The 142993-nt window shown below is 50.3% G+C and overlaps 2 protein-coding genes and 1 long non-coding RNA gene across 6 annotated transcripts; 1 reads left to right on the top strand and 2 right to left on the bottom strand.

The window, feature by feature from the left end:
- Positions 1-50174: 50174 nt before the first annotated feature.
- On the bottom strand, positions 50175-81404 carry GLRX3 (glutaredoxin 3). Of its 2 annotated transcripts, XM_086378153.1 has the most exons (11): positions 81300-81404; positions 75557-75665; positions 67299-67373; positions 66419-66620; positions 61459-61631; positions 60929-60990; positions 58774-58831; positions 57445-57497; positions 55197-55236; positions 54997-55089; positions 50175-50432 (listed from the first exon to the last, which is right to left on the bottom strand). In XM_086378153.1, exons 1-11 carry the CDS (start codon positions 81386-81388, stop codon positions 50382-50384), a joined length of 1005 nt encoding a protein of 334 aa, XP_086234279.1. In that variant the 5' UTR covers positions 81389-81404; the 3' UTR covers positions 50175-50381. The 2 variants fall into 2 exon arrangements, with proteins under 2 accessions (XP_086234279.1, XP_086234280.1); XM_086378154.1 differs by lacking the exons at positions 66419-66620; positions 67299-67373.
- Positions 81405-85835: 4431 nt separating this feature from the next.
- LOC147344557 (uncharacterized) lies at positions 85836-100800 on the bottom strand. Of its 2 annotated transcripts, none has more exons than XR_015155452.1 (4): positions 100667-100800; positions 87828-87920; positions 87099-87199; positions 85836-86366 (listed from the first exon to the last, which is right to left on the bottom strand). It is a non-coding gene; the product is annotated as an uncharacterized LOC147344557 (long non-coding RNA). The 2 variants fall into 2 exon arrangements; XR_015155453.1 differs by having other exon boundaries at positions 100643-100739.
- Positions 100800-126549, top strand: C26H10orf143 (chromosome 26 C10orf143 homolog). Of its 2 annotated transcripts, none has more exons than XM_086378151.1 (4): positions 100800-100947; positions 115643-115816; positions 115908-115970; positions 126013-126549. In XM_086378151.1, the coding sequence occupies exons 1-4, from the start codon at positions 100879-100881 to the stop codon at positions 126040-126042; spliced, it is 336 nt and encodes a 111-aa protein (XP_086234277.1). In that variant the 5' UTR covers positions 100800-100878; the 3' UTR covers positions 126043-126549. The 2 variants fall into 2 exon arrangements, with proteins under 2 accessions (XP_086234277.1, XP_086234278.1); XM_086378152.1 differs by lacking the exon at positions 126013-126549 and adding an exon at positions 117239-117907.
- Positions 126550-142993: the final 16444 nt, after the last annotated feature.

Genomic DNA, 142993 nt, shown 5'->3' with positions numbered 1-142993 from the left:
AGACCTCACACAGCGTAAGGGACTTTGCGAATGTGATGAAGACAACGGCGTTGAGACCGGGAGATGCTCTCAGATTCCCCGGGGGGAATGGGGGCGGTGGCGGGGTGCACGCCGTCATCCTCCCAAGAGGGGGAGGCGGGCCAGATAATGAGACGTGGGGAGACAGAGGCAGAGGCTGGAGAGTTCTGGGGCGTCGGCCGAGGCCCACGGGCCCCTCCAGAGCCGGGAGAGGCAGTGAGCCGGCCGTCTCCCGCAGAAGGAGTGAGCCGGTGGTCACCAGCAGAAGGAGTGAGCTGGTGATCACCAGCAGAAGGAGTGAGCCGGTGGTCACCAGCAGGAGTCGGCTCTGCCGACCCACGTGGGACTCTGACCCACCCGGAACTCTAGGACAATAATCTCTGTGGGGTCACTCCTCCAAGTCTGTTACTGCAGCCACCAGAAACGAGTATATTAACACAAAAATCTGTCGTGCTGCTTAGTCCAGGGACGGACAGCCTCCCCTCCCCTCTCCCCCGAGGGTCTCCCAGCCCGCCGGGGAGGACAGAGCCGGAGTGTCCCGGGATGGCACGGCTGAGGTTTGCGGTTCCTGACTCTGAGAGGCTGTGCCCCCAGCCCCCGGAGAGGAGGTGGGAGGATGGGGCCGTGGTGACCTGTGGGCAGGGCTGCAGGTGCAGGATCAACGACACGGCCCATCCTCAGTCCGGGGTCATGGAGGAGGGGGCAGGGGCTGCCTCCCCGGCGCCTCGCCCGGACTGAGCGCCTGAACAGTAAGCAGCCCCGGATCCCAGAAGGGAATGAGAAGGAGGGGGGCTCCCCTGTCCCAGGCTCTGGTAAGATCCGAGGGGACAGGGAGGAGCCTCCAGAAATCCCAGACCCCACGCCACCTCCTACCCGCCAACCAGGTGATTAGGAGCCAAATCAGATTGAGTTCTATTTCGAGAAACAACAAAATACAAGTCATGTCTGCAAGAGTCCTGGGAAACAGTCATGTGCTACAGAGCACACAGAAAATTATAACTTGTCCCCAGGCGTTTTCAGTATCTGGAAACTTCTTTAGGGTCCGCTGTGGAGGGAGGGCGGAGAAGGCAATGGCAACCCACTCCAGTACTCTTGCCTGGAAAATCCCATGGACGGAGGAGCCTGGTGGGCTGCAGTCCATGCTAAGGGTCGGACACGACTGAGCGACTTTACTTTCACTTTTCACTTTCCTGCATTGGAGAAGGAAATGGCAACCCACTCCAGTGTTCTTGCCTGCAGAATCCCAGGGACGGGGGAGCCTGGTGGGCTGCCATCTATGGGGTCGCACAGAGTCGGACACGACTGCAGTGACTTAGCAGCAGCAGCAGCAGTGGAGGGAGGGAGGGAGAGGCAAGGCCCGGCACCCTTTGGCACCCCTCCTGAATGAAAGCAGCGTTAATTGCCTGACTGGCTTCTGTGTGCGTGCCAAGTCACTCTGGTCATGTCAGACTCTGCAACCCTAGGGACTGTAGTGTAGGACTCCACAGCCAAGACCTTGATCCTCCAGGCTCCTCTGTCCATGGGACTGTCCAGGCAAGAATACTGGAGTGGGTTGCCATGCCCTCCTCCAGGGGATCTTCCGACCCAGGATCAAGCCTGCATCCCTTGCGTCTCCTGCATCAGCAGACGAGTTCTTCACTGCTGGCGCCACCTGGGGCGCCCCCACCTGGTTTATGCTTCCAGGCAAAGTCTCCTTTAAGTGGTTTTCACAGGAACATCAGCTTGGCGCACAGCTGGAAGGGAGACATGTCTGAGCAAGTGAGCAGGTGGCCTGGACCAGCACACCTTGAGTCCAGAGTTGGGGGCGCTCAGCAGGTGGAGCACACGGGGATGGGTAGGGCTGGGGAGTGTCCGCCCACCCACCTGGCCCCAACGGGGACCCGAAGGCATCTGCTGTGGGATTTCAGGGAGACTGTGGGGAGGATCTGGGGCTGGGTCAGGACAGAGCATCACGGACCCTCCCTAGCCAGGTGTGCCCACCCCGCCAGGGGACAGGCAAGGCAGGTGCGGCCGTGGGCATCTGGCCCTGGGCAAGCCTGGCGTGATCTGTCCCAGCACGCGTACCGCTGCCCCCTCGTCCACACGCCCCTTCCAGGACCGCCGACTCCTAGGCCACCCTCTTCTCTCCACTCCAGGCCCAGGGAGTGTCAATGACACCAGCACAAAGTCTCCCGAGGATAGCCTGCATTTTTAAAAGCTGGGGGGACAGTGTTGGCCAGATCCCAAGAATAAACCTCCCGTGGGAGTAGGTCGTGTGCTGGTGTCTGAGACAGACAGGCCGTGGCCGGGGAGGGGGCCTCCTTTACGCCCGGACCCGCCCTCTGCCCCCATATCTCTTCCCCTTCCTTGCCCAGAGCTGATTCCCCTGGAGGACCCAAAATGCCCTTGACGGAGTGCCCCCCGGACCTCCCCCTTCCCCAGCGCAGGCAGCCCAGGTGTGGGATTTCCACAGCTAAGACCTTGAGAGTATGATCACGCCCTTCAAGAACAGAAGCAGCCCACGGTAATTTGCTTTGGAGGTTTCTATCAAAACAGAAAGAATGAAATTAACTTCTTAGAGGGCCAATATTAGTTCAGCATCAAACAAACAGAAAATCACCACCGGCCTTTAAATGAATGTTTTCATCCCATGGCTGCCTTCCTGTCTGATCTAAATAAATAACGAGGTCATTAATAGAAAACACAGCTATTTACCTTAAAGAATAGAATTTCAAATTCCACAAAACAGTTGCCGGTGTTCCAAGCTCTGATGAGAAAAGAATAGGTTTATACCAAATTGTATATTCAATATGTTAATTAAACCAATAAAGAGTAACTGTATTTGAGTTTCCTGATCTAATAATGAAAAAGATATGTTTGGCTGACTATTTAAAGTGCTTGATGGAATATTTTACATACTTTATTTGCATACTGAGTAAATGCCAGACTAACATTTCAAGTTTCAGTAAACTGCTCAGAATTCTGCGGATGAAGAGTTCTGTGCAAGTGCGAACACCCCGCTGTAATTAACTTTTGTTGTTTAGAAAACCAAGGCTATAAAAGTCTATTTAATCAAACTTCCCTCCATGTGCTTTTTTTAAAAATTATACTTAAGAAATCTATATACCAAAGGGTCTCATTCCAACCATAGATGGTGAGATTATTTGACTAACTTCCATAGAAGAATCACAAATTAAAAAGAAGACAATTAGCAAAACTGAATTCTGAGACTCACATAAAAGCACAGAGACCATTAGGTTTGATTAATGAGCGTCGCGTTTTAAAACTCTGCCATTTCTAAACTCGGGCTGTGTTGGCTGCACTTTGTCCCTGAAGTGACAGGAGTGTGAAAAGCACGCACCACGCACAAGTGATCATATTTCATTTCTTCTGTGTCTCGGCCTAACTAAGCTTAAAAGCACCAGACAATAAATCTTACTTCATTCCTTGAAGCTGGAGAGAAAACAGTGCTTCCAGCCACCACCGCTGCATAACAAATCAGCCCCAACTCTAGGGGCTCCAGACAACAGCCCGATTTATCGTCCTCTCTCGAGGGCAGAGCTGGACGGCTCTCAGCAACACATCTGGAGGGCGCGGCTCCCCGCACACCCTCCCTGCCTCCACCGCAGGATGACGGGGCGTCCGGAGCACCTCCCCCGGGGAGCCAGGAGCTAGGGCGCCACTGTGATGACACGGCCACACAAGTCACGGGTGCCACTTCCATCGGACCATGGCTCCACCCAAGGTGGAGGAGAGAGAACCCAGCCCACCTCTTGACGGGAGGGTCACCTCGTACCGTGAGGACGGAAGGGCTGTGGTCCAGGATCTGCTGGAAGGCTCCATTCCGTCCCACTGTGACCCGCCCACTCCCAAGTCGCCAGCCCCACCTCTGTCCTCAACTTGAGGCCTGAACAGCCACCATGACTCCACTCCGTCATCTCCACCACGTGTCCCACAGGCTCCTCGAACCCCATTCCTAAGTGTCAGGGGATAAACAGCGTCCCCAGATTCACGCTGAAGCCCTTATCCTGGTGACTCAGACGGTAAAGAATCCATCTGCAATGCGGGAGACCCAGGTTCAATCCCTGGGTTGGAAAGATCCCCTGGAGACTGGAAAGGCTCCCCACTGCAGGATCCTTGCCTGGAGAATTCCATGGACAGAGGAGCCTGGTGGGCTATAGTCCACGGGGTCAGAGAGTCAGATATGACTTGCTGACTAACACCCATCCCCAGAACCTCATGGTGTGACTGCATTTGGATACACTGTCTTTAAAGAGGTCATGGTAAACCAGGGTCGCTAGGGCGGCCCTAATCCGCTATGACTGGAGTCCTTATAAGAGGAGATGAGGATGCAGACACACGGGGAGGATCACGGGAGGACACTGTCAGCCAAGGAGCAAGGCCTCAGGAGGACCCAGCCTGCCCACACCTTGACCTCCAACTTCCAGCCTCCAGAATCATGGGAAAATCCATTACCGTGGCATTAAACCCCCCAGCCTCTGGTTTGTTATGCAGCCAGGCTGCATAAATCAATTCAACTCTTCACGCATGCGTGCTAAGTCGCTTCAGTCGTGTCTGACTCTTTGCGACCCTATGGACTGTAGCCTGCCAGGGTCCTCTGTGCGTGGAATTTCCCAGGCAAGAATACTGGAGTGGGTTGCCCTTCCCTTCTCCAGGGGATCTTCCCGACCCAAGGATTGGACCTGCGTCACCTGCATTGCCGGTGGATTCTTCACCACTGAGCTGCCAGGGAAGCCCTCAATTCCTCATACCTGCAATCTTAGGAAATGGACACATGTCTTTGCCTGGAGGAATTCATAGTGACCCCTCCTCACCCCCAACACACGTTCACCACCCACCCACCCACCACCCCCCAGCCCAGCCCTGACACCAACATGGACCACCGTGGCCACCCTGAACCAACCCCTCAGCCTGCACCCCTTCCCATCGGTCCAGCCACCCACCAGGCCCTTTGCAAAGACAGTCATGCTCGTCCCAGAATGAAAAGGTCTCCCCCTCCCTTTGGGACAACTCCAGAGCCCCAGGCCCGGCACCAAGGCCTCCAGAGGTGGCAGAATGAGCCGGAGAGGGCGTGAACCCCACGCCAAGCCATCTGGCTCAGCTGCAGCCACACCCTCACCAGGAGCAAGACCTGGTGAGTGACCAGACTCTGTGCCTCAGTTTCCCTGGCAGGAACTGTGGGTGGTCATGCCCACCAAGGAGGACAGCAGGCCTGCCCACTCCTCCTCCAGGGGTGCCCTAGGGTGACCCCACACCTGTCACAGCCCTCCACTTGCCTCAGTCTTGGGGGCTGAGCAGGACAGTGTCCACACACACACACTCACACACACACACTCTCACACACTCACACACACATTCACACAGACACATTCACACACTCACACACAGAGAGACTCACTCACTCATACTTTCTCACACACACACTCACACAGACACACTCACCCACTCACACACCCACACACTCACACAGACACACTCATACTCACACACACTCACACTCACACACACACACACACTCACACACACACTCACACACACACACTCAGACACACCTTCCTCTTCTGTGCCTCGCAACTTCTCCAGCCGCCATGGAAGCCGCCTCAACCCCCGAGAGGCACAGCCCAGCACCGGGCTGGTGGGCATTTATCCCAGAGAACCCAGGACCAACCTTCGCACAGACACCTTGCAGGGTGTTTATAGCAGCTTGACTCATAATCTCCAAAAACTGGCACATAAATGGCGGGATGAAGAAACTCAGGCACGTCTGCAAATGGACTCCGCTCAGGGGCAGAAAGGGACAAGCTATTGACCTGTGTGCCCACTGCACTGACCCTGGTGAGAGAAGCCAGACTGGAAGGCGCCGTGTGCACGACCCTTTCACCCGGCATCTGGAACAGGTGGTGGCCAAAGCTGCACCAACCTGAGGAATGAAATAAATAGTGCAAAATGGAACTATAACCAAAAGTGTAAACTAAATACGCAGGCGTCCCAACCGATGTAAAGAAACATTTGAATAAATAAACGGGGAGAAGACAGACGTCTTCCTTACATAAGTTCAAGTAATTTATGTGGTTACTTCCCCCTCCAGAAAGGAGAGAGTGCTTCTGAGCCCACGTGCTCCCACAGAATAGAGTCTGGATGGGAGGGAACGTGACCTGACCAGGGCGGGGGGCAGCCAAGGAGGGCCTGGCAAACACACCCGTAAACACGCATCGAGGCTCAAATCAGCAGTGGGAGGCCGTGCTGAAAGCACGCACCCTCCAACGCGACGGACGGGTGCTTAGCGTGAGTGGTATTTATCCCAAAAAACATAGTGGCTTATGGGAAAGCACAAAACACATGAGCGAGGTCCTCAGAACTGGGGAGCTCACTAAAAGCGAGATAAAGAAAGAGAAAGCGCGCCAGACCAGAGGGGCCCAGGGAAACTCGACAACCACAGGCAGCGTTACCCTTACGTCCTGAACCGGATTCCAGAAGAGAAAAAGAACCTGCGGGGAAACAGGTGAATGCCAAGCGAAGCCTGGAGTTCAGTCACTCGTAGCGTGCCCGCGCTCGCTTCTGAGTTGTGATTAAAAAAACACCACATAGCATAAGGTGTTGGCTCCACGGGAAACAGGGCGAGGAGTACGCAGGAATGCTCTGTGCCATCTCTGTAACTTTTCTGTACACAGAAAACTATTCCAAAATGAACATTTTCTTTAAAAAAAAAAAAAGCACATAGCGTGGGCATCCTTAGACTCCTTCCAAGGCAGGTTTTGCCGAGAGCTGTTCCGTCTTCTCTGGCTCATGAGCACCAAACGAGGTAATTCACAGGGTATCCCTCAGCCCCTCTGCCTCCAGCTGCCGCCTCCTTCTCCAGGTATTTTGTGTTGGTCACTAGGCAGTGTTCACACGGGCTCTGGTTCTGCCAGAATCCAAGTCAGCGACCAGATGGAACTCTTTGTAAAATATATATATTCAAATAAGTAAACCCACTAGTAAAGACTGGGAGGTCCGACACCTACTGGACTAACCCAGTCCTCTGGACCTTTGCAGATGGCTTGGCCAAGGCCTGGTTCCCAGGGAAGATGGGTGTCAGCCCCTGGGAGCCACCATCAGCGAACAGCGCAGACAGGCGGCTCACGAAGGACAGTTCTCTCCGAGCAATCCAGAGGCTGCAGTCTGAGACCCGCAGCCCTTGCACTCGGGTCTGGGTGAGGGCCCCCTTCTGGCTGCAGGCAGCCTCCTCCTCCCCAAGTCCTCTTCCCCTGGGCCACGTTTACGAGAACACTGATCCCACCACCCCCAAAGGCCCCACCTCCTGACACCACCACTGGGGGCTGCGAATCTGGGGGACGCAGAGGCGCAGACCAGGCACTCGGGCAGGTACACGGGGAGGCCCTCGGGGACTCTGCGTCACACGGGATATGCGACCTGGGGAATGGGAACGATCCGAGGACGACCGACCCGAGGACAACCGACCGTACAGTCGGCACTCCGGAGTACTTTCTTAAAAGACATAAAATGTAAATTGCCTGGCTGCAAATCACATTTTGAGTACTGTCACTTCAACTCTAGGAGCATCCGTTACCACATCTATGAAACCATACCATCAATACGGGATTGTAGGCCGGTCGTTCTGGGTTCACGGAGAGCTGCTGGGATCGTTCCCTGGGGGTGCGGGGCATCCTAGCCCCTGATGTGCTCACAGTCCTTCCACAGGACATGTGGCTGTCAGCTGCCAAGCATCACCGCCTCTCAGAGGTCAACAGTCCACGCAAACTCTTCCGGGTCTCTGCTGCGGTTTGGGGTTTCAGTCAGAACAGCGCACCTGCAGGTCAAATCATGCTGACACGACCTCTCCTTGAACCAACGGCCTCCGCAGGTGTGAACGACGCAGGGACAGAGTACAAGCAGGAGAAGTTCCACGACGCTGTGACGCTGTGACCCTGGGTGGTGGTGACATCCGGATGGGTTAGCATCTGAAACAGGGCCGTGTCAACCAGGAGAGAGAATTCACCCCACAAGGTCCAAATGAAGAGTCTCTGATGTAACTACTAGTTACAGGGTCAAATAGAGAATGGCGAGGCACCCAGAGGCGGGCCATGGCCACCACTCAGCACGCGCATTACCCGAGAGGAGGGGCCAGGTGACATCCAGGCGTGAGGAGGGCAGGCTGCTCCGGGGAGACGCTGCCAGGGAACCGGCACCAAAGCAAAGAAGGAACCGCAAGAAACACTGGACCTCTCTCTGCCCCCGCCCTCCGCTCTCCTGCTGGCCTCTCATTGGCTGAGCCTGAGTGAAAACCAGCCAATAGGGGAAGAAGACCCAGGAGAGGCCGCCTCCAGAGGCCCCAGGAGGGCAGAGAGAGGAGGAGAGGGGGTCGGGGACGCGAAAGAAGGTGGAGAACTACCGCTGGGGGAGCACGGAGAACCATGGGCCGCCTGGGAATTAAAAGCTGTAGCCAGCGGAGGATCCCCCCACGATCTCACACGAGTAAGAGGACAAACACACGAGAGAAGGTGAGAGGCGACAACACAAGCTGCTGGGGGCTGACAACCTTCATTTGCTCCTTTAACCTTTCTTTGCTTTCCAGACTCTCACAACAGCTTTTATCATAGTCAGAAAAACAAATGTTTCTGAAATGTGATATAAAATACACACATTCGCAAGAGACATTAGATTGAACCATAGGGAACTGCGGCTTCTGCAGGTCAACAGGCTTTCCTGGTGGCTCAGACAGTAAAGAATGCAATGCTGGAGATCTGGGTTCAATCCCTGGGTCGGGAAGATCCCCTGGAGGAGGAAATGGCTACCCACTCCAGTATTCTCGCCTGGAGAATTCCACGGACAGAGGAGCCTGGCGGGCTACAGTCCATAGCGTTGAAAAATGACTGAGTGACTAACACTTTCACTTTTCAATTGTTGAGTGTTTGTTCAACTTAACACACATGCACACACACACATATAAATATACATGTACACACACAAACACACATGAGACGCTCATGCACCTCAAGCACTCTGAAGTCCAGGCTACTAAACAGTGCATATCGACGGTACCTGTGACTTGGAAGACAGCCAGGACAGCCATGCTGCTACGGACTCACCTCTGATCACGTGAGAGGTGCCGGCCTTCCCACAGACCCCCAGTGCCCACGGGTGAAGTGGAAGCCTGGACGCCACGTCCCTGACCCGGCCCATTACCTTCTTCCCTGTTTCAGCATCTCCGACGACTCATGAAATGAAACCTAAGCAGACGTCCCCTCCTCCTTCTCTTTGGTGGAAATGTGTGTTGCTTCCCCTGTTTTCACTGGCCAAAGGTCCAGGTTTTGCCGAAATGCACCTCTTGTTGACGTGCGCGTTGGCCACCCTGAGCTGCGGGCGGGAAGCCCTGTGCTGAGCTCCGGCTGTCAGGACACCCCACCCCCTAAGCAGGCAGGCACCAAGGACGAGGGCCGGCAGCCAAGTCAGAGAATCACTGAACATCATCACATTATTAAAAAGATACACCTTGCGATAAGTCTGTAACAGCCCCTGATTTTGCAGGAAGTTTATGGCATGAATACTTTCTAAGCCCTGAACAAATGTCTCCCTGGTTACATGCTGTCAGGGAGCCCAGAGTTGCTCTTCTTGAAGATGGATATTTGCTTTGGAAAGTTCTCTGCCGAGGTGATGGATGACAGAGCCGCTGGCAGGCCTGCTACAGGAAGGTATCCAAATTCAAAGCCCTCATTTGCCCATCCATCCACTCCGCCCATGGCCCCAGTCCACCAGACCAGTTCTCAAAGACCCTAAACCAGCCCCTTGAGCCCGTGATGCTCACCAATCCCAACCATCGCAGAAGTCACTGTGTCCAGCACGTGGTCAGCTCTTCACTAACCACACGTGGAGGCCACTCATGGCCAGCTCACTGGATGCTCAAGGGCCACTGACGAGCCTCCAGGGCCCAGGCCAGCGGGGCCAGAAGCTGAGAGCGTTTCCAATAGACACCCACCCCTCCAGGTTGGGCTCCCTTCATCAACAGGATGCAGTTTATTCTCTGCATCCCTTCAGACTTGGCCTGAGACACCTGTCCTCTGCAAGCACATCCTTAAGGATGCAAATCAATGTGAGCTCCCCAAAGTGGCTCACGGATCATGTGTCAAGCAGTCAACCTAAGATATTATTGAGTCTTAAAAATCAATGATATTCTAGCACCTGCTACAACAGGGAAGAACCTTGAGGACATTATACTCAGTGAAATAACCCAGTCACAAAAGGACAAATACTGAGATTCCACTTGTTTGAGGTGCATAGAAGAGGCAGACTCACAGAGACACAAGGTGGATGGTGGGGGGGGAGTAGGGGGATGGGTTGTTGTTGTTCAGTCGCTCAGTCGTGTCGGACTCTTTGTGGCCCCATGGACTGCAGGACACCAGGCTTCCCTGTCCTATACCATCTCCTGGAGTTTGATCAAACTCATGTCCATTGAGTTGGTGATGCCACCCAACCATCTCATCCTCTGCCGCCCCCTTCTCCTCTTGCTTTCAATCTTTCCCAGCATCAAGGTCTTTTCTAATAAGTCCACTCTTCATATAAGGTAACCAAAGTTTTGGAGCTTCAGCTTCAGTTTCAGTCCTTCCAATGAATATTCAGGGTTGATTTCCTTTAGGATTGACTGGTTTGATCTCCTTGCAGTCCAGGGGACTCTCAAGAGTCTTCTCCAGCACCATAGTTCAAATGCATCAATTCTTCATCACTCAGCCATCTTTATGGTCCAACTCTCACATCTGTACATAACTACTGGAAAAACCATAGATTTGACTATATCCACCTTTGTTGGCAAAGTGATGTCTGCTTTTTAATACACTATCTAGGTTACGGAGACCTGTGTTTAATGGGGGCAAAGTGTCTGACAGAAAGTGATCTGGAGATGATGGTGGTGACGGCTTCACAATAATGTGAATGTGCTTAATGCCACTGAATGGTACAATTAAGAATGGTCAAAATTTTCAAATGGTTAAATTTTATGTTATACATATTTTACAATTGTTAACAAAGAAAGAAAACAGAGGTGGGGGGACAAGACAAGAGGAGGAAGAGGAAAGTAGACAATGTGAGCCAGAGAGAAGATGCAGATTCAGAGGGGGCAGTGAAAGGGAGAGCTCCCAGTGCGGGGCTTGGGAGGATCCCCAAGGCCCCCCAGGAGAAGGGGTGGCACTGGACATCAGCACGCAAAGGAGGCTCAGCAGCAGGTGCAGCCACGCTGGCCCAGCGAGAGGGTCTCCCCTCTTCCCACTGTGAGTATGGCGGGGGGCGGTCATGGTCACAGGACACTCATTCCAGCCACCGTCTCTGGCCCCTCCCTTCATCAGCACCAGCGTGGCTCCCCAACACCACTACCCTCCCCCATCATCACATTTGCCAGAGCAAAAGGGACTGGCCTAACTACTTGGGGCTGTTTTTGTATCACAATTTTTAAATCTGCACTTTTATTATAGAAAAATTTAAAACACAAAAGAAAATTGATAAAACACAGAAGAAAATTGAAGTCAGTGACCCTGCCACCGAGAAATGACCCAATTCATTCTGGCACACGACAGCACTTCCAGACTGAAGGGAAGCAGGGCTCATGCCCCCAACACGCCACTTCAGAGCACGGAGACCCAGGGCAGGGAGGACACTGACCCTCTGTCCTCTGCTGGAATCAGGAGACAAAGCTCCTGGAAGGTCCCCCCCGCGCCCCCGGGAAGGGAGGCGCCCGTGTCGCCAGGGGCTGAGAGGCCTGGACACACAAACCTGTCAGATGAACCCTTGTCATTTAGCTGCTCAGGCGTGTCTGACCGTGGGACCCCATGACTGTAGCCCACCAGGCTCCCTGTCCATGGAATTCTCCAGGCAAGAGTACTGGAGAGGTTGCCATTTCCTTCTCCAGGGGATGTTCCTGACCCAGGGCTCCGACCTGCGGTCCTGAATTCCATGCGGCTTCTTCACTGAGTCGCCAGGGAAGGCCTTGGCTCCTAGTTACATCTCACGCTTTACAACCCCAGCCCAGACCCCTCTGTCCCGTCAACTCTTCACAAACCTCCTATTTCTTCGACTAAAAGCTGTGAAAGCTTCCTGCCTGGTCCCTTCTGCACACCTTCATTCTCTGGTGAAGATTCATATACAGGCACAAATTCAGTAACATTTTCTCCTGTCAGTCTATCTTATGTCCACTTAATTCTTAGGTTCAACCAGCAGAGACTCAAAGAAGATAGAGGAGAATTTGTCCTCCCCTTAGACACACACATACACACACACACGTGTGTGCACACATTCCAGAGAACCATCCACACATTTGCATGGAGACACATTCAAGTATATTTTTTTTTCTCATCATCACCAAAATAAGATTTACTTCATCTACTCTTTTAATGCCTTTTTAAATGTCACTTATTACAAAATCTCCCATTTGATTAACTCTTCTTCTTGAATGTTGTATTTTACTGGCTGTAGAACATGACATTACATGGCTTGATCACATTCCATTTGGACTAATTCATAACAGAGAACATTGAGGCTGCCTGCTTGCTTTTAGTATCACAGGCACAGCAGAGATGTGTATCCTGAAGGCTGCACCTCGAGCCCAAGCTTGACCCATTCCTAGTTGAGGAATGATCAGGCAAGGGGTGTGCCTGCACAGGTTGCTTGACACATGCTTTTTTCCAGAAAGTCACCCCAGTTTACACTCCACCTCAGTGTGACTTCCCTGGTGGCTCAGACAGTAAAGCATCTGCCTACAGTGTGGGACACCTGGGTTCGATCCCTGGGTCAGGAAGATCCTCTGGAGAAGGAAACGGCAACCCACTCCAGTACTCTTGCCTGGAAAATCCCGTGGATGGAGGAGCCTGGTGGGCTACAATCCATGGGGTCGCAAAGAGTTGGACACAACTGAGCGACTAAACATTCACTTTCGTTTCAGTGTGTGGCATCTAAAAGGAAATCACCTTTGCCTCAGATAAATTTGCTAAATAGATGCACGTGAAGAAAGAGATGAAATGAAGGCAACTCAGATGGGACATGACAACTCAGACCTTCGGGGATTCTGAGCTTGTCAGCGCAAAAGCTGATAGGTTTTTGCTGTAAACATGGAGCCAACGTTCAGTGCAGACCCACTGTCCCAGGCCAGGGGACCAAGCTTCTGGGGCTGTGCCTCCACGTGTGCAGAGATGGCCTCAGGCCAGGCCAGGCCAGAGGGGACTCACAGGGACAGCCCCTCCCGGACCTTCTAGGCCCACATGGAGCCGGAGCTAGTCTGCACAGAGAGCTGTGATGATCAGGCCACCTGGCCCAGCCCTCGGGGCACATCAGAGCCCCCTGCCCAGACCGCTCCTGCTGAGGCTCATGGCATTGATTTTGTGTCAGAAGTTAGCAGGATCCTGTTTTAATTGGTGGTCTTGCAGCTGACCTCTGAACTGCATTATTAATGAAGGCCATGTCTCCACTGTCAGTTCCCAGCCCCTGCAGGGTGGTGAGCATCTCGTGGGCCACCGGGTGGAGGACCAGGAGGCTGGCAGGACCCAGGAGGCAGGAGAGACGGGCTAAACCTGGGGCTCTTAGCTCCATCCTGCCCACATTCAAAGGGCATCCTCTGGTCCCTGTCAGGGCCCTGGCAGCTAAATCTCAACTTTGGCTTAGGGAAAATGCTTAGGGCTGCCGCACATGAGACCTTCACAGCTACCGTGACCTGATGTGAGTCCCCTCCAGGGGCCACTGGTTCCAGAATCCCTGGGTGTGTGTCAGAAACACACATTCTAACCCCCACCCCAGGTCAGGCCAGTTCAGTGGTTCCAAGGTGAGGCCCTGGAACCTGCATTTTTCAACAAGGACTCAGGTGGGTCAGGTGACCCCTGAGTTGGGCGATTACATCCCTCAAAGAGGGAAGCTGCTGGTGTCTCCGCTGCTTCTCTTTTTCTTTCTTCCTTTTTAAATTCATCTGGCAAAAAAAAAAAAAAAAATTCCTTGATTTTTTAGAAATAGGAAGACCATTCCCATGGAAAAGAAATGCAAAAAAGCAAAATGGCTGTCTGGGGAGGCCTTACAAATAGCTGTGAAAAGAAGAGAGGTGAAAAGCAAAGGAGAAAAGGAAAGATATAAACATCTGAATGCAGAGTTCCAAAGAATAGCAAGAAGAGATAACAAAGCCTTCTTCAGTGATCAATGCAAAGAAATAGAGGAAAACAACAGAATGGGAAAGACTAGGGATCTCGTCAAGAAAATCAGAGATACCAAAGGAACATTTCATGCAAAGATGGGCTCGATAAAGGATAGAAATGGTATGGACCTAACAGAAGAAGAAGATATTAAGAAGAGATGGCAAGAATACACAGAAGAACTGTACAAAAAAGATCTTCACGACCAAGATAATCACGATGGTGTGATCACTGACCTAGACCAGACATCCTGGAATGTGAAGTCAAGTGGGCCTTAGAAAGCATCACTACGCACAAAGCTAGTGGAGGTGATGGAATTCCAGTTGAGCTATTCCAAATCCTGAAAGATGATGCTGTGAAAGTGCTGCACTCAATATGCCAGCAAATTAGGAAAACTCAGCAGTGGCCACAGGACTGGAAAAGGTCAGTTTTCATTCCAATCCCAAAGAAAGGCAATGCCAAAGAATGCTCAAACTACTGCACAATTGCACTCATCTCACACGCTAGTAAAGTAATGCTCAAAATTCTCCAAGCCAGGCTTCAGCAATATGTGAACCATGAACTTCCTGATGTTCAAGCTGGTTTTAGAAAAGGCAGAGGAACCAGAGATCAAATTGCCAACATCCGCTGGATCATGGAAAAAGCAAGAGAGTTCCAGAAAAACATCTATTTCTGCTTTATTGACTATGCTAAAGCCTTTGACTGTGTGGATCACAATAAACTGTGGAAAATTCTGAAAGAGATGGGAATACCAGACCACCTGATCTGCCTCTTGAGAAACCTATATGCAGGTCAGGAAGCAACAGTTGGAACTGGACATGGAACAGACTGGTTCCAAATAGGAAAAGGAGTTCGTCAAGGCTGTATATTGTCACCCTGTTTATTTAACTTATATGCAGAGTACATCATGAGAAATGCTGGACTGGAAGAAACACAAGCTGGAATCAAGATTGCCGGGAGAAATATCAATAACCTCAGATATGCAGATGACACCACCCTTATGGCAGAAAGTGAAGAGGAACTAAAAAGCCTCTTGATGAAAGTGAAATTGGAGAGTGAAAAAGTTGGTTTAAAGCTCAACATCCAGAAAACGAAGATCATGACATCCGGTCCCATCACTTCATGGGAAATAGATGGGGAAACAGTGGAAATAGTGTCAGACTTTATTTTTCTGGGCTCCAAAATCACTACAGATGGTGACTGCAGCCATGAAATTAAAAGACGCTTACTCCTTGGAAGGAAAGTTATGACCAACCTAGATAGCATATTCAAAAGCAAAGACATTACTTTGCCAACAAAGGTTCATCTAGTCAAGGCTATGGTTTTTCCTGTTGTCATGTATAGATGTGAGAGTTGGACTGTGAAGAAGGCTGAGCGCCGAAGAATTGATGCTTTTGAAGTGTGGTGTTGGAGAAGACTCTTGAGAGTCCCTTGGACTGCAAGGAGATCCAACCAGTCCATTCTGAAGGAGATCAGCCCTGGGATTTCTTTGGAAGGAATGATGCTAAAGCTGAAACTCCAGTACTTTGGCCACCTCATGCGAAGAGTTGACTCATTGGAAAAGACTCTGATGCTGGGAGGGATTGGGGGCAAGAGGAGAAGGGGACGACAGAGGATGAGATGGCTGGATGGCATCACTGACTCGATGGACGTGAGTCTGAGTGAACTCCGGGAATTGGTGATGGACAGGGAGGCCTGGTGTGCTGCGATTCATGTCACAAAGAGTCGGACACGGCTGAGCGACTGATCTGATCTGATCTCTGACACAGAGTAGCCACCTTCCCAGGTGGCTCAGTGATAAAGAATCCTCCTGCCAATGCAAGAGATGTGGGTTTGATCCCTGAGTCAGGAAGATCCCCTGGAATGGGAAATGGCCAGCTGTTCCAGTATTCTTACCTCAAGAGTCCCACGGACGGAGGAGCCTCGGGGGCTACAGTCCATGGGGTCGCAAAGAGTTGGACACGGCTGAGCGACTGAGCAGGCACAGGGTAGCCCAGGGTGACAAGATTGCTCTGTGTTAGATTATCAGGTCCCTCAGAGCCTCTGGGACAGGCCTAGAGATGCTCATTTTTAAGCTCTTCCAGTGACTCTGATGCTTGGCCCCTTTGAGAATCGATCAACTACATGACCAACTGGGTTTCAGAAGGGAAACACGTTGAAATACAAATTCATGAAACATGGCTCCCAAGAGCCAGCTCCCCACATTCAGGCCTCAGGACTCTAAATGCAGCGATGGGATTGTCTCAGAATTCACAGGGTGAGGCTGATCAGGCAGCTTTTCCTTGAGAACAGCCTCCTTCCTACACCAGGACGCTCCCACTCCACCTGGTCCGGACGTCAGGCTACAGTCAGGCAGGATTGGGTCAGGGAATGGGGCTGATGACTGTACCGATGACTTCCAGGCCCTTCTTGACCCGCTCAGGAAAAGGACCCATCTTAAAGGTGAATGTCCAGGGCCCGGGTGGGCCACCTGCCCTGCTCAGCCACAGATTCAATCCAGTTCACCTACTGCTCTCCTCACCCATCACAGGAAAACCCCAAACAGAAGGATCCACAGTGTGAAAGAGGACAATCCCTCTGCAGGCCCCTGGGGGGAGCAGCTGCTCTTGGAGGGACCGGACACCTGGCTGGGCCCCCACTGCTGGACCCCATGAGGACCCTGCAGGAAGGACCGCTTCAGACGCTCTGGCCAGCGTGGGCATGGGGGTCTGTGAGTGCCCAGAGCATAAATCAAGAAGACCATGACGGACAGGTCCTTGTGGTTCTGCTCGATTTTTTAAAACCCTCTTGGTGTTCCTTCTACTGGAGGTCAGTTCAGAATTCTCAAGGGCAAATGGACTTAGAAACTTTGGAGTGCCCTGTAATCCTGCCTACTGTTCAGAGCAACACTCGCCCCCACGAGGGTCTGCGTGCTTACTGGGGAGGCCACCTCCGTGCCATCTGTGCTCTGCGGGCACACAGACCGCAGCATGGCGAGTGCCCAGGCCATGTTAGCAGGAGGCCCCATCGGCTTCCCTGGACCATCACCCCCCACTTGTATCTTTATCAGGGTGTCAGCAAGGGCGGGTTTCATTTTTCCAAACCTGGGCTCTCACGCAGATGCTCCCATGACGGACTAAGTTCAGTGCCCTCCCCTTCCTGCTTGCACAGATTCAAATTCCACTCACCCCCACCCATTCCCTAGAGCCATCCCCCTCTCAGGGCCAGAGAAAGTCCCCCCCAGGGAGGCAGCTGCAGCTTCCTCCCACGCTAGGATAAACATCGAGGCAGGAAAGTGGTGACTGTGCCCAGTGCTCCAGCAGGACTGGCCCAAGGTAATCCATCAGTGAATATTTACTGCACACTCTGAAGTATGTGTCCTTAATTTTGCCAATTAAGTTCCCAACTGCTCCGGTAATGGGCGATGCAAATTCCTAGAGTAATAAAATCATTAGACTTACGAGCACTGGGAAACCTCGGTGGGCGCCTGAACCACTGGGGTCAGGAGTCATTCTGACATTTGTTTGTTCAAAAGCATAGTGTGTTCTTAGGTCAGTCTCCCAAGGCAAAAGAAATAAAATAAACAAACATGGAACCTAATCAAAGTTAAAAGTTTCTGCACAGCAAAGGAAACCATCAATAAAATGAAAAGACAACCTATAGAGTGGGAGAAAATATCTGCAAGCAACGTGACTGACAAGGGGTTAGTATCCAAAATATATGAACAGCATATACAACTTAGCACCAAAAAAAAAAAAAAAAACCCAGTTAAAAAAAATGGGCTGAAGATCTGAATGGACATTTCTCCAAAGGAGACATACAAGGACTTCCGTGGCAGTCCAGTGGTTAAGACTCTGTGCTCCCACTGCAGCGGCATGAGTTTGATTCCTGGTCAGGAATAAACAAGGCTGAGATGGTTGGATGGCATCACCGACTCAATGGACATGAGTTTGAGCAAATTCCGGGAGACGGTGAAGGACAGGGAAGCCTGGCGTGCTGCAGTCCATGGAGTGGTGAAGAGTCGGACACGACTGAGCGGCCAAACAACAACAGGAGCTGAGATCCCACATGCCCTGTGGCACAGCCAGAAACAAAAGCCAACAAAAGACGCACAGATGGCCAACAGGCACACGAAGAGAGGCTCGATGTTGCTAGTTATTAGAGAAACGCAAACCCAAACCACGGTGAGATATCACCCACGCCCGTGAGAATGGCCGCCATCAAAAAGTCCAAAAATAATAAATGCCAGAGAGGATGTGGAGAAAGAGAAGCCCTCCTACACTGTGGGTGGGGATGTAAATTGGTGCAGCTACTGTGGAGACAGTATGGAGGGTTCTTTTCTTTTTTTAATTAATTAATTAATTTTGAGTGGAGGCTGATTACTTTACAGTAGTGTGCTGGGTTTTGCCGTGCATTGACAGTTAGGGGCGCAGGCCAGCGCAACTGCAGGCTGAAGCAGAGCCGGTGAAGCTCTGGAAGTGGGGACTAGCTGGCCAAAAAAAATAATAATACTTTAAACAGAGCTACCATGTGACCCGGCAATCCCACTCCTGGACGTGTATCTGGAGAAAACCATGGTCCTGACATTGGTAAAGACACATGCATCCCAGTGTGCACAGCAGCACTGTTTACAATAGCCAAGACAAGGAAGCAGCCTTAATGTCGATCAACAGAGGAACGGATAAAGAAAACGTGGCATATACATATATATATGCTTAGTCACTCAGTCACGTCCAATTCTTTGTGACCCCACGGACTGTAGCCCGTCAAGCTCCTCTGTCCATGGGGATTCTCCAGGCAAGAATACTGGAGTGGGTTGCCATGCCCTCCTCTTCCCAACCCAAGGGATCTTCCTAACCCAGGGATCAAACCCAGGTCTTTCACATTGCAGGCAGATTCTTTACCATCTGAGCCACCAGGGAAGCCCAAGAACACTGGAGTGGGTATCCTATCCCTTCTCCAGGGGAACTTACTGACCGAGGAATCGAACCAGGGTCTCCTGCATTGCAGTGGATTCCTTACCAACTGAGCTACCCGGGAAGTAAGTCAGACACAGTAAGGCAAATATTACATGATGTCACTTTATATGTGGAATCTAAAAGATAAAACAAGTGAATCTATACACAAAACAGAAACAGCCTCAGAGGCATAGAAAAATTCATGGTTACCAAAGGGGAAAGGGAGACGGGGAGGGGAAAACCAGGAGTCCAGGATTAACAGGCACAAACTATTCTGCATAAAACAGACAACAATGTGGATTTACCGTACCGCACAAGGAGCCATGTTCAATATCTTACAGCAGCCTATAGTGGCAAATCACTCGAAATACACATATACGTATATACGATGTGTGTATATCTGGAGAGAGTAAATCACTTTGCTGTGCGCCTGAAACCAACACAACATTGTGAATCAACAACACTTCAACCTAAAAATAAAAAGAAACTGCAGTGTTTCTGCCGGGCCCCGCAGGGCGGGAGAGAGGGTGGATGGGGCCAGCGTTCGCGAGTGCCGTCCAGTCACTAAAGGAGCCCCGAGTCGGGCGCGGGAGGTGCAGGCGGGGAGGCTGCCACAGGCTCAGGCCAGGGCCCGCAGAATCACTCCATTTCTCCCAACAAGCAAGAGTCGTCACTTCTTCATTCCGTTCGCCTTTATACCAACTCGTGTGTGTGTGCACACACGCTCAGTTCTGTCCGAGTCCCTGCGACCTCACGGACTGTAGCCCGCCAGGCTCCTCTGTCCGTGAATTTCCCAGGCAAGCACAGTGGAATGGGTTGCCATAGTGGTAAAATATAATTTTAATATGTTTCTGCCGAGGAAGGGGCCACAAAGGCCAGGGTGCGCGTGCCCAGGGAAGCCCAGTGCAGCCCCTGCAGAAGGGACAGATGGGGACCAGTGGGCACACCCTGGCCAGACGGCTCCCTAGGGGGCGGGAGGCCCTGGGTGAGAGGTGATGAGACCCCCGCCCCAGGGCTGGAGAGCCGGCTCCCGAGAGGGCAGGGATCAGGCAGAGCAGTCCTCGATGGGCGCGCCCAGGGGCTGGAGGTGAGCACACCCTCCGACATTCACCTGGATCTCCAGGGACCCTGACACAGCTCTCGCCACCTGTGGCCACTGCCTCCCATGGCCTCCACCCCTCCTCACACCACGAGACCCCCACACAGTTCAGCGGCCACCTTGGAGGGACAGCAGCCCCCAGGAGCCATGGAAAAGCTCCCCAGCTCAAGGCCACAGGCTGGAAATAAAGGGAGGGAACTGTCCACACAGATACCTTGATGGGCAGCCCTCCCACCCGGGACATCAACCCCAAATCCAGCCAAGCCTTAGTCAGGGCAGGCTTAGAGGCCTGCCCGCACCCAGCTCTGGGAGGCACGGCCCACCCCTCCTCCGCCGCCCCCAGCTCACCCAGCTGAGGCCGTCGAGTCCGACTCAGGATGGAGCCACCGGAGCACCGTCGTCATGGTGGACGTCCCAGTCCTGCCCACCCCGCCCCCTCAACACCTCCGCGGGCTTCCTCGGCCGGTGCAGTGAGCCCTTTCTGCATCCTCGTGTTCACACACTTAGCCCAAGCGACCCTCCTGGCCCAGAAAGTCCGTGTCCTTCTCGTCCTTAGACCATGAAACTACCAACAGCCCTCAGACTCCGGGGTGCACTCACATCCACAGCCTCACGTGCATCTTGGGTGACACAGTGGAAACACAGAGACCTCAAAAGACGTGTCCACACCCTAATCCCAGCACCTGTGGGCTAACCTGATTTGAAAATAGAGTGTTTGCAAATGTAATTAATTCAAGGATCTCATCAGAGATGAGACCATCCTGAATGATCACAGTTCAGTCGTGTCCAACTCAGTCGTGTCTGACTCTTTGAGACCCCATGGACTGCAGCACGCCAGGCCTCCCTGTCCATCACCAACTCCCGGAGTTTACCCAAACTCATGTCCATTGAGTCAGTGATGCCATCCAGCCATTTCATCCTCTGTCGTCCCCTTCTCCTCCTGCCTTCAATCTTTCCCAGAATCAGGGTCTTTTCCAATGAGTCAGTTCTTCACCTCAGGTGGCCAAAGTAGTGGAGTTTCAGCTTCAGCATCAGTCCTTCCAATGAACATTCAGGACGGACTTCCTTTAGGATGGACTGGTTGGATCTCCCTGCAGTCCAAGGGCCCTAAATCTGGTGACAAGTGTCCTTTGAAGAGACAGAAGAAGAGGAGACACAGGGAAGATGGACGCAGAGACGGGAGCCACGTGGCCACGAACCAAGGAGCACCCAGAGCCTCCCGACACAGAAGAGGGAAGAAACACAGAGACGGGAGCCATGTGGCCACGAACCAAGGAGCACCCAGAGCCTCCCGACACAGAAGAGGGAAGAAAAGACGCCCCTCCTCGCGCAAGAGCCTGGGGAGGGAGCGTGGCCCTGCAGACTTCTGGCCTCCGGACGGGGCGAGGACGAACTCCCGGCGCTTTACACCGCCCAGTCTGCAGCCATTCGTTGCCGTGGCCCCCGGAAAACTCACACAGCTGACAAGCGTCGGTGTGGCCAGCAGGCAAACAAACAGCAGATGTCACGCTCCGGCCCTGACAGCACACCTGGGAAAAGAGCCACACAGAGGAGAGAGACGACAGAAGCCTGTTTCTCCTGAACCACTGGGGCAGCGTTACCGTTCCTGGAGGAGCAGGTGTGGGAGGCAGAAGTGTCCTGGCACAGCAGAGGATCCAAAGACTCAGAGTGTGACAGAGCCGGACCTGCTGGGGCCTTCTGGGGACAGACACCGCCCCCACGTCCTCCACCTGCCTCTTGTCTGTACAGAAACTTCAGCCTCCTAGGCATTCCCCTAATTCCCAAGAATAAACGTTATCAGAGAAGTGAGAAATGCAGCAAGAAAGGAAAACAGGCAAGACAAAACACTAATAGCCCAGCCGTTAAACAAACCAAGGGCCTTTAGATCTCCCTCAAGGGCGACAGGGGGTTCCCAGGTGGCACCAGCGGTAAAGAACCCGCCTGCCAATGCAGGAGACGTAAGAGACTCGTGTTCAATCCCTGGGTCGGGAAGATCCCCTGGAGCAGGAACTGGCAACCCACTCCAGCATTCTTTCCTGGAGAATCCCATGGACAGAGGAGCCTGGCGGGCTACAGTCCACAGGGTCGCAAAGAGTCAGACCCAACTGAAGCGGCTTAGCACTCACACACACGCAAGGGCTATTGGTAATATTCTGAGCCACGTCCCATGAGCTGCTGTGCAGATACTGAAGCCCCCACCAGGAGAAGCTGACTGCATGCTGCCCACCAGCAACAGACCCCAGACCAGCTGGAACCAGAAGGCTGAGGATGGTGACTCCCAGTGACCTCACCACCAGCCAGTCAGAAAAGCGTCCATGAGCTGTCCCCACCCCCACAGACCCCCTCCCTCATTCTCTCTTTAAAAGCCTTTCCCCTGAAGCCTTCAGGGAGTTCAGGTCTTCTGAGCACGAGCTGCCTGGACTCCTTGCCTGGGGCCTGCAATGAAATCTGCACTTTCCTTCCCCACAGCCTGGGCGGCAGATGGGCTTTGCAGCAAGGGTGAGCACACTCGAGCTTGGTTCCGTAACAAGACCTCTGTGGGTTACAGGCCAGAGCTTCTTCTCAAGGCCGACACTGAACCTGAGCACCACTTACCCTAAGTCTCCACACCCACAGGACAGGGCCCTCAGAGCCACCCGACTGTGGACCTGACGCAGTTAAGACGACCTGAGCTCACACAATGTGCACGGAGCCTGGTTCTCTGGAATTTGGAACCGGCAAGGGGAGGAGGGGCGGGGGTCACACTGTGTGTCGGCCCTGCCCCCGCTGTGCCCACTGCCGACCACAGACCACGGGGCCAGCTCCACTTCGCCAACAGTCCAGCAGGCACCAGGCCTGCAGTTCTCTCTGTGAAGCAAACAGAGTCTTCCATGCTGCCACTGGTTTCAGGCTCTGTTACCTCTTCAAAGCAACAGATTTCTATTTTTTTTTTTAACTGTGAATGATTTCAGACAACAATAGTGATGAAATATACATGAGCATTATCGTGCATGGCTTTTTAGCTAGAAAAATTTCCTCGTACTTAGAATAACTGCTTCAAAGGGTTGTATAGCTGGGAGCCATCTGATTAGGTAATAACACGAGAGAAACAACATTTGCAAAAAACACAAATCTCATCACCACATCTGGACCAGGAAAAGTACTGTATTAATCAACAAAGAAATGAGATATCTTCCCTAGAAAGGAAGAAAGAAAGTGAAGTCGCTCAGTCCTGCTGGACTCTTTGTGACCCCATGGACTGTAGCCCACCAGGCTCCTCCATCCTTGGGATTTTCCAGGCAAGAGTACTGGAATGGGTTGCCATTTCCTTCTCCAGGGCATCGTCCTGATCCAAGGATCGAACCTGGGTCTCCTGGATTGTAGGCAGACACTTTACCGTCTGAGCCACCAGGGCCCTAGACACCTACCCAAAGCCACGGAAGTGTCCACACGGAAGAAGCAGTGTCAGCGCCCCCACATCACTGCCAGCACCAGGCCCTGAGCCCCAAGCCTGGCTGAACAGTCACCCTGCCCAGGGGTACAGACGTCCCTGCCTCCCTGAGGACAATTCTGAGAGCCGCCCAAGCTCTAAAGCTCCCACCACCGCCGTGGGCTTGTGTGTGGCCTCCACTGTGGCTGCCGTCAGCGTTCAAGTCCTCCGTCTGTCCCATCTTCCCTCAAACCCTTACAGGTATCGCTCTGAGAGCCCTTGAGATAAACGCCCTGCACAGAAGCCTTCCTCTCAGAGTCTGCCTCCCGGGAACTGGACCAGACCTAGCCCAACAGCCTCCTTTTCCATTTCAAGGGAACAGAACACGGCCCCCTCCTCGGTCTCCTTGACTCTGAACCCTCCGCCTTAAAGTGTTTTCCGACGGTTGTTATTTCTGTTTCACGGAGCGCACATTCTCCCACATGTGTCGTCTCCTGGCTGCTTCTTGAGTCTCTTCCTGTGATTTGTAATTCTGTCTGCAACTCATGCCCTGGACATTTTCCCTCTTACCCGATTTTGCAGTTGCCTCAACCTGGCCTGCAGGTTGTGTGGTTAAAAGCAGATCTTACAAGAAGCATTTGGGGCTTCAAAAGCCTTGGTCCCACTACTCCCTCCAGTCCACCTCCCTTGAACCTGCTGCTCCAGCCTCTGCTCTCCCTGGACTTCTCTCCACTCCTGGGGCTGGAAGCTCTCCTCTTCCTTTTGAACGTGGCTCCTTTGTTTATAACAGTTCACTTCTCAGGCACTTGAGTCAGGAGCAGAGAAGAGGGGAATATGCCTGGATCCACCACTCCCTCCACCCCACTGGGGCTTGGACTTTCAGCCCAGGGCTTCTGCAGAGATATCTGAATGCCCAGAGGTCTGTGCATTTTGAGTCTAAGTCAGCCTCCTGTAAGTTGGATCCATTAGCCTTAGCTCCATCCTCTGGAACCACAGAGGAAAGGTTTCCTTCTGTCCTTCCAGTAGGTGATCCCTGATTGGTGGTCCTGATGGTGGTCCCCATGCTTTTCAGGCTGAACATCCCTGCTGGTGAAAATACAGTTTCGAAATCTTTCACCAGCCTGGAAATCCTCCCCTGGATGCACTCCCATTTGTCAATTAATATTTAATTCTCTTAATATAATTCTCACCATTTTGTTGTACCATTGACAAGTCTATTTAGATGCCTAATTTCACTGCCAAAATTCTCCCAAGAGCAAAGAGCTTTGGACCCACAGCCCAGCAGTCCCCTCTAGGACCTCACCAACAGGGCCAGCCTGCCCCCCGGACCATCTCAGAGATGGAGCACCGCTCAGGGCGGATTCCTGGGCCACTGGGCAGACACTGAATGTGCTGGTATTTCTTTCACCGAATGCAGATCTTCCTCCAATTGAAAGATGGACATACAGGGACAACTGACGCAAAGTTCTTTCTAAATGAAATATGGGGTAGGGAGAGTGCAGGCCAGACACCTCAATGTCCACCAGGTAAGAAAGTGATTTAAAAATTGAGGCAGACTTCCCTGGCGGTCCAGTGGTTAAGAATTCACCTGCCAACGTAAGAGACGCACGTTCAATCCCTGGTCTGGGAAGATTCCACATGAGGCAGGACAACAAAGCCCAAGCACCAAACGACTGAGCCCAGCACCTCAGAGACTCTGCTCTGCAACAAGAGGGGCCACGGCGACGGGAAGCCCGCACGCTGCAAGTTCAGAGTAGCCCCTGCTCACCACAGCTAGAGAAAGCCCGTGCCCAGCAACAAAGACCCACTGCAGCCAAAGGTAAATTTTAAAAAATTGAGGTAACTTAAGCCACGGAAAAGGTAACATTTGTAAATGTCCACACTGCATGTCAAATGACGCAAGCCAGTCCAGGATATGCTGCGATACATGCAGAATAATGAGTGCTGAGGGGTTCCAACGATGTAAATGCGCATGGTGGAGCCACATTTGTAAACACCTAGAAAAAAGGTCTAGGAAGCTATCTGCCAACAGCTGACAATGGTCTTCCCCTCTGGAAGGGGCAGACCTTTATAATAAAATACATCTATAGTTGAAATCCCATGGACAGAGGAGCCTGGTGGGCTACAGTTCACGGCACGACTTAGTGACTAAATAAATGGTGTTGGAACTTATGAGCATGTGTTACTTTTGTAATTTAGAAAGCAAAGGGAAACAGTCTCCAAAACCATGTGCAGACGAAGAAGAGCTCCAGGTGCCCACGTGTGTGTGTGCTGCCTCCCGGCCTGTGCTCAGAGGCCAGGTGCCCACATTACTGAGACTCAAAGTAGCCACCGTCACCACGTCCTGTAACGGGCGGGAAGGCAGAACCACAGACAGGCCAAGAACTTGTGCAGGCCACACGGCAAGAGCCGCGCTGGCCAGGGCATGCATCCAGGCCCAGCCCAGAGCCCACTCGCCCACCCCCTGCCCTGCAGAGGGCGTCTGCAGCCTGTTTGTGCCAATGACTTTGGGGTACACGGGGCTGTCCAGTGTCCAGAGCAGCTGCCCTCCCTCCCTCACGGGCTGTCCCCAACACCCCAGCGGACACACATCCACCCTGGTCCTATGGGGGCCTGAGGGCCAGGCGGCCGGGCCTCATTCACCTTTGCTCCTGAAAATCCCACAATAGTTGACATTAGAAAACACTCAATAAACACATTCTTGTATGTTCTCAAATGCATTCCACATATTCACTGATGTACATTATATGTTAAGCCCATTACTTAGAATATCTGTGGGTCCCGGATTTTTGGCTTATTAGTTACATGGCTTGGATCAAGATTCTTACATTCTTTGAGTGTCAGCTTTCTCATCTTATAGAACAATACCTCACAGGGACTTCCCTGGCTCCCAGTGGTTAAGAATCCACCTGCCAATGCAGGGGACAAGGGCTCCATCCCTGGCCCGAGAAGACCCCACAAGCCTCGGGGCAACTAGGAGCCACAGCTACTGAAGCCCGCACACCGAGAGCCGCGCTCTGCAATGAGACACGCCGCTGCAGCGAGGAGCCACGTACCACAATGGAGAGAAGCCCCCACTCGCCACAACCAGAGAAAACCCCGTGCAAGGCAGCAAAGGCCCAGTGCAGCCAGAAACAAGTACATATTTCTAAAGAAAAAAGAAAATCTGGAAAAGGGAAAAAGAACAATACCTCACAGAATTTTTTGAGGATTAACTGTGGACAGTGGCTGCAGCCATGAAATTTAAAGACACTTGCTCCTTGGAAGAAAAGCTATGGCCAACCTAGACAGCATATTAAAAAGCAGAGACATCACCTCGTCTAGTCAAAGCTATGGGTTTTCCAACAGTCATGTACTAATGTGAGAGTTGGACCATAAAGAAGCCTGAACACTGAAGAACTGATGCTTTTGAATTGTAGTGCTAGAGAAGACTCTTGAGAGTCCCTTGAAGAGCAAGGATATAAAACCAGTCCATCCCAAAGGAAATCAGTCCTGAATACTCATTGGAAGGACTGATGCTGAAGATGAAGCTCCAATACTTTGGCCACCTGATGTGAAGAGCTGACTCATTGGAAAAGGCCCTGATGCTGAGAAAGATTGAAGGCAGGAGGAGAAGGGAGCAACAGAGGATGAGACGGTTGGATGGCATCACCGACTCAATGGACATGAGTTTGAGCAAGCTCCAGGAGATAGTGGAGCACAGGGAAGCCTGGGGTGCTGCAGTCCGTGGGGTCGCAAAGAGTCATGTGACATGAGTCCATGGGGTCACAAAGAGTCATGTGACATGACTGAGCAACTGAACAGCAAGCACAGAACGCGTGAGGACACTGCACACGGTGCTGGCCACGCAGAAGCGTCTGAACATGCAGCCTAAGTACACGTGTGTTTGCTACAGTGGCCCCCTCTACTGCCTGAACTAGGTGGCAGGTGTACGTCATTTGGTAACACATCAGGACTCAACCCACCCACCCAGTTCCCAAGTGGTCCAGCTGCACAAGGGCAGGCCGAGCACACGCCATCTATGCTGACCATTAAGTTACTCCAGAACTTCCCAGGCCCAAGGATGCTCCTTCCAGAAGCCTGCTCTTGCTGGAAAACACATCATATCTGCACTGCCCACCCTGACACAAGAGGAGGGGGCCCCTGCCTGGACACCCAGCTTCCGCCCACCAGGCTCAGGACCCCTGCCCTGTGGAGGCAAGCGCGTGGCCCCTTCATGACACCTCTGCATGAAAATGCCACCCCCTGCTTACAGCAAAACGCCTTCACAGGTAGGCATGTCTTCTGCACAGAACATTCCCGATGCTTTTTATAAATGTCACATCTGGCTGGCTGAGTTAATTAACAGAATGAAAATAATGAGAAAGACAGAATGAGCTAAGCCATGAGCTAAGCCGCTCACCATGGCAGAGGCGGAAGGAAAATATAGCCCCTCAAAATTCCAAGTCAGACTTGAGCCTGTTTATCAGCCTCTGATTAAATAACTGCTCCTTAGGAAAATAAATTCCCATCATTCTTTCCCCGACTAGACCCATAAACTGTTACTTAAGTGTTTTTCCCTTAAAACTTCTCCTAATTCCTCACTCTCAGACCCTGAAACCAAATGTCTACATTTAGCAGCAAGTAGGTCTTCAGTTCAGAGAAGGCGATGGCACCCCACTCCAGTACTCTTGCCTGGAAAATCCCATGGATGGAGGAGCCTGGTGGGCTGTAGTCCATGGGGTCGCGAAGAGTCGGACACGACTGAGAGCCTTCACTTTCACTTTTCACTTTCATGCATTGGAGAAGGAAATGGGCTGCCGTCTATGGGGTCGCACAGAGTCGGACGCAACTGAAGCGACTTAGCAGCAGCAGCAGCAGGTCTTCAGTTCTTGGTCCTGGTCTTTTTCCACACCCACACAGGGGGCCGCCTCACCCTGCCTCTGTCCATGATGCTGGACAGACCTGCCGGAAGAGGGCCTGGCGTGGAGCCAGCTCCTCCACTGACCAGCTGGGGGACCAGAGGCAGCCGTGGACCGTGAGTCCCCAGCAGGGAAAGCAGAACTAAGACACGACTCACAGACCCCCTGCTTCCTGACTGTTCTGGGGCACGTACCCGCCGGGCTCAGGGAGGCCTGTGGTTTGGGCTCAGATCTGCACCTGCACTCTGCATCTTTCCTTACCTCTCTGAACCTGCTCCCCTGTCTGCAGAACAGTCAGGGTGAGCACTTAGTCATGCTGGGAGGCTATGTGCACATGAGCGCCCAGCTCCAAGCCTCCAGTCCACGCACCCCGAGAAGCGGATGCTCGTTTTGGCCGAGAGTGCGGAAGGGACTGCGTGCAGACTGGAGCTGTGTCCTGGGTGCAACCCTACCCTTGGCCCCCGACACAGAAAAATGTACTAACCCGTATTGATGAGGACGCTTCCTTAATTGCCAACTTTGATGCATCTTTTCAATATACTAAAACCCCTAATGAAGATGTGTACGAGATTAACAGATACAATTAGAAAGAGAGTCTTTCTGTTTCATTCGCTACAGAATCAGCTTTTTATTGCACAATTTATAACACCTTCACATTTCAAAGTCAAGGAACACAGAAAGGGGAACACAGCACACCCAAGTGTATCATACATAATTATCTTTAGAGGAAAATGAGAACAAAACTGTGAGATAAATCTCATTGCCTGTTGAATAGTGAAAATCCACAAGAAACAGAAAAGTGTCCAGGAAGTTTGTGTTCATCACAAGCACCTTTCCACACTGGCTTCATAAACCCTTATGACCTTCAAGACTCTGGTTAAGTCTCCTGGCCAGCATTCTCAACATAAAATAACAGTATTGAAGGAGTTTGTAACATAAGAGTTTCAATGGGTTTTGGAGCCAAGGTCAGAAAGACAGGCAGCCAGAAGCCCTGTACCACAGCATCTTCATCTGAGGGCAGATTGGGGCAGGACCCCGCGCGGGCCAGACCAGGGGTCCGCAGGCACACCGGACATGGCTGGGAGCCCAAGGCTGCCAACAGGCTGTGCCCGTAACAGTAAGGATGCCTCTGGCCCTGGTCATCACCCACTGTGGCCGGAGGCCTGGAGGACCTGCTTTCATGAATGAGGCAATGGTCCAGAAAACCACCTGAACTCCAGGCCCCACCAAGGATGCTGGGCTTCTGGCCTCTGTGACTGGACAGACATCCTCTACCAGATGCCAACCCTGAGCCCGCCTGGCAGGCCCGAGCCAGGCACAGCGGCTGAGAGCTGCCACCAAAGCACAGGTCTGCCCCTGGGCCTTGTAGTGGGCACCCACCAACCAGCGCTTGGACCACAGCCAGCATTTAATAACATCTGCTGCTCAGGGCATCGGGCACAAGACACAGGGCGGCACGTGAAGAGCCGTGTGTATTAGCCTCACATCTGCAATCCCTGACCCAGGGAGGCAAGGGAGAGGGGAGAAGGCGGGAGTGGAAGGGAGGGAGGGGGCGGTGGACAGGCCGGGCTCTCCAGAGCTGACACAGCCCCAGGGCTTGAAGAAGAAAAACTACATCCAACTGCTGACTATTCCTTGTGCGACTCCTATAACAAGAGAGTTAAAAACAACCAATGGGAATTATTCTGACTTTCTGGGAGCTCTCTAAAAAGCTGAGCATTCCTCGGGGGAGGGTCACGGTAAGATTCTCTCACGTGTTAAAAACCGATTAAGGCCTACGAGCTAATGGTCACCGTGGGTCTCAACTGCAGGAGGTTACTGTGGAGACGTGGAGAAGCCAGGAGGAGGCTGTGGCTTTCTCCCCGACCATCAAGGACCCACAAAGCCGCCAGCAAAATGGGACAGTGAGTTATGAAAACCGAGGCCTTGGGGCTCCTGCAGGACCTTGGGACCTTGGAGATTTGGGGCAAAGAGTGCAAAACAGTATTACATACTTAACATCACTGCACTGTACACTCGAAACGGCTAAGAGGATACAGCTCAGGTTGTGTGCATGTTACGACTTAAACGATAAATCAAAAGATTCGGGAGCAGGAAGTGGTCAAGCTGAACCGTCAGTGCCTCACTGCCCTCCCTCCCCTCCTCAAGTCCCCTCCTACCCACCTCCCTAGGGTCCCCCCATTCACTTCCCTAGGGTCCCCCTCACCTCCCCGGGTTCCCCTCAGCTCCCCCGGGTCCCCCTCACCTCCCCGGGTCCCCCTCACCTCCCCCAGGTCCCCCTCACCTCCCCCAGGTCCCCCTCACCTCCCCCGGGTCCCCCTCACCTCCTCAGGTCCCCCTCACCTCCCCCGGATCCCCCTCACCTCCCCCGGGTCCCCCTCACCTCCTCAGGTCCCCCTCACCTCCCCAGGTCCCCCTCACCTCCCCGGGTCCCCCTCACCTCCCCCGGGTCCCCCTCACCTCCTCAGGTCCCCCTCACCTCCCCCGGATCCCCCTCACCTCCCCCGGGTCCCCCTCACCTCCTCAGGTCCCCCTCACCTCCCCCAGGTCCCCCTCACCCCCTCGGGTCCCCCTCTTACCTCCTCAGGTCCCCTCACTTCCTCGGGTCTGCCATCTCCCTCACCGGCCGGTGGTATCTCATCCTGGCTGACCCAGTGCCCTCCTGGGTCACAGCCTGAGTGCTTGTGTCCAAGCCCCCAGGGTGGACGCTGGTGGCTCTGGCATCTTCTACCCCTGCCCTGGAATGCAAGTCCCCAGCTCAGATGGGACTAACCCGTCCCCATCATGGAGACTGCCTGCTCCCTGGCACTCCGTGTGCCTTCAGAGGGACACCACCAACTCGCAGGGGGGCATCAGGTCTCTGCTGACTTCCAGGAGGTGGTTTCACAACCTCTCCAGCTCAGCTAGGAGGGTCCCCAGGTCACGTCGCCAGCAGCCCCTGTGACGGAGACCTGGGTCCCCTTGCCGTGACCACAGGCGGACAGAGTGCGCTTCCGGGAGAGGGCTGAACTGGCTGCAGCCTCCCAGCAGCCAGGGCATAAACCTTCGCACCCCAAGAGGAGCCAGGGCACTCAGGCACCTCCTGTTAGGACGACCCTACGACGTCACCTGCACCAGGAGGACGGCCAGAGGCCCACCCAGCACTCTGCTGGTGTGGACTGGGATGGGCCAGCCAGGCTGGGACATGTGGTCACCCTGGTTACAGGGATGCCACCTGAGAATTTGGGGACTGAGAAGAAAAGGCGCATCTGATGCAGATTCCGAGTCTGCTAAGACACTGACAGGGCCGACCCCGTCCCAGGAGGAGGTCAGAGGCTCATGGGCCAGTGACGTGCCCAGGCTCACGGCCCAGGCAGCCTGGACGTCTGCAGCGGAAGCTCTCCGTGCCCACGCTGCAGCTTGGTCCAAGACCTAAGGCTGGCTTATCACATATGCTAATGCATTTCCAGGTTTAGTTGGGGCTCAAGTGGTCAAGGATGAAGAGAATGCATTATTTCCTATCCTTTAAATCATGGGGGAAAATCCAGAACATAAAATGGATCATCTTTAAGTGCACAGTTCAGTATGAAATATGTTCTCATGGCCGTGTAACTGTCACTAAAACAGGGAAGGGCCTTCATATCCTATTTCAAGTTCATCACTAGAGGGATAGTGCCTACAAGCTTAAATTACTCATAATGGCCCATCTCTGGGAGTCCTACATCCCAGGTAATGAGCATTAAGCTAAAATACCCTTGCTTAGCTCGTAGGAAACATTCTGACCAGACCCACCTGTGAAGGCTTCAGGAAGGAAGAAATTAATATTCCCTCCAGAGTCCAGCTTAAAGCAGACCTTCATTCCCTCCCCTCTGAGTATAAAAGAAGCCTGAATTCTGACTTGGGGAAGATGGTTCTTGGGACGCTAGTCCGCCACCTTCTCGGTCTGCGGGCCTCTGAATAAAGCCACTCTCTGCTGTCCCGACACCTCATCTTCCATCAACTGGCCTATCATACAGCGAGGACTACAAGCTTGGACTTGATGACATCACCACTGCCCATCTCCAGAACTTTCAGGGGAGGAAAGATCCCACATGCCTTGCAGCCAAAAAATAAAAAACACACAAAACAGAAATGATATTGTAACAAATTCAATAAAGACTTTAGAAATGGTCCACACCCAAAAAAGAAAAAAAAAATCTTACCAAAAAAAACCACACTAACTTACCATTCCCCTCCCCCAGGCCCCAGCACCCACCATCTACTTCCTGTCTCTACGAATGTGATTATTTCCAATACTTCACAGAAACGGAATCACCTGCTGCTTATCCTTTTGTGTCCGGCTTACTTCACTCAGCCGGATGTCCTCAAGGTTCATCCACGTGGTAGCAGGTGTCAGAACTGCTTTCCGTTGAATGCTAAATAATATTCCATTGCACATAGGCAGGCAGGTTTTACAAAACAGAACGCGATCCTCAGCCTCCAAGGTGGCCTCAAGGTCAGAGGCATCCGACGGGCCGGGGCACAGGTCATGGCAGCCGTGACCCTGACACTGGGCTGGACTCTCCTTCTGTGCTGGGAGCCTCCCTGTCCCCCGGGCTATTCCGCACGTTGGCCCTGAGAGCAGCTTTCAAACTAATAAAAGCAAATGGAGTTTTCCGATCGCTCCTAATGAAGTTATGGGACTTCTGACACTCACTGGGAGGAGAAGTTAATTCTGAAAGATGGCGCTCATCTCTGGGTGGCCTTTCAGGGGGAACAGCGCAGCTCTGGGGCCCCGGCTGGCACAGTGGATGGGCGACGGGTACTGGCGCTGGGCTCTCGCCAGCTGGCCCTTCTGCCCATTGCCAGGGCCAGTGACCTCCTCTGCAGCTGAGTGGCCTGGCTGCGGAAGGCTGTAAGACCACCCACTCAGACAGAAGCGCATCTCACACAACACAGGCAGACACGCAATGGGCCACGAGGGGACCGGCCTGGAGGAAGCCTGGAGGGTGGGGGCAGGACTGTTTGTTCTCGTGGCATCCACATTTGAAAAAGCCCCATAAACTGGAATCCTGTGAGCCCTGTGGCACGTGAGGGTGAAACCCTTGAGTAAGACTATCCATGCACACAGACGGACCCTGAGCTGTACAGATAACTCAGAGTCCCACCCGGAATCCTGTGCATGTGGCTGGAGAAAGTGGCTGAGGGTTCAGAAGGGACGTGGACGACACCTCTGCATCAAAACCCTGATGATCTTAGCTGCCTTTCTGATTCTTCTCCAGTGTAGACAAAGCTCTTGCTTCAAGGAGACGGGAACGTTGCAAGGGCAGGCGTGCTCATCCTCACCCCGCCGATCCACGTGGACAGACTGCACCCAACCATCCCCTTCCCCCAACCTCCAGACTGGTTCCCGCGCAGGGCGGGGTGGCCAGCCCACCCAGCTCCGCCATCAGCTCCCGGAAGCCCCGGGCCAGCCGCTCTCCCGGGCCTTGGTTTCCCCTTTGCCCCCATCACACCCAAGCCCCTCTCCTCTAAGTGGCTCCACACACACACACACACCCCGAGGCACCCCTTCCTTCTGGCCAGCTCAGGCCGCTCACTGGGCAACCCTGACCAGGAAGGGAGCCCCGTGCCCTGAAGCTGAGTTAAGACTGGCCACTGCCTTCATGGGACCCCTTCCCCAGGGCCAGAGGTGGACTCAGGGGCCACGTCTCCCATCTGGCTGAGGTCCAGGGAGCTGTCTGATGTCCTGCTGGGCACAGGAAAGGGGTCCCCTCATGAAGGGTCCCGGGGGCTTCTCCACCCCCTTCCTGCCCAGGTGATGATGATAACGGTGGCTCAGGGCATGGTCCCCAAGGACAAGAGAGCCCCTCCAGGGCAGAGTGTGTAGCCCTCATACTAGGCTGTGAGACTCACCCCCCTGGGACACTGTCCTCTGTGGTCAAGAGCATCCCGCCCCGTTGGCCACCTGTTCTGACCCCTGAACCACCTGGAGGAGCTCCTCCACGTGGGCCACACAAGTCACCCTGCAAGAGCCAGGCGACCACACTAAGAAGACTGCTCTCCCGTCAGGGGTGGTGGAGAAGCTGGGGGCAGGGTTACCCCTTTCCTGTTCTATGCCGAGGGTCTCAGCCACAGGCACTGAAAGAAATCGCTTCCATTTTCATTTCCTCATAAAAGATCCTCTCTGTTCCCACGACTTCCCTGGGCTGGGAGAAGAAAGTTCCAGCAAACCCGACTGACTCCAGCCGACACAGAAGATGTGGGGCGGGCGGGCGGCGTGGGGGTCAGGGCACCATCCCCGCCCCCAACCCCCCGACTTCAGGGCCCACAGGCCCCGTCCACTGAGAAGAGGCAGCCCAGTCAGCGTTGCCCGGAGCCCAGGGAGGCAGGGCCCAGACGCCCCGAGCAGAGAGTGGGGAGGACAGGGCAGCCGGACGCCGACCCAAGCAGAGTCAGACAAGCCAGGGCTCAGAGCACCTGCGGCCGCTGCGCCCACAAACCCTTGGAGGATCGGTCACGGAGCACGGTCACTCCAGCGCGCTCCCAGAAACACCACCGCTAGGGGGCGTGCACGAGCAGCCCCGGGGCTCCCTGGGCGACCAAGCTGGACTGCGCTCTGGGAGGCCGCTCGCCCAGGCCGGCAGCTCCTGCCCGGCTGGGTGTGGACGCAGATGCCGTCCCCACAAGACGGCCCAGGGCAGCGGCAGGCCCACTAGACGGGTCGGAAACGGGCTGCGTCTTCCCACACAGCTGCATGCGTAAGCGTGTGTGCACATGCCTGTGGGCACAACGCACTCCCACACACGCACACGTGCACCCACACACGCACCGGCCTGTCTCCCTAGGTAGTGCCTGGGACCCTGGGCTGCCGTCCCCCCGGAAGCTCAGCTGCCCCGGTCAGCACGGTGGACCCTGCCCAGCGGCCCCACTGAAAAGACAGGTCCCCTCTGTCCACCCCCGGGCCGGCTCTGCAGCTGCGGAGGGGACAGGGCACAGCTCCAGCCCGGGTTCCGGAGGCACTAGACGCCTGCCCGCCGTCTCTGCCCTGTGACCACCGCGAGGACAAGCCTAGGCTGGCCAGGGGGGTGAGGAGGGGCCCCGTAGGGCAGCCCCCAGCCGACCCCACGTACTCCATGCATGTGAGACCCATCACCCCCAGCCGAGGCCAAGGCGGGACCAGAGACCCCGAGCGGGTGGCGGAGGGCGGGGTGCGCGCTGGCCCGGCGGTGACACCAACAACCGTGCAACTTACACGAAAGCGAAACCAAAATCCAGCGGCGCGCAGGAGGGAGGAGTCTCGTCAGACGCTGGGCTCCCTGCCCTTGAAACCAGAGTCCTGCCGCGATACCAGGAAAGGGCCGCCCGGCCCAGCGCGGCTTTGCAACAGCGGGGCCAGGAGACCACACTTAGGCTGCCGAGAACCACACCGGAAGGGAGCTGCTCTCCTCCCGAGGAGGGAGCGGGCTCCTCCTCTGACCCGCCCGCCCAGCAAGGAGTGGGCCTGCACCATCCGACACTGATGCACAACCCGCCCCCCACCTGGGGCGCTGAGAGGACGGCCCCTGGGGTCTTGTCCAACCTGGGCTCACACCTGAGCATGGTCTTCACCACTTCCATCGCTTTGTCCACAGCCACGTCCAGCTGCCCACACCTGGATTCCCACCACAGCCTCCTTGAGGCCAGCCTCCCTGGCATGGCGCCCCCTGCCTCCCCTCCCAGGCCCATCTAGTTCAGCAGAGGTGAAGTTCCCAAGGCCACTGTCCAGTGGCCTCTGGGGCTCCCCGGCCCTCTGCGTGGTCGAGGTCCAGCCTCACACTTTACCCAAGGGACCCGCGCGGATGCTGGACACAGACAAGCAGGACGTGCCTCGTGCCTCAGTGGAGCCAGCGCTCGGGAGAAAGGGAGTGGGCACGCGGGCAAAGGCACCAAGGCGTAGGGGGCAGCTGACCCGGACCCGGGCTCATTCCTGTCCCCTCCTGCAGGCAGCAGGGGCGGGGAGGGGGGCGGGGCAGGAAGGCAGGTAGGCGAGAGCCCAGCCCCCTGGTCAGCGCAGAGGCAAGGGCTGCAACTGTCACATCACCAAGTGCCATGGGCTGAGCCGAGGAGGATCAAGGGTCAGGAGAGGAAGGCGAGAGCTGGGGAGGGCAGTGATCTGCTTAGAAGGGGCCTCACTGGCCAGGTGAGGGGGGCGGGAGAGGTGGCCCTGGGCACGCAGGGGCAGCAGCAGGGAGCCCCGTGGGGAACAGGCTGTTCTGTGTCCTGCCAGTGGGCATGGGTGCATGAGTTCACACGTGTGGTAAAGGGCAGAGAACTAGACACGTGCACGTGCCCACACACACGCATGCATGCACGGGGGCCCCCAAGAGCACACACACACAGGCACACAGCAGGGCACACGGACAGGCGAGATCTGATGGAGGTCAGAGGGCGGAGTCGCGGCCGTCAGCCTGACCCTGCGTGGGCAGCGGGTAGGGACAGCCAGGACTCCTGTTACTTCTTACCCTTGCTCGTGAGCCTACCGTTATCTCCAGTTTTGTCAAAGCCCCGCCGGCCAGCACTCAGAGAAAAGGCTACAGGGAGGATGGATCCCTTAAGAGATGAGCAGGTGGGGGCCTGCTGGGGGCCGGGGGCCACAGGCCAGGAGCAGCAAGGATGGCATGGCTGCCTGGGCTTCGGGCGGAGGAGGCAGGGTCAGGCTCCCCCAGGTGCCCGCATCACCCCCAGGCTCTGTGCTGAGCTCCCCGCAAACAGCAGAGGCTCAGATGGAAATGAACCCAACTTATAACTTTGACGGGTCATTTGAGTTTGTGAATGAGGCTAGTTTGCCAAAATGATTCTTCCCTCTTTAATTAAAATCCTTTATTAACTGCCAAGCTAACACCATCCCTCAAGACAGACAAGATAATGAGTCCACATCCTTCAGCACAGGCGGGCAGCCATCCAAGTGAGGTGGGAGGTTCAGCAGAGGGGCCAGGCCCCTGCAGACGCGCCTCACTCAGGATGCCGTATGGCCCAAACCCCGGCAGAGGTTCCAGCTGGGGCACACAGACCTGACCGAAGATCATATGAGGAACAGGGTCCAGCCCAGGGCTTTGCCAGGCCACACGGCCCCCCACGGGCTCCATGCAGACCAGGCCGGGGCAGGGCGAGTGCCCAGTCAGGGCACCTGGAAGGGAGGCGGCCTGGACCGGCAGGGCCCAGACTCGCTCTCAAGCTGTGTCAGCTGAGTGAGGACCCTGAAAACAGAAGGTTCTGGATGCCAAGGGGCAGCAGGCTTGCATCCCAGTCACCCCGGCCGTGACCACAGACAAGGGGCAGGGCCAGGGAGAAGGGGCGGGTACAGTCATCCTTGCCAAGGGGGCACATGGGGAAGTGACTGTCCACCAGCCTGGTTCAGCCCCAGGACATCAGCCCTACACTCATCTCCCATTCACTTCACTTGAAACATTTAAAACAGACAAGAACAGTGGCTCATACAATGAAAGCCATGTATAGGCCACCAGCCTTTCTCAATCTTAAATCACACTGCCCGCTACCCTTTTAAGTGTAAAATAAATACCCGAGTCCACACCGACATAAATATGTTATTGGAAAAATTAATGAATGGAGAAAAGAGACAAATCTCCCAAAATCTCCTTGTAGAACTCCAATATTCTGCCTAACGACACCCCTTACACGTGGGCCGTACAGATGGCTTTCTCTCAGAGGACACTGACCAGGGAAAACCGTGGCTTGACTGTGGAGGCGTGACAGACCTCAGCCAGGCGACCAAAGTCACCATCAGCAGCGTTACATGCAGACCATACTCTAGGTAGGACATGATGAGAAGCACACTTGGCTCTGGTTTTCCTACCACAGCCCCATCTCAGGTCAGTTCAGTCGCTCAGTTGTGTCCAACTATTTGCAACCCCATGAACTACAGCACGCCAGGCCTCCCAGTCCATCACCAACTCCCGGAGTTTACTCAAACTCATGTCCATTGAGTCGGTGATGCCATCCAACCATCTCATCCTCTGTCACCCCCTTCCTTTAGCCTCATCTCAGCACAACAAAAACCTCAGACAAATCCCAACAGAGACATGTCTCACCTGCCTGGCACTCCTGGGCAGCACCTGCCCAGCACTCCTCAAGCTGCTAAGTTTATCAAAAACAGGGAGTGTCTGAGAAACTGCCCAGCCCAGAGGAGCCTCTGGAGACACAACCCTAAGAGTCAATGTGGGATTCTGGATGGGACCCTGGGACAGAGAAAGAACACTAGGTAAAAACTTTGTTGTTTAGTCACTCAGCTCTGTCTGACTCGTGACCCCATGGACTGCAGCACACCAGGCCTCCCTGTCCTTCACCATCTCCCAGAGCTTGCTCAAATTCATGTCAGTGATGCCATCCAACCATCTCATCTTCTGTCACCCCCTTCTCCTTCTGTCTTCAATCTTTCCCAGCATCAGGTCTATTCCAATGAGTTAGTTCTTCCCATCAGGTGGCCAAAATGCTGGAGTCTCAGCTTCAGCATCAGTCCTTCCAATGAATAGTCAGAGCTGATTTCCTTTAGGAGTGACTGGTTTGCTCTCCTTGCAGTCCAAGGGACTCTCAAGAGTCTTCTCCAGCACCACAGTTCAAAAGTATCAATTCTTTGGTGCTCAGAGTTCTTTATGGTCCAACTCACATCCGTACATGACTATATGGACCTTTGTTGGCAAAGTAATGTCTCTGCTTTTTAATATGCTGTCTAGGTTAGTCATAGCTTTTCTTCCAAGGAGCAAGCGTCTTTTAATTTCATGGCTGCAGTCATCATGTGCAGTGATTTTGGAGCCCAAGAAAAGAAAGTCTGTCACTGTTTCCATTGTTTCCCCATCTATTTGCCATGAAGTGATGGGACGAGATGCCATAATCTTAGTTTTCTGAACGTTGAGTTTTAAGCCAGCTTTTTCACTCTCCTATCTTTATCAAGAGGCTCTTTAGTTCTGCTTCGCTTTCTGCCACAGGATAGTGTCAACTACCATATACGAGGTTATTGATATTTCTTCTGGCAATCTTGATTCCATCTTGTGCTTCATCCAGTCCAGCATTTCGCATGATGTACTCTGCATAGAAGTTAAATAAGCAGGGTGACAATATACAGCCTTAATATACTCCTTTCCCATTTTGGAACCAGTCTATTATTCTGTGTCCAGTTCTAACTGTTGTTTCTTGACCAGCCTACAGTTTTATCAGGAGGTGGGTCAGGTGGTCTGGTATTCCCATCTCCTGAAGACTTTTCCACAGTTTGTTGTGATCCACACAAAGGCTTCAGTGTAGTCAATGAAGCAAAAGTAGATGTTTTTCTGGAATTCTCTTGCTTTTTCGATGATCCAACAGAATTTGGCAATTTGATCTCTGGTTCCTCTGCCTTTTCTAAATTCAGCTTGAACATCCGGACATTCTCGGTTCACATACTGTTGAAGCCTAGCTTGGAGAATTTTGAGCATTCCTTTGCTAGTGTGTGAGATGAGTGCAATTGTGCGGTAGTTTGAGCATTCTTTGGCATTGCCTTTCTTTGGGATTGGAAGGAAAACTGACCTTTTCCAGTCCTGTGGCCACTGCAGAGTTTTCCAAAATTTGCTGGCATATTGAGTGCAGCACTTTCACAGCACCACCTTTTAGGACTTGAAGTAGCTTAGCTGGAATTCCATCACCTCCACTAGCTTTGTTTGCAGTGATGGTTACTAAGGCCCACTTGACTTCACACTCCAGGATGTCTGGCTCTAGGTGAGTGATCACACCATCGTGGTTATCTGGGTCATTAGGATCTCTTTTGTACAGTTCTGTGTATTCTTGCCACCTCTTCTTATCTTCTGCTTCTGTTAAGTCCATATTGTTAGAAAATGTGAATGAGGTATGAACTTATATCTGATAATAATGTATCAATATTGGTTCATTAATTATAGCAAATCTTCCATACTGGTGTAAAACGCTAATAACACAGAAAACAGGGTGTTGACGGGGATATGGAACCCTCTGGACTTTGTGCCCCAGTTTTCTGTAAACCTAAAACTAGTCTGAAAAAAATCAAGCCTATTAATTAAAAAAAAACAACTAACCCCTGATGGTCCCGACTGTCCCCCCAGGTCCCTCAGCTCCCCCTTTGTAGGACAGGGAAGGTCTTCTGAGGCTAAAACACAAGATTCAGGGCGGGGGAAGCTGACCCAAAACAGCCAGAGGTCTGTGTGCGGTGAGGCCAGCCAGGCCCGTCCTTGCGCGCTGCAGCACACCTGGGAGGGCCCTGCGGGTCACCAGCAGCGAGGCGCCCCACCCCCCAAGAGCCGTCTGGACAAACCAGGTGGGCTGTGAGGGTGCCGGCTGGGGCTCCCCGCGGCCACCCGGGCAAGGAGGGGTCGCAGGGTGCTCCCCCACAGAGGTGCAGACCCCGGGACGCCCAAGGACCCCCTAGGACGGAGGTCTCAGGTGCCCGCCCTGTGGGGGCGCCCTGCTCCCCAGACACTGGCGCCCCGACCAGAGGCCTCCGAGGGACCAGGTCCCTGGGACCCCCTCGGGGGGGCAGCGGGGCTGAGTCGTCGTCGTCCCGGCTCCCTGGGCACCGCGGCCTCCGTGTGCTCGCCTGGAAATGAGGCCCACGGTCGGGCCCAGGGCGGAAGCCTGAAGAGAGGTAAGGCCGACGAGCGACACCTGCACAAGCAAGTGCGCGAGGCGCCCTCGCGAGAGTCTCCGGCTTCCGGTGCCTCCCCCAACCCCCGCGCGCGCGTGCGCACACGGCCCGGCGCGCGCTCCCGGACCCGCTCCCACGCGCGCCTCGGTCCTCGCGCGCCCCCTGGCGCCCGGCGGCCGGCCCTGCGGGCGGCGCGCACCAACCCCGAGCGCGGAGAGCAGCGCCCCCGCGTGGACTCGCGCCGTCTCCGCCCGCGCGGAGGGCCGCCGCCCACGTGGACGTCACTCCCCCGGCCCAACGTCCGGCCGCTGAGCAGCGCGGAGCCCTGCAATCCAGGAGCGGCTAGAGAGCGAGCGCGCCGGCCTGGGCGATTCTGCAGGCGGCAGAACGGACGCGTGAGAGCCCCTGGAGGACATCCTGGCGCCTGTGACCATCAGTGCCGGCCTGGTCCCCCCGAGGCCGCCCGGGCGTCACGCGGGGCCCTGGGTTTCGCCTGCGGTCACCGGGCCCTGTGGCTGGAGCAGAGGGGCGTCCCTGTAGAGCTACGACCGCGGCACGCGGGGCGCGGGACGGGGGTCCGGGGGCAGGGACCCGCCCCAGCCAGGCAGAGCCGGCCACGCTCTCCGACCTCTGGTTACAGGGCCGGTATCTGCGCGCGGCCTCCTGGGCAGTGCGGCCCCCCGGCCAGGCTCAGGGGCTGCGCGTCCCCAGGGGCGAGGAGACCCCTCACCCACCCACCAACCCCGCCAGCACGGACGCGCCCAGGCCGGCCCTTCCAGAAGGCAGGCGCACAGGGACCCAACCCCCAAGAAGAGAGGCTCACCGGGACTTACCTCTCCAGAGGCAGGGAGCGCCTGGGGCTGACCTCTCCAGGACGGGGTGCACTGCGGTCGAGCCCTCCAGAAAGTTGTCTGTGCGGCACCCCTCTACCCCACCGCCCCCCGCCCCCGCACGTGCTCGGCGTGCCCCTTCCCCGTGCACCCCCAAGGGCGCACACCCGTCCCGGGGTTGGGTGGTCAGGGCCTGCACAAGTCCGGGCACCGGCCCTCTGGGATGGCCAGGGAAACAGGGTGGGCGGCCGGGCGGGGCGATCTGCCACGACCCCCGAGCAGCTCTCCAAGGGTTAATTCAAGGGTAGGCCTCCGGGTCACTGGCTGGGTATGTGTATCAGGTTAAGAGCACACACACAGTAACGCTGTGTTCCCTAGATACAGCGCTTGAGTGTTTGCACAGAGGGCGGGAGCCTTGCTCCATCAGCACCTGCTGCTCCCCAGGCTGCCCCAGCCAGGGTGACCGCGCCCGGCCGGGACCCACTGGGCAGAGAGGGGCTCGCCCTGCACAGAGACGGTGTCTTGCCGACAGCCGCCCCTTGGAGAGCCAAGGGGCTACTGGCCGGGAGCCCAGTCTGAGCACAGCACTTGCTGGTGATGACCCTGTGCTGCAGTCCAGAGGCGCGGGGCCTAGGAGCTCAACCACCCTCTTAGAGGGGAGACTTTGGCAAATTTCTGCACCTGTTCCCCCCACGACAAAAACGACACCTGTGACACCCATTGTGCCGAGTCCTCAGCAGTTTCTACACGAGAAGCCCCAGGCTTCCCACAGACTAGCCTTCACGGAGGCAGCTCCTCTGATCCAGTCTTCTCCCCACCCCCCCACCCCCACCCCACACCAGCTCTCCACCCTGTTAGGGCAGCAGGACCGCTCAGCAGGCCAGCGCCCTGCCCTGTGCTCAGTCCCCTCTGGACGCCTGGAAACATGAATGGCTTCCCTCTGCGTCACCGGGGAAGGAGCTGACTCAGTGACTCCACTATGTGTAGGATGAGCTCTGGGGCCAGGTGACCCAGGGCCAAACGCCAGCTCCACCGGGTACTGTGTGACCTGGAGCAGGTGGCTTACCCTCTCCGTGCTGTTTCCCCAAGTATAAAATGCGGTTGATGATGCCCACCTCACAGGGTTATTGTGAGAAGTAGTGATTCATGGAATCAAATATATAGGACAGGACTCAACATGTGATCAGCACCAGGTGGGTGGGGGCTAGCTGTCATTACACCATGCCACTAACTCAGGGATGCACACTGAGCAAGGAGCCAGGACCCAGTGACCATGTTGAAGGTAAGCTGTGTTTCCCTGGAGAACAGTTCAAAGTTCAAAGAGAAGACTCGAGGCTGGTGGTTACCCTGTGGTTCTTTAACAGGATCCCTAGGGAAGAACACTGATCCCCCACAGACCACACGCCCAAGGCTTCTTCGGCCTGTGCAGGGACCCCTGGCAGGCCCGCCCTCAGGGAACCCAGACTGTTCAACACTCCCGTCACCTTGAAATTTTTCATCACTGTACCTTTGGACTTGGGTTTGCTAAGTGAAGTCCTGTGTGGATCTGAGAGTTGGACTATAGTCCTGTATGTATAGTCAGTAGCCAGGTGTGGATTTGAGAGTTGGACTATCAAGAGCTGAGCGCCGGAAGAATTGATGCTTTTGAACTGCGGTGTTGGAGAAGATTCTTGAGAGTCCCTTGGATTGCAAGGAGATCCAACCACTCCATCCTGAAGGAGATCAGTCCTGGGTGTTCACTGGAAGGACTGATGCTGAAGCTGAAACTCCAATACTTTGGTCACCTGATGTGAAGAACTGATTCATTGGAAAAGACCCTGATGCTGGGAAAGATTGAAGGCGGGAGGAGAAGGGGACGACAGAGGATGAGATGGTTGGATAGTATCACCGACTCGATGGACATGGGTTTGAGTAAACTCCAGGAGTTGGTGATGGACAGGGAGGCCTGGCGTGCTGCAGTCCATGGGGTCGCAAAGAGTTGAACACGACTGAGCGACTGAAGTCCTACAGGACAAGCGTATGTGTATGGACAGGAGGTGCCCACGACATGCATTCATACATGTCCCCTGCCCCCCGTTCATACACAGCACAGAATCCCAGTGCCCCATGCACGGGACGCCCTCAAGACTCAGAGCAAGCGCAGGGGTGCGTGTTACACCTGTGACCCCACAGCCCCGAGGCCATGCTTTCCACTCGGACCACAACTTACTTCATACACAGAAAGAAGGTAATGGCGTTCTAAGAGCCACACGTGACCAGGAACCCTGTCTGCCCTTCTGACCTCCAGGGATTCATACGAGAAACTTGTAATTTACTCACACAAAATGTGTTGTCCTAGGAGATAATTAAAAACTATCTACAAATGGTAGTCATTCAGATGAAGGTGGGGGAGCACAGGAGAGGCCCTTTTGGTCCTAAGTGCTGAGTCCTGGCCCCTAATTTTAAAAACCCACAGTATTCTTGATGGATGTAAAAGTCCTGTCATTTTGGAAGCCCAAGACCTCCGGCTGAAGCTGTCATATCAAGATGCCCAAAGCACAGTTCCCAGGGCTGGAGTCAGCATCTTCCTGGTTCAGACCCCACTGCCAGCCCCCGACCCCTGCAGAGTGACTTAGACACCCTGTAGTCAACCTCAGAGGATGCTGAGTTCTCAGCTGAGCTGGTGCGTGGCGAGCCCGGCAATGCCCCACACACACCCTCCCTGTTGTGGCCAGCTGAACTCACATCTTCCGGATCTGAACATCGATAGATAACGGACAGACCTCTATGCAAAAGCCCCTGGAATTCTGAAACCAGTGTGGGGCTACGAACTATAAAACCCTGTCTTTGAAATTACCCATTTTGGTGCATGAGGCAACAACTTATATATCCATTACAACTCACCATCTGACATGTGGTATAAAAAATGAATTTATCTGCAAGGTGGCTCAGATGGTAAAGAATGTGCCTGCAATGCAGAAGACCCAGGTTCAGTCTCTGGGTAGGGAAGATCCCTTGGGGAAGGGAATGGCAACCCACTCCAGTATTCTTGTCTGGAGAATTCCATGGAGAGAGGAGCCTTGGTGGGCTGCATGGGGTCTCAAAGAGTCAACACTTTCACCTTCAGGGGAAAAAAATGTTTGAATTTTGGTAACATGTATCTTTTGTCAAGTTTAAGAAAACTGACTTTCATTAAAAATTAAGCCAGAAATCATGTTTCATATTTTGGTCTTAAGCTATGAACTTCTGATTTGGCCATGCAAGCATACATGCTAAGTTGCTTCAGTCGTGTCCGACTCTGTGTGACCCCATGGACAGCAGCTCACCAGGCTCCTGTGTCCAGGGGATTCTCTAGGCAAGAATAGTGGAGTGGGTTGTCATTTCCTTCTCCAGATTTGGCCACAGGATTGGTCTTATTTCTGTAATTCCTTCCAATGAGGCAGGTAATGATCACCTGTGTCAAGTGCTTTAAACACATTACAGGTATTTCTGAGGTCAACTAAACTTCTCTGCAGAAGTTTAACCTAACAGAAGCAGAAGATATTAAGAAGAGGTGGCAAGAATACACAGAACTGTACAAAAAAGATCTTAGTGATCCAGATAACCATGATGGTGTGATCACTCACCTAGAGCCAGACATCCTGGAGTGTGAAGTCAAGTGAGCCTTAGGAAGCATCACTACAAACAAAGCTAGTGGAGGTGATAGAATTCCAGCTAAGCTATTTCAAGTCCTAAAAGGTGATGCTGTGAAAGTGCTGCACTCAATATGCCAGCAAATTTGGAAAACTCTGCAGTGGCCATAGGACTGGAAAAGATCAGTTTTCCTTCCAATCCCAGAGAAGGGCAATGCCAAAGAACATTCAAACTACTGCACAATTGCACTCATCTCACACAGTAGCAAAATAATGCTCAAAATTCTCCAAGCTAGGCTTCAACAGTACATGAACCAAGAACTTCCAGATATTCAAGCTGGATTTAGAAAAGGCAGAGGAAACAGAAATCAAATTGCCAACATCCATTGGATCATCGAAAAAGCAAGAGAATTCCAGAAAAACATCTGCTTCACTGACTACGCCAAAGCCTTTGACTGTGTAGATCACAACAAACTGTGGAAAAGTCTTCAAGAGATGGGGATACCAGACCACCTGACCTGCCTCTTGAGAAATCTCCATGCAGGTCAAGAAGCAACAGTTAGAACTGGACATGGAACAACAGACTGGTTCCAAATTGGGCAAAAAGTATATCAAGGCTGTATATTGTCACCCTGTTTATTTAACTTCTATGCAGAGTACATCATAAGACATGCTGGGCTGGATGAAGCACAAGCTGGAATCAAAATTGCCAGAAGAAATACCAATAACCTCAGATATGCAGATGACACCACCCTTATGGCAGAAAGTGAAGAAGAATTAAAGAGCCTCTTGATGAAAGTGAAAGAGGAGAGTGAAATAGTTGGCTTAAAACTCAGCATTCAAAAAACTAAGATCATGGCATCCAGTCCCATCACTTCATGGCAAATAGATGGGGAAACAATGGAAGCAGTGACAGACTTTCCTTTGGGTACAAAGTCACTGCAGATGGTGACTGCAGCCATGACATTAAAAGACACTTGCTCCTTGGAAGGAAAACTACGACCAACCTAGGCAGCATATTAAAAAGCAGACATTCACTTTGCCGACAAAGGTCCGTCTAGTCAAAGCTATGATTTTTCCAGTTGTGTATGGATGCGGGAGTTGGCCCATAAATAAAACTGAGTACTGAAGAATTGATGCTTTTGAACCGTGGTGCTGGAGAAGATTCTTGAGAGTCCTTTGGACTGCAGAGAGATCAAACCAGTCAATCCTAAAGGAAATCAGTCCTGAATATTCATTGGAAAGACTGATGCTGAAGCTGAAGCTCAATACTTTGGCCACCTGATGTCAAGAACTGACTCATTTGAAAAAACCCTGATGCTGAGAAAGATTGAAGGCAGAAGGGGACGACAGAGGATGAGATGGTTGGATGGCATCACTGACTCGATGGACGTGAGTTTGAGCAAACTCCAGGAGTTGGTGATGGTCAGGGAGGCCTGGCGTGCTGCAGTCCACAGGGTGACAAAGTGTTGGACACGACGGAGCGACTCAACTGACTGACTGTAACTGCTCTGCATGACTGGAAAGTTGTTTTCTTAAAAAACAAAAATTGAGATTTTCTAATTATAAAAATATGCTTTTTAAAAATTTAGTCTCTATTTCAAACTCATCAGTAGGTGTCTGAAAATGGAGAATAATTCTTCCTTCTTGAGCAAGTTTTCCATCAGTCAAGATGGGCGGGACCTGAAGCTCCTGATAGAGGTCAAGAGCCCCGCTGACCCAGAATGACAGGAGGTCTCCGTCACCACAGGGCAAGGTCACCCCGTCCTTTAACCTGCCAAGGACCACTGACATTATTAGAGCAAGTCTCAACGCATTTGCCTACAGCCTTCTTCAGGTCAGTCCTTGGACTACAGGAGTGACAGCGATGAAGGAGGAGGTGGGATGAACTGCCTCCCTGAGGACGCACTGCCTCAGGAGAGGGACAGCCAGAGCGGAGCGTGCTGGCCAGTCACCCCGGACTTCTCATCACAGGCAGAAAGGCAGTCTGATTCCATCCACCTTGGTGGGGCGGCCTCATGGAAGGGGCGAGCCTCAGGTCTCAGGGGTCGTACAATACTGGAGTCATATGTAAAAGCCCAACCCTGCACCGGGTCCTGACGCTAATAAGTCTCGTATTTCCCTGAGTTCCTCACCTGAATTCCTAACTCCTTTCAAAAATCAAGCAATCCTATTGGGATTTTTTAAGTCCATTCCTGCAAGCTGTTCCCCTAAGTGGATACCAATCCCCCAGGAACCCTCACCAGGAGGCTACCTCAGGGCGGGACACACGGTAGAGCGGAGCTGCCTGCCCTTCCCTAGTGAGCCCTCCTGGTTCCCGGAAGAGCAACCCGGACGACGGGAGGTTTGGCTCCCCAGGGTCCAGAGATGAAGTCCTAGCAGCAGTCACTGCCAGCGGCCTCAGCACCTGTGCAGTGACCTGCCACTCCCAGCCCCTGGCCCGGCACGAGCCCTCAGCCCAGCATGCCTCCCCGAATTCCCAAGTGAATTCAAGCACAGGGAACTGTGCAGGCGAGGAGCTGGCGGAGCCGGCCTGTGGGGAGGCTCCTGCTCCCTGGCAGACAGCAATGGATAGACTTGCTCCATTCTATCCACATGCACACCAGCTCCCCAAGTATGTGAGCTCACTAGAGCCCTCACACAGCACCAGCCCGTGGTCTGCTCCCAACAGAGCTCGGCCTCAGGTAGCATCTGGATGACACCCTGTCGCCTTCTGACATCTCTCGGATGCTGGGAACTACTTTGTCTCCAGAGAGAAGACAACAACTCTGACAAAAGGTGATGACTAGGGCAGGCGCGACTGTTAGGCAGTCTGATCGGGGTCGACCTGTGAAAGGTGAAGTTCCACTGGGCACAGGAATCACCTGCCTTACTCCCAAAATACATCCAGGAAGTCAGCGAGGAATGGCTCAGTTTGCACAAAGGTCTCTTGGCCTTCCCGACGTCTAGCCAGAAACACCTGCAAGGTAGAAATCTGCCCCAGTGTCACTCCAACATACCTGGAGCCCACGGAGCCAACAGCTAACAGGGCTCAAGAGGTCAACCTCATGTTCAGCACGGGGACAACTCCCCAAAAACTCTCCCAACTCAAACCGGATGCTCAACTGAGGACGATGCCAGAGCTCTTCATCAGGCAAGAGTCCCCTGAAGGGAGTCTGTCCTAAAACGCATGCGGCATCTTACACTATCAGAGTAACACCTCTGAGCAGAAGGGTGGCTCCCTAATTGGAGGTCAGAGTTTTTGCCAAAAGTTACGCATTTTATTTGAATATACAAGAGGAGGAGGAAAAAAAATTCTTTTCACGTTGTTGTGACAGCAGATACTTTTGCTTGGGATAAGGTGAGGTTAAAATCTGACTTAGTAGAAAATACAACAGGGCAGGCCGCGCCCATGGAAAGCGCAGAAGTCACGAAAGCGGCATGGGGCTTAGACGGTTTGGGTTTGGGATAAAGGAAATCAGGGCCCCTCCATGAGTCACGCACATCCATGGAGCCAATGGCTTAATAAAATTTCAGTCAAAATGCATTTCCATCTGCATTTTAGAGGTTTTGCTTATACAGTTATTTTCAAAGTGGAAAAACATAGTTCATAGACTAAAAAAGAGCCCAAAAGAGCCCCATCTAATTATACACAGTGGCAATAAGACACTAAGCCATGAGGGGCGTTGGCAGGAAGCAAGGCCACGTGTGACACACGGGAGCACGTCTCTCCTCTCTGCACGATGCAACAGCAGGGAGACGGCCTGCCGCGTGAGAGACAGGAAATGCCAGCGCCCTGGTGAGCGAAGCCTTACCTGCGCCGGAACTACCTGCGCTTCCTCCCGTCTCTCCTACCCCAACTGCTGGCTGCTGCGCCCCTTTCCTTACAAACACCAATTTTCTGGAGCCTTAGCCACCCAGCTCAACAGGCAGGGAAAACTCCATGAGGATAACATGTGCCTCAGGTACCGGCAGAGTCTAAGAACATGGCAACGGACTCAGCCATCTGTTTAAGGCATGCACAGCAGAGACCTAAAGGAACAACTGTTTTTTCAGCATGTTAGATTCAGAATCAAAAATACTACTGAAATGTTCATGGACTTCTGGATGTTCTCAACTTATTTAAGGACTAAACTAGTATTTTTAGTGCAAATATTAGAGTATGTTGTGATGCTTAACACAACCCAACACCACCATCCTGCTCTCTGCCAGGCTACCTTATCCTTGGACAAGTTATGAAAGAAACCTGCTGACACCCCACTGAGAAGCCCCCTCTTCCGGGAGGCTCCCAGGTACTACGCTGCTGGAGCTGACACAGGTCCTGAGGCTACAGACGCCGACGTGGACCCAGCCATTTCACCAGGGCCCAGCTCAGTGATGCTCAGAAAAAGGCCTGCAGCAGGATTTTCTGAGCTGTAAAAAGATCTTTGGCCAGTGAGGGGAGCCATTGGTTTGCTCTATGAGTGGCTCTAAATGCTGATGTGGTTCAGATTCTCAAGTTCCCCACTCTCTGAAGACTATGTCTTAACTGCAAGATGCCCACAGATGATGAAAAAGAGATGAAAAGTGGGTGAGTTACAGTAACTACAAACCTAACATCACTATAAAGACACACTTTTTTACACAATTATTTTTAATTGAACTTGAAGATGTTTATTGCGTTCTATTTTTGGTGGAAAAAAGGTCACATACGTTATTTAGCACAGCCTTGTGAAACACACAAAGCGTAACCGGGGATGAGCATTTTCTCCTCCTAGTCCATTCCTGAGGACTAAATCATGAACTGCTCCGCTGGAGGAAGCCTTCCTGCGGTGGTGGGCACCAAGTCTACTGTTCATTAATCTTCTCCTTTCAGTATAGGCAGCAACTCCCCGTTTTCTTTCAGTTCCTAAAAATAAAGAATGAAACCATATCATGCATATGTATAGATAGAAAATGAAAACATCTAAACAATGGCAGACTGCATCTGTATCAGAGAACCTGAAGAAGCACCTTACTGGATGCAAACTCCAGTCCACCAGCACATTCAGACTAAGGGCACCACCATAAAAACCGCAGGTACACTATCACCTTACAAAATTAGAGTTAAAAGATGTTCGAAAACCCACAGATTTTTCAGCATTAGCAAACACAGCAATTGGAGCAAAACAGTGAAGCTTCCTATGTAAACAATAGCAATTAACAGGGAAAATGAACTTTTAAGTGATTGAAGGAACATCAGGTCCACTCAGATACAATGCACAGGACGCCTGCTGCCCAACAGGCAGTAACGAGGCTTCTTGGTTTCAACCCAACCTGGAAAAGCCAGGCACTGGTATGTACATGTAAAGGCTAGAAACCATTAAAAAGCTAAGTATTCAGAAAGGGTTTGTGCCTATCTTTCAGATCTAAAATTGGAACACAGCCATCAAGTTTAAAATGTGATGGTGGAGGATAAATAAGATTTTCTAGTTTAATATAAACAATTTGACAGGACATTTCAGGTTATTCTTAAGCTTCATGAACATCAATCAATCAAACCACTAAAACCCACTGGCACTCTCTCTGGATTAAACCCAGACAGGCAGGTCTTGGGATCCTGTACCCATTTAACAAGCACACATCCGGTGACATCAAGAAGCCATGCACGACTCCTCGGAGCACACGACTCGGAGGCAGCAGGCCGTGCAGCTCGATGGCTGGGTGGGTGGTGGTCCTGACATGAGACTGGGACTCAACGGCTCCCTGGCCAGGAGGGGGCACACCACTCCCCTAACTTCCGTCTGTTTCCTCACCTGCTGGGAGGGTGTCAGGCAGTGACCTATGGGAAGCACCTGACTCTCAACTGATTCTGCGTCCCAAACTCTGCAGTGGTGCACTGTCCACTCTTCAGAGCTAATGTTAGCTCTCTGCATCTATACTAACCAGTCGACGTTTTTCTCCAGACATCAGCATGGCAGTCACTCAGTCACCAGATAATCCATTCACTTATCACTCATTCAACCAAACCAGCACTCACGGCTCCTGCTGAGGAAGCCAGGGGTGAGCCGTCAGCAGCACAGCTAAGGCTTTAAGTGACATAAAGATGAAGAGCTGCCCTCTGCCAGAACAAACCAACATGGCAACATAACATCAAACCCGTTACCTTCTCACAGAAAACTGTTACCAATATCACAAATTTCCAGACGTGTAAGTTCTTAGCAGGTGAACACAAGAAGTCATGTAACACGCACTGTTACACACCTGAAAAGAAGCTGCCCACGCAGCTCAGCTTCAGGGTGAAATGAGACATCTTGACTGCATCTCCCCCAGAGCTGCAGTGGCTGAGGGACAGGCTACAGACCTTCAGACAAGAACAGGCTCTGGAGCGTCTGGGCTCCGCACACTGCCTGTGTCTCACACAAACACAAATAGATATAGAACAACAAATGCAGACCGAGTTTTGCTGCCTCGGGGCTGTTCACAGCTACTATGTTGTATGTTTTCTTCCCTCCAGGAATGAGAGTTTACTGGGGACATGATTCACTGGCTTCCTCAAGAAGCGTGACATCAAACCTGGAACTCAGCAGGAGATAAAACCTGGGCAGTGAAACCGCAGGACCGCAGCTCTGTGACTCAGAAAAGCTGCCAGCACTCAGCGCTGAAGGCCCCCAGGGCTGGGCCAGAGCTCCTTCATGGGACGACAGCGTTAAGTCAAAAACGTAGAGAGGCAACAGCAACCAGACAGCAGGTCATAAGACAACCAGAGGCAGCAGCACTTACTCCATGCTTTCCACTTACAACATCAAGAACCTGGCCTCAGATACGATCCTCCCCCCTCCATGAGGCCGCCCCGCAGCCTCGCCGCTGCCACCGCGCTCCCGCACTGCGGCTCCAGAGGGGGCTCCAGGGAGGCGTCCATGGTGCTGAAGCCGCAGCTGCCCTGCTGTCCTGGGCCGCCCTGGAGAGCTCCAGGACACATGCATGCTACCAGGTGGGGTGCCTACATTCTGGACTGGAAATCCTATAAGCAAAGTCATGTCTGTTTAAAATTCACTTAGAATTTACTTAAAGCCAGTATCTAACAGAAGCAGAAGATATTAAGAAGAGGTGGCAAGAATACACAGAAGAACAGTACAAAAAAGATCTTAATGACCCAGATAACCACGATGGTATCATCAGTCACCTTGAGCCAGACATCCTGGAATGTGAAGTCAAATGGGCCTTAGGAAGCATCACTACAAACAAAGTTAATGGAGGTGATGGAATTCCAGTTAAGCTATTTCAAATCCTAAAGATGATGCTGTGAAAGTTCTGCCTCAGTATGCCAATAATTTTGGAAAACTCAGCAGTGGCCACAGGTCTGGAAACGGTCAGTTTTCATTCCAATCTCAAAGAAAGGCAATGCCAAAGAATGCTCAAACTACCGCACAATTGCACTCATCTCACACGCTAGCAGAGTAATGCTCAATATGCTCCAAGCCAGGCTTCAGCAATACATGAACCATGAACTTCCAGATGTTCAAGCTGGATGTAGAAAAGGCAGAGGAACCAGAGATCAAATTGCCAATATCCGTTGGGTCATAGAAAAAGCAATAGCGTTCCAAAAAAACATCTACTTCTGCTTTATTGATTACGCCAAAGTCTTTGACTATGTAGATCACAACAAACTGTGGAAAATTCATCAAGAGATGGGAATACCAGACCACCTGACCTGACTCCTGAGAAATCTGTATTCAGGTCAAGAAGCAACAGTTAGAACCAGACATGGAACAACAGAGTGGTTCCAAATTGAGAGAGGAACACATCAAGGCTGTATGCTGTCATCCTGCTTATTTAACTTCTATGCAGAGCACATCATGAGAAATGCTGGGCTGGAGGAAGCACAAGCTGGAATCAAGATTGCAGGGAGAAATATCAATAATCTCAGATACGCAGATGACACCACCCTTATGGCAGACAGTGAAGAGGAACTAAAGAGCCTCTTGATGAAAGTGAAAGAGCTGGCTTAAGACTCAACATTCAGAAAACTAAGATGATGGCATCTGGTCCCATTGCTTCATGGCAAATAGATGGGGAAACAATGGAAACAGTGACAGATTTTCTTTTCTTGGGCTCCAAAATCACTGCAGATGGTGACTGCAGTCATGAAATTAAAAGATGCTTGCTCCTTGGAAGAAAAGCTATGACCAACACAGACAGCATACTAAAAAGCAGAGACATTACTTTGCCGACTAAGATCCATCTACTCAAAGCTATCGTTTTTCCAGTTTTCATGTATGGATATGAGAGTTGGACCACAAAGAAAGCTGAGTGCCAAAGTATTGATGCTTTTGAACTGTGTTGTTACAGAAGATCCTTTAGAGTCCCTTGGACTGCAAGGAGATCAAACCAGTCAATCTTATAGGAAATCAGCCCTGAATATTCATTGGAAAGACTGATGCTGAAGCTGAAACTCCAATACTTTGGCCACCTAATGCAAAGAACTAACTCCTTGGAAAAAAACCCTGATGCTGGGAAAAACTGAAGGCGGGAGGAGAAGGGGACGACAGAGGATGAGATGGTTGGATGGCATCACTGACTCAATGGACATGAGTTTGAGCAAGCTCTGGGAGTTGGTGATGGACAGGAAGCCTGCTGTGCTGCAGTCCATGGGGTCCCAAAGAGTCGGACACAACTGAGTGACTGAACTGAAAGCCAACCAAACAAGGAAATTCATCATCAAACACATAGAAGAAACAGAGTCCTTGAAATACACTGACAACCTGACACAGGTCTCGTTTCCCAGCATTTGAGAACCAGTGGGGGACCTGGAAATGGCCTCATGCAGTCCTGAGGTCAGTGACCTCAGGCCTCAGTGGCACAGCTGGCAGGGCCAGGCCAGCACTGTGTCCCAGGCCCCGGCCCTTGGCCTGGCACTCTCTACTCCGTCACCAAGTACATGTGAGTAAGGCGACTGAAATGACACCAGAAAGTAATAAAATTATAGTAACAGAAATGTAACGGGGCAGGAGAACTTCAGAAGCAGATGCAAAACAAACATTTCTGGCTGAAAAAATCTAAGATTCACAGACAAGACGAGCCTGAAGGATACAGAAAGCATACTTAAATATGGACTATGCAAGGAAATTCAAAGTAGAGACAGGGTGGAAAGAAGCTAAAACGTGGGAGAACGTAGTACAGTGTGAGTGAATCAGGGCTGGAGACTGGGCACACCCAGAGCTGCTCTGAGTGCTGAGTCTCTCTGGGGACCCTGGCTGGCAGCTGCTCAGAGCCAGAGCAAAGGGCCTAGTGGGTAGGAGAGGCCACACAGTGAGGGGCGGATTGTGACTGGCTCAGGTGAGAGGTAAGAGACAAGATATTCTTGTCGGAGAGATGGTAGTTCTGGGCTGGAGTGATCAGACACGAGGCCCAGGACAAGTCCAGTGAAACGACAGTTTTCATACACGCTCAGGCTTTCATTCCTTCAGGCTCCCAGTGATTCCTGACCTCACCTTAACGATGTCCAGTCCTCCGACAAGCTCGCCCTTCACATACAGCTGAGGGTACGTTGGCCAATTGGAGTAAGCTTTTAATCCTTGCCGAACCTATGGAAACAACAGGAACTCTGAAATGGCCCTATCAGATTAGAATAAATGACAATCCTAATGGTTAAAACTAAGACAAAAGACAAAACCTAAAACACAGAACTTACTTCTTCATCCTCCAATATATCAAATGTCTCATATTCAATCCTACAAAAAGGAGAAAACATTTTAACAAGAAATACAGTTTTAGACAAAAATTATAAACTCTATTTGGTGTTTCAAAAACAGTCAAGAAAAGTAAAACTATTTTGTTGCTAACAAAATTTGGGGGAAAACAAATTATTTTACTTCTTTATCTGTCTTGTACTTGACAGAATAAGTCATCCCAAGATACAAATTTTTCTGGATTTTCTCTGCTTTGGGAGCAGGAGGGAGTAGCCCTGCGGCGCCCAGGGATGGAGGCTGGGAGTTCACCAGCTGGGGGACACACCCCCAGCCAGCTCCCCTCTGGAAATGAGCCTTCCACAGAGCATGACCTACTTCAGAACACACGTGCTATTTCCACGACGCACACAACCAGTGCAAGTGCTGTGGCTTTATGCTGTGTGATGAACGCTACTTGTATAAATGAGTGAAAATTCAACCACATCTACTCAGGAGAATTTCATTACAAGGTGGTCAAGGAATTAGTAAGCATATATGACTGGATCCCTGCAGGAAGACTGAGTGTACATGCAATTTCAAAACCTGGCCAAAGAAAATGCCACATATGAAAAAATGAATTTCATTGTCCATAAAACCAAAGCCATTTTCATAGGGAAATCCTGTTTACTTAATACACAAGTTCCAAAGAAAATGGTCCATAATGCAAGAAAGAGTCAAAAAAAGAACTTGACAGGATAAATCAGCAACAAGTATCAAGAATGTAATGTTTGAAAGAAGAGCAAAAGAGATTAAAAAAAGAAAAACAGAACCACAGTTTAAGTCTCCCTTCAAGTTGAACTAAAGAGGCAGATCTCCTAATTGACACAGTATCATAAAAATACTGAGTTCTGGAACTGCCCACTGATATAAGGGATCTAAGAAGCGCTGAGCCTACATGTACACAGGTATACCGAGTCACAGCTGCCAGTACGCCTCCTGAAGTTCCCTGTAAAGGGCGCCTCCCACACCCCAATGCACACTGGGTGCTCAGCCCCTCGGGGCACATGTCTTTTCTATGGAAGGAACAGACAAGAGCAAGGATGGAGGAAAGGAATAGAGCGCTAGAAGCGCCCCCTACATTCCAACAGCTCCAGCAGGATCACAGTCCTCCACGTTAGCAGACCCTAGGAGGTGTGCAGCCAGCCTGGAGTCGGGAGGGTACTCTGTCCCAAGAAGCTCCCTGCTCTGGGGGAACTGGCGCTTCCAACCCAATCCGCCTTACACAGACATGGGACAGAAAGTAAGTGATGGAGACTTTCCACCAAATACTTAGGCTGTAATGGGCCCAGAACTGTCCCATCCTGGTCTCAGAACCCCAGGGGACTAGCTGGCGCTAAGGACAGGTGGCCTGAGGGTGACTCACAGGACATGTGGCAAAGGGAAGAAAGTGACCAGAGCCGAGCCAGCCTCTCCTGCAGCCCAGGGCAGGGTGAGGACAGGGCAGCTGGAGGCTGGAGCACAACAGCGACCTGTCTCTCCTCTGTGAAGCATCAAAGTCACTTGAATAGAATGACTGTTCTTTTATCCCCAAAGTTGCATCTGGGGCTGTGTTACTCAGCCCAGCCCAAGAATGCCCACACACTTCAAAGGTGACTCTCCCTGTCATGTCATAGGGTTGGCGAGTCTATCTAAAGCTACAGTTAGAATCCTTACAATACTGAAAAGAGGCAGTTGAGAATAAGGAAGAAAAATAAGCAAAAACAGTGCGCAACACAGAACATGTGCGAAGTATCTCTAAAGTGGTCTGACCACAATTCCAGTTTTCCTACCTGGCAGATCACTGAGATCAAAAGCACGAGCACCACAGTCTAACCCACCACCTCTCAGATCCAGATAACAGACCTTCATGTGCTTCCTGTTTCACGAACTATTCGGAAACTAGAATATTTTTTTTAAAGAAAATTAAAAACCTATAATACACTTTCGCTAAAATATCTTTATGCATGCTAAGAACTCAGTTATTAATTTTCCTCTGGGAAAGTAGACAAATAGCTATCTCAATGTCTGCCAAAATACCTCCTTTATGTTACCAATACGTTGACATTGGTCAAAAAATTCTACTGTGGTCTACGTTAAAGCATTCACAAAATGCTACAGCAAAAATAAATAGATAAAAATACATGAAAAGATATAGCAACTAAGAAGAATCAGTGTCAGAACTGAAAAGTTAGAATTTCTTAAATATACCCTCTGAAAATGAGATTTACTTACCCAGTACTATTTAGTATTTCCAAAATCTGTCTGCTGAAGCCACACTTAGCTTCCTAAATTTAGGAAAAAACACAAACTTTAGGATGCACTGCATGCCAACACAGCCCATGAGCACGGCCCTGTCTGAGGCTCTATCCGGGGGACGGCACTGCAGAAGACGGCCGGCTCCCAGGGCCTCCTCGTACCAGAGCCGGTAGGTTGATGAGACCCGCCCCTTCAAGAAGGACCCATCCAGACGTCACCCCAGGCGCACGGCCCCCAGCCTGACTTGGGCTTGTCACGACTGGAGATGTGTTCTGACACTGTCACCTCGTGATCAAAAACCTCCAGAGTCAAACCCTGCCGCTGCTGCTGCCGCTGCTCCACTTCACACAGACCACAGCCACAATGCCTCCTTTCTTAAGTGGTTGGAATCATCCCTTTCCTAGTTTCACTTTTTAAACGTATGTTTACATTATGGAGTACCAAACTTTTCTGAGGTTATAGAAAAGTCTAACAGGTTTTTTCATGCCAGAGGATCCCAAATCCCAGTCCTATAGAAAAGACTGGGGACACTGTCTTTTCTATAGGAGACACTGCAGCTCTGGGGCGAGTGGCTTGCCCAACACACCCCACTCGACAGGTGAGGCAGATCGATCGGCAGTGTCCTGACCGCCTCCGCCCAGCCTTCCAGATCCACCTGTCCTCTGCCAACCCTGCCCGCCTCAGTGCCTGGTTAGAACAAAGGATGGTAACAGGGGCTGGCTTCTAGAGATCACCCATCTGATTCAGATACTCAGGATAGATGGTTCTGATCACCCTATCAGTAGGGGTGAGCTATCAAACTTGATATTCAGAATGATGCACAATCAACATAACTCTCATCCATCAGAGCAACAAGAACCACCCAATCACAAATCACACCTGTCAAACCGCCCCACACATCCACCAAGCAAGTTCTGAGCCCTGCTCCCTTCTGCATTGCCAGCACTTTAGACCACGGTCCAGGGCTGCAAACCAAGAAACCGTGAGGTTCCCAGCCCCGAAGTGCACGCTCTGGGAGTAGACAGCAGCTAACGGAACCGCCCAGTGCTAGCAGTGCTGACCACGTCCGCTGACAAAGTTTGGCAGCAGAAAGAAATGCACCCCGCTGAGATGTTGATGATAAAGTCAAGGAAAATGTAGATTACTTTGTTTGATCTCCATAAGCACCAATTAAGGCCTGGATAACTTCCTGCTACCACTACAGCTTCATTAGCTACAGCTAGGAAAAAAAGATTTAAGTGTCCCCTTGTTGCAGATGTTAACATCAAAAGAAATTACAAATAAAACCATTTTTGAGTTCTTTACCTGTTTGTTTCCTTTCATAAAGAGCATCACAGAAGCTTTATTTGTCAGTACTTTGAGCCTGAAGAGAGAAAATTGATATGAAAGGGCTCAGCTCAATTATTAAACACCACTTTCGCTCCGCTTCGCAGATAGCGTGCACATTTGAGGGACGGCAGGATGAGAGTTCACAGCACTGAGTGTATTAAACAAGCAAACGCACTGACATTCCCCTTATTTCACCGTCTCCCTAAGCCACTGTAAAGCACGATATGGCTTTTTAAGGCAACGAATGTGCCTTCAAATTGCAAATTTAAGCCCATCAACTCACAGAACTAAAAAAATAATAATAACCAACTCAGTAAGGAATTGCTCAATAAGGGACGTACAGGCTGAGCCCGCCCGGAATTCCCAGAGCTAGACTCGTGTGTCCTTTCCCATCACGAGGCCAGCACAGCCCCACACTCTTCACACCCACAAGGTCCCACCCGCAGGGAGACACGCTCAGCATCAGTTGCTGAAGTCTAATGCTCTCCTCTCAACTTTATACCATCTTTCAAACCTCCTGATCCAGCTTGCTGTCCGGAACGCTGACCATCTGCACACACCCTGGAGTCCACAGTGGCTCTCAGGGCCCACCTCCATCAGGACCAGGGGCCCCACGGGAGTCACAGCACTGCGCTCTCCTCCTTCCACACACTCTGGAACACTCGCGGCTCCGAATCTCCTCAGAGGAAAATGGTCTCACAAATGAAGCACGCAAATCATGCACAAAGCTGCGTGACACACGCTCTCACATGGTGCAAGCAGCCACTTTTCAGGAAGCGCCCACTCCCTCACCTGGAGATCCAACTACTGGGATCCAGGGAACCGAAACAGGCCCCTCTGTGCCACAGAGACGTGGCCGAGGCCAGGGACTCGGGCCCGACACCGCGCTTTCCAGGAGCCCTTTAAATTATGACTCAAAATGTACTGCCTGCTACCTTCTATATAATTCCAGCCAGCCATCTTCCAGTGCCTGAACACAGCAAATTAGGAAAGAGCAGCCTAATGAAAGCAGGGACCCAAACAACAGCAAAGGTGCGCTCAACACACGGGAAGTAAACTAAGAAAACACAAGTACATCTGGAGACGGATTTCTGAGGCCACGGCCCTCGTCGAGCCACCCAGGCTTTTGAGCAAACCCTAGCCCAGGACACGAGAGTGCCACAGGGGCCTGGAGCCGCACCTGCCTGCCACGAAGGCACAAAGGGTGCACGCTGAGTGTGCACGCCACCTGAGGGTGCACGCCATCTGAGAGCACGTGGCACTTCCAGGTCAGCTCGACATACACGCCAACTATGAGGAGCACTGTACTACCCAAAACAGGTAAGTGAACATGTGCAGAAAATCCCAAAATGTTAAATGAGAAGAAAATTAATTACGAGAGAAAGTTTTACCTTATAAACTCAAGCCCCAACTATGAATGGTTGATACGCTGCTGTATTTGAAAATAAACTGCTTTTTAATCCTCTACATTAATATTTATTATAACTACTTACTACAATTAATATTTATTAAAATTAAAATCCTACAGACCCAAGTCCAAACTTTCTATAAGACAGAATCTCTAAAAGCAGCTTGAGACCCTTCATAAGACAAAGCAATTTCACAGCTCCAAACAAAACCTCCTTCAATTTTAAGTTACTACGGTCCTAAGAACGGCAATGAGAAATCCCAGAGTCTCCACATGACCTCCACGCACAGCCTCTGCCTTCCACATTCAACACGTCTCACAGAGCTCTACCAAGATGGAGACAGCAGCCAGCCCGAGGCCGTGAGCTTCAAGCCATGAGCAGCTTCAAGCCGTGAGCAGAACTGTCGCTAAAACCTACCACCAAGACTGGAGCCCAGCTCCAAAATGCAGAGGAGAACTGCAATTTGGTCACTGCATGGTGACAGTGACGTTTCTACAAAACCAAGAATATCCTCCACATAATCATCAAACTGGTGCAACATTTTCTCTAGTCCAAATGAGACCTTTCCAAGTTTGCACGGTTAACTTTGTAACAATGTAACAATTATGACCTGGGCATACAATAGCAAACCTCTGATTTCCATATGGAAAGAGTAATACAAAAACTGAAAACTCAAAAATATTTTTAAAATAATAGCAAACTGAAACTTTAAACACACTTACCTTTCCTCTAACTTGGGGGCTTTGGGGCAAATTGTATCTAGTTCTTTAGATGCTTCTAGCTCCTAAAATAAACACATATGTTTATTTATACATTTATTGTAACAAATCTCCTCAGTCATACCATAATATCAGTGTATCACCTATTAGTAAATTCATTAGTGAATTTACAGGAGTGAATCGGAAATATTGTATTTATTCCAGATTCATAAATGTAGATTCTACAAAAATGTATACTTTTGATTTAATACAGCACTTATAAAAGTACGCTTAAATACGAAAATACCAAACTGGTGGCTCAGTGGTAAAGAACCTGCCTGACATTGCAAGAGACACAAGTTCGATCCCTGAGTTGGTAAGATCCCCTGAAGGAAGAATCGGCAGCCCACTCCAGTATTCTTGTCTAGGAAATCCCACAGGCAGAGGAGCCTGGTGAGCTGCAGTCCATGGGGCCCCCAAAGAGTCAGAGACAACTTAGCGACTAAACAACAATAAACATGAAAATTCTTTACAATGGTCTTCTCACTTCTAACCTTAATGATATCAAGTCCTCCTATGAGCTCTCCAGAAACATAGAGCTGGGGGTAGGTGGGCCAGCTGGAGTAGGTTTTGAGGCCCTGACGAACTTCTTCATCTGAGAAGATGTCGAAACTGCTAAACTGAATGTTATGTTTGTTAAGAATTTCCACCATCTGCTTGCTGAAACCTGCACACAGAAAAAGAAAATAAAGAACTTTATTTCTCTCTCTCACATACACACAATTTTATGTTAATTCAGAGTGTACACTACCTACTGAACACAGACAATCTACCTCTGTTTTACCGATGATTAGCATGGCTGACTAGTGTGTAAGGAGGAAACCAATTCTAAGAACCCCTTCTCTGGCCTTGAACCAGAGTTTTTTTAGGTGTGTTTATTTATCCGAGCTCCTCTTCAATGTTAGGTATGTTTTCATAGCAGAGGAAACGGTGCCGGCCCAACAACACAGACCTCAAGCCCAGGCGCCCAGCTGCGCTCACCGAGCGGAGGCCCCGTGCAGGCCTGGAGGCCACCTCGCCCTCCTGCACTCTGCTATCAATCGGGAGACTGGCCCGGGCACCCATCCAGTGCCCCCGCCCCCAAGCTCTGCTGTTCTGTCAATCTGTGAGAAGCAGCAGTAGGTGGAAGAGAAAACTCTACAACTGCTATTCTCCACTACGACTGGACCACACTGGGAAACCCAACTCTGTCTGGTCTCTGTTGTCCTTTTACGACTTCCTGTGCATCCATTTCAATAGTTCTCAATTTTCATCATCCCTAAATAGAATACATCAAAAATCAAGAAAGCAATATGTTCTCTTTTAGTCTAAAATGACATAGCACATTGAATTTCAAAGGCATCTCCTCTATGTTGTGTATGAACTGTCAGTAGACTGGCAGTATCCTTTCTCGTCCCGTGTCATTACTTGACAGTTTCTTTTCTAAAACTATTTCTATTCCCCAAAGCACGTAATGTGATTTCTTTTTAACCACACTGTAGTGACGATCTCATGTTCCCTGATTTTATTACACTTTTGTGACACATTTTTGTTCTGTGCTTTTTTGACACCATTTTCTTACTATGACCTTAGTACTGAAGAATAAGAGTGTGCATATCAGTCTTTTATAAACCTATTTAGTCTTGTCTGAAAAGAGGGTATTTTTCTTCCTATAAGCTAATTCTTCCTGATTGTTTTTCAACACTCTGTACTCCACTCATTCACATTCCATCATTCTTCTTCCCAAATACAGTCGTAATCCACTGGAAAATAAACTACTCTTCAGATTCAAAATTCCTAGAAGGTAATAGCATCTGCAATTATTTTTAAATAAAATCAAATCATGAATAGGCTTTACCTGATGTCATGCAAAAGCACTTTTACTATTAGAATGTGGATCTATAACTGAGCTCCAGACATCTGAGATCTGCCATTCACTGGGATGAAGCACCAGTGTTTATTTGTATAGCATGTAAGTTGCTTTTCCCACAACTGAAGTGTTAAGTTCATGTACAGCCTGAAGTAAAACACTGATTCTGAAATTTTTTCATTCATCTGGGAGTTCATTAGTAAACAGCTAACGGCTGATTGCTGATGGTTATTCTGTTGCCAATATATTAACTCATTTCTACTGTAACTGACTGAGAAAAAGCTTTATTTTTGCTTTAGGCAATTACATGCAGACTAGAGAGATTGACTGGTAGTGTTTCATTTTTAAGGGTTAAAGTGACAGACTGGAAATGTTATGCTTAAGGATAAAATAGAAGGCTTTAATAACAAAATATTTACACACATTTTTTTAAGAAAAATGCATGAATGCAGTAAAACTATTTAGAAATAGAAAAACCATGTTTAACTGTTATAGAACCACCATTTTTCTCCACAATCATTTCCACTCATGACAGATGACATGAATAAGGAGCCTAACTGCCACATTTCATCACTATCTACCAACAATAAAACCCTAAAGAATGCTTTGGAATCTGTAATGTTTCCATGTCTGATTTAAAAAGTAAAACCCAATTAGATGACTCACTGCAGGAAAATATCTGCACTGTGGTTCAAATACCTTTTGCTTCACTAAAAGCGCTGTCAGAGCAAACAGACCTGAGAGCTCCCAGATAACTTAATTAACCTGCAAGATCAAGGATGTATCATTCTGTTTTAAAAGATGTGCATCTCAGTGCTCCTCAAAAATCATCCTACAGCACGACAGCCTTCTTTCCTGTCCTCCTGGGCAGCACAGAAAAAGGACAGTCTAATCCTCTGACGACTGAGACCCTATCAGCATGCCAGGCTCCTGAGACACTAAGCATACTACAGGTAGAGCCCAAAAGTTAGGGTTGAGAAGACAGATGTGCAGTGTGCAGGGGCTGGGCTGAGTCCAAGGAGAATCCAGGGCAGACGCTCAAACGGCTTTCAAGGTTTCCTTGATAGGAAGTTTAAGTGTTATTCATTCACGGTTTTCTGTTTTACTGAATGCAAGGTGTGGACCCGCTAATCAAAAATCAAGTGTAGCTCTACTCCCAAAGGGAGTCCAAAGGGAGTAATGCGTGTTAATGACAGTAGTGCTTTCAAAGTGAATTCTGTGCGAAGTATGGAAATACCAGCCACCTGAGTTCATGGGAGCTGATGGCCATTCTTTGATAAAGAAGAGTTTTCCTAGGCCTCATCTCTAATGTACCATCAGAAAAGCAAAAGCAATTTTCCACTAAACAAGCTCAGAAAGGAAGAGGGTAAAAGTTGTGTATGTTCCTGTAAGAGAACAGTTTCAAGATAAAGACAGTGTATGGAGCCATGCACACAGACAAGGACAAACAGTTAGAGAGCAGCCCCAGTGAAGGAAGCAGCAGGGCACAGTCACAGCAGAAGACTCCCGACTAAGCCTTAACTAGATGCTTTTGTAAAGAATACCAATACTCCAAAATAATCTATTTACTATATGTGATAGAAAGACATGCTGTCACAGAAACCAAAATACTGGGAAACAGAAAAGCCTACTAAAATGTAGTTATAAACATTCTATATAACATATATATAAAAATAATGAAGAATGAAACTGTGTTTATCATATGTATCTAAAAATCTTTTTTATATCTTCCAAATATTATCTAAATGCATATAATATAGTGTATATTATAGTGTATAATATAAAGCAATAATATATTGCTCTGAAATGTTTCCAAGCTTCTTTTTCATTCTAACTCATTATTTGTACAGCCTTCTAAATGCCACTCAGGCGGTTAATATAAAGACGGCTAGAAATACCTCATAAATTCAGCCTAATAAAGTAAATGGTAAGCAGAAAAATGATTACTTCTAAGTGTAATTCTATTTTATTTGAATACTCATTCCGCATCTGGATGGCTCTCCGAGGCTGACTCCAACCTCTGACACTATGAAGAAAGAACTGCAGGCACGAGGAGGGTGGCCGACGTGAAGCTGGAGGCGTCAGGGCAGCACAGTCACAGGCGGCCCGCCAGCCGGCATCCGGTCTGCGAGGCATCCCAGGACACCCCTCCCCGCTGCCGCTTCAGACCACCTTCCCCGACTGCAGTTTCACCACTGCCAGTTTTACCTGCCGGGGAAGCTCTTCATTCAGAAGATTAATTAAGAGAGTATCAGTGTTCTGCTCCCAAAGAAGATACCATGCTACTGGTTTTACTGTGGGCCTACTGTGCATAACCTGTCATGCAGGCTGCTCCGCGCCGTACAGCCTGATAACGGTCCTGACTGGGACCCACGGGACTGCTGTCATGAGGTCAGCACAGAGAGTGCCAGAAACAGCGCCCCTGCCTGACGGGGAGAGGCGAACCAGCATCCATCAAGAACAAACCACCAACACCCAGAGCCTCTCTGCGGCTCCCTCTGGTTAACTCTCACACGGACTAAGTTAGCTCTTCCGTATATACACAGCAGGCATCTGACACGTAACTGCTGGCAAGGAAAATTTTCAAGCAGAACTGAGAAAGAAAGGAACCATTTCTTTCTCTAAGACAGAATTCACCGTGAAACTTTACATTTAAAACTAGACTTTTTCATAATTTAATAGGTAATTTGCTAACTATACAGGGAAGAATTTGTAACTAACTTTATAGTGGAAGTTTGGCTGTATTTATAAAGTCACACTGGACATGCAGTAATGACATCAATAACACATTTAATTTCCCTGCCACCTATCTTTAACAAATCCCTCCTGCGCAGTTAAAGCAACATTCTTAGATTCTCAACAGCATCATCGAAAGGCATTAAATGCTCGATTATGCAGCATAATAATGTTACACGAGGCACAGTAAAAAGAACACAATATGAATCCAACACCTGAGGGGCCAAATGACTCTGAAAGTTACTTAAGGACAACACTCCATGCACATCTGAGGCAAGACGGGAAGAGTGACTGTCAGCCACAGAATTAGCAATCTTTAAATCCCGAGAAGCAATGAACTGGAAATGACAGCAATGGGTGAACAGTGTCATCAGACACTGAGAGACAACAGGAGGCAAAAGCATACAGGGTGGACACTGGAACACTACCGTAATTCTGTGCATTTCTGAACTGCTGAATCTGAACCATACGAATAAAAGGAGGCTGCCAAGAAAGAGAAGGTAAGTGTTAAGAGCAAGATTAACTGAACAGACCAAAAGCCTATTAATGGAGACAGCAATACAGTGGCCAGGACTCAATCCCAACTCTGCTACTCAGTGACGGCAAATCGCCTTCACTGGGAATTAGGCAGACAACAAAGGTTTTGAATTAGATGATTTCCAAGATGTCTTTTGATTTCAACATTCCCCAAGTCTACACTGCAAACAAGTTCTCGTCACCTAACTTGAGTCCACTGGAAATTACAACCTTTCTGCTCTTCTAAGGGTGTCTGATCGCAAGCATCGGTAGAAGGTGTCCAGCGCAGTCTGCACAGAGCACGTGGTCTCGAGCCCAAGCCACATGTGGCGCAGCTTGGAGCAGGCCCTTACCACAGCGCGGCTCCTGAGGCGTCCCCTTCATGAACAGCATGCAGGGGGCGGCGTGGGTTAACTTCTTCAGGCGCAGGCTGAGGTCCTCCTTCGGGTGCTCACTACCACTGGGCGAGAAGGAGCCGCTAGACGCATGTCGCTGAACTTTTTTGGTCAACTCTGGGGCATGGGCACCATCTAATCGGTCGATTTTCTGAGAATTCTAAAGTTAAAGAAGTCATTCAGAGTATGTGTACATTTCTTCATCATCTATTTTAGGCTCCAAAATTATAACAAGCACAAGTCCATAGCTCTAGCCAGTATTTAAAGAGGTCAACACTATCACTGGAGAAATTTTTTGAAATTTGGATTACAAACTGCCTGCCACGCATGTCAATTTTAGAAATGAATAGTTGGTTTCTTTTTTCCTTTTTGGAAACACTGGGAAGGCAGCACCACTCCTGAAACCAGATCAGACAGGCTCTCCCCACCCCCGCTGCGGTCAAGCTGTTATGAAGTACAGATGAGGTACCTGGGGAACTCTGGTGACACCCAGGGGTGCCCAGAAACACAGATTTGCACCCACTTCCTAAGAGAGTCACTAATCAAACCAGAAGCAGCAAGATGTTTCATCATACCCAAGCACATGCCCCAACCAACCAACCTCTGACCCAACTCAGGGAACAGTTTGGGTTTACAGCCATGCCTTCTGGTGGGTGGACCTCCACAGTCCGTGTCACCTTCCCAGGACCCCAAGGGCAAGCAAGCAGTGAGACTACAAGACAGGTCAGGGCGAGGAGCAGGCAAACACCTGGTGCTCAGCATCAGGGGAAAGGGGAAAGGAACCGGCGAAGGCAGCCCCGCGGTACTCCGCAATCTCTTCCACCATCTTTAGCCTTACCTTGAAAAACAGAAAGGTGGGAACAGAACTAATTTCATATTTTTCAGATACTTCAGGAACAGCTTCCGCTTCCAACTTTAAAATAAAAGAATTTAAGCATGATTATAAAAAGGTCTTCTCTTTTTAACTACTTCACATGTAAATCAGTTTCACATGCATTATCCCTTAAGGTAGTTGACGTTTTTAAAAGAGCACAGTACAAAAGTTTATGACACATTTACATTTAAATGAGACTCACTGGGCTGGCATGTCATCCACTGAGTCTGCGGTGTCAAAACAGGTTCAGAGGTTTTTATTTTGTTGCACATTTCAAAAGATGCCTGGAGGCTGTGAATAAAATTTTTGGTGCACTAGTGACCTAGTAAATTTTCAATCATATGCAGCTACTACTATATTGAAATCCATAAATCACTGACCCCAGTTATGTCATGATTACAGTGCTTATTTTCTGCCCACAGCAATTCTTGCTGTTTGCTCTATTGACTAATTTCAAGAGGCAGTACATCATGACTGACAGTTGCAGCCTTCTGCAAATTATGAAGCAAAAAGGAGTATTTCTTCAATAAACTATTGATGTCTGATAAATTTTACTTTTAACTCCTGCAAGGCTGCTGAACCCTAAGCAGATAGATATCTTGCTAGGTTACTTGCTTCTGGGTCTGTTCATACATTTAAATGCATTTTAAATAAGATGACCACATTCTATTTGAAAATTTCCTTGAAGCCCTTCAACAAGATCTGATGTGATATCTGACACATAAACATATTTATTAGTAACACGTTCTCTAAATGAGAATAAAATTACTATAAGCTTTTTATGTGGACTTTAGATACTTTGAGAAAAATCAAGATACATTGTGTTTTTCCCTCACAGGACTGTCAATGCTAATACAAACTTTTAAAACCAATAAAAATCTGTATCCACATTATACCTATAGGAAATAAAGTTTATTGATAAATTATGTTATTAAAGAATTTTTAAAATATATACACTGTGTTTTTCCAAGAGTAAAAGATTTCCACTGGGCTTAAAATACTATCTTTATCCAGAGCTTTAACCAATCCACTGTTTCTATCCATAAAAATGACCATGACACAGGGGGAGGCTATCCCATGTCTGTGGCTTGTATCGTCCATCTCGTATATTCTTGGGTGCTCTTTTACCGCCTTAATTCTATTTTCTTTAGAACACCCTTTTGAAACAATACTTTAAATTATTTTCATTTTTAATGTAAGAAACCACATATATTTTAAAATCAATGTCAACTGTCCAATAAAACTGAAAAAAAGAACAAAGAGAAGGTTAAGCATTTGGAGACAGCTATTCAGAAGATACTCTTTCTAAAGTCTAAGGAACTTCTGTACCATATTCTTTCAGACAACTCCACACTAGACCAAAGAAGAGCAGAAAGGTGGTGACCGAGGCAGCACTAACGTCTGGTAAGTGCCCCCCACACTCCGGGCACTGGGCCAGGCTCAGTGAAGATCCCCATCACTCGCACTCCGGGATTCTAACAGAAAAGTAATACGAATCAAAAAACAGGTGCTACTAAGTAGAAGCAAGATAACAGAGTCTTAAACAGAACAAAACAAGTCACATCCTGACTCATAAAATCAAATTCCTATATGCTTTTAAAAGCTGATCTCTTCTCATATGTCTGCTGGTTTCCAGTAGGGCCCCTTACTGACAACTCTTCTGGGAAGCAAATGATGCTCTCAAAATTCCTGCTGAAGCCAGGAGGATCACTACACGTGCCTCCCCTCAAATGAGCTCCCAGAAGACGGAGCTTAATAAGACAAAGGCAACAGTGACAGGCAAATCCTCCTGAGTCCAGACCAGGAGGGCCATTAAAGGCAAAGCCGCTCCCCAGAATAGCAAGGGCAGCTGAAGTCCGAAAACCTTCACAGCACTAAAACTCCTTGGAAATATTTCTGATGGATGTAAAGCAACATAACAGTTATAACAATGGAAGTAGAAGATAAATGCATACATATTCAAAACTTTTAATTTCAATTTTCTTCTACATTCTGAAGAGACCAAAGATGGCCAATAAGAGCTACCTTCCTTGGAGGCCTGCTCTGTGCTGTACACCAGACTTGTCACAACTGGAAAGCAGGGCCCGCGTTATCATCTCAGCTCCACAGGGGCCAGGAGAGAGGTCACTCCAGACACAGTTAATTAGCAGGAGAGCTGAGAAACCAACCCATGTCTGTTTGACGACAAACCCTGTGCTTTTCTCATTATGCTACGGTTACCTTTTCTACCACAACAAGTAAGAAACAGCAAATTTAAAAGACAGGATTATATATGACTTCAGGACCAGACAGACATGGACACTTCCAGAATGGATTCCCAGCCAGAATGCCTTGGGGGAACCACGTGCTTCCTACACCGTCAATCTCAAACTTGGACCCTTCCCACCCAGGGTGCTGTGTGTCTGTGGAGAGGGGAGGAGGGCAGGGGAGCTCTACTACAGCAGGATGAATCCAGACGGAAGGAATCTCCATCATCTCCTTTGATATATCAGGGGTCCCCAAAGACCACCGTGATGGTAATGGCTAAGAGCTATGGTGTACTCTAAGCCAGACAACATTCTGAGTGCATTCACATACTGAGTTCATTTAATCCTCACGGTGAGTGAGCGAGTGAGCGTTAGTCGTTCAGTCATGTCTGACTCTTTGCAACCCCATGGAGTGTAGCCTGCCAGGCTCCTCTGTCCATGGAATTCTCCAGGCAAGAATACTAGAGTGGGTAGCCAATCTCTTCTCTGGGGAAAGCTTCCCAACCCAAGGACCAAACCCAGGTCTCCTGCACCGCGGGCAGGATCTTCACCGTCTGAGCCCCCGCAGGGGCCCTCACGGCGGGTGCTGTCATCGCAGCCCGTTTCTAGGTCCCTCACTGCCGAGCGGGGGGTGAGGCAGTCTGGCTCTAGGCACAGTCCACTCTACACAGCCCTGTTACCAGCTCACCACACCCAATGGTTCCTCCTCGTCTCTCATTTTACTGACCTTGCAGTCTCACTCAGTAAGCATGACCACAGCTGCCTTCTCGGATTCCCTTCCCTTGGCTTTCCGTGTCTTCTCTTCCTCTAACTCCTGGCCTGAGTGTCTGGCTTCCTCCTTCACCTTTGCCAACCACGATGTTGCTGCACATCCCAGGACTTGGTTCTGCACCTGCTTCTCTTACCTATACTCACTTTCCTAGCAGAGTGGTCTCAGGCAACACCCTGGCTCTAAGGAACTCCAGTATGGCACCGCCACCCAACCTCTACCCAGGACAAACCTCTCCTCTCACCTCCAAGCCACACACTCGACATCTGCCCGCAGATCCCCACTAGACATTTCCCACTGCACCTGTTCCTCCCCAGGGCAGACCCGATCTCATTTAATCCACCAAGCTGCTCAGATCAAAAAGGAGACAATCTTAACTGATCTATTTCCTCCACCCTGACATCCAATCCATCAAGAGGTCTCCCGGGTGCCCCCTCTAAAATATAAGCCGACGCAGACAACAACAGCATTTCAACAATCTCCCCACTAATGTCCAAGAAATCTCTTACCTGGCCTAGTGAAACAGCCTCCTAACTGGTAGACCTGCTTCTAGTCTGTACTCTTACCCACTTCAAACCATTCTCCATGTGGCAGCCACAGTAATCGACTTAGGAATCAGACTGCATCAGACTGCACTTGCAATAAAACCAAAACTCGACCATGGCTCACAAGGCCACGTGGCCCTCCCTGCCTCTGCAGCTTCCGGTCAGGGCTTCGACCCCTTCCCTCTTCTCCAGCCCCGCTGGCCGCCCACTGCTCTTCTGAGGTCTGCACCTGCTAAGCCTCTACCTAAAGGCTCTCTGCCAGCACTTCCAGTGACTGTCATCTTTGCGTTTTTTAACTCTCACTTGTTAGATACACGCTTTCAGCACAACCTACATAAAAGCACCCCGCCTACCCAAGACCCCTCTTCACAGCCTGCCTATTTATTTCTTCTGTTGAACTTCACACCACCTGAGATTACCCTGGCACTGTGTTACCCATTTACTGTCTACACCCTTACTGTCCTGCATTCCCAGTAACTAGCATCCGGTGTGGCATACAATTGAGTGTCCAAGAAACAGAATGCTGAACAGTAGTCACTATTCCTAAGCCAAAAACACAAGTGACTACTCGCCAGTGGCGGCAGAGGCTCCAAGGTAAAGGCAAGGATGAGAAAACTCAACCTTTCAATATAAATCAACTAGACTTCAAGGAAACAAGCAAGCAAACAAAAGCGCCTGACACTCTGGGACTCTCTGTCACGCCTCACACAGGACTTCTTTTCACTCTGTGACGTGCTACGAAAGGCGAGTTTTTCAAAGTCAAATTCTTTGTTTGCCAGAAAGTCAAACATAAATTTCAAAATAGTATTTAAATGAACATTTCTAATAACTTTTTATAATACTTTGCCAAACTTTACCCAGTAACAGCTAATAAACTATGTTAATTATGTTTTGTTTTGTTTTTTTTACCAAGACAGCACAGATTAAAACTAGGTTATTTTTAAGATTTAACCATCCTACTAGAATTATCTGAGAGACATTTCTATAGTTCCTAAAAAATGGAATCCTACATATGCTCTGTAAGACACTAAATAAACTGATCAATATTCTGACACACACAAAAAACAAGTTCAGATACTCAGCTGATACCTAGTTATACAACCAGTTAGCCGATGCCGATACCTAATTATACAGCCAGTTAGCCAATACCTAGTTTTACAGCTAGTTGGCACCCTTCTGGAGACTGCCCTACATTTTCTGCTTAAACACATTGTTCACAAAGATTATTTCGAATTTAAACAGTGTAAGCTACAGAAATTATCTATACTAACTGTACAGACCTTTAGAAATTACAGTGTAAGCTGTTCTTTAAGATGGTGGCACATTTAAGAATATATCAAACTATAAAGATTCCTTTTTAAGGAATCAAAAAAAAAAATGTAAGTATATAATTCCTTCTGTACTCTTGATTTCATATCTGAAGATACCATGCACATAAAATGCAAGAACAGCTACCATACAAACAAGATTAATAGTAAATGAAATACAATAATACTAAATCTCACCAACCAGGTCGTTGCTAAGTCTGACTTCAAGAATAAATTTCTGTACCAAAGTGCAATATATGGTACATTCAGTATCAGAGCCTAGTAGGCCTCAGCTAGAATTAGGGGGAGGGAATAAAGAGGAGAAAGGGCTGGCACGTGAGGTGGGAGCCACCTGCACAAAGAAAAGCAACTTAAACACAGCAAACCAGGTAAAGGCCCCGCCCTCAAGCGTCTCACCACCTAGTCAAGAAGGGGACAAAACAGGGACAAAACGCAAGGACAGAGCCGATGAAAACACAAGAGACTCCCTGACAGTCCAGCCAATGGAACAGACTAAGCTCAGAGAAGAAAGGGAAAAAAAAGTCACGGGGGTACGCAGAAAAGACATCACACAAAATGGGTTTGATTTAAATCATCACGTTGTACACTTTAAATACACACAATCTTTACTTTAAAAGCAAAAGTAATAATAATACCAAATATAAGAATTTAATTTTTTTTTAAATGGCTTTGATTTGGACCATGAATTTGACCAGTGGCCCCAATTTCACCACCCAAAACTATTCTTCCTCTTTCCCACACCACCACCAGACACCGTATCCTGAAATAGTCTACTGACCAAACAATTTTGATTTAATGATAAATGTGTATCCCATTGTTGTTAAAGTGCTAACAAACTGACTTTACATAATTTGAAATGCAAAGACACTTGACATTTTAATTAGCTATTTAATCTTATTCTGAATAAATGTAAGGTTTCTGTGAGACTTCAAGCAACAGACATAACTAACCTATGTCCTCCAAGCCCTTGGAGGTGTGAAGTCAGGGAAGAACCCAGCCCCAGGACCCGACCGACGGGGCAGCCAATGCAGGCGAACACAACGGCAGGCAGCCTAAACGTGGCACCAGTAAGGAGCACACATTCTTTATCGCCGTATCATCAGTCCAGGAAGTGAGGGGATTCAAACACAGTAAGTGAAAACCTTGCCTTTCAGCAACCTATTCCAATGGGCACAAACTACTAGGATTAAAAAACAAAAAAAACGTATGCTAGGTTTTCTCAGATGGTATTTTACCATGTTCTACAAAATAAGGAATTGATGATCACAAAACTTTAGAATTAAAGTATTAAAAACACAGTGCTTAAGATCGTTCTATGCAATGGTTCTGTAAATCTAAGTCACAGAATGAACTAATCTCTATACTTCAAGTCAAAAATGCCAAACAACTGCAGTCGTTAAAAAAACAAAAAGACCAAGAAATCAAATTGTGAGAAACAGAGAGTACCAGGATGTCGCTTCTATAGACTGGAAGAGTCACAGAGCTCTCACCGAGTAAGCTGTGTGTAGTTGAACCACATGCCCCTCCTCTGGAAAATGCCACCGCCGCTCTCAAGCACTTCACCTCTCCCAGGCTGGCTACTGCTCAGCACTGTGCCCTTTAAATCACCTACCTTCCGAACTCCATGCAAATGATCTTTGCCTCTGAAGGTGTCTAAGAAAAGAAACACTATGCCACAGAGTGACCTCCCAGAAAGTAACACCTGCGCAAACTACCCATGGAAACCTGCCACCCTCTCTGAACGGCAGGTACAGTCGGGGTCAGGTATCCCCAGCAGATAAGGGCTCCCAACCCTTGGCTTGCCGAGACATTTAAGCACTTGAACAACTTAAAATCTCACTGCCGAGTCCGGTACTGATGTGAGAAGTAATCCTATAGTCACTTTAAATAAATCATTCAAATGGCAGCTAAGAACAATGCGTTACCTAAACCAGTAACGTGATACACATAAAAGCAGACTTACAACAATTACCATTGTCTTGATTAATCTTACGATTGAAATGTTTAATCATTTATTTCACTTGTAATCGTTATCTTTTATCACTGACCAAACATGCAGTTTTAATGTCCACTTCTATTATTTATATTGGACATTTTAAGGTTGTATTCTAAGGTTACATTACACATTTCATTGGAATTTTAAATAAGTCCTTAAACTTTAAAAAGCTAACTATTCATACATGCTCTATCTGCTTAAGGAAACACTGCAAGAATTCATACAAGATTAATAGAAGAGCTACTTATGGGATGGGACGGCAAGGCTGGCGAGAGGGAGTGGGCTGGGCCTTCTCAATGGACTTCTTCCTGCAGTGTTTTGATTTTGAACCATCTAAACACAATCAATACCTGTTCAAAGGACACATATTTAAACAGAAACTGTCTGAAAAGTATATCAGCTGCTATACAAATAAATTAATGTGTCAGAATTCTGGGTCTTCAGTCTACATAAAAAGAGGCACACATACAAATACAGTTGACATCACCTTTAACTCCATATACTTGCCAACATATCCTCTAGCTATTTTTTAAAATAGGGTTTTTGTCTGCTTTTTTAAAACCTAAAGATTCAGCTTCTGAATATAGGGTATGCCTCCCTTCCCAAAAGTTCATTTCTAAAACACTCAACTCACATGTTGGCCATGTTGCCTCAATTAAGTCCTGACTGATACATTAAATGTGCTAAAACCAAGTGAGCTCGTCCTTTGTAACTCTCATTATCCTAGCCCTGCCCACCCAAGAAAGACACCAGGAATGAGGAGGCTGGAGCACCAGAGCAAGGACAAAGAAGGCTACACGCAAAGTGAATGAAAACAAAGGCAGCCAGGCTGCTTCCTTCTCCCTCTGCTTCCCCAGCGCGACAGAGAGACTCTGGTTTCCCTGCAAGCCTGCATTTACCGGACCCCTGGCAGCGAGCTCCCCCTACCCCCGTTCCCTGCAGCCCTCACACACCTTTCTTGAATCACTTTCCACGTCCCACTTAGCTTTTCAATGAAGCAAGTCTTGTTAACATCTCTACTGTACAAAACCACAATTACCCACAATGAATGATCTCACCTGCGAGTGCCCACATAAACCCTCTCCTGACTGCCCATCCTGTCCTCCCACCCAAGCCTGTATTCAGGAAAGGGTAGTGAGTTTTACACCACTCCCTGCTTGAAAAATATAAAACCATTTTAAGGTTTTTAAGAATAATCTACTGTGAAAATAACAGATTCCAACACTACCTATGAATATGAGGAATCCCACACCACCGCTCCTTTCTATGTCAATAAAATGTAGTCTAACCCATAAATCAGAATTAAATCCCTAAGACATGACACTGAAAACACAGTACCTTCACAAATGAAACTTGTTGGTGCTCTTTGGCGAGCTCTGCCATCACGTCGTTCATCTGAGCGCACTGAGGAGCCCATGGTGCCCAGAAATGGACCACAAGAAGGGACCTGTGAATCCGTAAAACACAGATTTTGAAAACACAGTAGCTTTAGAAATAAGCAAATGAGGATAAATTCTATTACCAAAGAAACCTTTCAAGGACCGCCTGAATTGTTTTTGTACTGCTAGAATCTTGTATTAAACACAGGCTGAAATATGATTTCAAGGACTTCTTTTGGATGAATTTTCCAGTTAATGACATTTTTTGAATTAATACTTAGCTCACATGAAGTGGTTCTGAATAGTCATCCACCTCAACTACCAGCCATGTAAATTAACTCTATTTTGAGACCCTGTGGAAACTAGATTTCTGCAGTCAGGGCACAATGTTTGTGAAAAATGACGATATATGCGTTACTACTATTAATGTTAGTATTTTTAAACATGGTATTGTGATGAAGTGATCATAGGAATAGGAATAAAATGGGGCAAATGAAGTATATAAGCAGAAAACAAGGAAAAAAATAGAACTGCTTTTTATACAAACTTTCTTATGCTACAAAGTATTTTCTAAAAACTGACAGTATGAACAGACAGAATAGTGGACTAATAAACTGTTGATAAAATCCTTAGAAATCTCAGTATACATCTATTAACTATTTTCATATAAAACTACCTTGGCAAAGATACCTTTAAGTCTAACCTCATACTCAACTGAAAAACCCTTCACTTTTACAGAATTATAAATTCAAACAGTTGCTTCAGTCGTGTGCAACTCTGTGACCCCATGGACTGGAGCCCACCAGGCTCCTCTGTCCACGGGATTCTCCAGCCAAGAAGACTGGAGTGGGTGCCATGATCTTCCCGACCCAGGGAGAGAACCTGAGTCTCTTATGGCTCCTGCATTGCCAGGCAGGTTCTTTAACATCAGCGCCACCTGGGAAACTCAAATTCAAATACAATCTCTCTCAACTACAAAAAGGCTTCCCTCATAGCTCAGTTGGTAAAGAATCCGCCTACAATGCAGGAGACCCCGGTTCGATTCCTGGGTCGGGAAGATCCCCTGGAGAAGGGCTGGGCTACCCACTCCAGTATTCTGGCCTGGAGAATTCCATGGACTATACAGTTCATGGGGTCGCAAAGAGTAGGACCCGACTTAGGACACGACTGAGCAAGCGAGTTTCACTTTCAACTACAAAAAATCTGAAAACTCAGGAAAACACATTGAAAAATATGTTACAAGGAGGAAAAAAACAAGGACAATTAAACTTGGGCAAGGAAAGAAGTAATCAACCGTTAAACCATTAAAACAATACAGCTGAGAAAAGAAGGGGCCCAGTACCGCCAAGTTTCTGGCTTAGTGACTTAGGTCGTGGTGGCACTCGCCACGATTCACAGTCCAGAAGCTGGCAACCTGGGAGGAAAGAAGTCTAGTGGGCTGTTAGTGACAGTCAAGCTCAGGAGAGAAGTCCACGCTTGATCCGCAGATCTCTGAATCAAGAGATAGCGGGCACCACCCTCATCCACGCCGGAGAATAAAGAAGGGGCCAAGGGCAGAGCCTCTGGGGCTCGTCACCACCAAGTCAAGAGCGACGGAGGGAAAGGAGTCCTGGCAGTAGACCAGAGAAGGTTCAGGGGTCTCACAGGAGTCAGGAAGGGAGGGGGACAACCATCAAACAGAGCAGGAAGAGTGACCAGCAGTGGGCAGTCATTTCAGCAGGTGAGAGAAGCAGTGTGTGGACCACTGAGCTGAGAATGAAGAAGGAAACTGCTAGGAACCTACTAGGTAAGAGACTGGGCTGTTAACAGAGAGAAAGCGAGGATCCAGACAGATCAAGGGATGGGCTTTTATCAATGCAAGAACATCTTCACAGTTTATTTTGTGAGGGGACAGTGCAAGTGAGAGGGAGAGGCTGAAGACATGAGATTCAAGCTCTCAGAGGTGGCAGGACAGGGAAATCTAGAGCAGAGAAGAATTCAACACGAGAAGACAGTCTCCTCTAGGTCAGCAACAAAGGAATCAAGAATGGGTAAAGTGAAAGAAAGTGTTAGTTGCTCAGTCGTGCCCAATTCTTTGCAACCCCATGGACTGTAGCCCGTCAGGCTCCTCTGTCCACGTGATTCTCCAGGCAAGAATACTGGAGTGGGTTGCCATTTCCTTCTCCAGGGGATATTCCTGACCCAGGAATCGAACCTGGGTCTCCTGCATTGCAGGCAGATTCTTTACCGTCTGAGGCACCAGGAAGCCCCTACAGTGGGAAAAGCTACAAGCAAATCTGTTGTGTTGGGGGAGGGGCAAGTAGAAGCAGCAGCCTGATGAGGCTACTGAAGTCCTGTTTTCCCAGGCAGGAAGCAAGGTCTTGTGCTGAAACAAAGGAAAATAGAGGACAAGGGCCACAGCCAGGACAGAGGAAGAAGGGACAGCTGCCTGGGACACAGAAAGCAGGACGCTCCAAAGGAAGAGCCACCGAAGGCAGGGGAGGAACACACAGTCAGGCCCCCACTCCACGGGCCCCACTGGAGCTAGAACTCAGGAGCTTCGGCGCATGGGCAGAGACGATGGAGGAAGTACTGATACTTCACCAGTTACTGATTCCTCTTCCTCTCACGCATGAAGCTGGACTACATTAACACTTCTTATCAAACTGAAAAATGATTTTTAAAATCAAAATATTCAATGATAAAAAGAATAAAGTGAGACAACACTTTTATATCCCACTGGTAAAAGTTCAATTGGAAACTTTCACAAATTTCTTGTACCACTTTCAAGGATCTATCCTACAGAAGTCATTAAAGAGACAAAGATGTATGTATATGACTACTTCCCCAGTATTTTACATAGCAAATAACTGTAAAAATCTATTATTCAACAACATAGTTTTATTAATGGTCATAAAATATTATAAAGTCATTAAAAATTGTATCTCAAAGAACATTTAATAACATGGGAAAATACAACGAGTACATTTTTAAAAAATTAAATAGGTTACAAAACTTTTTAACAGTATGTGCCAACGTAAGTAAAAAGAAAAAGTACACATATACAACTTAAATTCCATCATTACTAACGCGGCTTTGAAGAGTAATTTAACTTCCACATCTGTGAAACAGCAATAATACCCTGAGAGGTTGGGAAGATCAAACAAAAATATGTAAGCCCTTTAAAAATATTAAAGAATGATATTAATGTTCTTTTAAATTATCCACGTTATTCTCAAATTTAGATGCTTAACTTCTACTTTCCAATTAAGTGAACAACGCCTAATATCATGAGGACATAAACCTGAAACAAACAAATGCTGTCACCCTCTCCTGATGGCCCACTGCTCTCTCCATCTTCAGGGACAGCTCAATGTGCAGGGTGCACTGTTTAAGGAAAAACCTTTAAGAGAAGACGAGGTTCAAATCCTAACTGCTGCTGCTAAGTTGCTTCAGTCATGTCCGACTCTGTGAGGCCCCACAGACGGCAACCCACCAGGCTCCCCCGTCCCTGGGATGCTCCAGGCAAGAGCACGGGAGTAGGTTGCCATTTCCTTCTCCAATGCATGAAAGTGAAAAGTGAAAGTGAGGTCGCTCAGTCGTGTGGACTCTTAGCGACCCCATGGACTGCAGCCCACCAGGCTCTCCGTCCATGGGATTTTCCAGGCAAGAGTACTGAAGTGGGGTGCCACTGCCTTCTCAAATCCTAACTACTGTGCTTTTAAACAATGTAATGAACCTCCGTTCTTTGTCAGTAAAATATTTAGTGGTCAATAAACTGCTGTCTCACTGTTATTTCAGATGTTCTGCTCCTGAAGTTATTCCTGTACAGATAACACTAACTACCATGTATTAAAATCATGTAGTATTAGACTATATTAAATATTTTACAAATGGGCAAAACCTTAATTATTCTGCAAACCTTAATTATTCCCAACTGTGTAGACTAACATATAAACCATATAAACATATAAACCTAAGTCATGTGATAACTTAGGCAAAATACATTTTCAATTCACATGAAATTTTTAAATTGAGAAGCAATGATCTGTCAAACAGACGTTAAATAGCATTAACAAGTACTACTTCATATTCTGAAATGCTGCCATTTCCACCAAAAGGAGCAGAGATCTGTTCCTTCCCCAGATGCCAAGCACCACTTCCCACGTGCCCATCTAAAGGCATCATTTCACTTAATACCATTTGGATGCGTTCTTGCCACTGCTCTGTACTTGGATCATGTCACCTACAGGCCAGTGGTAAGAACGCATCCAAACGGTATTAACACTTGACATTTTAACCGACTGCGACGTCTAAAGGACTTTTACGTTAAAAAAAAAAATAACACAGGATCAAAAATGCCAAACACACAAACAGCAAAATAGTCTCCATCCTCACCGGGAGAGGGTGACCGCGTTTATGTTTGCTTCGGGTTTCTGTCCTCATGACGTCAGGCGCTGTTTACTTAAGATGGGTAAAGTGAAGTGAAGTTGCTCAGTCCTGTCCGACTCTGCGATCCCAAAGACTGTAGCCTACCAGGCTTCTCCGTCCACGGAATTTTCCAGACAAGAGTACTGGAGTGGGTTGCCATTTCCTTCTCCAGAGGATCTTCCCGACCCAGGGATCGAACCCAGGTCTCACACATTGCAGGCAGGCAGTTTACGGTCTGAGCCACCAGGGAAGCCCGTTTATTAAGGACAGATCCACACAAGCCCGGCTCCTTCCAGAGGCCGCCTCCGGGCCGCATCCCGTTTCATCAATGAGTCAACGTCATTCCCCACGCACCCGCCTCCCCGGGCCCACCTCTTTCAACAATTTACCAAGTGAACCTGAAACGCCGAAGCAGCAGTTCTGATGAACACTTTTCGGCACCCGCCCCCTGCCACGCTCCCAGGGAGCTCCCCAGCGGCCTCCAGCTCAAACTCGGGGCCGCATCAGGTCCGCACGCCCCACCGCCCTGAGCTCCGCGCAGGCTCTCTGCCCCCGGAGCCTCCGAGGGCGCTCCCGCCCGCCGGCCACGCGCCGCCCGCGGCCCTGACCCCTCTCACCGCAGAGGACACCGCGGCCCGACCCGGGCGCGAGCGCAGGGGCGGCCCAGGGCTGGCAGGGGGCTGAGCGCCGGGCGGGTGCCCAGGCGAGGGCTCGACTCAGCCGAGGCGGAGAGACCGCCCCGAGGCCCCGCGCGCCCGCCGGCGCTGACCCGCAAGTCGGGGGCCGGGGAGCGGTGTTTCCGGGTACCGCCGAACGGGCCCACCGCACCCCGCGGCTCTCCTGAGGCCTCCCCCCAGGCGAGAGGCAGCCGGGCCAAACCAGAACCGAGGGCGGCGGAGTGCGCTCAGGAGGCGGGAGAGCCCGTCCAGCGCCCGGGCAGGCAGCGCGGCCCGACCACGAGCGCCCTCAGACGCCAACTGCCGCCCCGCTCGGCCTCCCTGCAGCGCCCGCCCGGGACGACGCGGCGAGGGGCCGGGGTCTCCGCGCCCACCCTCGGCCGGGAGCTGGGGCCCCGCGTCACCGCCCCCCGGGGCCGCCGGGCCTGGCGCCGCGGGGCGCCCGGAGCCTCGAAACCTGGGTCTGCGGTGGACCTGCTCCCTCACCGGGGCGGGGACCCGGACTCAGGGTCCGGGCCGCCCAGGCTGGGCCGCGCGTGAGGGAGCCGAGCAGTGCGCCCGTGAGGCCGGCCCCCGCCGCGTCCCCTCACCCCTGCCGCCCGCCGCCTGGCTTACTTGGCTCTGAGGCGCAGCAGCTCCTCAAACTGCCCAGCTGAGCCGACCTCCACCACCGCCGCCGCTGCCTCAGCCGCCCCCGCCGCCATGCTGCCGCCGCCAGACAAGAGCAATCGAGCGCGGGCGGCCGATGGGGGCGGAGCGCGGGCGGTGACGCAGGAAGCCCCGCCCCCAGCCGTCCCGGCGGCCCCGCCCCCTGCCCCGCCCCGCCCCCCAGGGCCGCGTGCCAGCCCCGAGCTGGTGAACACCCTGGGGCTGCGGCGTCCGGCCGGCCGGCCAGTTAGGACCCTGACCCCCGGGGCTCTGGACTCTCAGGAAGCTCCCCTCCGGAGCTCCTGGAAGTCAGGGCTTCCTGCGATCCTAGAAGCTCCAAAGGCAGCTGGGAGAAGGATGTATGCGTGTGTGTGTGTGTGTGTGCGTGTGATGTTAGTGTATATTTGAATGAGTGAAGGCGCTCAGTAGTGTCCGACTCTTTGCGACCCCACGGACTGCAGCCCACGAGGTTCCTCTGTCCACCAGGTTCCTCTGTCCATGGGATTCTCCATGGCAAGAATACTGGAGTGGGTTGCCATTTCCTTCTCCAATTTCCTTCTCCAGGGTATCTTCCCTACCCAGGGATCAAACCTAGGTCTCCCACACTGCAGGCAGACGCTCTACCATCTGAGCCACCAGGGAAACGTGTATTTAACAAGCTGAAATTTTAATCCAAAAGGTAGGGATGGAAGAATGGGAGATCGGGGGAAGGGAGGTTGAGCCCTCTCCGAACCTCAACGCTGACAAGGAGTTTCGAATTGGGCCCTGAAGAACCTGAAGCCACGTCAGCACGTGGCCCACCATCACCCAGGCTCCAGGACCCGCTCGCCCATGCCCCGCGCCCCTCTAACCTCAGTCCTCCCCCGGATTCCCTCGGCACCTCCTGATGCTGGTGCTCCAGGCAGTGTCCCCTCCCACCTTTCCACCACTGCTTCGCACTCCTCTCCTGGAGTGACCTTGTCCATGGTCCCGGTAGCCTCCATCGCCAGGGAAACCTCCCGCAGAGCGCCTTCCCTTGCCTCCGGTGCCCATGGCTGGGAGAGGGCCGGGGGTGGGAGGGGTGGTCTCTTTAAGGTTCCTCCCAGACCAGCCCCGGCCTTGTCTCCAAAGCGCCCCTCCTCCTGGATCCCAGGTTCACTACCGCCATTGCTTCAACCCAGACACGTGGGGCTCCTCCTGGGCTCTTCTGGCTCTGTACCGGGTTGGAGGACAGACCCCGTGGAGCCGCCCTCAGGTGTTCAGGGCTCCTGCACGCCTTGGGCTGCGGGCACACCTCACGGTGTTAGAAGCGTCTGTGGTCTCGCATCAAGGGCGGGAGCTGTGTCTCCATCCCAGAGCCTCCTAGGTGCTGTGAACCATGTTCTCTACTTGGGACCAGGGGGAGGGGGGGCGAAGTGGACTTATGGAGTTTCGGAGACTCATTGCCAAAAGAAGTTCATGCAGTGTATCCGGTGAATAGTCTTTACAGTGATTGCCTGTCGAAATATACTGGGTTGTGTGAAATGTATTATTAAAATTAGATTTACTTCTTTCTACCCTTTAAATGAGGTTTCCCTAGTAGCTCAGTTGGTAAAGAATCTGCCTGCAATGCAGGAGACCCAGGTTCGATCCCTGGGTTGGGAAGGTCCCCAGGAGCAGGAAATGGCAACCCACTCCAATACTCTGGGGAATTTCATGGACGGAGGACCCGGTGGGCTACAGTCCATAGGATCGCAAAGAGTTGGACATGACTATGTGACCAACTTTCACTTTTCACTTTCACCCTTTAAACGTGGTTGCTAGAGATTTTTAAAGTGTGCAGGTGACTCGTTTTAGGCTCACTTCGTGTTTTCTCTTGGGCAGCATTGTGCCAGTGACTGAAAGGGGCCTTTAGTTACATGTGTGCCTCCGCCTGAGAAGATGCAACTGAAGATGGTAAATTACCTGAATGTGATCAAAATAGCATAGAACAAAAAAACACACAAAAAGTAAAGCTGAGGAAATGGAGGAAAGATGGACAGATTGTATGAATATCCACATCCTAATAACAATATTATACTACAGTGTTTCAAGATGCTGTCCTTGGGGAAGAACATACACAGAATCTCTTCATGTTATTTCTTATAACTGTCTTCATGCTGAGTCGCTTCAGTCATGTCCAGCTCTTTGCAACCCTGTGGACTGTAGCCTGTCAGGATCCTCTGTCCATTGGATTCTCCAGGCAAGAATACCAGAATGGGTTGTAACTGCATGTGACCCTACAATTATTTTTAAATAAAAAGATTATTTTTATTAGAAAGTAAATAAAATCTAGACATTACTATGAAAAATGCAACAAAAGGGGAGAAAACAGCATGTTGCAACACAAGATGTTTGCTCTGATGACCAACTTTAAACAGAATTATATAAATACGACATATTACTATATAGGTGAATGTAGCAAAGAAAACGTCTTCAGAAGGATGTGCCCCCAAGGAGTCAGGAGAGCTTGCTCCCGGAGAGTGAGAGCAGGGGAGTTTTAGTTTTCATTGATCTGACCGTGCCAGGTCTCAGGGGTGGTGGCACAGTGGATCTTGGCTCTTTGTTGTGGCATACACGTTTTTAGTTGCAGCATGTGGGATATAGTTCCCTGACCAGGGATCAAACCCAGGCCCCCAGCATTGGGAGCACAGAATCTTAGCCTCTGACCACCGGGGATGTCCTCTCCTTGGAACAGTCTTCCTTTTTTGCAGTTACCACTGTTGACATCAACAGGTCTAATGTTCAGCAGGTGAATCTCTGAGCTTGGCAATAAAAACCACTCCACGAAGCCCTGAGCCCTAATCATGTACCAGGGCTTGTCACATGTGAGTTACAGGCAGACAAGGTTATACACAGCTACAGGGTGCTTTTCAGACTTCCAAAGCCCTTGCTCTTTCCAGTCCATGATGCAAAAACATCACTGCCTGCGATACCTAACCAGACTTGGGTCTGCTTGCCTGCCCACGGTAAAGCCCATCTACCGGCCCCAGGTAGCCAATCTACACCCCCTCTTTGTGGGGGAAAGAAAAGTGCAGCATTTATTGAAGCAAAAGTGCGGCACCCTGCGTCTGTGAACTGAGCCCAGTTCAAAGAGAGACGTGGGTGTGGCTGAGGTGTAATTATGTTTGGTGACAGCTAACATTTCAGCACTTCTGAGTAGGTGAGGACGCATTTTAGCCATCCCATTTTTGAGAGCACATTATTCCCTCTTGGGCCCAGGGGTTACTCCCCAGCAGGGCAGAGTGCTGAGTGCTAGGTGGGCACAAATGACCCAGGCGGAGTCTGGGTCAGACTACCTGGTCACGATAGATGAGGACTTGGAATTGGGTTCCCACCTGGCTAAATCTTTGCAGAGCCTGTGTCGAGGAGCTGAGAGACACACAGGTTTTTAATGGGCAAAGCATGGCACTGAAAAGTGTTGTTACTCTGGTAAAATGGCCAATACTTCCTTTGCTTTAAGAGGGAGTCTTAAATCCTAATTACTCCTCCCCCAAAGACCAGTTGAGGATAACCCAACTGGAGGAAACTAATTTCCTCAGGAATTTCACTGTTACAAGATTAATGGAGCCCCCCTGCCGAGAAACAGTAAAGCTGTAAGTACAGTAGATTTGCACCTGAAGGATACATGCTTTAATTTCTGTTCTCAAGCTGCGATAACATCTTCTCAAGCTACTGTAAAAGGCATAAATGAGCACCAGCACCTCTGCTCCCGGGAGGCGTCTTCCCGGACTGGGGCTGTCCCCTGGGGTGGCCCCGAGTTGGGGGGGTAGTGGTGGTGTGACCACAGACCACAGCTGGCCGCAGGCCTGGGAGGGCTGAGCAAACGCTCCTCCCTAGGAGCCCCAAAGGGTCACCCCCATTGGACGGCCCCAGCCCTGCCACCCACCAGGGCACAATCCTGCTGAGGGGCCTGGAATGAGAATGAGGTAACTAAGAGGTGGACGGTCTGTGTTCTGCCCCTTGGGAGCCCCCAGGGAATTGCACCCCACTATCCATCAGCTTTGAGGGCTCTGAGAATGGGCCTTGGGAAGGTTGCCTCACAAATGATGTTGAGATAAACTGGACACACGGGGGTCCCACCAAGTGACCACCCCTTGTTCTCTGTGGCCCAAGGGCCTCCTCGGCAACTGAGATGCTCCAACTGTCATCCTCATAGCCAAGAACTAGTCTGGGATAGGGAGGTGGAAACGGGTGTGAGGTTTCCTCTGTCAACCCTTGGGAGCCCTGCATGCGATCTTGGCAAAGTCTGGCCAATTTTCGGTCCCCTTCCTTACCAGGAACTGCTTTTATTGGAAGAACTCTATGTATATGCTGGCTATAAAGGTTGTTTATGCTGCCATAGCAAGATTTTTATTGGTTGTATTTTTGCTGCACTTGCTTGAAAAATAATTATTTTCAAAGAAAAGAAGAATTACATATCCAGTAAACTAAATAAGACTCATGTTTATTAGGGACCCTGTGACAGCTCCTCAAATGTGAAAAAAGATTTTGAAGCAGTGAATGGACAATTTATGGGCAAGTTTATTTGTAAAACAGATTTCAAGACATACTTCATCTTGGCTCCGCCAATAAAAATACATCTCATTTCTTTTCAGAAGTGTGTGCTCTCTGATGGTTTCCTAGTAATCCCGTTTCCCCTAAGAAGGTAGGACAGTGTGGATACGTATGTGCCCACTAACCTAATCCAGGACTAGGCTGAATGATTTGGGAGTGCTATATGTCAAAAAAAAAAAAAAAAAGATGTGACCACATCTCATAAGGCGCACTTTAGAAGAAATATATTTACAAGAAATGAAGTTCACAAACCTTGATCTAATTGCTACAATCTTCAGAATCTCTTTAGCCAAAATCATTTTTAAACACACTTCTAGTTGTTAGCAATTTATCAGAGGAAATTTGTCTTGAGAGCGGACAGCCCATTTTCCATCCTCTGCATCGGTTCCAATCTGTCTTCCTCGGGGACCAGCCAGGGCCGCAGGTGCGGGTTGTAGAGCCGGTTTCCAGGCTGTAGGTGGCACCAGCCGCTTCTTCAGCCTGGGGAAGGAGCATCCTTTGTTGAGTGGTTCCTTTATTCAACCTGGAGACGCCGCAATTCAGAACTAACCCAAACTGATGCCCTATCTTGATGCTCTATCTGTAGAGGCTCTGTCGATCCTCCGAAAACATGCTTCACCCCTGACCTGCCAATTTTTAATACCTTCTCCTGCCTTCTCAGTTCAACCAGCAGCGTATGTGAGGTGCTGTAAAATGTACTGAGTCTGTCCTGTACAGATGAAAAAGGCTGGTACGGGGGCCGGGGCTGGGATGTGCGGTGAGAGGGGAGAGAAACTCACGCACACGCTGCTACGCACACCTTTGTCTACCTGACGGTTTGGTTTTCTGCGTGACCACCCAGATACAGCTGTAATGGCACTTTGTTGATCATGAGTGTACAGAGTCACTGTACGTTTGTCCGCAGCTGTGTGTAATCTTGAGTCAAACATTTTACATATAAACAGTGGTGTGTGTGTGTGTGTGCAGGTGTGTCTGTGTATTTATTCTCCAGGTTATTTTGGAGTTAATTTTCTGTTGCTGTTTGTAATTCTTGTTTAAGGATATAAATGGCTTTGCTGTCACAAACAAGATCCCTTGTAAAATCCGAGGTAATTCTAAAGCGAGCTAAGAAGTCTTAAGCAGTAAACCCCTTGGGGCTATGTGGCTCTGAGATGTCCTGTCTCAGAGGGGACCCTTCCACCCTGGAGTTCACAGGCCTTCCGTCCCACTGACCTTGGCTCTCTCGAGGGCCACTTCTGCGTTTAGCTCTCTCCTCACAGAGCCGATGTCTGGAGTATCCGGCAAGCGCCGTGAGCAGAGCTGGCCCTTCCTACCTGTGCAAGGAATTCAGGGTATGCTGAGAACACACACCCCTTAAAGAATACACCCTCCTGTACAGTGCTGGGGGCCAAGCCACGGCCAGTCGGTGATTCTCCCACACGAGGACAGAGCCGTCCCAACCGGGAGAGCTAGCTGGTTTAACCAGTGACACAACAATCCTATGTTCGACAAAATGCCTCACAAGTCTGCCACACCTACAAAGGCCTTCTTCCCAGCCTCTCTGTTACCTAAACAATAACGGTGGCATTTCCTCCAGGTGTAGGGCAAAGGAACACCAACTATCTTTTTTTAATCATCTGATATCTGTATTCTGTTATTTATTTCACATGGAGGATAATCACTTTACAATACTGTGATGGTTTTTGCCACCCATCAATACGACTCAGAAATCTGTATTCTTGAACCTCTCCAGTGCTGTCGGGCAGGCTGTGTGAGCCTTGGCCAGCCACAGCCCCCTGGAGTCCAGCAGGCAGGACAGGCAGGGACGCTGGTGGTCTCCCGCTGAGCAGCTGTGGGAGCCCCCCGCCCCACAGTGTGGCAGCCGCTGCTCCTGCTGCAGCTCAGGGGCAACTCCAGGAAGGTGGTGTAATAGTACAATAACCGCGCGTGAAGGGAACAGACCTGGATTTGCATCAGATTCTGAAAGCGTTCCCAGTTCCCATGGTCTCTCGACTGGCTCACCCACCTCAGATTACAATGGCTAGGATGATTTTTCTGTTAAAAAAGAAAAAAGAAAAGAAAGAAAAATTTCTGACTTTAAATTTCTTCCTCTAGTACAAAACAAGAAAGGGAAAAGCAAATGATTTTTAAATGATGCTTTAGGCTCTATTGCCCTGTGAAAGTGAAAGTCACTCAGTCCTGTCCATCTCTTTGCAACCCCATGGGCTGTAGCCTACCAGATTCCTCTGTCCATGGAGTTCTCCGGGCCAGAATACTGGAGTGGGCAGCCTTTCCTTTCTCCTTCCTCCTTTTCTTTTCCCAACCTAGCGATTGAACCCAGATCTCCCCCATTGCAGGCTGAGCCTGCAATGAGCCACCTAGGGAGTTGAGTTTACAGCTGAGCCAGCACGGAAGTCCCCTGTAGTATGTATATAAAATAAATGGGTCGGTTCCTGCCCCATTACTAGTGTCCACCCTCCCAAACACACACATTTTGGGGGTGGTGAGTGCTCTCTTGCAAGCATTTATCACCTTGAACAGCAAGTAAGTTTAACTTATATTCAAAACACATTTTGCCCATTTGTTTCTTTATCCAGGGGATTCGAGTTCTCTGCTCTTGCCGTGTCTGTACCAGTGCCACCATTCTCCTTTTCCTGACCCTCGGTGTCCTCATGTTCCTTCCCTATGACTTGGCGGACCTTTATTTTGTCTTATTTCAACCTTTGAAATAAAACACAAAAGTCTGAAAAGATAAAAGTAAACCTGGGTCAGGATTTCACGTTCTCATGATAAAGCAGCCAAACCTCCTTCAGAGCAAAGCAGAAACCTTATGAAATAAGCTTGACTATTTTAATCAGAATAAATATCTCATAGAAACATGTCGATGCCCACATGACCTTCAGACTTTCCAGCTATGACACACGTTCTTTTTTCAGTCCGTGGTCTGTTGAGATACACGGCGGGGAAGGTCTCCTTCCTAAGATAAGAGGAGAAGTCGGGACCTCCCAGCAGGCAGCCCTTTACGGTGTGGACCTGAGGGAGGAAGCAAACACGGCCCCCAGCCCTGGCTCTGCCAGGCGCCGAGCCCCTCAGAGGTCAGGCCGCAGCGTCCCCAAGGCTGAGAAGGACGAAGCAAGGCTCCGGGGGCCTCAGGGAGGTCCTGCTACGCCACGCCCCCAGCCCCTCCCCCCAGGAAGCCCCTCCTCCTGCACCGCTGTGTCGGACGCCCACTGCCCCAAACTCTCAGGCCTTTCTCTCCGACGGGTGAGGACCCGCAGGGGGCTCCTGCCCACCTGGATGAGAGGCTGGTTTTCCAGTTTCCGCACATCCTCTGTCGCAGCTTCACAGCTAGAAATGACCAGATGCGCATCACAGGGATTCCTGGCCACCTTGCTTTTTTTCTCCCCTTGTATCAGGTCTTACCCCGCACCGAGTTATTATTTGGCATAACTGTATTTACCCTACAGAAACATGTCCTTTTACGACGGGACATAAATATTAAATAACAGTGTTCTGGAATTCCCGTCCACTGACGCAGCTAGGGGAGTTGAGTTTAGAAGAATCCCGAGGCCTACTCCGATCCCTAAATGAGATGTTTTGTTTTAAGGACAGCGATTTAACACTATTTAGCAATCCCTATGGAGGGATTTGTCTCTTCTTTACCGAAAGATGTAGTATGTGAGTTTGTGTGCCTTTGCTTTTGTTTTATAATTTCAAACACTCAGAAAAGATGGCATTCACTGGCAATCAATTTATTTTGATTGATAAAAAGGGGTTAATAAAAGCCCCTCAGAAATAAAAAGAAGGTGACTAGTGATATATCTTTCAGGGAGCCTTCTTTCAGCTGCGCATAAACAGAGCAAGCTGTTTTACTTCTCCCCAATAAGTCTTCTCCCCTTGTTTTCTCTACCTACCGAGTCATTTATAATCCTTATTATTTCCAACCCACATGCTAACGCAGCCTCAGTCATATTTCCACAGCCTGGGGCTTTCTCCTTACTATGTTGTGAGAGCCGAGAGGCAAGAACACCCTATAATTTATATGAAAATACATGCCAAAAATGGATTGTCAAACATAGCCAATGTGGCTTCATACGCTTGCAAATAAAAAAATTTTAGGATGAAATATATAACATCGTGCTAAAGTTTCCACCTACTGCCGAAACATAGCACAGCACAGAAAGTACACTCGTGTCTGCATTTGACAATCATTATGCAGCAATTAGAAGCAGAGGTAAGTTAGAATGAGATAAAATGTTCAAATCTAAAGTTAATACTTTTTCAAGCACATATGTGGTTTACTAATATTTTAATTTTTATACAGCACCTATGCAGAAAATGCAAAATGACAGACTATAAAATCCCTGCCCACTGTATGTAGCAAGTCTTTACAGTCCTGTTATGGGATGGATGGAGGCACATATGTTTTACAATATCGTACAAATCTCTAATTTGCACTAGTTGTAAAGCCTTTCAAATAATTTTCTATTTTTGATCATCCCTGAAGAGCACATGTACAATGTCAGGAAATAATATAGGGAAATGGCTTAGATCCCAAAGGGCTCCATGTAGGGGCATTATTTTGAAAGTTGAAAATGGTGGTTTATTATTATTGTTATTATCATTATGATTTGCCTTAATGAAATAAACCTGGATCATTATAAGGATTGCATTTAGAAAAATCTTATACTGAGTCTTGCCATAAAAAAAATAATAATAACCTGAGAGAAAATAATGTGGAGACAAAACCATGACCCTTAGGAAGACGAACATGTGCTGACTTTCTAGAAAGACGGGCATCCTTCGGACTCTAATCGCCTTGGGATGGAGCAGCTGTTCATGATGAATGGGACCCTAGAGGTACCCATGTGCTGTCCACCTGAAGACCAAGGCAGGAGAGGCGGCTGACCGTGGGGCCCTGTAGGCAGTCCTGACCAGCCACTCTTTAGTAACACTTTGACTGGGGCATGGAAGCATAAGATAAAATCACAAAGACAAGAAGTGAGCTAGTGGATGGCTTGTGCATTCCCATTGTTTCATTGTCCCACCTAACATCCCAGAAACGTCGGCTGTCTTTAGCTGAAAACAGCCCAGAGTGGGCAGGTGACCCCACACAACTACCTCTGCTGAACGCATTCATTCATCGGCTCAGCCCTGAGCACCCTCGCTGGGTCTCCTCTGTGCTGGGCACTGGGGACACAGATTTTTAGAAAGAGAAGCCCTTGGCCGCACACTCCCACGCGCGAACCACCTTGAGCACAAAGGTGGGTCAGAATAAAGATTATTCACGTCCGTGCACAGCAGAGGCACCCCTTGAGGAAGCCCACGGGGGCTCTGTACCCACCAGCCGTGCCTGGAACCTCGTGCGGGGACATCAAGGCCCCTGGGGCAACTAGCAGAGCTGTTTTGTTTGTTGAATTGTTGCTGTGGTTTGCTTGGCCAAACTCACTGGGCTTCAGGAAGACCTGCGACAAAAGGAGGAGGGTTTCCACGGGAACGAAAGGCCAGGGCAGGAGAAGACATCCAGACGGAGCTGTGTCTGAATTCAGGTCCGCCCTTCAACCTTGTGCAGCCGAGTCTCTGAGGCTGACGTCTCTTTCTTTATCCGAACCTGCAGACAGACCTGCAGCGTTGCTGCGAAAGTGAAGTTGCTCAGTCGTGTCCGACTCTTTGCGACCCCATGGGCTGTAGCCTACCACGCTCCTCCATCCTTGGGATTTTCCAGGCAAGAGTACTGGAATGGATTGCCATTTCCTTCTCCAGAGGATCTTCCCGACCCAGGGATGGAACCTGGGTCTCCCGCATTGTAGGCAGACGTTTTACCGTCTGAGCCACCAGGGAAATATGCAGCCTTGCTGCGAGAATGACAGCAAGCAAATCAAGGGTGCAGGAGTGACCACTAAAGATGGTTAACGACCGATGGGCGGGGACTTCCCGAGCGCCGACTGCAGGCCAGGCTCCGCCCCGGGGAGGCCAGCCCTCCGGGGGCACAGAGACCATCACTGGACTGAAAAGAAAGAAGCTGGCTCCCCAAGGACGACTGCCCTGGGGGCTGGAGTCAGGCAGACGGCGTGGGGGTGGGGCTTAGCTTCTCTCAGCAGGGGATGGTTTCCTCAAGCTCCGGAAAATAAGGAGAGCTATTGCCCTTTAGGGAGACGCCTTTCCAGGCAAAGATGATAAACAGCATTGTCACAGAATATCTAAAGAAATTGTGAATTTCAAAGGAATGAAATAGTCAATAATCTATACTAGTGCCCAAGGAAGTTCTGGGAAATTTTTTAAAATAAGAGGGCAAGAAGAAAGGAAAGAGCATTTATTAAATACTAACTATGTGCCAGGCTCTGTGCTTCTGGCCATCAGTATGTAAAACAGGGGTTTCCCTGGTGGCTGAGTGGTAAAGAATCCACCTGCCAGTGCAGGAGACGTGGGTTTGATCCCTGGGTTAGGAATATACCCTGGAGAAGGAGATGGCCACCCACTGCAGTATTATTTTTTACAAATGTCATTAAAGATTTAAAGGAGGAAGTTTAAGTCGGTGGAAAAGTAGAAGTAATGACTTTGCAACAGGTGAATCAAAAGTTTCTCACCCCCTTCTCACAAGACATATACAGACACACAAGACATGTATGTGTGCACACAACCTCCCACCCATTAGAAAGACTGTGAAGAGCATGCTATCAAAGGCAACCCACAGCTACTCCATGAAGCCCTGACATCCCTGAGAGGCTTTACTCCCATTTTATAGATGAGGAGACTGAGGCTGTGAACGCTCCTCTCAACATACCTCACTAGTTAAGCAGACAGAACCTTTCCAGAATCTTCCTGGACTCTGAATGATCCAGTGCCTGGCTAGGAAAGACTAGAGGTTCCTCCCACCAGCCACGGTGAACTGCAAACGTGCCAAGTACCACACATCATGCTGGGCACTGTACAGGGTCTCACAGTAAACTCGGAGTGCCCCACTACAGAAGGGACAGTACACACACACACACACACACACACACGATTGTTCTTGTTCAGTCACTAAGTCGTGTCTGACTCTTTGTGACCGCATAGCTCCTCTGTCCTCCACTATCTCCCAGAATTTGCTCAGATTCATGTCCATTGAGTCGGTGATGCCATCCAACCATCTTATCCTCTGTCACCCCTTCTCCTCCCACCTTCAATCTTTCCCATCATCAGGGTCTTTTCCAATGAGTTGGTTCTTCGCATCATGTGGCCTAAGTATTAGAGCTTCAGCTTGAGCATCAGTCCTTCCAATGAATATTTAGGGTTGATTTCCTTTAGGATTGACTGGTTTGATCTCCTTGGTGTTCAAGAAACTCTGAAGACTCTTTTCCAGCACCACAATTCAAAAGCATCAATTCATTGGCACTCAGCCTTCTTTGCTTCCCTTGTGGTTCAGCTGGTAAAGAATCAGCCTGCAATGCAGGAGACCTGGGTTGCATCCCTGGGTTGGGAAGATCCCCTGCAGAAGGGAAAAGTTACCCACTCCAGTATTCTGGCCTGGAGAATTCCATGGACTATATAGTCCATGAGGTTGCAAAGAGTCAGACATAACTGAGTGACTTCCACTACACTTCAGCCTTCTTTATGGTCCAACTCTCACATCCATATATGACTGCTGGAAAAACCATAGCTTTGACTATATGGACATTTTTCAGCAAAGTGATGTCTCTGCCTTTTAACCCACTGTCTAGGTTTGTCATAGCTTTCCTTCCAAGGAGCAAGCATCTTTTAATTTCATGGCTGCAATCGACATCCACAGTGATTTTGCAGCCCAAGAAAAGAATATCTGTCACTGCTTCCACTTTTTCCCCTTCTATTTGCCATGAACTGGCAAATACACACATGCATAAACTGAAGGGTTAATTCATTGGAAAAGATCCTGACACTGGGAAAGATTGAAGGCAGGAGGAGAAAGGGATGACAGAGGATGAGATGGTTGGATGGCATCACCAACTCAATGGACGTGAGTTTGAGCAAACTCCGGGAGATAGTGGAGGACAGGGAAGCCTGGGGTACGGCAGGTCATGGGGTTGCAAAGAGTCAGACACAACTGAGCGACTGAACTGCACTGAAACTCTGCCCCAGTTAAACTCTTCATCCCCCTCCCCTGGTCGCCAGAAGCCACCACGCTGCTGTCTGTCTCTGTGAGTCTGACTACTCTACTACTTCACAGAAGTAGAATTCTTTTGCACTTGACCTTTTGTGACCTGCTTATTTCATTTTGCATAATGTCCTTAGGGTTCATTCATGTTGAAAACCGGTGCTGGAATTTCCTTTCTTTGAAGACTGAATAATATTCCATTGTATGGCTGGATCACGTTTTGCTCGCCTTCACCCACCTGTGGACACCTGGGTTGCTTCCACCCCTTGGCCATTGTGAGTGGTGCTGCTCCTTGCTTTTCATTATTCAGTGTAGATACTCAGAAATGGAATTGCAGGATATGGTAATTTTATCTTTAACTTTTTAAGGACATACCATACTATTTTTAATAGTGTCCGCATCATTTTACATTCTCATCTGTAACACACAACGGCCCCAATTTCTCCACATTCTAGCCAACACTTGTTAGTTTTATAATAGCCCTTCTAATGGGTATGAAGAGGTATCTCATTGTGGTTTTGATGTGCATGTTCCCTAATGATTAGTGATGTTGAACATCTTCTCATGACCATTTGTATATTACCTTTGAAGAAACATCTATTCCAGTACTTTGTCCTTTTTTTAATCAAGTTGTCTGAGTTGTAGGAGTTCTTTATGTGTTTTGGATATTAACTCCTTATCAAATATATAATTTGCAAATATTTACTCCATTTTGGGGGTTGCCTTTCACTGTGCAATAGCATCTTTTCACAAAAATTTTACATTTTTATATAGTTCAATTTACCTAATTTTTCTTTTATTGACTGTTTCTGGCATCATATGCAAGAATCCAATGTCATGAAGCTTTCTCCTGTTTTATTCTGTTATTGTATGTAATACATTAGAATAGTGAATACTTCAAACTATCACTTTTTAGATACTTTGTATTTTTAAAGTCTTAAGTTTTAAGATACAAGAATCTAAATATATGAGGTAAATAACAGGAGAGGTTTAGTGCACATCTTTTGGTTGGTACCCAGATGGCCCGTGTTTGGTAGTGTGCTACACTAAACTGTGTCGTTCCAAACATACCAATTGTATTAAAGGAAAAAAGAATCGTGACACTTGTTAAAGAATAAGGCGGCCTTAATGCAGGGGGACCACTGGGACAGGTATAGGGACTACTGAAATGGAATTTTGTGAGCGCAGAGAGAGTGGGCTCAACGCTAAACACAAGGGAAAGGGGGAATTTATAGCCAAGGAGCATGGTAGGGAGAGTGGGGTTGTGGATGGAAACTTTCTAAGAGGAAACATCATGTATAAGGGGAGGTTCTGGCTAAGTTAACCTAGCAGCATTCTTGCTGAACGCAGAGCACCATGATCAGACATCCCCTGGGGGACGGTGGAGGATGAGGAGCCCCATCAGAGACCAAGGGTGATCAGAGACCAGGGGCGAGGGCTTCCGGCTAAGTTGACTCAGCAGAATTTGTGCCAAAATTGGAAAATGCAGGGGTGAACCTGGGAGCCTGAAGGTCACAGCCTAGTTGATAAGAGGATTCAGAGAAGCCTGACTAGAATTTGGTCAAGGAGACCACCTGTTCCTTCCTCAGGGACTAAGCTTCTGTGCCCCTATTAGCCAACGTTTGGATCAAGCATCTGAAAAAGCAGCCCTAGGTGCAAAGAGCAGTGAAACTGAATGACCAAGCAGGTCATTTAATCTCAACTGCAAGACACATACAAAGCTTTTAAAGTAGAGGTAGTAATATAGGTCTACAATAATACTTTACTTTCAATTCTGAAATGCAAAACGTTCTAAGACTTAGAAGTTTTCCCCTAAGTGAAAGTAAAGTGAAAGTCGCCTAGTCGTGGCCGACTCCTTGCGATCCCATGGACTATACAGTCCATGGAATTCTGCATGCCAGAATACTGGAGTGGGTAGCCTTTTCCTTCTCCAGGGGATCTTCCCAACCCAGGGATCGAACCCAGGTTTCCATTGCAGGCAGATCCTTTACCAGCTGAGCCACAAGGGAGGCCCTAAGTTTGGAGCAAACTCATTTGAACTAACATGGAGACTGAGACTATTTACAGCCTTTATATATCCCATTTCCGGGTAATATTTGTGACTATTCACACATTTTTGCTACAGAAATACTGTCTTTGATTATATGTGGTTCCAGACCCCACTGAAAGTTTCTTGTTGTATATATACTGCCCTTTAAAACAGAATCCAAAAAACTTTGAATTCCAAAACCACATCTGGCCCCAAGGTCCCCCACACGCATATTTACTGAGCTCTAGCGGACATTTAGAGAAGGCAGTGGCACCCCACTCCAGTACTCTTGCCTGGAAAATCCCGTGGATGGCGGAGCCTGGTGGGTTGCAGTCCATGGGGTCGCTAAGAGTAGGACATGACTGAGCGACTTCCCTTTCACTTTTCACTTGCATGCATTGGAGAAGGAAATGGCAACCCACTCCAGTGTTCTTGCCTGGAGAATCCCAGGGACGGGGAGCCTGGTGGGCTGCCGCCTATGGGGTCGCACAGAGTTGGACACGACTGAAGCGACTTAGCAGCAGCAGCAGCGGACATTTATTTTCTTAGTTTACTGTGTACAAGGCAATGATCTGATATACGTATATACTGCAAAGGGATTGCTAGAACAAGGTATGTTAACACATCCAGCACCTCACAGAGTTACATTTTGTGTGTGTGGTGTGAGATGTTTTAAAACGTACTCTTAAGCATCTTTGAAACATATAATACAGCACTGTTAACCATATCATCACCATGCTGTATATTACAAGCCCAGAACTTAATTTCCTCGTCACTGGAAGGTCCCAATGGTTGTTGGCACAGGATTAACTAGTAGTCCTAGAAATATTACCAGTACTATCGAGTATTCAGTTTGTATCAGTCATTGTTCTAAGTACTTTATGTAAGTACCTCATTTAATCCTCCCAATACCATGTGAAAGTGAAAGTGTTAGTGGCTCAGCTGTGCCCAACTCTGCGACTTCATGGACTACAGCCCACCAGGCTTCTCTGCCCATGGGATTTTCCAGGCAAGGATACTGGAATGGTTTGCCATTTCCTTCTCCAGGGGATCTTCCCAACCCAGGCATCAAACCTGGGTCTCCTGCACTGCAGGCAGATCCTTTACCAACTCAGCTACCAGAGAAGCCCATCCTCTTTTACAAACGAGAAAACTGAGGTAATTAGCTATTTAACCTGCTGAGTATCATGTAGCAAGTAGCCCAGCTGAGTAGGGCTTCATGCATTTCACCACAATGGATAAGGATAGGTCTTTGTAACAAAACAGCTTCCAATTGCAGAAGAGTAAACTTACAGTGACTCAAATATCAGAGATGAGACAAGAAATCTGAAGATTGGTGGGCTGCTGGTTTTGGTTGGTTCATAAGCTGCTTTTGAACTATTAAGAAAGCTGAGCACTGAAGAATTGATGCTTTTGAACTGTGGTGTTGGAGGAGACTCTTGAGATTCCCTTGGACTGCAAGAAGATCCAACCAGTCCATCCTGAAGGAGATCAGTCCTGGGTGTTCACTGGAAGGACTGATGCTGAAGCTGAAACTCCAATACTTTGGCCACTTGATGTGAAGAACTGACTCATTTGAAAAGACCCTGCTGCTGGGAAAGACTGAAGGTGGGAGAAGGGGATGACAGAGGATGAGGTGGGTGGATGGCATCACCAACTCAATGGAAAAGAATTTGAGTAAACTCTGGGAGTTGGTGATGGACAGGGAGGCCTGGCGTGCTGCAGTCCATGGGGTCGCAAAGAGTAGGACACGACTGAGCAACTGAACTGAACAGCTTTCTTTATCGTCCAACTCTCACATCCATACGTGACAACTGGAAAAACCATAGCTTTGAATAGACAGACCTTTGTTGGCAAAGTAATGTCTCTGTTTTTTAATATGCTGTTTAGGTTGGTCATAACTTTTCTTCCAACGAGCAAGTGTCTTTTAATTTTATGGCTGCGGTCACCATCTGCAGTGATTTTGGAGCCTCCCAAAATAAAGTCTGTCACTGTTTCCATTGTTTCTACATCTACTTGCCATGAAGTGATGGGACCAGATGCCATGATCTTAGTTTTCTGAATGTAGAGTTTTAAGCCAGCTTTTTCACTCTCCTCTTTTACTTTCATCAAGAGGCTCTTTAGTGCTTTGCTTTCTGCCATAAAGGTGGTGTCATCTGCATATCTGAGGTTTGATATTTCTGCCGGCAATCTTGAGTCCGGTTTGTGCTTCATCCAGTCCAGCGTTTCTCATGATGTACTCTGCATGTAAGTTAAATAAGCAGGGTGGCAATATACAGCCTTGATGTACTCCTTTCCTGATTTGGAGCCAGTCTGTTGTTCCACGTTCAGGTCTGTTGCTTCCTGACCTGCATACAGATTTCCCAAGAGGCAGGTCAGGTGGTCTGGTATTCCCATCTCTTTCAGAATTTTCCACAGTTCGTTGCGACCCACACAGTCAAAGGCTTTGACATAGTCAATAAAGCAGAAGTCGATGTTTTTCTGGAACTCTTTTGCTTTTTTGATGATCCAATGGATGCTGGCAATTTGATCTCTGATTCCTCTTCCTTTTCTAAATCCAGCTTGAACATCTGGAAGTTCACGGTTCACGTACTGTTGAAGCCTGGCTTGGAGAATTTTGAGCATTGCTTTGCTAGCATGTGAGATGAGTACAATTGTGCGGTAGTTTGAGCATTCTTTGGCATTGCCTTTCTTTGGGATTGGAAGGAAAACTGACCTTTTCCAGTCCTGTGGTCACTGCTGAGTTTTCCAAATTTGCTCTCATATTGAGTGCAGCACTTTCACAATATCATCTTTTAGGATTTGAAATAGCTCAACTGGAATTCCATCACCTCCACTAGCTTTGTTCATAGTGATGCTTCCTAAGGCCCACTCGACTTCACATTCCAGGATGTCTGGTGAGTGATCACACCATCATGATTATCTGGGTGGTGAAGATCTTTTTTGTATAGTTCTTCTGTGTATTCTTGCCACCTCTTCTTAATACCTTCTGCTTCTGTTAGATCCATACCTTTTCTGTCCTTTATTTTGCCCATCTTGGCATGAAATGTTTCCTTGGTATCTCTAATTTTCTTGAAGAGATCTCTAGTCTTTCCCATTCTGTTGTTTTCCTCTATTTCTTTGCATTGATCATTGAGGAAAGCTTTCTTATCTCTCCTTGCTACTCTTTGGAACTCTGCATTCAGATGGGTGTATCTTTCCTTTTCTCCTTTGACCTTTGCTTCTCTTCTTTTCACAGCTATTTGTAAAGCCTCCTCAGACAACCATTTTGCCTTTTTGCATTTCTTTTTCTTGGAGATGGTCTTGATCCCTGCCTCCTATACAATGTCACAAACCTCCGTCCATAGTTCTTCAGGCACTGTGTCTATCAGATCTAATCCCTTGAATCTATTTCTCACTTCCACCGTATAATAGTAAGGGATTTGATTTAGGTCACACCTGAACAGTCTAGCGGTTTTCCCTACTTTCTTCAATTTAAGTCTGAATTTGGCAATAAGGAGTTCATGATCCGTGCCACAGTAAGCTCCCGGTCTTTACAAGGTGATTAAGCTCTGGGCTTGTAATATACAGCATGGTGATTATAGTTAACACTGCTGTAGTGTGTATTTAAAAGATGCTTAAAAGTAGGTTCTAAACCATTTCACACCACACACACACACACACACACACACTGTAACTGTGTGAGGTGTTGGATATGTTAACTGTACCTCATTCTAGTGATCATTTTGCAGTATATACATATATCAGATCATTGCATTGTACACAGTAAACTAACAGAACAGTAAAAGTCAGTTAGAGCTCAGTACATAGACTGTGGGGGACCTTGGGGGCACATCCCTCTTTAAACAGGGAAGAACATCTGTCCTAGAGACAGCCGTGCACCAACAGACCCATCAGCCCATCACTGTCAAAGGATTAGCTTATACCAACTTTAATGAAGCATAAAGGATCTCAGGCTCGACGCTTTGGTGCAGAACGTAGCGGGGGCTCCGCGGTGGGATGCACGGTCCAGCCTGGACATACTGGCGGACTCCTGCGCCTCGGCCCTCTGAGAAGAGGGAGGCGCAGCTAGGCCCAGGGCTCCGCGGGTGGGACGGCACAAGACCCGAATCCCACACCGCACGACGGCCGCGGGAAGCACGACCTCGCTTGCTCCTTCCGCACGGCCCGAGGGCCCCGGCAGCTCAGAGCTGCGGCTTCAGATAACCGAGGGTGTTCCCAGCGCCTCTGGACGAGAAGCCACCGTGCACCGGGCAATACCAGGCTGGAGAACACCACGCGCTGAAGCGTGGCTCCCGCCCGGAAGCGAGGCGGACTCCCAAGGACTACAACTCCCAGACACGCCAGCGCTCCTCCGCTCTGACAGGCCCGCTGCGCCACCTATCAGCCAACCAGCGACAGCAGACGGGGCTCAGGGACCAATCACAAGAGGAGAGGCAGGCGCTCCTCCTGCCGATCGCAGGCCCGAAGTCGAATCGTGGCGAAACCCTAAACAGGTTCTCTGGAGCCCCAAGGCCGACACAGTGACCGGAGAAGAGACAGAATCAACGACCTAGGGCAGTGACGGTGACCGGCGAAATGACAGAATCAACGACTTAGGGGAGTGACAGTGACTAGAAAAGTAACAGAACCAACGACCTAGGGAGGAAATCTCCTCATCACCTCAAACTTCTGGCTTCCGCTACTCCAGCCTGTCGCCGCGCCAGCCAGAGCTCGCGAGTTCCTGGCGGCGCCCCGCCCCCAGCACTTTATTGGCTCCCTTGGGGCACGTGCGCTAAGAGGGCGTGGTCTCGGCAGCCCGGGCTGGGCCGGGAGGGCGGCACCTGACCGCTATCGGCGGTTGGAAGGCCCGGCCGCCTGGGGCCTGGGGTCGCATGGACACCCTGGCGCTGGGCCGATGGCGACGGCGGAGGCCTGAGGATCTGCAGGTCCCGGGGGACGCGGTGAGTCCCCCGGGGCCCGGGCCTTGCGAAAGGGAAGACGGCAGCGCTGGGCAAACGCCCACCGGGTCTGGCGACTACTGGCGCCTGAAGCAGGAGGAGGCCGGGCCCAGGCGGGCTGCGCGCGCCCGCTTGGGCGAAGCGTAGTGGGCGCGGCCTGAGTGGGGCCGACCGCCTCTCAGGCCGCGCCTGCGCAGAGTTGCGGGCCCGGGCGGGCAGAGCGCACCCGCTTGGGCGGAGTGCAGTGGGCGGGGCCTGGATGAGGCGGCCCTCTCCTCAGACTGCGCCTGCGCAGAGATGCGGGCCAGGGCGGGCGGTGTGCGCCCGCTTGTGTGGGGCCTGGGTGGGGCGGGTCGCCCCTCAGGATGCGCCTGCGCAGAGATGCAGACCCGGGCACCTCGGTGTCCTGGAAACCCAGGGCTGGTCACATGGTTCAGGGCTGCAGCGGAGGCCTCAGAGGTTCAGTGTCCAAAGTCAAGGGTCCTCCCGCCTTCTGCGCGCAGCTGTTCCTGAGTCAAACCGCCACGTGCAGGCGCTGGGCTGGGTGTAGTATGGGTGCCAGGCCAGCCGACACTCCAGTCGTTTGCTGCGAAAGAGCAGGGTAAGAGGTGATGGGTAATGGGAGGGTCCCTAATCAAGCTCGGGGTGGGTGCATCGTCGAGACTATGCGAGGCTTGAAGGGAAAATTAGTGTGGGTAGGAAGTACGTAGGGAACCGACAGAAGCCCTGTGGGATTGGGATGAGGGCAGAGCCTCTGAGCTGCGCTCTTGTCCAACAACTCTGCCTGCGAATCGCCGGTTCTGATTTCGTCTTGTTTACTTCAGGGATCCCTCTAAGAGCAGCAGCCATGTGCCGCCATACCGAGCAACAGAATTATTTATATTCTTCTTCGACTCCTCCCGGCTCCATAAGCATGGCGTGTGCCTTCCCAGTTAGTACAGGCAACCTTTTTCTCCAGTGTTTTGCACAGCCTGTCAGGAGTGAGGCGCTTTCTCCCTTGAAGCCTCTTTCTTCGCTGCCCGCTGCCTGACCGTGAGCTAGTCTCACTTATGTTCTTGATGCAGCGCCCCTCCACCTGGTGCCACCTCAGGGCATAGGCTAAGCTTCTGTAACAGGGAGACTTCACACCATCCCGGCTCAGACCTGAGGGGAGTTTGGTTCTGTGCATAGCAGTATGGAGGTGAGCCCAGGGCAGTGGAACAGTTCGGTCCAGTTCAGTCGCTCAGTCGTGTCCGACTGTTTGCGACCCCATGGACTGCAGCAGGCCAGGCCTCCCTGTCCATCACCAACTCCCAGAGTTTACTCAAACTCACATCCATCAAGTCGGTGATGCCATCCAACCATCTCATCCTCTGTCATCCCCTTCTCCTCATGCCTTCTAGTGGTACCCAGATCAAAGACATCCACGCACCCAGTCTCATTCTGTCCGTGGCTTCAGCAGCCCCCTGTCCTCCAGACACCTGTGTGTTCAACCTCTCAGCTGTGTCTCGTTCTTTGCAACCCTGTGCATTGTGGCCCGCCAGGCTCCTCTGTCCATGGGATTTCCTGGGCAAGAATACTGGAGTAGGTTGCCTGCTTCAAGGCATCTTCCTGACCCAGGGATCGAACCCATGTCTCTTGTGTCTCCAGCATTGGCTGGTGGATTTTTTACCACTGAGCCACCTGGGAAGCCCCATCCTCCAGACGGCGGGAAGTAAATAGGAAAGTGACACGATCATCCTGACATTTAAAGGGCCACCCTTTCCCCAGAGCAGCTTTGTGGGAAATGAAGGGGATGGTGGTCAGAGGGGAGGCACAATATATAGATGGTGAGAGGTGTCAGAGGCTCAGCCTGAGGGGAGTGTAATGGCAGCACACACACGTGGCTGTGGGTTTTGGAGGAAGAGCCGGCAGGTCTTGCTGGTGAGTGGGTGTGGCAGGGAGTGTGAATGGGGAAGTCCAGGTGACCCCCAGGGTTGTGGCTCGAGCTCCTGGGTGTGCAGTGGTGCTGTCACCGCAGGAGAGGACATCTTGGAGACATTTAGCTGAGGTGTGGCAGATTCTGCCAGTCCTCCAGTGGCCACCATGTGGGTTATCAGTTTCACAACAGCCTGTTGGGATGCCCATATGACCAACGAGGAAACTGAGGTACAGAGAGATGAATCAACTAGCAAGTGGTGGTTACTTCAGTTCAGTTCAGTCGCTCAGTTGTGTCCGACTCTTTGCGACCCCATAAATCGCAGCACGCCAGGCTTCCCTGTCCATCACCAACTCCCGGAATTCACTCAGACTCACGTCCATCGAGTCAGTGATGCCATCCAGCCATCTCATCCTCTGTCGTCCCCTTCTCCTCCTGCCCCCAATCCCTCCCAGCATCAGAGTCTTTTCCAGTGAGTCAACTCTTCGCATGAGGTGGCCAAAGTACTGGAGTTTCAGCTTCAGCATCATTCCCTCCAAAGAAATCCCAGGGCTGATCTTCAGAATGGACTGGTTGGATCTCCTTGCAGTCCAAGGGACTCTCAAGAGTCTTCTCCAACACCACAGTTCAAAAGCATCAATTCTTCATCGCTCAGCTTTCTTCCCAGTCGAACTCTCACATCCATACATGACCACAGGAAAAACCATAGCCTTGACTAGCTGGACCTTTGTTGGCAAAGTAATGTCTCTGCTTTTGAATATGCTATCTAGGTTGGTCATAACTTTCCTTCCAAGGAGTAAGCGTCTTTTAATTTCATGGCTGCAGTCACCATCTGCAGTGATTTTGGAGCCCAAAAAAATAAAGTCTGACAGTGTTTCCACTGTTTCCCCATCTATTTCCCATGAAGTGGTGGGACCAGATGCCATGATCTTCGTTTTCTGAATGTTGAGCTTTAAGCCAACTTTTTCACTCTCCACTTTCACTTTCATCAAGAGGCTTTTTAGTTCCTCTTCACTTTCTGCCATAAGGATGGTGTCATCTGCATATCTGAGGTTTTTGATATTTCTCCCAGCACTCTTGATTCCAGCTTGTGCTTCTTCCAGTCCAACGTTTCTCATGATGTACTCTGCATAGAAGTTAAATAAGCAGGGTGACAATGTACACCCTTGACGGACTCCTTTTCTTATTTGGAACCAGTCTGTTGTTCCATGTCCAGTTCTAACTGTTGCTTCCTGACCTGCATACAGATTTCTCAAGAGGCAGATCAGGTGGTCTGGTATTCCCATCTCTTTCAGAATTTTCCACAGTTTATTGTGACCCACACAGTCAAAGGCTTTGGCATAGTCAATAAAGGAGCAATAGATGTTTTTCTGGAACTCTCTTGCTTTTTCCATGATCCAGCAGATGTTGGCAATTTGATCTCTGGTTCCTCTGCCTTTTCTAAAACCAGCTTGAGCATCAGGAAGTTCATGGTTCACATACTGCTGAAGCCTGGCTTGGAGAATTTTGAGCATTACTTTACTCGCGTGTGAGATGCGTGCAGTTGTAACTACCGCAAGTAGTGGTAGTAGGTCCTAAACCCTACCAGCGCCCTCCAAAGCTTGTGTTCTTAACCACTGGGCTATACAGCTTCCTCCGGGGGGCTTGTGGAACTAAAACATGAGACTTGAAAACGAAGTCCAAAGTTGGCCATAAACTGATGAAAGGTATGATGCGCCGGACTGTCAGGGATGGGAGCCATAGGTCACTGTTGATCTGAGGAAACAGGAAAGGCTTAGTAGAGGAAACCTTGAGTGATCTTTCAGGTTGGAGTTGGTGGGATGAGGTGCCCAGGCTGAGGCTCCAGCACTTCCAGACTATTAGCAGACAGGATGAGGGTGTGTAGTGCTGGGGTGTGTCCTGTCTCCTGATCTGATAGAGTCCTCGTTTACGTTGCATTGTTTTTGCAACATTGTTTTTGTCCTAGTTTTTGATCTGACAATCTGGCTTGAGCTTCATAAAGTAGCCATGTTCTTCCCTCCATTTTCCACTCTCGTTCTCCGTCTCTCTCATACACACCTGTTCAGAGTTTGGTTACTCGGGAAGCATGAGTCCCTTCGTACCTCTGTGACAGCCCAGTGGCTCTGCACCCTGTGTGCTAAAGCCAGCAGAAGAGATCAGGAGCTGCGGCCACCAGGACCATCTCTGGAATGAGGATTCTCATGAGCCAGGGCCAGGAGTCTCTCCTGTCCTCTGGGGAGTGTCCTGATGATGGTGAGGTCAGTGAATGTGGTGGCAGTTACATAGCAGTAGTGCTTATCCTTTCTGTTGCATAGACTTTTTACAAATTCTTTTTCTGAGCACCTACTGTGTACCAGCACTGTTCTAGGCTCTGGAAGAAGAGAAGTGAGGCCTTGCTTAGGTTGACCCTGTGACTGGGCATCCAGTGCCTGGCTCCTTGCAGTCCCTAACCACCACACTCACCGCACCTTTCAGAATGGAAATGTCAACCCAGACGCCCAAAAATTCATGTCTACGCCTCAGCCTTCTATCTCCCTAAAGACTCTTTTTCCAAAAAAGCTCTGTAAAGAGCAGGCTCTCTGGGCAGAGTACTGGTTGCCCACAGAGTTACCATTTCCAGTGCACTTCAGTCTTTTGTATATTCTTATTTCCATCTGGTTTAATTTTTGGTTTTCTTCCTGAAGGAGTTACTTTAACATACATTCTCTGGTGGCTCAGATCTGCCTGCAATGCAGGAGACCTGAGTTTGATCTCTGTGTTGGGAAGTTCCCCTGGAGAAGAGAATGGCAACCCACTCCAATATTCTCAAAGCTCAGGTTGTTACCACCGGCTGTAAGTCAGAAGTCCCCACCACCCCCTCCTTAGATCCAGTGACCTCTGGAGCCGCTCATAGAACTGCGGCAGCCCTCGACTCACCGGATGATGAATTATCTGTAAAGGGTATCGAAAGATGTGAGTCCACAGCCGTGGGAGGCACATGGAAGATGGGGTCCGGCCCAGAGGAGCTGTGTCCTCCTGGGGCCCGGCCACACGCCGCACCAGCTCCCAGTCCCGTCCTGAAAGCACACGGAACCCCTCTTTCTTGGGTTGCACGGCGGCCTCTGTGATGCAGCTTCTGTCCCCTCCCCACTCCCCAGAAATTGGAGGGTGGCACTGAAAGTCCCAAGCAGCTCCTCTTGGTTCCTCAGGCAGCCAGTCCCCCCAACCCCCTCAGGTGCCTGCCAAAAGTCACTTCATTCGCGTGAGTAACAGGGCACCCATTCACCTTTATGGCTCTGAAGTGACCTCAGGAACCGAGGACTAGAGACTGCGTGTTGCCACAGAAAATACCCCCATTGTCCTGGTCACTTAGAAATTCCAGGGGTTTGGGGACCTGCAGTCCAGGAACCTGATGTATCTTAAAAATACATTTTGGTCACCTGAATGACTATATATATGTGTGTGTGTCTGTGTGTAATGTACATATTTTTTATATACATATCAGTTCAGGTTAGTCACTCAGTCATGTCCGACTCTTTGCGACCCCATGAATTGCAGCACGCCATGCCTCCCTGTCCATCACCAACTCCTGGAGTTCACTCAAACTCAAGTCCATTGAGTCAGTGATGCCTTCCAGCCATCTCATCCTCTGTCGTCCCCTTCTCCTCCTGCCCCCAATCCCTCCCAGCATCAGAGTCTTTTCCAATGAGTCAACTCTTCGCATGAGGTGGCCAAAGTACTGGAGTTTCAGCTTTAGCATCATTCCTTCCAAAGAAATCCCAGGGCTGATCTCCTTCAGAATGGACTGGTTGGATCTCCATGCAGTCCAAGGGACTCTCAAGAGTCTTCTCCAACACCACAGTTCAAAAGCATCAATTCTTCGGCACTCAGCTTTCTTCACAGTCCAACTCTCACATCCATACATGACCACTGGAAAAACCATAGTCTTGACTAGACATATATACCTATATAAATAAATAATAAGTATATATATAATAAATGGGAGTTTTGCAGATTTGTATCCTAGTGAAGTTCACTCTGAAAGTGCACAGATCAGTGGTTTTAGTGTAGTATGGAGTTGTGTAAACACCATCACAACCTGATTTCAGGACATTTTCATCACCCCAAAAGAAGCCTGGTCCCCAGTCCTGCTGCTCCCCCACCCCTGAGCAGCCACCAGTCCACTTTCTGTCTTCTGCTGACTGTCCTGTGCTGGCCATCTCATGTAAATGGAACCACACAATATTTGGTCTCTTGTGACTGGCTTCTTTCACTTAACGTAAGCGGTTCATCCATATTGAAATACATATCAGTATTTTATTTCTTCTTGTCGCTAAATATTGCATTGTATGAATAATGCCACGTTTTATTTAAGCATTTCTCCGTGGATGGGCGTTCGGGTTGCTTGCTCTTCGGGGATTTCTGAGGAAGGCTGCTGTGAACGTCCAGGTACAGGCTTTCCGTGTGGACGTGTGTTTTCATCTCCCTTGGGCAGGTGTTTCGCTGTGGAATTGCTGAGTTATTAGGTAACTCTGTGCTTAGCATTTTGAGGAATCACCAAACTGTTCTGCAAAACAGCTGCACTATTTGAATTCCCACCAGCAGCAAATGGGGGTTCTGTTTTCTCCACGTCCTTGCCAACACTTTTTTGGATTATAACCATTCCAGTGGGTGGGACATGGTATCCCGTTGTGGTTTTGATTTGCATTTTTGTAATGACTAATGATGTTGAACATCTTTTCATGTACTTACTGACCATATGTATATCTTTGTCAGCAGAATTCCTATTCATATCCTTTGCCTGTTTAAAAAATTGTGCCATCTTGTTGAGTTGAAAGACTTCTTTGTATATTCTGGAGACAAGTCCATTAGCGTGCATACAGTAAGCAGTTTTGGATATTGATGAAATCCAGTTTATGAATTTGTTTCTTTTATGAGTCATACTTTTGGTGTCGTATTTAAAAAATCTTTGCCAAGCCCAAGATCACAGAGATTTTGTCTTATGCTCTCCTCTAAAAATTTAATGTTCTCTGCTCTTACATTTAGCTCTCTGATCCATCCCAAGTTCATCTCTGTGTGGTTAGGGCCCTGAATTCCTCTTTCTGCATGTGGATAGAGTTACGCCAGCACCACTTCTTATGAAGGCTCTTCTTTCTCCGTTGCGTTGTCTCAGCAGCCTTGTCAAAAGTTAGTTCACGGTAAACGGAAGGGTTTATCCTGGACTCTCGTTTCTGTTCCATTGGTCTCTGTGTGTGTCCTGTGCCGTTACTGCACTGTCTTGATTACTGTAGCTTTATGTTAAGCTTTGATATATTTTTCATGCATTTTTCAGTTTTTAGTGCTTCTTTAATACATGTCTCAGTCTTGTCTCCCCAGTTTGACTTAACGCACGCTGAGCCCCAGGTCTGGCATTTCCAGTCATTGGACTTCAGGCAAGTTAGCTGGGGTTGGTGGACTTCACGTTCTTCACGTGCAGAACAGAAGTAAAATGCCCTGCTTTGGCAGCACAGGGCTCTACTTTGCTGCTGAAATAACAAATATAGAAACACTCCATGCTGTAGTTTTTTTTTAATCATTGCAAGGACAGTTACTAGGTCCCACCTGTGGTAAATAGATTTTTTTATAATTTAGGTTTATACTGTCCTTGTAAATCATGCATGCAAAATTAGTGCTCAGTCTAGAGTGTGTGTTTATGTCTTTTCATTTTCATTGGAAGTCAAAGAGTGGTTTTTCTTCGCTCTCCTCCACCACCTTCCTCTGGGGAGCCAGCTTTCATGGAATCACAGTGGTGCCCACGGCTTACCTCGCTTGTCTCCTCATCGGTTGCTTTCTCTTTCCTGAGCAGGACTTGGTCTGGGGTGTGGACGCAGGTCCGTGCCCGGGACGGGGAGGAGTCTCCTGGAAAGGGCAGCTGATGATGCACAGCATCCCGACGTTATGGTCCCTGTGGCTGAAGTCCCAGGGCACCTGGCCACACGGGGTTGAGAGTAGGCACCCTTGCTTCTGCTGGTTTCTGTGGTTCGGTCTGTGCTGCAGAAAGCAACACCCCCAAGAGCGCAAGGTCATTTCCAAGCGACTGTCCCCGAGGGGGGATCTCTGCACGCTTTCTTTCTCGGCGACAGTCTGCAGGCCTCTTCAATCCTGCTCTTCAGCCCTAGCAGTTCTGTCTCAGAGCTGGTGGATGTCCGCGTCAGCTGCTCCAGCCAAAGTGAACTTTCTTTACTGTGACAGCAACTTTCTGATAACTGGGACTCAGTCAGCATCACACATTTATGATACAAGTGATCTTTAGAATAAATTCCACTGGTCAATAAAAATCCTTAAAATACCTTCAAATGAAAGATGAGATTATTGTGCGTGTGTGTGTGTGTAGTTGGAGAGTTACCTTTAATTGCATTACCAACTCTGACAATTTACATTGGTATTCTAACTTAGAGTATATGTGCTTAACATATATTAGCGTATATATTACAAGTGCTTGACTTAAGGCTTTTCAAGAACCTGCCACTTCCTTGCTGTGCCGACTGAAGAGAATTCACAGGGTGTTTCTGTCAAAGCACTCAAGGAAGTTGGCCTGTTCTTTCTTTACCCTTCATGTTCTGTTTGCGTGCAAAGTCGGGAAATGGGTTTCCAGAGGGGGGTCCTGTCAAGGGTCTTCTCTTACTCAGCTGTGTTTCTTTTTCAGCTCTTCTCTGGCGAGATTGCTGCTTGATAGATCTTCTGTAGGTATTAAGTAACAGGGTCTTTGTGTTTATTCAGGATTTGAATTTTGTTTAAACGGCGCCAGAGCCATTTGTTGTTGTTTGGTCATGTCTGACTCTTTGCGACCCCATGGACTGCAGCACGCCAGGCTTCCCTGTCGTTCACCATCTCCCAGAGTTTGCTCAAACTCATGTCCATAGGGTTGATGATACCATCCAACCATCTCATCCTCTGTCGTTTCCTTCTCCTCCTGTCCCCAGTCTTTCCCAGTATCAGGGTCTTTTCCACTGAGTTGCCTCTTCGCATCAGGTGGCCAAAGTATTGGAGCTTCAGCTTCAGCATCAGTCCTTCCAATGAATATTCAGGGTTGATTTCCTTTAGGATTAACTGGTTTGATCTCCTTGCAGTCCAAGGAACTCTCAAGAGTCTTCTCCAGCACCGCAGTTCGAAAGCATCAATTTTTCGGTGCTCAGCCTTCTTTATGGTCCAACTCTTGCATCCTTGCGTGACTACTGGAAAAACCATAGCTTTGACGGTGGATGTTTGTCGGCAGAGTGATATCTATGCTTTTTAATACGCTGTTTAAATAGCTTTTCTTCCAAGGAGCAAGCATCTTTTAATTTCATGGCTGCAGTCACTGTCTGCGGCCAGATGGTAAACCTTCACGTGCCTTGATGAAGGCTGACTGAAGCCTCTCTAGAAGGGAGTGGGGGAGAGCGAGGCATGTAACACATGCGTCCTGGACTTCAGTGCTTCTCAGCCCCAGTTTTCCCGTGGTGCAGGCCAGTCCATGGTAATTGGAATATTTGCCGAGTAAATATGTGAGTCAGTGTCACATACAGCCAGCTTTCACTAATCCCTGTTTAAAGCAGAAAACATGAATGACTTCATCCCCTCGGCCAGCGGAGGGCCCCATGTTCCCTGGAGGAGCCCAGCCCTCGATGACTGACTGTGTGGCTCCCCTTCCCCCGCCACGTGGGAACCCAGCCCCCGCCACCGGAGCCTCTTGAGGAGTGTCCACCGTGGGTGGCCACAGGTCTGCTGACCCGCTGTGCCAGGCGTTGTTTGACCCCACAAAGAAGTTAGAATCCGTCTAACTCATCAAGAAACACGGAGTGTGTAGACCTCCTCGGGAAGCACACTTCCTGCCCGTCCACACCCCTCTGCCCTCCTGTTTGGCAAGCGATGTTCCTCAGAAAGGAGCACGGGGCTGCGATGTGACCGCAGGAGGAGAGTCGCATCCTGCGTGTGGATGACGCGGGGCACAGCCAGTATCCCCACTTCTCTTTGCCCGATTTTTTCTGGCCGCACTGCGTGGCATGCACGATCTTTATTCCCCGACCCAAGATGGAACTCAGGCCCCCTGCGGTGGTCGCACAGGGGCTTACGCACTGGGCCACCAGGCAAGTCCCGCCCAGATAGTTGGGAGTTGGCAGGACACCCCTTTACACAGCATGCCCCTTTCTGCAATGTGAAAGCTGAGCAGATCCTGAGTAACCGGAGGTCGTGGTCCTTGGTCTTTTCTTCCTCAACCCTTCCATCCGACTCAGGCGGAACACAGAAGGCGGCACCATTTCCAATTACGAAGGCGATTCGTATGATGATGGCGGTATTTGGCAGTACTTTGATACACTGGAAAATAGCAAGGAAATCAGATTAGACCTGGAAACTAAACTTAAGGGTTACGTAGCAGAGCCTGGCGTTAAATTTAAACCAGAAGGACCCTCAGTAGTCCCTAGGAACGGGCTGTGCGTCCTCTAGGGGAGACAGACGTAAGCTGGGGGGGTGCCGGCCTCGTGTGGACCCAGGTGGCAGGTTGCTGGGGCCCCTCAGCTGGAGTTTTTCCCTGCGGACTTGGGACCACGTCGTGGAGGTAGTGGGGAGCTCTGCTCTCCTCCGCGGTGGTGACAGCGTGTTGGGGTATTTTACATGGTTCATTTCAGGAGGAATAATGACGATTTAGAAACTCTAGGACATGGTGTCTAGAAGAGGAAGATTCTGGAAAGCCTCTCGGATATGGGAGAGTGAAAGAGCAGGAATGCTTGGTCGGAGAGAAGCATCCTCAGAGGTATCCAAGAACCATCTTCACACGTGGGAAGGACTTTTGTCTTACACACGTCTCTCTTTATGTCACTCGGGAGGGAAAAATTAGGCTTGTGGAAAGGTGACTTGGCTTATATCCACATTCTAGATGTGTGGTATACACTAGAGCAGGTGCAGGCTTTTTATCTTCATTTTTAAAACTTCATTTCCAAGTAGTTTTAGACTTATAGAAAGGTTGGGGAAAAGCAGCTGTAATATAGAGAATTCACGTGAACAACGTACGTGGGCACAGTACGATTGGCAGGCGGCCAGGCTCGCCTCGTGCACGGCCGTTGCCCGGGCTCCAGCCGTACTCCAGCCTCGCCTGATGTCCCGCTAGCACCCTTTTCCTGTCCTGGATCTCTTCCAGGACCCACACTGTGCCGAGTCCTCACCCCTCCAGTCACTAATGCGTCCCTCCAGGACCCCACACTGCGCCGAGTCTGCTCACCCCTCCAGTCACTGACCTGTCCTTCCAGGACCCCACACTGCGCCGAGTCTGCTCACCCCTCTAGTCACTGACGCGTCCTTCCAGGACCCCACACTGCGCCGAGTCTGCTCACCCCTCTAGTCACTGACCTGTCCTTCCAGGACCCCACACTGCGCCGAGTCTGCTCACCCCTCTAGTCACTGATGCGTCCTTCCAGGACTCCACACTGTGCTGAGTCCTCACCCCTCTAGCCACTGACACGTCCTTGGTTTCCTGACCCTGGCACGTCTACGGAACAGCGGTCAGCTATCTGGCAGAAGACTCTCCGTCCATGTGGGTTGTCCAGCATCTTCTGTGATGAGGTTAAGACCTCGTCCTTTCTGGCACAAGTATCGCGAGGTGATGTTATGCTTTCTTCGTGCATCTTATGGGGACTGTGATGCCGAGATGTCTCAGTACCATGATGCTGACCTTGTCTCTGGATGAAGATGGTTTCATACCCTGTAAAGTTACCAGTCTTTTCTTTATAATGAATAAATACCTTGGGGGAGATATGTTGAAACTGCACTTAAATTATATTTAATTTATAAATTAAATTATAACTATTATAATTAATAAATACCTTCGAGGAGATACGTTGAAACATGAAAATATTTGTTGAAACTATATGTAAAACAGTTTTAGGTATAAAACTGAAACTTTGTAAGTTAATAAATACCTTGGGGGAGAAAGCATATTTCTTCTTAAGCCTTTGCCTTCTGAGTTAGCATCTATTAGTAAATCTTGCCTAAAATACATTTCACTGTGTGTTTACTTCATGATGATTTTGTCTTTCCCTCATTCATTTAACACTTACTAATCTTTTTCCTGGTGCCCTTTGATACACGACTGTCACTGTACAGTATTGACCTGTACTACAGAATTTTTCCACTTTCCCTCTCCCTTCATCTCTCGTGTTTTAGTGGAATTACTTCCACCATGTCAGAGGACATAACATTTGCACATTTGTCTGTCAGCCTAATTCCACCTTTATTTTAAATTTAGTCTGAGATGTACATCTTAGTACCTTCAGATGCTTACGAAAAATCCTTACCCTGGAATTTCCCCAGTCATCACTGGTTAGTTAGATGAAGCTTACCCTCAACGTAGAATCCTCTGGAAGGGCTCACGGCTGTAGTGGTCTCTAAATTCACCTATGTTGAAATGCTATTTCTGTAACCTTGACATTTGAAGGACAGCGTGTAGATTTTACATTCTTGGTCTGTGTTTTCTCTCACTGAGTTTGAAAGCGTGTTTCTCCATCGTCTCTCTCGCGTGTGGCCTTGGAAAGCCTGATGCCGTTCCAGTTCCTTTTCACCCTCATGGACCTGCGCGCCCAGGGGCTTTGAGGATTTCGTCTTCATCTTTGAAGTCTCCTGTTTTATTAGGACGTCTCCATGTTGGTCATTCCGGGTTAATTTTCCCAGGCGCCGTGTGAGCCTCCATTTTGAGCTTCAGTCAGTCTCCTCTTTCCATGAAGCTTTCTCGGGCTACAGTTTTCAGCCTTAGCTTTGCTGTTACTTTGCTTTCCTCTTTGCGGAACTCTGACTCAGCGAACATTTCTTGCTGCTTTTTCTTCCCTTCCTGCTGCTGCCCTTTTTTAGCCCCCCTGTTTTCTTTATGCCGTTCTCCTTCTCTTGACTGTGCTCCTGCCCTTCTTTGGTGTCCTCTGTTAGTTTTCACTTGAAGTTATCCCCTTCAGTGCACTTTATAGTTTATTCCTCGTTTCCCTCCACTGCTTTCCCGAATCATCCAAGTCTCTCTTGGCTCCTCCCCATTTTTGTCCTTTCTGTTTTTACATCGCTAATTCAGGGTGGTTTTTCATATCCTCACATGTTTTTTTGAGTGTTTAGAAGAGTATTACAATCTCCTTTTGACTCATGTCTTTTTCAGGAGGAATTTTTATGTTTTGGGGTATTTTTTAAAGATTGCCGTTAGGCACCTCCACTGTGGGTGTGGCTGAGCGCAGGTGGAGCAGGTGTCTGCTGGGGATGGGGTCGCGGTGAGCCCCCTGGTATGATGGGCACCCTCACTTGCCAGACCCCAAACTTGCCCTCTCTCTCTTTCTCCTCGCCACCACCCAGCCCCAGGGGCACTGGCCCGCCCCTTTGCCCGTGCCCCTCCCAGGAGCTGAATTCGGAGGAGAACCTCTGTAAGTGCTCTGTCCGTTTTCACTGTGCAGACTTCGGAGCCCCTGCCCGCCTCTGGGCTCTGGGGGCTCGGGCTCCTCCTCGCTGCGCATCCGGGCGCCTTTCCCTCGCTGGTGACCCTGTCCTGTCCCGCTCACAGCATCTCCTCCTGCCCTTCTCAGGGCAGGGCCACGTTGGAGGTGTGGGCTGGAGCGGAGGGGACCTGCGCTGGGATCCTGGCTTTTCTGTCCCCCTGGCCATATTCTCCGATGTCTGCATTCTCCGATTCAGGTTGTGCCCGGGTTTGGCTCTGCAGCAGTGACTGTGACCTTTCTGGACTTCCTTATGTTTGGGAAGGACTGTGGCGCTGGGTGATGGGGGGCTGGCTGCCCTGCCCTTGTCTCAGCCTCCCGGAGCCTGCACTGTATTTACCCCAGGGCATATTCTCTGGTTTGGGGGCTCAGAGGTCAGCATTTACCATTTTCCTCCTCAGGTATCTATTTTAAGACATGTTAGTTAGGGAGGAGTAAAACTAGCACTTGACACCAGGTTTCTATATTAGATAAATCCATGAAATAAAAAGCCCATTTAGAAAATAATGAATATAATGGAATGGATCGTGAACAGATTTGGCGCAAATCATGACAATGGTTTGCCGGTGACTGAGGAGGGTGTGGGACCACCCGTGAACCAGGGGTGTTTCCTGACTCTGGCGGGCACCGCCCAGCAGCGGGGACCCAGGACAGGGCGGACCTTCTGTCCCCTACAGAGGCCTCCTACCCATCTGCTCTGTGTCGCGGAACACATCCTTACCCCGCAGAGCACAGACTGGGAACGTGGAGAGTCAGCCATTTCCTTCAGCTTTGGAAGGCTGCTTCTGTAATTCGTCTTTAGTTCACGGGAATGCCAACGTCACATGCCTTTCCTGCAGGTTATCCCTTATGGGCTGTGTGTGCAGCTTGTGAAATAAATAAAACCAGCCCACTCCTCAGTGTCAGGAAGACAAAGAATTATCCACATGGGATTATTCATATCGTATTAAGGAAGCACATAGCTTGATATTGTGTTAAGAAAGTACCTACCTGGCAAAAGTATCGAAGCGCATGACTAGATTCTTGAACAAAAATTTATAGGTTTTGTACATTCTCGACATCGATAAACCAGTCACAACAGTTTATTATAAGCATTTTGACCAAAATTGCTTCAAATGATTATTTTAAACTTGTAAAGCTAAGTAAATTATCAGACTGTGCTGGAAGTAATGAGGTTAAGTGATGGTGGTTATTCCTGGAAGATAAAGTTGGAAGTTGTCTCTCCCAACGTCCTATAAACTTTCTGAGCTCCTCGGGGGTCTGTGTTTGCAGCGAGGTTCTCAGAGGCAGATTCAGTCAGAGCGCCATGTGCTTTCCGAGGCCATCTAAAGTGAGACTGTCGTTGCAGAAGCGGGTGTGCAGGAGGCTGGACGCCGCGGCGCCCGAGCGGGACTGCCCCCAGCTGAGGGTGCGCATCCCAGTGTCCGGGGGCAGCGAGGAGCCCGAGTGCCTGGATGCCCAGCGCAGAGGCCGCCTGCCCTCACCATGGCCCGACAGCGGCCAGGGCCGACCAGGCGTGGGGGTAGGTTCCTGCTCCCACCAGACCAGCCTTTACCTGCTCAGTGTGAATCACCGCTGCCCTGGCTCATCCGTGGCTGTGATTTGTTGAACAGGGTCCTCTGGATGGCGGAAGGATCCGGGCCCAGCCTTGCCCGAGGTGCATCGCGGGAGAGTCTGTAAGTGCATTCCCCTGCTCGCTGTGACGTGAAAGACCTGTCCTTAAATCCTGGATCCGTAGGACAAGGGTGGTAGAAACGGCCGTTTCGTTCCTAAGGAAGAGGGGTGTAAATTCAAAGGTACAGGTTGGTTTTCTGAGCATTCTACTCGGCTGCAAACTGATGTTCTTCCAGCTTCAGACTGAGACTACAAATTGAATATACATTTTAAATTCTTTCTAAAAACAGGGTTTAGAGAAGGGAACAGGTCCTGGAAATGGTTAAAATAGAGCTAATTTGCGGACATCTTAGAGAAATGTCCTTAACTCATTTACTTACCCAAATGGGAATCAGTGTTGCTTTTTCTTTCCCCTCCTTAAGCTTTTCTTTCCTATTTGCATACACTTCACATAAATCCAGAATTTCAGAAGGATAAACAGCATTCACACCATTAATTCAAAGGAATGGGACGTCTTAGTGTCGCCAGAGTCAGATTCTCAGTCCCCTGTGCTGGGCAGAAGATCAGGAAGTGTACGATGCTGCTGTTCAGTTGCTAAGTCGTGTCTGACTCTGCGACCCTGTGAACCCCGAGCATGCCAAGCTTTCCTGTCCTTCACATTAGCATCATGATACCTTTGTTCCTAAATTTGGGCTTGTTCTAATAATAAGAGCTTTGAAACCTCTATAATTCTTTTTTTTTTTTAATTTTAAGCTTGCAGTCTTCATATTGCAATAATATAGAATTGTGTTTAATTTCCACATAGAAACCAGGAGCGTGTGTGTGTGTGTGTGTGTGTGTGTGTGTGTGAGTGAGTGTTTTCAGCATTTCCCCCTAAAGATCTTTAGAGGAAACTCAGTGCTGCTTTTGATCAGCAAACATTTGAGTCAGTAAATTGCAGAGTCTTCATGTGGTGCATTGTGGGTGACTGTTTTGTAGGGGAGGCAGTGATTTTGTTTTAAACAAAGGCCAGCCACCATGGAGCCTCTGAAGTCCTTAGATAAGTACGAAGACCAAGGCCAGGTAGACCCGCCCATGGAGATGTGCCTTCCTACTTTCGTACTCCATCCTCAGGAAAATTTCCGCAGGTCCTGTTGCATTTCGTGGTGTGGAGGTGGTGGTGGTTTAGTTGCTAAGTCATGTCTGACTCTTGAGACCCTGTGGGCTGTAGCCCACCAGGCTTCTTTGTCCATGGGCTTCTCCAGGCAAGAAGACTGGAGTGGGTTGCCATGCCCTCCTCCAGGGGAATCTTCCCGACCCAGGGATCGAACCCAGGTCTCCTACATTGCAGGTGATTCTTCAACGACTGAGCCACCAATAATCCTGAATAATGTTAAAACTAAGATCCAGCAACGTAAACTGTACTTCGGTTGATTCATGTAACTGCCAAACGTGCCCTGGATTGTGATAATTAATCTCATGACCCCACTATTGGTAGAGTGCGTTATGCTGGTGACTGACTCCAAACCTTCCTCGTTCTCGTCACATTTCCATGGAGTGTGTCTTTCAAATCCCCCATCTGCTGGGCAAACAGTTGGAACATAATACGGATTCTTAATGCTCCAAGAGGTTGTCTTCTGGCATGAACAGCTTAAAGGAAAAAAAAAATTTGGCTCAAGCAGCTGATTGGATCATTTAAGCTAATGTTCTGTTTGAACAACAGCACCTATTTGATTAGGGTTTTCCTTCCCTTGTGATTCCCCAAGCTTGCCTCTGTATGTTTCCTAGGAGATGAATCTGTGCGTGGAAAACCTATATTGATATGTAAATATATAATTTTTCTCTCTAATGCTCTATATTCTTTTCATCTAAATTTTCAGAAAGTGACTTTAAAAAATCAGTTTCCCTTTATTTGTAGTTATTCTCAATAAAATTTCACCCAGGCTTGGGTGATTTAATATTTACACCCCCTATTTCTAAAAGTCTTATGTAAATAAAGATTGAAATGTGAATTTGAAAAGTCACACCTCTTGATATTTGAACAGACTATAGCTGCATATATCTTCTTTTTCTAATAATATGGCTAGTTTCTCTCTTAAGCTTTTAAAATAATAAGACACTATTTTTGTATTCCAGAACATCAAGAGGCTCAGTGTTAAATAAAAAGCAAATAGTATTTTTAGAAATGCAAGATCCCAGGGAGAAGCGCTTAACAGTAAATCACCAATGGGCAGCAATTCCAAATTTCAGAAGACTTCATTAAACGCGGGGTTCCGCTCACGGGTGCGCCCTACTCACACGGAAGCCTGCCTGTCCAGGCCCGCCGTTCCCGTGGCTGATGCCGCTGGTGAGCTTGGCTCAGAGAGCAGCAGGGGTCACGCTGGGGGTTGTGTGGGAGCCCTGTGTGTGCGTGCTCAGTCGCGTCGGACTCCGTGACCCCAGCGAGTGTAGCCCACCGGGCTCCCCTGTCCATGGAATTCTCCAGGCAGAAATACTGGAGTGGGTTGCCATTTCCTTCTCTGGGGGTCTTCCCGACCCGGAGATTGCACCCACGTCTCCTGCATTGGCAGGCAGATTCTTCACCATGGCGCCCCTGAGAACCCCACGGGGAGTCGCTGACAGGAAGCTTGCTTTGGTGTCTCGGTGAGCTGGACGCTTTTCCCTGAGAACCTCCTCGGGTCCCCCTTCTCTGCTGTGTTTCTGACCGCAGCAGGTATCAGCTGACCCAGTTGGTTCTGCTCAGAATTCTCACGTGGCCGTCTCAGCTCACCGCCTGGGCCTGTTGTCTTTCTCCCATGAAGCTTTTCCTGATTGTTATCGTGAGTCCTTGCAAGGACTTTTCCTGTAGACCTTCTCCAACTCACTCCCCAGGCTGACACACGAACCTCCCATTTGGCCCGTTGCAGCTCACTGATGATGTCTTAGGGTGATCAGTGTTCAGGTTCAGCTCCTAGTACACGTTATTATTAAGAAGCAGCTCCTCGTCACCCCGCTCATGGTACTGACAGCTGGGGTGAGGCCATCCCTGATTCTTGGGACGTGGTGTTATGTCATTCAGGATGTCCGCTCTGCCGCCCGGTGGGTGGCCCTCTGCTGTGCACCATCCAGGCTACAGGGTCAGGGCGCTGGTCTCCACCTGCAGGAGGCTCCTTTCCTTCCTTGAGTGCTCCCAAGGCTGGGCCTGCCATGCAGCCTACTTCCTTCCTTGCTCAGCTCAGCAGTCCTGGCCCAGGGGCTCATGGTAGCCAAGTGTGCCATGAAATCATGCTCTTCTTAGAAATTCTTCCCATTAAATGCATCCTTGTGAGGCTGTGAGAGGTCTGCAGGATAACCACATGAAAATGCTTGGAAGGGGCATTATCAGGCTGGAAGCCACAGGAAGAACGGGTTCAGGATGCTGGCCAAGGGGGAGTGCTGCCTCGTCAGCACCCCTTTTTCTGAGTGGCACCTGCCGCTGGTGTGCTGCAGCTCCTCAGGGAGGGGCCACTCCCAGACTTCATGGGTCAGCGTGGCAGTCACCCTCGGCACCATTCCCTCCTCTCGTCTCCCTCGACCCCAGGCAGCCTCCCCGCCCCTCCTTCCAGGGTCCCAGCTCCTGAGGACTTGGCCCCCTCGCTCCCAGCTCCTTCTGGGTGGCAGCCCTCGGGCTCTGCGGTCACCCCATCTCTTCCCTTTATCCTCCCAGCTGCCCCCAGGCTGGGAGGGGGGCCCCTCCTGGGGGAACACGTGCCTCCCTCCCCCCGTGGATCCTCTTTTCTTCCGTCATCTGTGACGCTGAAGCCCACATTCCTCACCTGAGTCTCTGTTCTGACTGGACCCCACCTGGGCTAACCAGCTAAGGAGTGGACAGATCTTCCTGAGAATAGAAAGCCTGCAGTCTTTAACTAGGCCTGGGGTCTTGGTCGCCCAGCAAGCTCAGCATCTGGGAGCCGGTCCCCTCTGCTGGAGTTTTTCTCAGGTTCTCACTTGATGGACGTGAGTCTGAGTGAACTCCGGGAGTTAGTGATGGACAGGGAGGCCTGGCGTGCTGCGATTCATGGGGTTGCAAAGAGTCAGACACGACTGAGCGACTGATCTGATCTGATTGAGTTTTTACCCAAGCCGATAGTGAGTTACTACGTGAGAGCCAACATGCAAAATGATGTTTTTGGTTTTGGGGACCCCGCTGCTCCCAATCCCCAACAAATTGGTTTGGCTAACAGCCTGTTCATTAGTGTTGAGGGCAAAAACTAGGGGAGCATCTCAATGAGCTTCTACGTTATTCCCTTTTTGACATTGAAACCCATTTCCTGACAACAGGCCAAGTCCTCAGGAGCTGGGACCCTGGAAGGAGGGGCGGGGAGGCTGCCTGGGGTCGGGGGAGACGAGGGGAGGGAACGGCGCCGAGGGTGACTGCCACGCTGACCCGTGAAGTCTGGGAGTGGCCCCTCCCTGAGGAGCTGCAGCACACCAGCGGGAGGTGCCACTCAGAAAAAGGGGTGCTGACGAGGGCTGGGAGAAGAGAGGTGGACGATGTGGGGACAGAAGTGGAGGGTGGGGGGCGGGAGGGGTGGTCCCGGGGAGGGGTCCCCAGCCTACCGTTGGGGGCGGAGGGAGGTGCCCCAGGATGGTCATTCTGATTCCAGATGGATGCCTGTTTCCCCTGTACTACATCTTATCTCCACACAGGTGACCTTTAAAGTATTTGCTCTATTTTATTTACCTGTCTGTCTCATTAGCAACTGCTCCCTGCATCCGCAGCATCTATAAATACTGCCCTGACCCAGGGGTGGGGGAGAAGCCGGTGCAGACAGGAGTCTCTGTCCCCCTGCCTGTGGTGATGGGGGCAGTGCCACCTGGCTTGGGGGTCAGGCCCAGAGCCAGGGCCGGGGTGGGCACGGCAGACTCTGACGTGGATTAACACAGATGCGTGCGCAGCAGGTCACTCTCTCTGTTTCAGCAGCAGCTAGATCTAATCAGCCCTTTATCCATACGTCCTGAGAGAAGACAACAGTCACAGAGGGATCACCGGGAATTTCACTTATCATTCCTTAGGAAACAGAGTGCCCAGTGCACTTCCCCGAGGTTCAGCAGGGACCCCAGCGGTCAGCGGTCAGGTTGCTGATAAGGAACTCGGTCCGCGGGGCCGGGTGACCGGCCCGCCCCACGCTGTGGTCAGTGGGGAGGCCGGGCTCCGAGCCCGCAGTGTAGGCCTCCTGTGCCCGCTGTCCCGGCTGGTCTGTGGCCCCGTCACTTCTGCACCGGGCACGGCGGCGGCCCGCTCTGATGCGCTCAGACAGCTGTGAGGCCACAGGGCTTCGTGGACGTCCTTCCCAGAACCGTGAGGGCTTTGTGGCCAAGACAGGGCTGAGTCCTCCAGACGGTGGGAGAGGCAGCAGGCCAAGGAGGAGTCTGGCTGTGTTGGTGTAGTCAAATAGAGGAGTTTGCATAGACTTGCCGACAGAATCTTCCGATAGAATCTCTGACAATGTTTCCTCTGAATATGGATGCCAGAAAATTAAAAAAAAATTTTTTTTTTTACTGTGTTGTTGAGATCATTTCAGGTTCTGAAGGAGTAGAGAGCCTTCAGGTGACTAAAGAACGAAACCAAAACTTTTTTCTCTGGGGATAAAATGTTATACTATGAGGAGACAGTGAAACGGATTTTCACAGAAAAGCTAATATTTTTTTTAAAATGGAGTTTAGATTTCCTGCACGCGTGTGGGACTAAATTAATGTATGCTACAGATAAGGACATTAAGTACGCTGTTAATCATGTCACAGATGAAGAGAGAAGCAGGACAGCAGATGCAGACGTGCTCCTGAGGCTCTGTCAGGACTTGGCTTTGTTGGGTTTGGTGCTACAGTCGGCCCGCAGAGATGTGTGCAGAACACTTGGGCGCTGTTTGCTTAGCAGAAAGCCAGAAACCACATCCACACCTGTCAGGAGAAGAGATACGTGGCTCAGTCGCTCAGTCCTCTCTGACTCTGTGACCCCATGGACTGCAGCCCGCCAGGCTCCTCTGTCCATGGAATTCTCCAGGCAAGAATACTGAAGTGGGTTGCCATTTCCTTCTCCAGGGGATCTTCCCCACCCAGGGATCAAACCTGGGTCTCCTGCACTGCAGGCAGATGCTTTACCAACTGAGCCAATGTAAGTGGATTGGCATGTATTTATTCAGTAAATATACACTTCAGTGAGAATGGATGACATTTCACCTGTGGCATTTTATCTCATAAGCCACGTAATGGTTCGTGTATATTTGTTACATTGCTGTCTATACTTTTTTGTATTCCTGAAAAGGCCTGGTGAGTCTTGGACCTGATGTATCTGCATGTCTGATGTATCATGGTGAAAGAGGATTCTGGAGAGCTGCTGGAGAGAAACCACTGATGGCCATGAGGGAACAGTGCTTTGAGTGACAGCAGACCACCCATTAGTTACAGACGCCAAGGACCTTGGAATGATGCTGTGCGATGCTAAGGGGACTGTCCCGTGTGAACACGTGTCTGTAACATGCTCAGAGCTGGGAGACCAGTGCAGTGGGAATTCCCTTGCCCTCACAGTAATTCAGTTGCCAGAACTAACTCCAGAAGAGAGAATCCCAATGGAATAATTTGGGAAAGTTCTCAAAAGCTACCATCCCAGATGGTTTTATAGTTTAAAAGAAATTCTACTTAAAGGAACATACAGATGACTTGCTTTAGAAAAAGAACTACATTGTTTGATCAAAGGAGGAAAAAAAGAAACAAATCAAACTGTCATCTTAATAGAGGCAGCAACTGCTCAGTTACTCCAAATCCCACTCAAGATAAAACCATAAATAGAGGGCTTATCCTGGTGATGTTGAAAGGTCTCTGCACTTAGGGGGAGTGTTTCTTTGGATGAAGAGAGAAGCAAATTTGTTTGCCATCACCACTTCTGCTTAGTAGGGTTTCTAACTCAGACAGTTAAACAAGGAAGAAGAAACAATGGTTATAAGAATTAGAAGGGGAAGAAAACTAAATTGTTATTTCCTGACATCATCTACATAGAAAATCCAAGCAAATCTGCAGATAAACTATTAAAACTAATATTCAGCAAGATTGTTGACCGTAAGATGAGCTTGCAAAAATAGGATGGAGGAGGAGATAGAGATATTGTGCTCTTTATCCAGTGGAATATTAGCCATAAAAGAGGGAGATGCTGCCATTTCCAGCAACATGGATGGCATCTGGGGGCGTTGTCCTAAATGAAATGAGTCAGACAGAGAAAGACAGATTCTGTCTTACACATGGAATCTTCAAAACAAAAAAAGGCTCACAGATTGGTGGTTGCCAGCGACAGTGCGTGAGGGGTGGGAGCAATTGGTGAAGGGAGTCAAAAGGTAAAAATGAAAACAGCAACAAGAATCTGTTTTAAAAGCGGCGGCAGCAGCGGGTAAGTGGGCCCTTTAAGCCCCTCAGACTCTTTGCAGAGCAGGGTCCTCAGACCTCTTAAGGGTCAGCATCTCTGCTGAGGAGCCAGGCCGTCCCTCCCTTCCAGCCCACGGTGGTGAGTTTGAGATAACACGAATTTATGCACAAGAACAGCCTGAGTGAATTTTGGAGAGTGTCCTCCATGCCTGCCTTGGAAGTCCAGGAAAGTTGTGTGTACAATTTTTTTTTAGTTTTAAACTCAAGGCTTTTCCTGGAATATACATGCATGTTTATACCCTATTTTTAGAGTTGCCTGTTTGTCCACAGCTCCTCTGTGAAGCTCTTGATCCTTGCGTGTCTGGGGCAGGAGTGTTGCCCATCACAGCACTGTGGCAGGGGGGCCCACCCCTCAGAATCCCGGGCCTGGGCTTGTGCTTTCCTCTTCCCTCCCAGCCTGAGCCCCTGACTCAGCCTCCGAGGAGCAGAGATGGTCATGGGGTGTCCCCTTGCTCTAGCCCACCTCCCCCTGACTCCCGTGCCACCCACGTGTCCTTCCCCTGGTCGAGATGCATCGCTTCCCAGGCTTGATCCCTTTGGACATACTTGGTAGGAGACTGAGAACAGCGTGCTGGCTGCTGTTCTGAGCTGCTCGCCAGAAGCTGCTGCTGGGCACCGATAAGTCCTAAGCCTTGTCCCCACCATCCACTTCCGCCCCAGAAGGCTATTTGTGGACTGGGCTGGGACGGGCTCCAGCGCCTGGGAGCGTCAGGACCGTCCAGCGCGGAGGCAGAACCTGCCCTCAAGGTTCCAGTCTTCTCTTTCCCTGGTGTGTGCTCTGCACGCCTCCAGCTGCTGCAGACTTACACTGACCAGCAAGCCTTCGTAACAAGGTGGAAGGCGAGGTTCAAATAGAGAATCGTGGACTCTGTTGGAGCTCCATGCTGGGATCCGGTGCAGTGAGGGAAAGCTGGCCCCTGGCCCACCCTGTTCCCAGCCCAGGCCCTGTCTTGACTGACAGGAGGCCTTAGGCACACAGACGTGTCCTTTCCCATCCGCATTCCACTCCCACCTCCCAGCAGTGGACCTTTCAGCCTGCAGCAAGCATGTCAGAGAGGGTCTCTGATCTTAGGAGAGGACACCTGGTGGGGAGGCTCTCCCAGCCAGGGGACAGGCTCTGGAGGGGACGGGACCTGGAGGGTGGGGCGGGGGGCGTCCATGGAGAGGTGCAGCCAGAGGAGGTCCTTCAGAAGCTTCGACCCAAGGCAGAGAGAGTGCTGTTGAAATGAGACAGCTTCAGTGGAGGGGGGACTCATAGGTGGTAATTAGGGGAAAAATGCCATTTTCATGGATTCTTGTGGACTTGAGTTACCATCTAAGGTCCTTTAGTTTTAACCTGAAAGAGCCTCATCAGTATTTCTTGTAGGGTAGGTCTGCTAACGACAGGTTTTTTGTTTTTGTTTATCTGGGAGTGTCTTAATTTCTCATTTTTGAAGGATAGTTTTGTTGGATACAAAATCCTTGGTTGACCTTCAGCACTCTGAATTGGGCTGAGAATCAGCTGTCAATCTTGTTGAGGATCCCTTGAGCCTGATGTGGCATTTCTTTCTTCCCACTTTGAAGACGCCTTGGGTTTTGACAGTGTTACTCGAAAGTACCTAGGTGTCCTTTTGGGACCTTACTCTCTCTTGATCCCAGTGTTAGAAACAAAACAAAACTCTCTTCAAGAAAAAAAAAAAACACTCTTCTCTTGCTTGGTGGAAAAATACTGAAACTGTTTTATCAGAAGTGTCCTATTTCCCACCATTGCGTTAATATCTTCTCAAGCCTGCTCAGCCAGGCAGTGGACATACGGCTTGCCAACAGTGAGACTGACGTCTAAGGCACAGCTGTCCTCTTCCTTCGTGACTTTATCAGATCGGGCTCAGTGCCCAGACCCTGCATCAGACATGGCTCCAGTGGCTGGTCCCCACCAGTGGCCGCCTCAGAGTCTGGGGACACGAGACCTCACTTCTGCATCAGGGACAGGGGTCTAAGCTTGGAGAGGGACATCGGCAAACTGGGCCCTGGGGAGAAAAGCCTGAGGATTTGGAAAATGCGGTCGTGTCAGGGGATGGAGACTGGGTGAGAGGTTTGAGTGAGTGGTTCCTGCGGGTTCTTTTGTGGAGGAGAGTCTAGGTTTGGTCCTCTCTTTGTCCGTGTGTCTGGTTGTCCCGTGTCCTGTTTTTTCTGCCTCCAGTGTGTCTCCAGACAAACCCCATCCAGGCAGGGTGGGGTGGGGTGGGGTGGCTCAACGAGACATCTCAGCACTTCTGTGTGAAGGTGGGGAGGCAGGAGTCTGCTCCAAGGGCAGGGAGGCCAGGCCCGAGTGGGATCCTCAAGAAGCTGGGTTACCTCCCGCCCCGGGCCCCCTGCGAGGAGCCTGCTGCAGTGCACTTGTGCTGAATCCATATTCAGTATTCAGACATCATTAGAAAAAAAACTATGGATTTATAAATGATTCTTTCATTCTCTTTTTTCCCCGCTCATAGAACTGTAGGAGAGAAGTAACATTTATCGAGAACATTCTATGTGCCAAGCACTGTAGGAAGCACTTTAAATATCTTAATTATGGTATTTTATATATGTTCTGTAAATACGTGCTTAGCTCAGAGTGTGTGTCAGCTCAGCCGATTGAAAGGCAGAGCTCAGTGTTGTGAACCTGAAGCCAAGGTAGGTTCCTTCCCACGACGCCCTGTTTTCTCGTTGTAGGGACACTTTAACCACACGGAGGACCGGTAGAGGACCGCGCCGGGAGAGGAAGGGCGCAGTCATGGTTTCGAGCCCTCGTGCAGCGGCAGATGTGCTCCCCTGGCTGGACCTGGCACCCCCTGTCCCCACAGCAGCCGCCGTGCTCCCGGCGGGAGGTCCCGCCTCCTCACTCCAGAGCCAGAGAGCCTGCAGACCTCGCTCCTCCCGCAGCTGCCTTCCCAGCGCAGCCTGCTGGGGAAGGTCATGGCTTTATTTGAGAGTTGAAAGTATCCGGCATCAAACGTCGTGTGCGGTTTGAGAGTCCACGTCCAAATGGAAAGCCCAGCTCCGTACTTCTCTGTTGTTTCGAGGGTGTATCCAGAGCTGCTTATGTGCTCTTTTTTTAATTAAAAGTCTTATTTTTATACTGAAAATGCTCTGTAATTTTACACTGAATTTTCCTAAATGTTAGCATCCAATCTGTTCTGTGTGATTTCCCCAACTGAAGTTACCAGGTGCAGGGCCACTTTTATATTAAAATGGGAGTTTCTTATCTTCTCTTGGGTTTTCAGTGTCTGGTCTGACTGTGGAGACTGGCGTGCTCCCTGGGGTCTGCAGGCTCCTCCAGGATGCCCTTGTCACCTCGAGACGGGTCCCAGCGAAACCCCAGGCGGCAGCTTGTTCACAGGCCCTCTCCCCTCCCACCCAGCTCTCCGTGTTTCCTGGGCCGTCCACGTGGCCGTGTCCTCTGCCAGCAGCCGGCCCACAGCATCCACATTCAGAAGCCTGATCTGTAGGCGATCGTGGTGTGCAGTCATGGGCGAGGGGTTCAGGCTGGACAGACGAGGCCAGAAGACAGGCTGCAGAAAGGACATGAGCAAACCCCGTCTGTAGGACGGATTACCTGCAGGCACAGGGTGCTGCCAGGCCGCAGGACGGAAAGCATTTTCTGCCCCCAGCGTTTTTGGAGCCACTGGACAGTGAACCCCAAATAAGCTCGCAGAGCTGTGACCGGATGAAGCAAGGTCCAGGCCACAGGAGAGAAGGAGCTGAGATTCGAGGCCTTAAAAAGACGTTTTTAAAATGTGTTAATTTGCTTCTCCTCAAAATGAGATCGACATCTTCATTTGTATGGAAGACATGAAGGTGCTCAGATCCCAACCTGGTGTTTTGTGTATAAGCTCTTCCTTTTCCCCCCAGATCCGTGGGGAGAGGGGGTGTCCACATAGGTACAGCGAGTGTTTGGTCACTGAGACGGCACACGGGTCACCCCAGCCATTTACATGGACTGAAAGCTTTTGGGGGAGAAGAAGCCCCTGTGCAGCATCTGGCCTGGTGCAGGACAGCCACCCCTGCGGGGGAGCCAGGCAGACTCACCTCCCCACGCCCGCCAGCATCTCCGCCTCACTCTCAAGTATGCAAGGGTCTGAGGACCCAGGGGCTGTCATTGGTATGAGACCTGAGTACACGAGGCCTGGCCACTGCTGGGCGTCCGGCCCCGGCCCCACGGCCCTTCTGAGGCCAGAGCAGTGGGTCTTCTATGGAAAAGCCGCACATGAGGGCACCTAACAGCGTGAATCCGACGAGAGGGGTGCTTTAAAGCCAGCTGGCATGTGGGAGCCAGCAGCTTTATCCCGAACTCCTGCAGTTCTCAGGTGGGAAGGAGAGTGTGGCGGAGCTGGTGGGCCCTGCAGGACGTGGCCTCCATTCTCTGTTCACTAAGAACAGGCCTGCAGCAGATCACGCCAAGGGTCTAGGCTTCCGGAACCTTCTCTGTGCCCCTTGGAGCCTGCCATCTGGCCTTCTCGCCCAGAGAGACCCCAGGCACAGAAAGTCCAGTGGGGCGACCTGTGGGCATTCTGCCTTACTGGCCTGGCCTTCACTAGGCCCCAGAATCACCCCCTAATCGTCCCCGTCTCTCCCGTCAGCCCACTTCCTTCTGGGCCCTGCAGCCTGAAACGGATGAAGGAGAGGGTGTTTTGGTAAAACTTTCTTAATTGGCATTTTTATGGTTATAAAAATATGCTTGTTCATGTAGAAGAGAGAGAGAACAGCCCACCTCACCCCGCGTGTCCACCCTGGGCTTGCTGGGGCCGCCCCCGTCCGAATACGGACTTCTTTATTTCCAGCCGAATGTTACCGAGCGAATAGGCTCCACGTCACTGTGGGAAAGCATCGTCTTAAGAGGTGGCAGGGGAACCTCCCCGGTGGTCCGGTGGTGGAGTCTCCCCGCTTCCAATGCAGTGGGTGTGGGTTTGGTCCCTGGTCGGGGAGCAAGGTTTCCACGTGCTGAAGGGTACAGCCAACAAATGTTTAAAAATAAGTAAAACTTGTAAAAAATGTTACTTAAAAAAAGTGGCGGGGCACCCCGCCTCTGGACGAGCGGCCGTCACCTTCACGGCTCTGACACTAACTGCCATCAGTCGGGAAGGGCTGGCTCTAAGCGTGTAGGTGAGCGTCGGGGAGCCGCTCTGTCCTGCCTGGATGTGAGGGGCTGTGAGAGGCAGGAGGCGGACCCACCGCCCAGACCTCACACAGGGACCCCCTCTCCCGGCACCTCAATCTGTCAGCCCCACAGGTACCGAAACAGGTTAGGCAGACGCAAAACTTGCACCGATTCCATGAAACTGGGTTTTGACACACCCGGGACAAGCATGAAATGTGATTATACCTTGAAAGTGCTCCGTCTCTGTGTTCTTGCCAAAAAAGAGGAGCACCCGAGGAAACAGACCAGGCATTTGTATTAAATACACTTACACATAAGTTGATACCCATTAAATTTTCCATTCGTTCTTTAAACATGATCTGTCCTTGCTTTTTGTGTAGAGATGAAAATACCAATACATACCTTTTATCATTTAACAAAATATGTTTATATTGGTTTCTAAAGCTTGAAACAACTTACAAAACTCTCAGAAACTTCAGAAGCATGGTAAATGCTTATCACAGACACATTAGCATCACCTGAAATGATTTGCTTCCTTTTAAAATGTAGCTTAGTCTTCAAATTTGTCTTTTACACATATTCCATAAATGTTACCATGGGACTGATCTGGCAGCCCAGAGGTTACCGCTCCGCGTTCCCAGTGCAGGGGTGTGGGTTTGATTCCTGGTCAAGGAACTAAGATCCCACGTGCCATGCAGCTCAGCCAAAAAAAAAAGCACAAAGATCCCTCAAATTTCCATAGGTAGGTAGAAATGAAATATGAGTATAAAAGTAACTTATAATCGTATTACACGAAGATAACTAGTGCTCACATTTCATTGTGTATCTTCACAAAACTTCTGTGTGAGCACACATGTCTACCTGTCCTCTGGGTGTTACCGTCACGTACGTCTGCTCACGTCGGCATGGGGGCTTCCCCAGTGGTTCTGTAGTTAGGATTTGGTGCTCTGACTGCCGTGGCCTGTCCCTGGTCAGGGAGCTGAGATCCTGTAGGCCGTGCATCGAGGCAAAAAAGGAAAAAAAGGTTGGGTTAGGATGCTGCACGGTATTAATTCCACCGACTAGAAACGCACAGTGTGTTTCCCCACTGGCTCCCTAATGTGAATTTATGTTCTTTTCATTCATTCGTCCTTTTTTTCATCTGCCTGTTACAAAAATTGCTGGATAAATAGTCTTACGTATACAGTTTTATAAGGTCTTTGAATTTGTAAGAGAAGATTCTGGAAGTTGTGCTGCTGCGTCAGTGGGTCTACTCAGATTTTTTGCCATCTGGAAAGGTGGTCCCATGTCCCTTCCCACTCACCAACACCAAATAGAACCCACTCTTTTTATTGTTATTAACTTGGAACATCTCGAACACAGAGGAACGTAGGCAGAACCAATAGTACAAAGACCCTGTAGCCTTTGACCTTTGCCAACAAAGGTCGCCGTGGCCAGTCCTGCCCGCCGCCTCTGCCTCCCTGTGCCCTGGGAACAGACTCTAGCCATAATACTAGTTCCGCTATAATTATTTCCATCTGTCCTCCCAAAGAAGCGGCATAAAAAGCATAACCACAATACAATAGTCAGCCCTCAAACAAAATTTACAATAATTCCTTATTTATGAAATCTCTAGTCTTTGATCAAATCCCTCTGCCTCTTCAATTTCATAGATGATTGTTTTCATTTTGTTTGGTTTTTCACAGCGTGTTTGAGTTGGACGCATACAGGGTCCATGTACCAGGCTGGCTGATCCGTCCTGAGTCTCTGATCGAGGGTCTTCTTCCTCCCCCTTTACTCCTCTGCAGTGAAGTTTCAGGAAGCTAGTTTGTTTGTACAGTCTGTGTCGAAATGTCGCTCTTTGCCTCTCCCAAGTTTACCTGCTGCTCTTGCCTCTGTCTAGGTTTCTCCTTGCTCCTTTCCTTCCAAAGAGAAGTGTCTTCTAAGTTCATGACTGCAGTCACCGTCCACAGTGATTTTGGACACAGAAAAGAAAGCCTGTCACTGCTAGACTGTGTATTAAAAAGCAGAGACATCACTTTGCCAACAAAGGTGTGTATAGTCAAAGCTTTGGTTTTTCCAGTAGTCGTGTACAGATGTGCGAATTGGACCATGAGAAGGCTGAGCACCAAAGAATTGATGCTTTTGAACTGTGGTGCTGGAAAAGTCTCTTCAGTGTCCCTTGGACTGCAAGGAGATCAAACCAGTCCATCCTAAGGAAATCAACCTTGAATATTCATTGGAAGGACTGATGCTGAAGCTGAAGCTCCAGTCCTTTGGCCACCTGATATGAAGAGCTGACTCACTGTAAAAGACCCTGATGCTGGGAAAGATTGAAGGTGGGAGGAGAAGGGGGTGACAGGGGATGAGATGGTTGGATGGCATCGCTGATTCAATGGGCCCAGAGATGGTGAAGGACAGGGGTGCCTGCGTGCTGCAGTCCATGGGGTGGCAAAGAGTCGGACGACTGAGCCACTGAGCAGCAACATCAGCCTGCCTCAGTTCCTGGTCAGGGAACTGAGATCTTGGTAGTTACTGTAATTGCTGTTGATCCAGAAGCTTGATCAGATTCAATTTTGATTTTTTTGGCAAAAGTTCTCTCTTAATCCCTGCCAGCCTGACCTTTGCACTGACTTTGTGGTTTTAACGTGTGGGTCCCATATTGCATTTCTGATGTGTATTATCAGCCACGTTTGTCCTTTGTGAATGACCCGTCTTTGGATGTTTTTCTGTTGGGGTGCTTCTCTTTGTTATATTTTGAGGAGTTCTTTAGATATTAAGGCTGTTAGGTCTGTTTTCCTCTCATTTGTTGCCCGTATTTTTTCCCCATTTATAATTTTTCTCCTTCTTTTCAGTGATGTCCATGGCATCATTTCCTGGACGGTTTTAGCCGTCATAACTCTCAGCCTCCTTGTAGCGTGTTTCTAGCCTTGGAGCCATTCAAGAAAGACCTTCCTTTCCCCAAGATGATGTGCGTTACATGAACTGATACGTAAATTATGGCCTACATTTTTGCATGATTCTGATTTCATTTTTTAAACTTTCTTTTTGTCTGCACTGGGTCCTCATCACTGTCAGCAGGCCGTGCTCTGGTTGTGGCGTCGGGGGCTGCTCTTGCGGCGTGCGGGCTTCTCACTGAGGTGGTCTCTTGTGAGCCACGGGCTCTAAAGCACAGGCTCAGTAGTTGTGGCTCTCGGGCTTGGCTGCTCCTGGCATATAGGATCTTTTGGGCCAGAACAGACTGGTGTCCCCTGCATTGCAAGACAGAGTCTTAACCACTGGACCCCCAGGGAAGCCCCTGATTTCACTTTTAACACATAAAACTTTGTGCTTTAGCTACAGAGTTTTAGGGCATAAAGGGCGATGTATCTAACTTTGTTTTTCTCCAAATATTAACCAATTCTTCTTTTTGGAGGGGAGGTTGTGAAATGTTTTATTGAAGCATAACCTATACACATAAATGGATTTTCTTTATATTCGTAGCAAAACAATGGTGCTGAAAGTAATGTTTTCTCCTACTATTTTAAAAAAATTTATTTTATATTGGAGTATAGTTAACTGACCATGCTGTATCAGTGTCAGATGCACACAGAGTGACTGTTACACGTATACAGGTGTCCGTCCTCCCTCAGCCGCCTCTCCCGTTCGGGTGGTTGTAGACACTGAGTGTAGCTCCTGCTGGACAGTGGGTCCTTGCTGTTTGTTTATTTTGTGTAGCAGTGTGTATATGTCAACCCCAAACTCTTAATTTATCCCACCCTCACCTTTCCTCTTTTTTGTTGTAGACATAAACTTGTTTTCTGTATCTGTAAGTCCTTCTTACAGATACAGAGGTTCGTTTGTATCATTTTTGTAGATTCCACGTAATAGGCGATACCACGTGGTGTCTGATCGCTGCACTTAGCGTGACCGTCTCCAGGTCCGCCCATGTCGCTGCAAACGCTGTTATTTCTTCTTCTTTTTTTCTGGCTCTGATGTCGTCCGGCTTGTCTAGCTTTGCGTCTGTTGCCTGTGCTTCTGGTGTCGTATGCCATACGGGGCTTCCCCGATAGCTCAGTTGGAAAAGAATCCACCTGCGGTGTGGGAGACCTGGGTTTGATCCCTGGGTTGGGAAGATCCCCTGGGGAATGGAAAGGCTACCCACTCCAGTATTCGGGCCTGGAGCATTTCATGGACTGTACAGCCCATGGGGTCACAAAGAGTCAGAACCGACCGAGTGCTTTTCACTTCACTGCACGCCACACCGTGTCATTGCCAAGATCAGTATCATGAAGCGTTCCCCTATGTTTTCTTCTAGAGGTTTTGCGGTTTTGGATCTTTAATCCATTTTGAGTTGATTTGTGTGTGGTATAAGAGTCCAGCTTTCTTACTTTGTGTGAGGATACCCAGTTTTCCGGCACCATCTGTTAAGGACACGGTCCTTTCCCCAGAGTCCAGCTTTCTTACTTTGTGTGAGGATACCCAGTTTTCCGGCACCATCTGGTAAGGACACGGTCCTTTCCCCACTGTGTGTTTTCAGCACCTGTGTCAAGGGTCACTTGACCCTTACGTGCATGGATTTACTTCTGAGCTCTCTGTTCTGCTACATACGTCTGCCCTAATACCAGTACATATATTTTTTTTTGATTACATACCTTTGTAATATATTTTGAAATCAGAAAGTGTGATGAAGAGATGCGTATGAAGAGATGCTTAACATCACTGATCATCACGGAGATGCAAAGCAGAACCTCACTGAGATAGCATTGAGCTCCTGCTGGGATGGAGCAATAGATACTGCTGCTGCTGCTGCTGCTGCTGCTGCTAAGTCGCTTCAGTCGTGTCCGATTCTGTGTGACCCCATGGATGGCAGCCCGCCAGGCTCCCCCATCCCTGGGATTCTCCAGGCAAGAACACTGGAGTGGGTTGCCATTTCCTTCTCCAATGCATGAAAGTGAAAAGTGAAAGTGAGGTCGCTCAGTCGTGTGGACTTTTCGCGACTCCATGGACTGCAGCCCACCAGGCTCCTCCGTCCATGGGAGTTTCCAGGCAAGAGTCCTGGAGTGGGTGCAATAGATACTAAGTGTTCACAAAGATGTGGAGAAATTAGAAACGTGCACTGTTGATAAGAGTGCAAAATGGTGCAGGTGCTGTGGAAAATAGTATGCAGGTTCACCCAAAAGTTAAAAACAGAGGGACTTCTCTGGCAGTCCAGTGATTGGGACTCTACACTTCCCCTGCTGGGGTGAGAGTTTGATTCCTGGCTGGGGAACTAGGATCATGCATGCCACACAGTGTGGCCAAAAAATAGATTTAAAATATTTTTAAATTGATGCAAAAAAAATCCATGATGAACAAAAAAAGTAAAAGTTTAAAAAATTAAAAATAGAACCATCAGATGATCCAGCAATGCCAGTCCTGAGTATACAGCCAAAGGAATGGAGGTCAGGACCTCGAAATGAGAGCACGCCCATCATCACTGCAGCACAGCTCACAACAGCGAGGCGTGGAGACTAGCTACATGGCCGTGCATGAGTGCTCGGCCACTTCAGTCGTGTCTGACTCTTTGATACCCCATGGACTGTAGCCCTCCAGGCTCCTCTGTCCATGAGAGTCTCCAGGCAGGAATACTTGAGTGGCTTGCCATTTTCTCCTCCAGGAAATCTTCCAGACCCAAGAATCAAACCCACGTCTTCTGCAACTCCTGCATTGCGGGTGGCTTCTTTACCACCTGAGCCACTGGGGAAGCCCAGTTAAATGGCCATCAGCTGATAAATGGATAAAGAGAATGTGGTACGTACACACAGTGGAATATTACTCAGCCTTAAAAGAGAAGGAAATCCTGCATTGTGTGACCACATGGATGACCCTGGAGGATATTATGCTAAGGGAAATATGCCAGTCACAGAAGAATGAATATTGCCTGATCCCACCGATATCAGGAAACTAAAGAGTCAAGCTCATAGAAGCCAGGAACAGAATGGTGGTTGCTGGGCTGGGGGAGGGATGCAGGGCGGTGGGTGCCGGGCGGGCAGAGTTTCGGATCTGCAGGGCAGCCGAGCCCCGGGGCTGTGCTGCACGACAGTGCCCGCGTCCACCACGCTGTGTGTGTTGCACACGAGAAGCCCTGGAGAGGCCAGATCCCATGTTGAGTGTTCTCACCACAATAAAATTAGAAAGAGTGCGGGGCCCTTGCGGGGAGGGCTGCCCTCGCAGTTGGTCTTTGCTCTGAGTCCCGGTGCTGCCCCTCCCTGCTGGGTCCTGCATTCCATGGTGGCCGCCGAAGGCCCTCTCCACCCTCTCCGCATGGTCAGTGGCTTCTCCTCAACCAGAGCGGGAGGGGACTTTCCACAAAGCCTCTTTGTCCCCCCAGATGGTTCCACTTAGGCTGTGGTTTCCTTGGCATCCGGGGTAATTGAAAGAGGTGCTCACGACCCCTGGTCCACAGGTCCAGGCTCTGGAGCCGCCTGGCTGGCCATTGTGCCCGCCCGGCCCACAGCGCATCCCACGGCCAGCAAGCTGGGCCTCCGACTTCACGTTCAACAGCAGAACCTGAACAGATGCACATACCCCAGTGAGGGCCATCACGGTCTGAACCCTGCTCTGGGAAAGGCCAGAGGCTCCCCCTGGAAGACCTGTGTCCCCAAGACCACATGAACAATGGTGACAGGCCCAGCAGTTCCCAGAGGCCCCAAGGCCACTGAGCCTCATTTACATCCTCTCAAGCTCTGCCTCTCTTTAGAAACTTGGGTCTTAACAAAAAAGACATTGAGACAATTCGTATAAATGTGTAAGACGGTCCAGGGTGCCGTCCGCGTGGCACTCAGACTCAGTGTTTCTTGGACTGCTTATGTGAAGTGAGTTCACGTGGCTCCGTCTTCTTTGAGGCAGAAACCGCCACGTGGATTCTCTATTCCTTTTACAAACCGTATGTGTTGACGTCTTGCTGTGATGACACCTAGTTTTCTCCTCCACCTTGCCTGTATGTTGTCGACCCCATGGACGCCAGGTTTCCCTGTCTTCCACCGCCTCCCAGAGTTTGCTCAAACTCATGCCCGTTGAGTGGGTGATGCTATCTAACCATCTCTTCCCCTGCCGCCCCCTTCTCCTTTTGCCTTTATGGCTCAGTGATGTTTGTAAGTTATGGATGAGGCCAGGTCATGGTGTCTTTGCCCCCTACCCCATCCAGTCTCAGGGCGCCCGTCCACCTCTATCTACCGGTCCCCTTGCAGAGCCCTGGGGGAGGCTGGCCTTGGAGGGTGGGGGTGGGGTTTGCTCGGGCTGAGTGGAGGCGAGGATGGTGCTTCGCTCATCGGTGCCCCAGAGCTGGGCAGGGCTCCCGGCCCCAGGCCGCTTCAGTGAGTATCTGCAAGGTCAACTGAAACCAATTTCTTTTAAAAAAATTTATTAATTTACTCTTGTCTGTGCTGGGTCTTCGTTGCCAGGCAGGCTTTTCTCTAGTTGCAGCGAGCTGGGGCTCCTCGTCCATGTGGGTTATGGCCTTCTCATTGCAGAGCTCGGGCACGGGCTGCAGGTTCATGGGCTGCGGCTCCCAGACCCTGGAGCACAGCCTCACAGTGGTGGCTCACGGGCTGAGCTGCCCCAAGGGATGTTCGCAGATCAGGGCTCAATCCTGATTGTCCTGCATTGGCAGGTGGTTCTTTACCACTGAGCCGGCAGGGGAGCCTGGAGAACTGATTTCTAATGAGCTTCTGAAAGTCAGGAGCCCAGGCCGGCCGTGTGTTCGGCTAGCGGGGGCTGGAGGCTTGCTGGGAGGGGCCCTCCGAGGCCGGTCCGGCTCCTGGTCCTGTTCCCACAGCTCCAACCTCCCGGCCGAGCCCACCACCTGCTTCCCGTCCCCAGACCCTCCCTGCCTCTGTCCAGGGTGACCCTGGCCTGCTGAGAAAAGCCGCGCGTGCGCACTGCGGAGGCCGGGAACACAGAGCACACGGGGCCCAGGGCCAGGTGGTTGGAGGCAGGAGTCCAGGCCGCGCTAGGTGCCCGCCTGCTCCTCACGGCCCCGAGGGCTGGGATCAAACATGCAAGGAGAGTGTGGGCCCAGGCTGGGCCTCCTCCCCACCCTGGCTGCCCCCAGGGACTTAGCTGGGACCGCGCTGAGGGTGGAGCCCCAGTTCCAGGGCGTCCAGCCAGGGGCCTCTGCGTCAGTAACACAGTCCAGTAAGAGCTCGTGTCCCAGCTCCCTGTGTCACGCGTGAGCTCTCTCCACGACACACGGGCTGTGTACCTCCATGAGAAAATCCCGTGGACTTCGGGGACCTGTGTGACTAGGCGGATCCCAGTGGTCCTCAGGGCCTGAAGCTGACTGAGCTCCCTGCAGGCCTTAGCCTCCCCCGACCCCCGCGTCTGGAGCAACAGCCAAACCCTCTCACCCTGCACCCTGATTCGGGGGCCCACAGAGCTGTCCCGGGGCCACAGCCCGAGCAAATGCAAGAGGCTGTGGTGGCCCCAGCAGTGGGCACAGGGGACTCAGCCCGTCTGCCGGGGCGGTGATGGGGTCGGGGTGCAGGGGTGATGGTCTCGGGCAGGGCGGAGGGGAAGAGGCTGCCTGCCCCCAATCAACCTGCCGGCCTGCCCAGCGGGTGGGGTGCCCAGAGAGGCAGGCTGCCCCCTCAGCCTTGGTGGGCAGGGCCAGAGAAGGGACACGGCCAGACCAGCCTTCACACGCCTCCCTGCCCTGCAGCCACCACAGGGCGCTGGGCAGCCCACCACAAAGTTCGTCTGTGACAAGCTCCGAGATGAAGGCAGACAACGAACCGGGCACCAGGGCGGAGGAGATGGGCCGGGGCGCCAGGTCGCTGACGTGAGCGGGAACTTTTTGTCTGGGCTTCTAGGGCACAGAGGTGGTCTGCTATGTGCCCCGAGGGTCTGAAGAGGTGAAGCACACCCGTTCTTCAGAACTGCATCATTTCCCTGGAGCTAATTCCGAAGAAACGCCTCCAGTGGATGTTTATGTAAATGACCTTGACGGGAGGTGGGGAACATCCCCACTTGGGGCTCCAGCGCCTGTGTGCTCAGGCGCTAAGTCATGTCTGACTCTTTTGTGACCCCATGGACTGCAGCCCACCAGGCTTCTCTGTCTATGGGATTTCCCAGGCAAGAATACTGGAGTGGGTTGCCATGCCCTCTTCCAGGGGATCTTCCTGATGCAGGGATTGACCCCTGTCTCCTGTGTCTCCTGCATTGGCAGGCAGATTCTTTACCACTGCATCACCTGGGGCACCAGAGGGCTGTGTTAAATGTACACAGGGAAGCGTGGCCAGGGTGTCGCCAGTCTCAGCAACAGGGGTTAGAGGATGGGTGGGGCGCTCCCCTCCCTGCGTCCCCCCGGCTTCCTGGGGTCTGCTTTGCAGTGGCAGCTGGAGCCTGGAAGCCTGGAGGGCTGGGGTCTGGGTTACTTATAAACGGGAGACCCAGGCAGGTGCAGAGCTGTGGGCACTGCCCAGGGTTGAGGCAGCCCCTGGGAAGCGTAGGGCTGCTGGGTCCTGGTGCCCCGTTTTCCTGGCTGTGTCCCCACCAGGCACGCAGCCTTGAGAAGAGCCTCCAGGGTCCTGTGGGGACACTCAGGAGGAGAGAAACAGCAGGGTACCTTTATTACCCTGGCGGCAGGAAGATCGCGTTCCCTGATGGACGCTTGGGCCGCACGACAGTGCACGTGCCAGCTTTGTCCCCACTTTACAGGTGGGAACGTCAAGTCCAGAGAGGCTGCAGAGTGCACATGTGGGTCATCTGAGGTCACGTGGTAGGTCAGTGGCTGCTCTTGGAGCCCACCTGGGTATCAGCAGGTGTGCGGTCACCCGCAAGGTGGCAATGTGACAAGCAGGGTGGCCCTCGTGGGTGGAAGACCCATCTGGATGAGAGTGTGTGCCTTTCCTTGCAGTTGCAGAGTTTTATTGCCTGTCGTTCAGATCACAGGGCAAGTGTGCACAGGTGTGCGCACACACACACCCCTGAGATGCAATTCACACTGCCCACCACCCCACCCTGGAAAGGTAAGGGGCCTCCCCGTGGGAGACCCAACTGGCCTCTCCCTGGAGACCCGAGGCCACACGCGGTGCGGAGGGGACTGACTGAACGACCTTCTCGTCCTTTGTCTAACGCTCATGCTGCATTGGAGCAGGTGGAGCTGCCAGCGGCCTCAATGTTCGGGAAACAGGCCCAGCGCGTGGCAGGGGCGGCTGGCAGCCGGCGCCGTCCGTGACTTATAGGAGGATGGCAGCTTTACATATTTAAAAGGAGCATGGCCGGCTTCCTATCTGAAGTATGTTTCCCCCGAGAGACCACCACCATTTGATCTATTTTTGATTAAAATGTAAAAATTAAAAATTAAATCAAATGGTAGTATAAGTCCTTGGGGAAAACACACTTCAGTCATGAAGTATTCCCTACAGTAACCTTGAGACTCTTACGGCAGCATTGTCTCATCTGTAGGTGGTCTTTTTATGACACACGTAATTAAAATAAATTGCGGGGAGCTCCACCGAACGCCTGCCTTCGGATGTATGGCCTGCAGGCTGGGCCCCTTGGGTGGGTCTTGGTGGGGGAGGCACCAGCCGAGGGGCCTGGCAAGGTTGCCCAGCCAGCCTGGGACCCAAGGGTGCCCACTGGAGCCCCTTCCCTGCGGAACCCCCTCGAGCAGTCTCATCCCACCCCGTCGGATGAAGGATCTCGCCCTTCCCGCTCAAAGAGCTGCAGCGCAATTCCTGTACCATCACCGGATAACGGATGCCGCCCCAGAAACCAAAGCAGGTGCAATTGGATTTCCTAGGAAAACGTGCTTTGCAGAATCTAATCTACAACTGATTTGTATCAAACTACTTTATCAGTCTGCCTGGGAATACGGGAGTGCATTTGATATGTTTAGGGGACGGTCGCCTCGCAAACGAGACACACCAGTGTTTGCATCCGTGATCCCCGCCTCTCTTGGACATAGCTTTCTGAGTCGTGACTTCACCTCCATCGTGTGGGTGTGGCTGGGCACGCTGGAGCTGCCTCATCACACTTGCTTGTCTGCATTCATTTTTTTTGAAGCCTCTGCTTCGAATGAAAATTCCCCAGAAGAAAAACGTTTCTGGAATGAAGGTCTTCACGCAGCTCCCATCGGCGCTCTGCCGTGGATTCTAAGCGAACGATGCCGGCTCGGGGCCGGCGGGGTGCCGCAGAAATGCCGAGTCCAGTGTTGGAGCGCCCGAGGGCTGTGGCTGGCCCTGCCATCAGCACACCCGGGTGGGGCCCGTGCTATTTTAATCAACGACTAGTGCCAGACCCCCAACACATGTAGAGTGCCCCTTCTGCTCTCAAACGTGCTGGCGGCACAGCCTGGCCCACGGAAGCAGTCCCTGCTGTCATGGTTTGGGAAGGCCGTCTTCTGAGGAACATGGGCTGAGCCTTGCAAGAAGGAAGAGGCATGCCTTTCATGCAAGTTCAAGGCGAGATGCCTCCCTCACGGCCTGCTCTGCAGGGAAGGCCATCAGAGCCCCCAGGGGCTGGGCCTGAGCTGACGGAGCTGGCCCCCGCCCTCCAGGAAAGCCAAAACTTCTGAATGGGGTCCGACACTTTCTCCGGGGGGTGGGCTTTGTTCACCGGGACAGGCCCCCTGCCCTGCCCACGGTCTAATGACCCCTGGAGCCCATAGAGAAGAGGCAGCAGAGGATGCTAGTTTGGGGGCCTGACTGGCAGGCCTGACCAGCCCTCTTGCGGGGCGGGCGCTGGGACGTGGCATATCCCGCTGAGCCTCGGCCAGTGACAGCAGGAATGCACTCATGCGTATCCATTTACAGACTCTTCTAAGAAAGTATGTTCAATACCGTTGGTGGATTTTGCATTTTCTAGTGTATTTCCTCAGTCAGTTACCTTGGTTCCTTCCAAACTGCCCTACCTGGTTAACACTTGCAGGATGACCTTTGCATCTATCTGGTGACTCCAAGCACTTTTTCTGATTTAACACCGACACTAGTCCAGCCCTGACATCCAAGGCAATGGCCTCCCTCATGCTGGGCCAGCTCTGTCTGATGTTTCCCCGCTACCTGATCCCCAATGATGCCTCCGCCTAGGGCGTGTGTATGAGTGTGACGTGTACACACACACATGAGTGTGTGTGTACATGTGTGTAGACTGTTAAAATTATACATAAAGCTCCTGCAACTTCCATTTCCATTTAACACTATGTTCTGGATGTCCCTTCTGTAAGCATAGCTCATCAGCACAGATATGGCTCGTTATTTTAAGACCCACATATAATTATATGAGCCATAATTCATGTTGCTGGTATCCTGTTGATAGATGCTTGAGTTTTTGCTGTTTGTTTTTGCATCTTGTAAGTTTAAAAATGAAAGTCAGAGCTATTAGATATTTTACTGTCAAGTTGGCAAGAAGTTTTAAAAAGTAAAACACTCGGTGCTGGTGAAGATGCTGGAAAATAGGCATTCAGTCCTTGTTGAGAGCAAAGAAAAGCGTTGCAGTCATTTTGGAAGACAATTCGGCAAAATCTTTTGATGTGTAAAACGCCCCTACTCTTGGCTCAATTCGTCACCCTCCTAAAAAATTGATTCTGTGCACAGGTTTATGCCCAAAGCTGCATTCTGAGCCTCTGGAAGGGACCACTGTCTTCTTTCCCTTCTGGGGTCAAACATCCTATGTGGGGACAATGACACCTGTCAAGGCCCCTGGAGGTTCCAGTTTGTGAAGCCTCCTGCACTCGAGATGTCCCGTCTCTGTCTCAAACATAGCATCTTCCTGGCAGGACGTCAGCCTGGAAGCCTGTCTCCTTCCAAGTGGAACAGATTTCCCCAACTCTGCCCTTTGGTGGCAGGAAGGGATGCAAGCACGTAGGAGGGCACAGCATCCCTCACCCACCCCAGGAGGCCTCACGGAGGTCTGACCAAGACCCAAGTATCCCTTTGCATGTCGGCCCGTGCCCAGGAATGGTGCTCTGGACCAGGAGACCATGCAGTGACCCCCAGTCCCCCACAGCTCTCAGGGCCCCCTCTCTGTGGGTCTCCAGCTCACTCCCGCGGTCTTTTCTCCTTCTGTTCTTTTGAAGAAGGCCCATTCCATAGGATGCAGGCGACGTGGGCCAGGCCAAGGGAGAATCACCGAGGACTTCCATTGCTGTCGTTTCTAGTAAGGAGAATGTGATGCTGGTACAGAATTTGAAGTCCATGAGCCAAATGACCCACTGCCTGAGATGTTTTGTAAAAGCAGCCTTGTCACGACCTTCACCTTGGAGAAACCCCAGTGTTCACATGTGCCTTGCACTGCAGAGACCAGCAGATGCTGCCACACAGCCATGAGGGCTCCTTGTGGACTGCCGGCACAGGCCGGCTGGCAGGGGCCGCCCTTTAGCTCAAAAGGGACGAGGGGCTGAGGGTGCAGGGACCTGGGCCTTCTGTGCTGCTGGCAACTGAGTTTCCCAGCATTCCCTAAAAAGGAGGTACCCAGGCTCAGACTGCTCGTGCCTTCATCTGTGTGTCTACTCTCACCCTCGCCCCATGAAGAGGGAGAGAGGCAGAGGACAGGAGGCCACCTGGGCCCCCTGACTGGCTGAGTTGTCGAGAGATTGGAGCTCCCAGGCTGTCTCCTGCCGACCGTGGACTGCTTCCCAGGCCGGCCAGTGTCCCGTCCCAAGCGCTGGACCATCAAGGCTGTGTGACTTGCCGCATCTCTGAATGAATCACGCTCATCGGCGCTCTGGCGATGGCAAACTGATGGTAGCCCACCGTCTTCCTTAAAGGCATCCAGAGTGCACGGGGGGAGGCCACGGGCCCAGACACAGCAGTGTGTGAAAAGCCGAGAGGTCTCCTTGAGGTGAAAGGCCTCCTATCGTCTGCGGTCTCTGGATGTGGAAACAGGCCCAGGTCGTGAGCTGACTTCCAGGGTCACCCAGATGGGCAGACGGGACACAGCAGCACTGAGCTGGGTTCTGGCCTCCAGGGCGGCTGACTGCCCTATCTGTCTTCAACTGAGCGTTTCCTGGGACCCGTGACTCTCAGTGTTTACAGGGATGTTCCAGGCGAGCCGGCCCCAGCTGGTCACCAGGCAGCAGCTCCCAAGCTCCTCTCTAGGTGCTGCCTGCCGCTGGGACCGTCCCCACGCCCCATTCCTCCCCGAGCTCAGAGGCCCCCAGTGGATCACTTCTGTCTGGGCTGCCATCTCTGCATCCTCCCTTTGTCAAAGCCTGGCATGGAAGGGCACACACAGTCGGTGTGCTCTGAGCCACACTGGACTGACTTAGGCAGGGCTAGCAGACAGGAATCGGGGGCCGCCCAGGCCAAATTCACGACCTGGGCTGTCCAGGGCTAAGGCAGGGACCCACTTTGTTCGGCCTGGCGGGAGTGGGAAGGGCACCTCCAGGGCACCCCCTCGCCCTCCGCACTTGCCCTGTGGGCCTTGGTATCCTATCATTTACGCTGAGCAAACAAACAAAAAAGCTGAAAGTGTTAGTCGCTCAGGTGTGTCCCACTCTTTCTGACCCCAAGGACTGGAGCCCGCCAGGCTCCTCTGTCCATGGGATTCCCCAGGTAAGAATTCTGGAGTGGGTAGCCAATCCCTTCTCCAGGAGACCTTCCCAGCCCAGGGATT

This window comes from Bos grunniens, chromosome 26, assembly GCF_055505025.1.
Source record: "Bos grunniens cultivar Pamir isolate PY7600 chromosome 26, Bosgru_T2T1.0, whole genome shotgun sequence".
NCBI classification, from domain to species: Eukaryota; Metazoa; Chordata; class Mammalia; order Artiodactyla; family Bovidae; genus Bos; species Bos grunniens.
Note: the sequence above shows the minus strand (reverse complement) of the source record. Positions and strands in the feature narration are given on the sequence as shown.

Bases quoted from the DNA above. Each gene is read 5' to 3' on its own strand.
- GLRX3 (XM_086378153.1), bottom strand. From the start codon at position 81,388: ATGGCGGCGGGGGCGGCTGAGGCAGCGGCGGCGGTGGTGGAGGTCGGC. The intron at 75,666-81,299 runs GTAAGCCAGGCG...ACGGATTCACAG, and splicing joins CTGCTGCGCCTCAGAGCCAA to GTCCCTTCTTGTGGTCCATT. The intron at 55,237-57,444 runs GTAAGTAAATCT...TCCTTTTTGTAG, and splicing joins GAAATACTAAATAGTACTGG to GATTGAATATGAGACATTTG.
- C26H10orf143 (XM_086378151.1), top strand. From the start codon at position 100,879: ATGGACACCCTGGCGCTGGGCCGATGGCGACGGCGGAGGCCTGAGGAT. The intron at 115,817-115,907 runs GTAGGTTCCTGC...TTTGTTGAACAG, and splicing joins AGGGCCGACCAGGCGTGGGG to GGTCCTCTGGATGGCGGAAG. The intron at 115,971-126,012 runs GTAAGTGCATTC...TTCTCGTTGTAG, and splicing joins GGTGCATCGCGGGAGAGTCT to GGACACTTTAACCACACGGA.